At 44.9% G+C, this 129,054-nt stretch overlaps 1 protein-coding gene across 1 annotated transcript; it reads right to left on the bottom strand.

Moving 5' to 3' along the window:
• Positions 1–35,310: 35,310 nt before the first annotated feature.
• Positions 35,311–108,637, bottom strand: LOC311248899 (TNF receptor-associated factor 2-like; the record flags this gene model as incomplete). Its single annotated transcript, XM_084338128.1, is given in 14 exon segments — positions 35,311–35,529; positions 67,814–67,962; positions 81,501–81,678; positions 97,638–97,854; positions 97,856–98,031; positions 104,679–104,732; positions 104,734–104,769; positions 104,910–104,984; positions 105,643–105,717; positions 106,086–106,247; positions 107,065–107,163; positions 107,379–107,457; positions 107,886–108,061; positions 108,620–108,637. Coding segments are annotated over 14 exon segments (1,713 nt in total).
• Positions 108,638–129,054: the final 20,417 nt, after the last annotated feature.

Below are 129,054 nucleotides of genomic sequence, written 5' to 3' on the forward strand. Positions count from 1 at the left end.
TTCATCAACAGATGCCTGAGGCGGATCCTGAACATCCACTGGCCAGATACCATCAGTAACAATGATCTCTGACAGAGAACGGGCGAACAACCAGTGGAAGAACAAATCAAGAGAAGAAAGTGGGGATGGATGGGCCACACACTACGCAAACCAAACACCAGCACCACCAGACAGGCCCTTAGATGGAACCCCCAAAGGAAACGGAAGAGAGGCCGGCCCAAGAACACCTGGCGCAGGGACTTGGAGACAGACATCACACAGAGCGGACTGACATGGAAACAGCTGGAACAGATGGAAAGTATGTTTTGTCCAACGACATCAAAGTAATGTCTGATACTGTACTGAAAGTGGTATCGATGTGTCCGCACTACGAACACTTTGTGTAGATGTTTAGATATCAGCAGTGAGAAAGTGGTATCGGTGCGTCCCCACTACAAACACTTTGTGTAGATGTTTAGATATCAGCAGTGAGAAAGTGGTATCGGTGCGTCCCCACTACGAACACTAAAATAGAAAGTATTGCATTGTATCTTAGTACCTTTATCATGTATATTTTATTTTATTATCTATTCTATTTTATTCTATTATTATTTGTATTCTTTTGCACAATCAAGGCGAACATGGCCACCTTCATTTCACTACGTGTCTCGTGTATGTATGTGTCAAATAAATCTCTTGGATCTTGAAGGGCCCCGGGCCTGATGGTATTTATCCACAAACCCTAAAGGTCTGTGCTGACCAGTTGTGCCATGTTTTTCATTCTCTTTTCTCTCCATCTCTGTCTTCACCTGCTTTTCCTCCAATGTGGTTAACATCATGTCTCGTCCCTATTCCTAAAAAGAACAATGTGCATAAGAGCCTCACTAACCTGAGACCTATTGCTCGGACATGCCACATCATGAAGTGTTTTGAAAGGGTTGTGCTGGGCCACCTCAGGGAGCAGGTGGCACCTTATTTGGACCCCTCGCAATTTGCATACAGGAAGAGTGTAGGAGTCGACGATGCACAGATTTGTATGTTGCATCGAATTTATAGCCACATTGAATCGTCTGCCAGCTCTGTTAGGGAAATGTTCTTTGATTTTTCTAGCGCCTTCAATACAATCCAGCCACATATCCTAGCAAACTAAATGATTCAGCTTAAACTGCATAACTCAACCAGCACCTGGTGCATGAAATATCTTGTTCCTCTGCCTCAGTTTGTTAGGCTGGATGACATAGTATCAGATGTCATCTGGACAAAAACTGGAGCCCCTCAGGGAACAGTTTTGGCTCCTTTTCTCTTTGTTCTTTATACTGCATACTGCAGACACAGCGAGGCCATGTGCCATATGCAGACATTCTCAGATGATACTGCTCTGATCGGTCGCATCAACAAAGGCGATGACCGGGCCTATAAAAAGGAGATTGACTCATTTGTCCACTGGTGTGATGCCAATTTTTTACAACTTAATGTCGAAAAGACCAAAGAGTTAGTCATCAACTTCAGTAGGAAGACGGTGAATGTCTCTCCTGTCATCATTAGGGGGCAGGAGGTGGAGATAGCCCAGTTCTATAGGTATCTTGGTGTCCACAAGGACAGCAAGCTGGACTGGAAGAAGAACACAGATTCTGTGTTCAAGAAAGCCCAGTCTCTGCTTTTTCATTTGAGGAAGCTTAGATCCTTTGACATCAGCAGGTCACTTCTTCATGTGTTCTACCAAGGTCTCCTTGCTAGTGTCCTGTTTTATGCTGTGCTCTGCTGGGGGGGGGGGGGGGGGGGGGGGGGGGGGGGGGGGGGCAGCATCACGGTCAGTGACACAAACCGTATAAATAAGATCATTAAAAAGGCTGGCTCAGTGATTGGCCTCCCTCCTGATTCCTTGGAGATCATTATTGCCAAGCGAACTAGGACAAAAATTGAACGCTATTCTATCTTTTGAAGGCTACAATATATTTGATGCTTTGCGAAGCTCATCTTAGTGATCTTAGGTTTTTGATGCCTCGATGCTCTACTGAGCCATTGAGAAGGTCCTTTGTTCCTGCTGCGGTTAAATTCTTTAACGAACACCGCTAGCTCTGTGTTGAGAGGCTCTCTTCTTTTTATTGTGTTATGTAACTTGTACTGTATGTAACTGTTACTTGTACTGTATGTTACTTGTACTGTATGTAATGTAACTTGTACTGTATGTTACTTGTACTGTATGTAACTTGTACTGTATGTAATGTTACTTGTACTGTATGTAACTTGTACTGTATGTTACTTGTACTGTATGTTACTTGTACTGTATGTAATGTAACTTGTACTGTATGTTACTTGTACTGTATGTAATGTTACTTGTACTGTATGTAACTTGTACTGTATGTAACTTGTACTGTATGTAATCTAACTTGTACTGTATGTTACTTGTACTGTATGTAACTTGTACTGTATGTAATGTAACTTGTACTGTATGTTACTTGTACTGTATGTAACTTGTACTGTATGTTACTTGTACTGTATGTAACTTGTACTGTATGTAACTTGTACTGTATGTACTTGTACTGTATGTAACTTGTACTGTATGTAACTGTACTGTATGTAACTTGTACTGTATGTAATGTAACTTGTAATGTATGTAACTTGTACTGTATGTTACTTGTACTGTATGTTACTTGTACTGTATGTAACTTGTACTGTATGTAACTTGTACTGTATGTAATGTAACTTGTAATGTATGTAACTTGTACTGTATGTAACTTGTACTGTATGTAACTTGTACTGTATGTTACTTGTACTGTATGTAACTTGTACTGTATGTGTTGAGAGGCTCTCTTCTCCTCTTCGTTTTACCGTGTTATGTAACTTGTATTGTATGTTATTGTTTCTTGTTTGTGTATTTGTATTCACTCTGGTGGCAAACCATGTTTCCCCTCTGGGATTAAGAATAAAAACCATACCAACCATACCAACACTTTGTTTAGATATTAAGGTATCAGCGGTGAGAAGGTGGTATCGGTGCGTCCCGACTCCCCACTAAGAACCCGTCAACATGTTTTTCATGTCAACATGTTTTATAATCTATGATGAAAGCAAAAGCTGGACCGAATCCTGCGCTTCACATCCAGTTAAATCTTTTGACCCCTTCCGTCTCTCCTCAAGAAGATCTGACACGAGCCTGAAGATGGCATGAGGATGCCCCATGACGAGGTCCATAAATCTATTAGGGCAGTCTGTCCTGCTCCACAGAGGCCGTGGTTGCCTAATGCTCGACGGGGGGAAAAATGAATTCATTTGAAGCTGGGGGGGGGGGCGGCAGTGGCTCGGGCGGTAGAGCGGTCGTCTGGTAATCCGGAGGTTCCCGGTTCGATTCCCCCTCCTCCCGGGGGAGCGTGTCGAAGTGTCCTTGAGCAAGACACTTAACCCCTAATTGCTCCTGATGAGCAGGTCGGCTCCTTGCATGGTTGCCTCCGCCGTCGGTGTGTGAACGTGTGAGTGAAGTGTGAGGAACAAATTGTAAAGCGCTTTGGATAAAAGAGCCATTTACCATTTTACCATTTACCCTTGCTAATCTAATCAAGACCCATTCCATCTAGCCATGGTCTTTTAAATAAAACAAACAATATGCTGCTCTGAATCACTGTCTCCGCCAATGTACTTTAAGTGAAATCCTACTGTACTGATCCACTGCAGATATAATATTGCAGAACAATTTCATTCAAAACAACGGGCAAACATTCTGCACACAGACCCCCCCCCGAGACCCTCAGTTCCTTGGCTTGTTAGGAAGTGAAAGATGGCCATGTGGGGAAATGGGACTAGAGCTGCTTCCCAAAGGCTCTCGACAGCCTCTTTATCATCCCAAAGCCCCAGAGACGCGCCGCTCACATTCAACAATAACCACCCCGAGCTCCAAACCCCATCCTTCTCCCTATACTGCTGCCCACAACGGCCTGGCCAATCAGATACCGAATAATCTCGTGGGGGGGGGGGGAGAAAAAAAGAGGAAAAAAGCCCCACGCCACCTCTGGCCCCTTCTTTATGGGTCTGTGCAGTGATACGGCCGCCTCAGCAGGGTGATTGGTTGTCATCCGATAGCTGTGCTCTCTCCGGGGAGCCGCCGGAGATATTTGAAGTGAACCCTAACACTGACCCCGGCCTCACCTCCCGCCATCTGGTTCTACTGGCCCGTCAGCTGCCACCGGGTCGGCAGGGAGGATGCCCAGAACCAACACCACTAGCCAGCAGCTAGAACGCCCGGTCAGGGAGAGCGCCAGGCTGGGGAGGAGGGAGGAGGGAGGAGGGGCTGATCTGATCGCTCCGTTCTGTCACAACGTTGTAGAAGTACGACGGGGGGGGGGGGGGGAAACGAAATAAACACAGTGTTTGCACCCAAAAGCCTAGTACATTCACACTTCATTTCGTGTATCGGAAAAAAAACGTCACAATCTCCAGGCACCCGGTGTGGGGAGACGCTCACCGCTGGTGTTGCCATGGTTCCCGAGAACAGGATGTTAAGACCGAGCAGATTTCCTAAGGTGTGGAAGGGATCATCAGACCTCCCATCATCATCATCATCGTGCCGGTCTGTTCCGTTCCCAGGGGCGGCTGACGGCGCTGTGCATCTGTTTCGAGTGTGTTAGGTTTGCGTTAGGGGTAATGAAGGACAGTAGGAAAGTGTGTGCGTGTAGTTTCTCTCCACAGGAGCCCAGGGAACCACAGGACGACGTCTGGAAGTGAGCTCAGCCCGCTCAGAATGTGGCTCCTACTGTTAAAAAGCACCACATGAAAGTGGCTCCTCGGGGCTTCCCGTGATGTTTCTTCCTCCGTGGGCGTTTTTCTAGCCGCGGCCCCCGTGTTATTAATCACGGGATAAAGAGTTGTCAGTGAGTGACGCACTGGCAAATATGCCCATTCAGCTACTGTGTGTGCATGTTGTGTTATCTGTAGACCTCGCAGTGAGCACGTGTGAAGGCAGTGGAGTCGGGCGTCACGGTGTGTTACGTCTCGGAGGGGACCACCCACATCTCGTCCGGCATAACGTCTGCGGAGAGCAAGGAGGCGATGTAGGTGGTGTGGGACTCCATTGACATGGCTGCTTCTATTCCCTGAAATGGCTTTTGTAGCCATGTACAAAAACAAACAATGACATATAACATACAGGAAATATATATATATATACATACATACAGGGCTTTTCCTAAACAATGGTATAACATTTAAATTAGAATTGCAGAAAGCCTGGGGCCCAGTATTGTCTAATAATACATGATTGCTTGTTCCACTGTGTGTGTGTTTTCGTGTTCAACATTAAATTGAATGTTGAAAGACTTTGTGACCCAATATAGCACAGCAGCGGGACACGTTAAGCGCATCATTAATGCGAACTGGCCCATTATTGATAGTGACCCCACTCTCAGACAAGTGTTCCCTCAACCTCCAGTTTTTTCTTTCAGACGTGCTCCAACATTAAGAGACAAATTAGTTCATAGCTAGTCTTGGCTTAGGAGACCTATTGGAACCTACAAATGTATGAATTGTCCACACTGTGTCAACGTCATACAAACCAAGACATTCACTGACTAAAGATTAATGACTTTATTAACTGTAATACCACTCATGTCATTTATCGCTTGTCATGTACTTGTCCTGGCATCTTCTATGTAGGTCGTACCAAGCGGCGTCTGCGGGATCGTTTAGCTGAACACAAATACGCCATCAGAACCAAAAATCATGTTTATCCCATAGCCAGAGATTTCACAGAAGTACACAACAATAACGACTCTATACTGAAAATTGTGGGCATTGAACATATCAAACCTCTTATTAGGGGCGGAGACCGCATCCGCAAACTCAATCAGAGGGAAACATTCTGGATTCATAGCCTTGACGCTCTTAATGCCCCTGGGCTAAATGAGGATATTGACTTCATGTGTTATCTTTGATTTCTATCTTATATGTTTATTGCCTTGTATTGTATGTATTCTTTGTACCTTACATAGGCTACATAGGCTATTATATTTTTCTGTATATTGCTTACTGATTATTTCTCTATGCTTATACTTATAGCCTGTTTGATATATATATATTTTTTATTTTTCTACACTGTCACTGATTGATGGCTCCGCCCTTGCGTGTGCCTTCCAATCATCACTCGGTTCAATCATTTGGTGTTTATTGCTTGATTGTTTCACCTGACACTCACCTGTGGGTATGTAAGGGGGTGATGTGTTTGTACATTTCACTCTAATCCTGATGAAGACCGCTATGGTCGAAACATGTTGATTAGATTTTAAATGACTTAGCCACCTTCAATAAAGGCCTTTTAACCATCTTCCCTCTGGATTTTACATCTTTTTGAGTGCCTGGATCGACTCTCAAATAACTTGTGTTATTTTATTGAAATGATGTTGATGAAGTTGCAGGATATATAGGTTTTCTTCCGCCAGAGGTTATTCTTCCGCCAGCAACGATATATATATATATATATATATATATATATATATATATATATATATATATATATATATATATATATATATATATATATATGTACCCTCTCTCCTCCTCCCACCCACCCGAAGGGATAAATCAAATAATATTTTATATGTGTCGTGTCACCGTGCCCAAGGTCAGACCAAGAAGATGGAAGCCACAGAACATGCACTGCAACAGTGACCTCTCCCCCTCTCACCCTGTCCACCAACCCCCGCCGGGAGAGCGTATGGCGCAGAGGCCCACGCCATCCCCCCCTATAGCCCCTCCCTGCTGAGCAGGCGTCCGCAACCAGTAGGGGGTGCTGTTGCAACGACCAGGACTCACCCCATCTGTGGTGCTGAGACCTCTACACTAAACCAGTAGGAGGTGCTGTTGCAACGACCAGGACTCACCCCCTCTGTGGTGCTGAGACCTCTACACTAAACCAGTAGGAGGTGCTGTTGCAACGACCAGGACTCACCCCCTCTGTGGTGCTGAGACCTCTACACTAAACCAGTAGGAGGTGCTGTTGCAACGACCAGGACTCACCCCCTCTGTGGTGCTGAGACCTCTACACTAAACCAGCCGGCCCGACACCAACACTTCAAACCACCTGGAGAAACACCATTTTCATTGGACAGAATCTTTAACCCTTTCACTATCACACTACCAAAAGGGTTAACCCTTTCACTGCGACTATACAGAGGGTTAACCTTTCACTACCTCTGCAGATGCAGGGTTCACACAAGGTCCTGGAAGTGCTTGATTTTTTTACCATAAAAAGTCAAGGCCTGGAATTCCTTGCAAACAGCCTGTTAAAGGGGAACTACGCCCAATTTCAGAATCCACACAGTACACGGTAATTCCTCCGGTGTAAGAGGGTACGCGGATATTAGTGTAAATCAGCAGCTCTCTTCCCAAATCCCCAAACTAGAGTGATAAAACATGTGATGTCATCAAGTATAAAGTCTGGGGGTGCTCCAGTAGCACACCATGTACCGCGCTGCGTCGCGGAATACCGTGCTGCGTCACGGACCTGGTTGACTCCGAGTTTGATTCCCGGACTCGCCGTCATTTGCCGAATGTCTTCCCCTGCTCTCTCTCCCGTTTCACCCTACATCTGTCGGTCATACTTGACCAGAAAAGCGATAAACGCTAAAAAAAACGAAATTTAAAAAAAAAACATATCTGGGTCCACAGAATCAGTCTCCCATTCATTCTCAATGGAGCGGCTGCAGACTGTATACTTGATGTTATCACGATGTAATTCTTACTTCTCTGGTTCCTGGCTTTGGGAGAGAGTCGTGTTCATATATATTATATATATAACATCAACAACAATCCCCTTTAACACGATAAAGTGCCAGCGACGAGATTTCTCGTTTTTAATCGTTATTTTTTTTTATTATCGATTTCCATTCATTTTTCATCAATCTAGCCTCACGTTACCAGTGGGGATCTGTCTGAGCTCGAACAGGTAAAATACCGCCCCCTATCGTCTCTCCAGATGGTACTGCACCCCATTTGGATTGCACTGAATGAAACGCACGGGGAAAAAATAGTCCGGAATCCACATTTTACTTGTCAGGCAAGTAACCGGAGACGATCCCAGTCATCGCCCACCATCAGAACAGCGTGCAATATGTCTTTCGACCACCCAGCGTTGGATCAATAAACGCAATCGATATTTGGAATGGCGATCAGGAATTGGAATAATCTTTTTGGAGAACATCTGATCTGAGGTAAGGAATCTATTTTACCAGTATTGGGATAATCAGAGCTGTTTTCACCTATATATCAACGTGTCCCATATGTGTGTGTGGGGCTGAGTGTGTTTAGCTGATCAGGAAATAAGATAATAGATTTTTCAGCCCGCTTCTATAGCGTGCATAAGTACACATATACTATTTGAAAACGATTCATAAATAGGCAGAAAAATTACAATGCGTTTTGTGTATTACAGTAAAGCGCGATTCCTGCAGAATCTTTTTTCTTCTTCTGAAAGTTTAAAAAAACTAGCGTCTTTTCAAAATGGTATAAAACGGAAATGAACCGATTAAAAAACAATCCGTTTCGACAATGTTGACTGCAAACAAGTCATTGAATGTCATTGGAATGTTATTTATGATTGTGTAATGAAGAAACTCTGATTGTATGATTCCATGTGGCAAATAAAAACTCTGAATCTGATAAGCGACGGTCGTATTAGACACATAATTTAAGATATAGTTTATGCGTTCACAAATGTGAGCGCTCTGTCATTGACTACAGCGCTGGCACTCAACGGGGTAGGACTGGCACGGCTGGCACGGAAAGTGTTAAGGTCTTCCCATGCCCTACAAAAGCTCAAAGATAACCTTCAAGAGATTCCAGCTATAACCTGGAAAGACAGTTCCTTGGCAACATAAGGAGGGATTTTCCTTGAGTTGCTTCCTCGCATAACTGTGTGTCTGTTGAACAATACATTTTGAGATGTCCCTTTAACCCTTTCACTACCACACTACAGAAGGTTAACCTTTCACTACCACACTACAGAAGGTTAACCTTTCACTACCACACTACAGAAGGTTAACCCTTTCACTACCACACTACAGAAGGTTAACCTTTCACTACCACACTACAGAAGGTTAACCTTTCACTACCACACTACAGAAGGTTAACCCTTTGGTAGTGTGTTAGTGAAAGGGTTAACCGTCTGTAGTGTGGTTATGAAAGGGTTAACTTAACTCTCTGTAGTGTGGTAGTGAAAGGGTTAACCCTTTGGTCATGTGTCAGTGAAAGGGTTAACCTTCTGTATTGTCGCAGTGAAAGGGTTAACCCGTTGGTCGTGTGGCAGTGAAAGGGTTAACCTTCTGTATTGTCGCAGTGAAAGGGTTAACCCATTGGTCGTGTGACAGCGACAGGGTTAACCTTCTGTATCGTCGCAGTGAAAGGGTTAACCCATTGGTCGTGTGGCAGTGAAAGGGTTAACCTTCTGTATTGTCGCTGTGAAAGGGTTAACCCGTTGGTCGTGTGGCAGTGAAAGGGTTAACCTTCTGTATTGCCGCCGTGAAAGGGTTAACCCGTTGGTCGTGTGGCAGTGAAAGGGTTAACCTTCTGTATTGCCGCCGTGAAAGGGTTAACCCTTTGGTCGTGTGGCAGTGAAAGGGTTAAGAGGGAACCACAAGGTCGAAGCCGTTATGGTTATGGTTATGAGTTAGAAGTGACCGCGTGCCTCTTAGACGTGTCGACCGAGTCAAACGCACTGGAATGTTTGTCCTGAGACGAGCCGTATATCACCGGAGGCCCTCGTGAGTCGTGAGTCTGAAAGGGGGTTTGCGATTTTAGAACGGCCACAGATTTACCACCCGAGCTGTTCCGACAGACGTCTCCAACCCCCAGTTCAAAGAGGGGGCTGGCCGGTGCGTTCAGAAGCAGCCCTGACCTCTCCGTGGGTAACTATTTACCCAAACACACAGGGCGGGATCCACAAAGAATGGATTGCACGGTGGTGCTAATTGCACCCTTACTTACAATTCACTATGAATTGAAAATGGGGGACCCTGATGTAAACAAGACGAAAGTCTTTCTCTGGTCTGCATCCCCTTAACAATTGTGTGTATTGAGCCGTACTGTACTGTACCCATTCTGCAATCTGTTAATAAAACTTTCAATCAATCAATCAATCAATCAATCAATCAATCACCCACCCACAGTAGGTAGACAGCCTGTGAGCGCCGCGATGTATACTCGATGCCAGTCGCTATTCAAACCCTGAGTAATACAACAGACGCTCTCGCCCCGAGAGAATCAGGCGGGAGAGCACACATCGCGGGGGGCGTCTCAAAGCAACACCCGGTAATTGATCGCTTGGCGCCGAATGACCTTAGACAAACATCAGAACCGGGGGTTGAGGGCTGAGGCCAAGTCCACTTCAAGAGGAGCACAGTGTCACAGCCCTGGCCCGGGTATAAATCAACTCAGTGGGTCGAGGGCCTCTTCGTTGTTTACTCTCGACAGGGAGAAGGTTGCGTGTGTGCGTGTGCAGCGTGTGCATGTGCGTGTGTGTCACGCGGGAAACCCGAGAAGCGTCGTCCTCGAAGATCTCCACAGCTGGGGTCGAGGAGGGGAACCAGAGTGCGCCATGGAAACTGTAAGACCAGAGAGGGAGGAGAAGGGGAAGTGGTCGCAGTGAGATCATCAAAGAGGAGTCGGTCGGGATGAATGCCGTTAACCCCGCGGTGCCGCCTCGTCGGGGCCGTCGGCATGGCGACAGCCGACAGGACCGAGGGACAGAATTTTTTTTTTTTTTTTTTTTTTTTTTTTGTCAATCAAAGTCAACTATCCAAATCCTTAGTCGGGGACAGCCCTAGTGGGCACTGATGTCAACAACAACACTACTGAAGCTAGCACGGCACTCTGTGAGAATTAGTTTTCTACCCTCAAGAACATCTTTACAGAACATCGCCTTAGTATGCTTCATCGACGCAAGGCCAATTTAATTCAGTTGGCATTTGAGAAGGACTTAACAAAAAAGTTCAGGAATGAGTGGAGGGGCAGTGTTTTAAGAAGATTTCACTCTGTCCCCAAACGCCGCTTGCCGCTCTACTAATGATGGTGAGTAGACTGTGGAGGAATTTTGTTTGCTTTTTTATGCACCTTATTTTTGTCAGTTCAGTTCAATTTGTCAGTGAATTCAGAAGTGTTGAATAAATGGAGACTTTTCAAAGATATAGAATAGAATAGAAATGTATTATCCTGAGGGAAATTTGACATTGCAAATCACTCAACATTAAACATTTAGACAGAACAAGCCACGAATAAGAATAACAAAACAAATGGCCTAAGAATAGAATAAAATGAAATAGAATAAAAATAGAATAAAAGATACAGTAAATAAATACAGTAAAAATATACCGAAGTCTACAGTAGGTGTAATATTGCACAGTGCTGTTTAAAAAGTAAGAGTCCAGGAAGATGGTAACTGTCACTCTGTGCTCAGTGATGCAGTGAGGCACAGTGATGCATTGTATAGTCTGATGGCTGTCGGAATGAAGGACTTCCTGTGCCGTTCAGTGCTGCATTTAGGTAGTCTGAGCCTATCACATGCTCCTCCTGTCAGCCAAGTCTGTGTATAGTGGGTGGGAGGGGTTTTCCCTGATGGCCTGGAGCTTAGCAAGGTTCCTCCTCTCCGCCACCCTCGCTAGAGTCCAGCTCCACCCCAACCACGCTACTGGCCTTCCTAACCATCTTATCCAGCCTGTTTGTGTCCCCTGCTCTCAGTCCGCTGCCCCAGCAGGTCTGTTATATATATCCGTTCAGTCTGTTTTTGTATAAGTGAATGTTCTTAAGATAGAGAGAAATTAGATTTTTCAATTGCCTCTCTGCTGTTTGTTTAGTTCAGCATCGTGGGCAGTGCCAAGCAAGCCACAGCGCCGTTGTCCCAGCTGAAACATATAAAGGGGAACCTGTGTTGAAAAACCATTGTGCCCCCCCGAGAACATTTTATGCCCCCCCACTCATTTGTTTCTGCAGCCTGGTCTGCCGAGGGAGTCGAGTGAATGGATGAATGGGGGGAAGACGTCTCGTCTAGAGGATCGTGTGAATCATCCTCCTCACCAATCATCGTGTCCGCGAGGCTGTTTTTCCCCTCGACGTGCCTAATGAGATAGTGAACGTGAACAAGTGGTCGTTCGTAAGTAGTGACTGAGTATTTCCATTATAGGGAGGGGGGGGGGGGGGGGTACCAGGCAGCGAGAAAGCTACAAAACATAAATTACAAAAATAATTTGAATCATTACTTATAAGAAAAGGCACACTACAGTAATAAGTGAGCTGTGAGGAAGGACTCTTTTATAAAATCACCATCGATCTGGTTTAGTGCCGGTGAAAAGTGCAACAAGCCTGCCCTCTATTGAAACATGGGAAGCAGATCTCATGAAGACATCCAGTCCACCAGGTACCTCTATGTACCCAGGTCCCAGTTCCTTCTCACTGATCATCACATGTCGTGAACACGTTTTTAGGTTTCTGAATGGAGATCAAGATATTAATATATTTTATCATACTTTTTATATCTTTATTTGCAGGTGCATTTGACATCAAGAGTTTATAGTCTACATTTCACCAAATCCGTCCTAAAACACATATGGCCCAGCGCCCCGGGACAACACATTTAAAAAATAAAGTTTTAATGCCAGTGCCTTGGTCCGGGGCAGGAGTACATACCTAGCATGCATGTCTTTTATACGTGCCTGCCCACTTAAAAACACTTTAAAGAAATAAATGCTACAGTATGTATTACACGCAAGTTGCATTCAGCACGTACTCACTCCTCTGCCTTATTTGCCTTCAAACAGTATCTGTGACTTGACATCAAAGCTTTTACCTCAAGGAATGTTTTATATCAGGGGGGGGGGGGGTAAGAAAGAATTGTATTATTAATAGTAATGCTGATTTCTGATCATTTATTTATGACTGTGGTGAAGTACAGTACAGACAGGAAGCAGAGAGCATGAGTAGCTTACATTGTGGTTTTGATTATATTTTTACCAACGTTTATATTGGTCATAGTATTTTGCCATGCTAAGATTTCAAGAGTTTTATTGGTCACCTACATACCAGGGCATACAGTGAAATGCGGGTGGCCATGCCCGCTTCGATTGTGCAATAATACTAATAATAAAATAGACATAAAAAACAGGTAATAAAATAGACATAAAAAGGGCATGATAAAATTGCTAAAATGCTAAATTCCTGAGATTGTTAGGTACGGATTTAAGGCTCTGGGTCCTATGTACACTACTATACCGTTTTTACTCTATATCCCTATGCTATACTTGCTATATCTAAACTATACTATACAAGAACCACATCGGTTCTTTCCTTAAAATTACCTTTATATTCCTTGTTCCTTTAAAGTGTCCTTTCCATTTTGTTTAAAGTGACCGTTTGTGTGTGAGCGATTGCAGCATTTGTGTTGTGTGTGTGTATGTGTGTGCTCACGTGTACTTGTGTGTGTGGAGAGTTCAGTGTTCAGTGTTCTGATGGCCTGGGGGAAGAAGCTGAGCCGGAGTCTCTCTGGTAAGACTGGTGAATTAAAGGTACGTGCTTGGTATGGTCACTGTGTGCCTTAAGACCGCTATTAGGATTTACAGATAAGCACGTCTGTGTGTTCAATCCCTCTCTCGTCCTCGGCCTTGTGCACACATCGCTGCTGGGTACATGGAGGACATCCTCTGCGGTGTGTATCCCCTGAGCTAATCCATGTATTAGACCACATCTCCCTGCTAGGCTGCAGAATGTAGTATTAAGATTATGTAGATTATATGTATTAAGTATGCATGCAAACACAAAGAATACAGACAAACACCAAGCAAAACGCCCAACACCTGTCGAAATACTTCCCAAAGGTCAGTGAATACCACGATCACAACACCAGAGGGAGCTCCACAAATCATGTTAAACCCAGATTCGGCTCAAACAAGGGACTAAACACGTTTCGCAATTATGCCACATCAATGTGGAACGCCCTACCCACAGCTGTAAAGGAATGTGAATCCCTACCCACCTTCAAAACCGCTCTCAAAGAACACCTACGGGAGACTGCAATTAGAAACTGGCCCCCGTAAATCCCACCCCCCCCCCCACTCCCCCAAATGTACAGTAATGTACAGTTTCTTCCCCTTCTGACTTTTATTTTTCTGATCTCTTTTTCTTACACAGTACCTATTTGTATGTCTTGTATGTAATAAATGTCTGAAAATGGAGGACCCTTGTGTAATCAAGACGAAAGTATTTTTTTTTTGGTCTTCATCCTCTTAGCAGTTGTTTGTATTGAGCCGTACTGTAGTGTACCCATTCTGCAATCTGTTAATAATAAAGTTTTCAATCAATCAATCAATCAATCAATCAAACCACACTAGCAATATCACGGTTAACGACCAACACTTAAAACTTCAAAACGTCTTTCTGTGACTTCTGAACCCACAGAATCCCTCCTGTCCTCCTTTTGATGGTCGGTACTGACCCGGGGCAGAGCAGGGTACAGTCGGAGGTCATATATCTCACAAAGATGAGCCTGTGTGGACAGAACCATGGGCCCATTCATGGAGGTGAGGCAATGTTTCCTCTTCCATAAGCTGAACTCATCATATTCCTGAGGGCCTGTCACAGGTCGTTTCCTTACAATCCCGCCAGCTCTGCATTCTCAACGCGAGTCCCGTCTTTGAAGCTATGTGCGCATTCATTCAACCTGCGACCCGGGAAGCAAACCAAAGGGAAACCGGACTTTGTGTACATGTGAATATGTCTGTGTTGTCCATTCATAAAAATATGACTGAGAATATTAATAATTGTGTTCAGCTGTTTGAATAATTCACACAATAGCACACACAACATGTGTTGTATAGGTTGTTGTTGTTGTTGTTGTTGTTGTTGTTGGCTATAGGGGTTGTGCAATAATGGCGGCACTGCCAGTAGAGCTGGGTGATATGGCCAAAGTACAACATCACAATACTTGTTTTCGTTTAGACAATATAACGGTACAAATTACAATGTGATATATATTTTTTACGTCTTTTCTTTTACGTCTTCATCTCATAATAACATTGTCATGGTGCCATTTCAAGCCAATTTCTAACCAATTGTCTATTTTCTTTTATTCTTTTAATAATGCTATGATTTTATATATTTTTTTAAACTGTAAAGTGTCACAGCCAACTAGTGACACTGGTTATTATGACATCCTGTTCTTATATATGATTATGAGGAATGTCTGTAGATTCTTCCTCCCACTTGTGTAAAACTGTGAGAACTATGGACTGTGGACTCTGGAACAGTTACTTGTGTACACTACAATATCTTGCGTGATCCTGGAGAATGGAATCAATGGAATCAATGGAATCAATACAATAGGTTTATTGTATATATTTGTTTTAAATCTAGGCATATGTTACTATAGGTGTCTAGATGTGATATGTATTCTGGCTGGTAATGCCCAGTCAGAAAGGAATTGAGAAGAAACACGTTATGTGTAAACACATGTTAAGTGCCACAAGTCAACGAGTGACACTTTGTATAATGTTCTTATGTTTATTATATATGATTGGAGCTATGTATATGAACTGTATACTCTTTATACACTTATAATGCAGGAAGTGTATTCACTTCACTTTGTATTCACAAGTGTACACAGGCCATTCTCTTCTGCCATACTGCAGGGCCTTTTCCTAGAACATGCAGTAAGGAGTTACCCTTAAGAATGCGACCTTGAGAGACAGCTCCGAGTGAGACGAGCAGAAGAGAGAACTGGCAACTTAAACTACAAAATACATATATGATGTGTGATCAATCAGTGTTTAAAGGAAATGAGCACTGTATTGTACATGTATATGTATGTATATCTGTATATATCTGTATATGTATGTGTTAGGCTATGTACTTTATATTACGGCAGTCTGCCTCGTCTTCGTCTCAGAACGAAAGAGGCCCATGGAGTAAGGGAGTTAACCCTTGCAGTGAGGAAGCAGAACAGACATGCATACATGTTTAAGTGATGTAATGGGGTTTTTCCCAGAAGAAGGTAATCTGTTACTTCTCCAGTAGATGTAACGACTAGAAGGGGAGGAGTCCATCCTTACTATGTATTGTACGTTGGTTGGCTAGTGAAATGACATCACTGTGACATCACTGTTTTTAGACCAATAGAAATATGATGCCGGATCGATATAAAAATGACTGTTCCTACTTCGAGAGCCAGAATTTCAGAGTTTTCCATGGCAGGCACAAGCCGTGTCAGGCTATTGCGATCTTAGAGATAAGATGTTTTGTTTTATATAATCTTTTAAACTGTAATGGATATATCCAATACAGTCCTTTTTTGTACCTTTCTAAATAAAAACAGCTTTTTATAATATCTTTTGAATCCTTGGACTGATTTCTGCCAGCAATGTGCCACGATTGTTATGGTTTGTAACCGACCCCAATCGCACAACACAAGACAGGTATGATGGTTTGCCAAGAAACAGATATTTATTGAGAACAGGGAAAAAGGGCACTGTCCCTTTAAGGGAGAAAACACAAAACACTGGAATAACACAAGAGGGGAAGGTAAAGTGCCTTTAAGAGGCGGGCAGGAAAAGGGAACACTAAGGGAAGGTTAAAGGAACGCTAGGGGAAACATTAAAGGAACGCTAGGGGAAGGTTTAAAGGAACAGAGGAACTAGAGACTAGGAGAGGTCGGGACAAGGAGAGCTTGGGAACAGGAGAACTGGGGACTAGGAGAACTAGGGACAGAGGGGACTGAGGCCCGCGGAGGCGGGCTGGGGACAGGGAGGAACTGGGGACAGAGGCCCGCGGAGGCGGGCTGGGGACAGGGAGGACTGGGAGGACTGGTGGGAAAACATCTGGGCCGCTCTGCAGAACAGAGGAGAGGGTTAATATTCAAAAGGGAACAAACAGAGCAGATGCAGAACAGTCCAAATAAACAAAGTAACAAAGTAATAATATCTTCGTGTGACAAACACACAGGGGGAGATGTAATGTCCAAAAATACTATCTAAGTGAGAACAAAAACAGAGTGGGAGATGAAATGTCCAAACTACTAACTAAGTGAGAACAAAAAAGGAGGCATTACGCTGGGTGAGTGACTTAACAATCAAAACTCACCCAAGCGTATGCGTAATGGTACAGGAACAGCAGCGGGACGAGGGCAAGAGGCATTACGCTGGGTGAGTGACATCACAATCAAAACTCACCCAGGCGTATGCGTAATGGTACAGGAACAGCAGCGGGACGAGGGCAAGAGGCATTACGCTGGGTGAGTGACTTAACAGTCAAACTCACCCAGGAGGCACAACGCTGGGTGAGTGACTTAACAATCAAAACTCACCCAGAAGGCAACACGCTGGATGAGTGACTTAACAATCAAAACTCACCCAGGCGTATGCGTAATGGTGCAGGAACAGCAGCGGCGGCGAGGGTGTCGCCACCGGGTAGCTGGCTGTCCGAGCCGAGGAACAGAGTGCTGGAACAGCGGCGGTGGCGAGGGTGTCGTCACCGGGTAGCCGACTGTCGGAGCCGAGGAACAGAGTGCTGGAACAGCGGCGGTGGCGAGGGTGTCGTCACCGGGTAGCCGACTGTCGGAGCCGAGGAACAGAGTGCTGGAACAGCGGCGGTGGCGAGGGTGTCGTCACCGGGTAGCCGACTGTCGGAGCCGAGGAACAGAGTGGTGCTGGAACAGGCGGCGGTGGCGAGGGTGTCGTCACCGGGTAGCCGACTGTCGGAGCCGAGGAACAGAGTGGTGCTGGAACAGGCGGCGGTGGCGAGGGTGTCGCCACCGGGAAGCCGGCTGTCCGAGCCGAGGACAAAGTGGTGCTGGAACAGGCGGCGGTGGCGAGGGTGTCGCCACCGGGAAGCCGGCTGTCCGAGCCGAGGACAGAGTGGTGCGCCACAGCTTGGAGTGCACGCCGGAACCAAGAGACGCATCTGGTGCGTCTGCGTGGAGGAGTGAGCCAAGCACGAAGGTCTGGAAGATGCGCGTCGGCGCGCTGAGGTCTGGAGAGCGTGCCAAGCTCGAAGGTCTGGAAGATGCGCGTCTGCGCTGGTCTGGAGAGCGTGCCAAGCTCGAAGGTCTGGTAGATGCGCGTCTGCGCGCTGAGGTCTGGAGAGCGTGCCAAGCTCGAGGGTCTGGAAGATGCGCGTCGGCGCGCTGAGGTCTGGAGAGCGTGCCAAGCTCGAAGGTCTGGAAGATGCGCGTCTGCGCTGGTCTGGAGAGCGTGCCAAGCTCGAAGGTCTGGTAGATGCGCGTCTGCGCGCTGAGGTCTGGAGAGCGTGCCAAGCTCGAGGGTCTGGAAGATGCGCGTCTGCGCTGGTCTGGAGAGCGTGCCAAGCTCGAAGGTCTGGTAGATGCGCGTCTGCGCGCTGAGGTCTGGAGAGCGTGCCTAGCTCGAGGGTCTGGAAGATGCGCGTCTGCGCTGGTCTGGAGAGCGTGCCAAGCTCGAAGGTCTGGTAGATGCGCGTCTGCGCGCTGAGGTCTGGAGAGCGTGCCAAGCTCGAGGGTCCTTGGAAGATGCGCGTTGCGCGCTGGTCTGGAGAGCGTGCCAAGCTCGAGCGTCCTTGGAAGATGCGCGTTGCGCGCTGAGGACTGGAGAGCGTCTGCGCTGGTCTGGATGTGCGTCAGGACGAACAGCTGCGCGGGGGTCTGCAGTGGAACGCTGGGGTGCCTCCCGTGGAAGTACAGGGAGCGCAGACCAGTCTCCCCCACAGGCAACGGCGACAGCTGGCGAAGGCTGGAGCAAACATCTCGACGCCGGAGAATGGAAACAGCATAGGCAGACAGAGGATCTCCCGAAAGAGTCTAGATGTTTAGAGAATATGACTCGGCAAGTATACAACACGACCCCACGCCGAAACGAGGGGAAGAGCCCTGGTATTTAAAGCCCACAGGGGAACTAATTAGCCTGCCACCACAGGTGCGAGAGGTAATTGATAATAGTCCAGGTGTGGCCACTGAGAGTAAACGAGAGTAAAGAACGAGAGGGTGGGGGCTAGAGAGAGTGAGTAGGGAATTCCTAACAGTAGGCTTAAAGAAAACAGAGAAAGTTGGTGAGCAGCGGACAAAACCTCACAACGATGCCAGCCGCCGCCCTGATTTCCTATTGAGGGTGACTATAAATGTACTGTAACCTAATACAGATTGAATCAATTGACTGGTTAATGCTTTTCAGCTAAAAGTTATATATATTATATATATATATATATATATATATATATATATATATATATATATATATATATATATATATATATATATATATATATATATATATATATATATATATATATATATATATATATGCTATGTAATGTATAAATACTATACATGGAAATGTTTGTTGTTTGCGGGTTCTGGTATCTCGGTTCGATGGGCTGTCAGGTCTGTGGGAAATCGATCGTCTAAATCACTGCAGGATTGGATGGTCGGTCCCGCTGGCGGACGGGCCTGTCGGATTGACAGAAGGTACTGGAGCGTGCAAACAATGATTACGTGTTAGTACGCTAATGTTATATTATTAACAGTGGTAATACTTATTAACAAAGTAGTAATACAACCAAGCTTTCAAATGAGCAGTATTACAAGCCCTTTCGTAAAATGATGATAATGATGATGATGATAATAATAATATTATTTTTATTACAGGCGATAATGGTTCTCCTAGACATACATTCGGTTTATTACAAACAAGAAGAGATTAACAACTATTCATGCTTACATTTCATATCAACTGGATATAACTAGACCAGTGACTTGAAGTAATCTTGACAGAAATAGTAATTGACTCGAGAACTTGGCGAGTTTAGCACCTCGCTGGGGGATATCGAGCGGCCACAGGCTTATATCTCGAGTAGGTGATTGAGATATATAGAGACTGCCTGTAGCATTTATTTAAAGGGATAGTTGTGATTCTTGGAACCCTAAGCCCTACTTCCTACTTATCAACGATGTTGTCTAAGGATAGAGTCCTTTCTCAGCACAAACCATGCTATTCCTCATACTAGCTCCGGCCATTTTGGCCCCAAACGAATGCAAAGTCAAGGGTCAAGGGTCAAGCTCCTGACCCTACAAGCCTGTTGAAGCTCACTGAAATTCACCCCACAGTGAAGAAGAATCAGAATGGTCTTTATTGCCAAGTATACTTTTCACATACAAGGAATTTGCTTTAGACGTTACTGGTGCGACATTAGCGGACAGACAGTAAAGTCAAATGAAATATGAGGCACAATAGAATAATATATTTATGAAATAAAATATAGGCCAGGGCCCTCATTTATCAACAATGCGTAGAAAGTGTTCTATTTCCGTTCCTACGCACGGAATTTAGAATGTGTGTACGCACAGAAAAATCGGGATTTATCAACCGTGCGTGCACAGGTCGTATGCACACTCCGTGTTGATAAATACCATTGTTCCTACCGTCAATGCTCGTGCATGATTATCCATATTTGGTAATGAAACACCCCCATGGGATGTGAAATAATGGACTAACCCGAGCTAACTCTGAGAAACTTCACTGAGAGCGAGATTGTTCACAGAGGTCTAAGCAACTAATTCAACGCGCTGTCGAACCAAGAAGACACAACGCGTGTTATGGGATAAATACGCGAGAGGCTGGCGGACTAGTATACCTTATATCATATCATATTCATATGTCTCCAAGGAATCGTGGGGCTCTGGGGAAGAAAGTTTGGGAACCCCTGCTATTATAGCCTATCCTTTATAATGTTATAGGCTATTTTATTTACAGTTTACTCTATCAGCCTACCCAGCATGTAATACGTTCTTTGTTAGAACTCAACTCGTTATTATTTTGCGCATAGACTGCAGAAACAGGGGAACGCCCCGACTTATATTCAAAAGGCTTTGACACAAAACTAAATAAGTGGAACCTCGAAGCTGCAAGCAGAATACAAGCCATATATCACCCACACGATACATGCTACCTGTATCCAGAGCATGTATGCTTTTCATTCATTTAAGACACATTTATTGCAAGGGTTTTGTAATACACATAAACTCAACAAATAACCTCTGTTCGCGTTGCAATGCGTTTTTTATTCTTTCTTATACAGTAGGAAGGGGGAAGAACACTATATCGTGGGTGTTCATATGACCCGTATTCTGCCCACAGCCCCGAGATTCCACCCACCTCGCCCAACAATGGCAAAGCCCCCCAAATACAGCGTATGTGGAGAAGTGGACTAAGCCGAGCGAAGCGTGTTATGGGAGAAATACGCGACAGGCTGACAGAGACGTGTACACGTACGGTGATGTCGGATATGATATCTATTAACCATTGCTGCCTGGGCAGTGCAAACACTAATAAAGACCGTGCTGGAATATGACTGCCTTTTCCCGTTTCGTTCGATTAATACCCAGGGATTAAAGTTCTCCTCAATTTTATTCCAAATCACGATGGATTTTCCGTAAATGTTCTACCTGCATATGATTTGTAGAGGCATACAATCTATTTTGATGTCGGTATTAGGTAGCCTATATATAAACAATAATACGAGAGCATATACAAGAACAATGAATCTCACTGCCATGTATGATGTAGCCTACGCCATGTGTAGCCTGCCTATATGTGATCAATACAAACCTGAACTTGAATTCCATCATCATATTTATATGTTGTGTCTGTCCACTATGTTTGTTACTTTGTTATTTCCCCCCCCCCTATCTATGTAAAGCGACCTTGGGTCTCTTGAAAGGCGCTATATAAAATGAAGCTATTATTATTATTATTATTATTATTATTATTATTATCACGTCTGTGCGCGGAGCTCACAAATAGACTGTTAGTCTCAGTGAAGTTTCAACGGAGGTCATCTATTCTAACCAACAAATTGAAGTAGAAAGCATTTAGTTGTGACCAAATCTTATTTGGAAACATGACACACCAAATAATAGTATTTACCTTTTTATTTGAAACAATATTTAATCGCGTTTGGAGGTGGGTGTTCTGCGTCTGCCCCCCGTGGCAAACAAGCAGGCCAACCTCTTGTTCGCGCGTGAGCACGTTATAATTACACTACTGTCGCTACTTTACAATGAACTATAATGAATTACGGGTCATACAGAACACGCGCCAGTGTTGGAAGTAATGCACGGAAGCTTATTTCCGCGTTGCAAATAATAATATTCTACCACCGGGCGCCAGGTACGCAGGGTCGGAGCTGTGCGTAAATATACGCACAAAGTCAAGCACATGTTCAAATTGATAAGTCACACACTTTGCTTAGAAATGATCGTACGCACGGGTTACGCACATATCTGTGCGTACGCACCATTGATAAATGAGGGCCCTGGGCTGTACAACTGGGCAAATGTGGTCAATTATACAATTATATACACGAATTAGAATGAAGTAACAATACAGGGGGCAAGTATATAGTCCAGTACGGTGTGTTACTGTAACACAGTGGGGGGGTGTCAGTGAGGGTCCCGAGCCTTGTTGATGAGGCTCACTGCAGAGGGGAAGAAACTGTTCTTGTGGCGTGAGGTTTTGGCCCTGGTGGACCGCAGCCTCCTGCCAGAGGGGAGTGTCTGAAACAGGTTGTGACCGGGGTGGTAGGGGTCGGCCACAATCTTACCTGCACGCTTCAGAGTTCTGGAGGCGTACAGGTCCTGGAGAGATGGCAGATTGCAGCCGATCACCTTCTCAGCAGAGTGGATGACACGCTGCAGCCTGCCTTGGTCCTTGGCCGTGGCTGCAGCGCGTCATACTGTGAGATGGAGGAGGTGAGGATGGACTCAATGATGGCTGTGTAAAAGTGCACCATCATCGTCTTTGGCAGGTTGAATTTCTTCAACTGCCGCAGGAAGTACATCCTCTGCTGTGCTTTCTTGATGAGGGAGCTGATGTTCAGCTCCCACTTGAGGTGATGGGAGATGATGGTTCCCAAGAAGCGGAAGGACTCCACAGTGTCCACTGGGGAGTCACACAGGGTGATGGGGGTTGAGTGTACATATGCACACAAAGTAGATTTCAGTCAGCTTGTACAGACAAGGGCTTGACCCTATTGACTTTGCATTGCTTGGTCCACTAGCCGGAGCTAGTATGAAGAACGGCATGGATTGTGCAGGAAGGATCAGCATCATCATTGATAAGGAAATAGAGCTATAGTATATATTGTAGGCAACGGTATAGTAAGAAATCCATACCGGGTGGGTCCATGATGTTATATATTCATATTCACAGGGTTCCCACAGACATTGCAACATTTTATTCAAGGTCTTTTAAGTACTTTTCCAAGCACGTCTATTTTTAATTTTCAAGGATGTCACTCGAAGGATACAATTCACTTTTAAATGCTGTTTTTTTAAGCATCTTCTTGGCCTGCTGGCCAGCTAGAGCGTCACACGCGAAGACATGAGGAAAAGCAGTTGGAGCGCGCGAGACAGCGACTCGTCAGATTTTTATTAAAGCAGAACAAAAAAACTATTTCTTGATTCAGAACAATTTGATCATGGATGAACAAAACATGGAATGCGAATAGTTGATTTGAATTTCAAGGACTTTTTAAGCACCTCGTTAAAAAATATGGGCTGTTTTCAAGGAATTCCAGGCCTCAACTTTTTTTTGTAAAAAAATCACGCACTTCAAGGACCTTGTGCGAACCCTGTATTCAGTACACCAGCCAACCGTGGTGTTGATCTCCAATCTACTAAAGTCAGCCAACGTTACCCCACTTCTGGATTCCCATTGCCGCACAAAAAGGTTCAAGGTCCTTGACCTGGCATACTGTGCAGCGAGGAGAACGGCTCCCGCCTACCTCCGGTCAATGGTCTCAAGACCCCTCCACTCTACATCCTCTAACTAACACACCCTCAAGACTCCTCCGCTCTACATCTTCTAACTACACACCCTCAAGACCCCTCCGCTCTACATCCTCTAACTACACACCCTCAAGACTCCTCCGCTCTACATCCTCTAACTACACACCCTCAAGACTCCTCCGCTCTACATCTTCTAACTACACACCCTCAAGACCCCTCCGCTCTACATCCTCTAACTACACACCCTCAAGATCCCTCCGCTCTACATCTTCTAACTACACACCCTCAAGACCCCTCCGCTCTACATCCTCTAACTACACACCCTCAAGACCCCTCCGCTCTACATCCTCTAACTACACACCCTCAAGACTCCTCCGCTCTACATCTTCTAACTACACACCCTCAAGACCCCTCCGCTCTACATCCTCTAACTACACACCCTCAAGACCCCTCCGCTCTACATCTTCTAACTACACACCCCCGAGACCCCTCCGCTCTACATCTTCTAACTACACACCCTCAAGACCCCTCCGCTCTACATCTTCTAACTACACACCCTCGAGACTCCTCCGCTCTACATCTTCTAACTACACACCCTCAAGACCCCTCCACTCTACATCTTCTAACTACACACCCTCAAGACCCCTCTGCTCTACATCTTCTAACTACACACCCTCAAGACCCCTCCGCTCTACATCCTCTAACTACACACCCTCAAGACCCCTCCACTCTACATCTTCTAACTACACACCCTCAAGACCCCTCCGCTCTACATCTTCTAACTACACACCCCCAAGACCCCTACACTCTGCATCTTCTAACTACACACCCCCAAGACCCCTCCGCTCTACATCTTCTAACTACACACCCTCAAGACCCCTCCGCTCTACATCCTCTAACTACACACCCTCAAGACCCCTCCGCTCTGCATCTTCTAACTACACACCCTCAAGACTCCTCCGCTCTACATCCTCTAACTACACACCCTCAAGACCCCTCCGCTCTGCATCTTCTAACTACACACCCTCAAGACCCCTCCGCTCTACATCTTCTAACTACACACCCTCAAGACCCCTACGCTCTACATCCTCTAACTACACACCCTCAAGACCCCTCCGCTTTACATCCTCTAACTACACACCCTCAAGACCCCTCCGCTTTACATCTTCTAACTACACACCCTCAAGACCCCTCCGCTTTACATCTTCTAACTACACACCCTCAAGACCCCTCCGCTCTACATCCTCTAACTACACACCCTCAAGACCCCTCCGCTCTACATCCTCTAACTACACACCCTCAAGACCCCTCCGCTTTACATCCTCTAACTACACACCCTCAAGACCCCTCCGCTCTACATCCTCTAACTACACACCCTCAAGACCCCTCCGCTTTACATCTTCTAACTACACACCCTCAAGACCCCTCCGCTTTACATCCTCTAGCTACACACCCTCAAGACCCCTCCGCTCTACATCTTCTAACTACACACCCTCAAGACCCCTCCGCTCTACATCCTCTAACTACACACCCTCAAGACCCCTCCGCTCTACATCTTCTAACTACACACCCTCAAGACCCCTCCGCTTTACATCCTCTAACTACACACCCTCAAGACTCCTCCGCTCTACATCCTCTAACTACACACCCTCAAGACCTCTCCGCTCTACATCCTCTAACTACACACCCTCAAGATCCCTCCGCTCTACATCTTCTAACTACACACCCTCAAGACCCCTCCGCTCTACATCCTCTAACTACACACCCTCAAGACCCCTCCGCTCTACATCTTCTAACTACACACCCTCAAGACCCCTACGCTCTACATCTTCTGGCCGCCTCAGACCGACTCCTATTCGAGCTCCTCTTCGGTCATCAAAGCGAAGCAGGCTATTCTCTGTCCTCGCTCCACAAATGTGGAACGAACTTCCCACCAGTCAGGACAGCCGAAACCCGCCCAATTTCTGTTGTCGACTAAAAACACACCTCTTCAATCAATATCCGAAATGATAAATAATCAATTTTAATAATAAAATGACTTTACTTTACTATGCACATAATACTATTATTATGCACTTTGCTACCAAGTAATCTACCTTGCCTATTTTACTACCTACTATGCTAATTATGTCTATACTACTATGCACTCAAGACTGTAGCACCCAGGTTCAACATTGTTTGACAAACATTGTTACTTACTGTACCCTTCCTGCTGACTTGTCTTACAGAACAGGTACTGTGAGTCGCTTTGGAAAAAAGCGTCAGCTAAATGACTAAATGTAAATGTACTGTGCACTGCAGTATGAGTGATTGTGTTTGTGTACGGTATGAGCAAACCGTTAACGTGAAGAAAATGTGTGTGTGAGGGCCATGACGAGTGATGCGTGTATAGCAGCACGTATGAGTGATCGTGTTCCTGTATTATGCAAACTGTTGAAGGCTATGAGTGCGTTAAGAGATGTTGATATAATGAGTAACAAGATGTACATGTTGTCTTTACTGACGCTATTACCATGGTTACCGTGTTGTGTGTGCGTGACGCCGTTTTCACTGTGAAATTGCAGTAGAGCGTCCAAGACAGATTTCCCCTACAGGGACAATTAAAAGTATTATCTCGTGGTAATAACAGCACTGGGTACATGGTAGCTGCTGGCGAGAGTTAGTCCCTCGAGTTTCATTGTTTCGGGAGCCAAATCGGAGAACATCTGACGGGTCCAGACATAAAACGGTCAACACATCATCCATAGCTGGATGACATTTACATGTGAACCACCGCAAATTGTAAGTTAGGGCTCCGTCTTAAATGGAGCGGCGTGCTGAGGGAAGTCTATCAGGGAGAGAGGACCAAGGTAGATCTTTACCAGATGTTCGAGGCACGATACGCTTTCTCAGGGATTCAATAGGAACCACTGTTAGCAGTGGAGACTAACGAGGAGCCTATGATATATATACACACAATGGCGCTGATGTTGTAGACAAGCCATCATACGCTTGTCAGGGTTCCCACAGAAATTGGAAAATGAAATCCAAGGACTTTTACGTACTTTTCCAAGCACTGTTTTCCATTTTCAAGGATGTCACTCGAAGGATACAATTAACTTTTAAATGCTGTTTTTTTAAGCATCTTCTTGGCCTGCTTGCCAAGAAAAGCAAAGAAATGAGGAAAAGCGCGAGACAGCGACTCGTCAGATTTTATTAAAACAGAAAAAAAATACATTCAATGCAAACAGTGAATTTCAAGCACCTTGTTAAAGAATTGGCTGTTTTCAAGGAATTCCAGGCCTCGACTTTCTTTTGTAAAAAAATCAAGCACATACTATCGATAATCTAGGATTTATTTGAAAACGATTCATAAATAGGCCGAAAAATGACAACGTTTTTGTGTATTCCAGAATATTCCAGTAAATGTCTTTTATCATGGAATCTTTACATTTTCCTTGAAAACGAGGGCTTTTCAAAATGAACCGATAAAAAAAACAATCCGCTTCGACAATGTTGACTGGAAAACGAGTCATTGATAAAGCGACGGGCAGATTAGACACATAATTTAAAACATAGATTAGGCGTTTTTAACGCTAACATTGAAGTGGATGGTGGCATTCAACGGGTAAATCAAGGTTAAGCAAGGGCTCTGAAAGTGTTAACTCTTTCAGTGCCACTCACGAGATTTCTCGTGTTTTTTTATAGGTGGTTGCTAGCCACTCACGAGATTTCTCGGATTTTTTTTTTTTTTTTTTGCGATCTGAAAAATTATTGCATCACCCGAGCCTACCCGAGTATAGCCGAGGGGCGCCGACGATCACTGTGGAAAAAAGCGCCCCCTGTCGTCTCCCAGATGACATAAGTGATTTTGGAATGGACTCAATGAAAATGAATGGGGAAAAAAATCCGGTACTCCACATTTTCCAGTTCACTGATCCAGCCGGGGTTACTAGAGTTCATTCTGGAGCCTCAGATCCCCGCAAATCATGGAGTTCTACTGTATCGCGTTGGATCCATACACGTATCGATTTTTTCGAATGGTGATCAGGAATTGGAATATACCAGTTGGATACCATCTGATGTCAGGTAAGGACTCTATGTTATCAGTGGTAGGATAATCAGAGTAAGTTTGATGAAGTTATAAGCTGTTTTGTGAAATGTCTTCTTTCGGTTTCACTGTAAAAGTCCGTGAGGAAATCAACGGAGCGATTATCAGTGCGCGGCCGTAATGTGTGTGCGTATTTAAAAACGATTCATAAAAAGGCCGACGAATATCAACGTTGTGGAATATTCCACTAAAAGACGATTTTCATAGAATGCTCCAGAATGAGCTGTTTTTTATATTAAAACGGGGGCTTTTCTAACTGCTCTGAAACGGCAACGACGCGATAAAAAAACAATCTGCCTTCACAGCACTGACTGGAAAATAGTCTTTGATAATGCGATGGGCAGATTAGACACATAGCCATAATTTAAAACATAGATTAGGCGATATTAACGTTAACATTGGCGCCGATGGTGGCATTCAAGCGGTAAAACATAAAACCAGGCGTGGCGCTGAAAGTGTTAATAAGGACCGTGTGCGAACCCTGCTTGTCTACAACTTGTTGTGCCGTTGGATGAGATCAACAAGAGCTTCTTTGTGTCGCCGTGACGATGGACAGAAACTCTCTGAGCTGGAGATCCACTGAAGTCAGAACAGGCCTCCACTCTACCTACTCACTCACTCACTCACTCACTCACTCACTCACTCACTCACACACTCACACACTCACACACACACACACACACACACACACACACACACACACACAGGCTGTGTGCGCCAGTCTGGGAAAGACATCAGCCGCGCGGAGGGGGGAGACGGAGGGGGAGACGGAGGGGGGAGACGGAGGGGGAGACGGAGGGGGGAGGCGGAGGGGGGAGACGGAGGGGGAGACGGAGGGGGGAGACGGAGGGGGAGACGGAGGGGGGAGACGGAGGGGGGAGACGGAGGGGGAGACGGAGGGGGAGACGGAGGGGGGAGATGGAGGGGGGAGACGGAGGGGGGAGACCTCCCCAGCAGCGACCTCTCCACGGACTTCCTCTGATGGAGGAGGGAGAGGTAAGAAGTGGCCCCTCTGATGGAGGAGGGAGAGGTAAGAAGTGGCCCCTCTGATGGAGGAGGGAGAGGTAAGAAGTGGCCCCTCTGATGGAGGAGGGAGAGGTAAGAAGTGGCCCCTCTGATGGAGGAGGGAGAGGTAAGAAGTGGCCCCTCTGATGGAGGAGGAGGGAGAGGTAAGAAGTGGCCCCTCTGATGGAGGAGGAGGGAGAGGTAAGAAGTGGCCCCTCTGATGGAGGAGAGAGAGGTAAGACGTGGCCCCTCTGATGGAGGAGGGAGAGGTAAGAAGTGGCCCCTCTGATGGAGGAGGGAGAGGTAAGACGTGGCCCCTCTGATGGAGGAGGAGGGAGAGGTAAGAAGTGGCCCCTCTGATGGAGGAGGAGGGAGAGGTAAGAAGTGGCCCCTCTGATGGAGGAGGAGGGAGAGGTAAGAAGTGGCCCCTCTGATGGAGGAGGAGGGAGAGGTAAGAAGTGGCCCCTCTGATGGAGGAGGGAGAGGTAAGAAGTGGCCCCTCTGATGGAGGAGGGAGAGGTAAGAAGTGGCCCCTCTGATGGAGGAGGGAGAGGTAAGAAGTGGCCCCTCTGATGGAGGAGGAGGGAGAGGTAAGAAGTGGCCCCTCTGATGGAGGAGGAGGGAGAGGTAAGAAGTGGCCCCTCTGATGGAGGAGGGAGAGGTAAGAAGTGGCCCCTCTGATGGAGGAGGAGGGAGAGGTAAGACGTGGCCCCTCTGATGGAGGAGGAGGGAGAGGTAAGAAGTGTAAATGTTTGGGGAATATCTGGTTTGCAATGGAGTGACTTTGTTTTCTCTTTTCCATAAACTAGTAATCTCATGAACGACATTCTGTGTTCATTCGAATTCTTGTTTATTTTCTTCCCCATGCTGGTATGGTGTGTGCGTGTGCGTGTGCGTGTGCGTGTGCGTGTGCGTGTGTGTGTGTGTATGTGTGTGTGTGTGTACTATGTGTGTGTGTGTGTGTGTGTGTACTATGTGTGTGTGTATGCACCCAAAACCAAGCACCAACCTATGATCTACCTGCACTTGAATGTCTTGAATTATAAAATTGAGGTATAAATATCCGAGTTGCATAGAGACAATTGTAAGACCTTTAATGAAATGTAAGTCAATACAAATATGGAAGGAATAGCCTTCAGTATAAAGCTTTTACCGACACACACCGTTCACAAGCCACTCGGTGTAGCAGATGAACACGTGGGAGGTCCTAGTCGTCTGTAGATGAACGCGCTCGATGTTGGCTCTCAACACGGGCCGTGGAGGAGGGAAATATATCAACTTGACAGCATGTACTACATTGCTTTTATTGTTTTATTAATATCAAAAGATATAGCCTCATATGAACGGGCTCGGATTGTATATTTCTCCAAATTGAAAATCTTGTCAAGTATGTATATAAAAAAAATATATATACAAAAATAAATCAACGAAAAGGTCTCAACAAAGTTTGTCGAGTCAAAGAAAATTAATCTAGATCTTTTTTCAATCTCCTTTTCCCCCCCTCTCCACATTAATTATGACAAAGCAGCCGTACCAATAGAAATACTGAAATCCCAAACCACACAATAAGATCATTTTACAATACAGAGCAAACACAGGCTGTCTATGAGCAACCATAACCACATAAGCCATGCAAATATAGCAAGTTATTCTAGAACAGATCATTCATGCAAAATGCGGTCTGCCTAATGTAGAATAATGAGAACAATGTCTTCTGAAGAGAAGAAAAAAATAGAGGAAATATCTTTATGCACAAAAGAAAATATGAAAATACAAAAACCAATGATTTCTACAGAAACTGCCAACTCAAGGCACGTGAACTGTACAACAACCCATCAAGATCAGGTTGTTTACCCTGGTAACATTACTTTGCAATTGAATAGGTATCCAATACATTCTCTGGCTCACTCTTGCCAAACTAGCCCGTTTGTAGTGTGGTAGTGAAAGGGTTAACCTTCTGTAGTATGGTAGTGAAAGGGTTACAACTCTCAACAATCAACATATAGTTTAACATCCGTTGTTTTTTTATCCATAGAATCTATATAATCTTTAGCTATATGTTTAATAAGTCAACTTTCTTGCAGCATACTGTACACCTCATCAGAACTTGAGCATACTGTTGAAGCTATATCAGTTTATACTGAAATAAACAATAGCACACTCACAATCACACTATTCATATACTGCGTATGTGCCGTGGTATATATATATATATCAATAAGGAAATCATTAAAAATAAAATACTAGTCTGCAATGTAAACCAGTATTTAATATATATATATTAGGGATGCTCGATATTGGCTTTTTTACCGATACCGATATACCGATATTGTCCAACTCTTAATTTCCGATACCGATATCAACCGATATATGCAGGGTTTCCCCCCCCAAAAAATGGAATAATTTCAGGTAATTAACATTACATATCTCTATTAATACAACATTATACATACTTTTGACAATAAATACAATCTGAATTTGTTCTTTCTTGCTTGCCTGGGTAAATAAAGGTTATAGAAATGTAAAACAAATTTAATAAAAAATTTGAAAACCGATACCGATATTTTCCGATATCACATTTTAATGCCAATATCGGCCGATAATATCGGACATCCCTAATATATATATATATAATATATATATATATATATTTGTCCTATTGAAACATCTCACGCACAGAGAGATAGGTATCTAGTACCCACTGGAGTGTGACCGGATCGAGTCCACATCAAAAGAGGTTTAATAGTGTATAACATTCACCGGGTGTAAAGTGACCCGGCCAACACAGTAAAGGGGGTCCGATAAGGGAACTCATTTGAAACAACCACTGAAGAGACAAAACGTTAGAACGTGTCACATTTGGGTTCATCAGATTCACAGGAACACACGTCCAGAGTTCAATGGGAGAGATGGGAACACATTCAGGCACTTGTTCTTCTTCCGTTAAGAAAAATATAATAAGTCAGCTGCTCCGAGCTGGAAGGAACGCTGGATGTCGGTGTCTGCGAGCCTGATTACCAGGGGGCCCCACGGAACCTTATAACCAGGGGGCCACACAGAACCTTATAACCAGGGGGCCACAGGGAACCTTATAACCAGGGGGCCACAGGGAACCTTATAACCAGGGGGCCACACAGAACCTTATAACCAGGGGGCCACACAGAACCTTATAACCAGGGGGCCACACAGAACCTTATAACCAGGGGGCCACAGAGAACCTTATAACCAGGGGGCCACAGAGAACCTTATAACCAGGGGGCCACACAGAACCTTATAACCAGGGGGCCACACAGGGAACCTTATAACCAGGGGGCCACACAGAACCTTATAACCAGGGGGCCACAGGGAACCTTATAACCAGGGGGCCACACAGAACCTTATAACCAGGGGGCCACAGAGAACCTTATAACCAGGGGGCCACACAGAACCTTATAACCAGGGGGCCACAGGGAACCTTATAACCAGGGGGCCACACAGAACCTTATAACCAGGGGGCCACACAGAACTTTATAACCAGGGGGCCACAGGGAACCTTATAACCAGGGGGCCACACAGAACCTTATAACCAGGGGGCCACAGGGAACCTTATAACCAGGGGGCCATAGGGAACCTTATAACCAGGGGGCCACACAGAACCTTATAACCAGGGGGCCACAGGGAACCTTATAACCAGACTGAGAGCGTGGGGGGAAGAGAACACATGGGACACCAGACCACTGAGAGCGTGGGGGGAAGAGAACACATGGGACACCAGACCACTGAGAGCGTGGGGGGAGGAGAACACACGGGACACCAGACCACTGAGAGCGTGGGGGGAAGAGAACACACGGGACACCAGACCACTGAGAGCGTGGGGGGAAGAGAACACACGGGACACCAGACCACTGAGAGCGTGGGGGAAGAGAACACACGGGACACCAGACCACGGAGAGCGTGGGGGAAGAGAACACACGGGACACCAGACCACTGAGAGCGTGGGGGGAAGAGAACACACGGGACGCGTGTACCTGTTCCGCAACAGTAAGTGACTTCCGGGGTAGGCCTGATTGGCCCCGACAGGCACGTGACGCGGCAAACTCAGGACGCGCAACGAGGCTGCTGAGAGCTGTCGCGCGGAAATAGGCTGTCTATTGCCATTCTCTAACACAAACTCTAACCTTAACCAGCTCCTTAACAGCGCCTAAACTTAACCGTTCTAACCTTAACCAACTCCGAAACAATGCCTAACCTTAACCTTAACCTTAACCATGCCTAACCTTAACCATAGAAAGAATATTGCCATTCTCTAAGACAAACTCTAACCTTAACCAGCTCCTTAACAGCGCCTAAACTTAACCGTTCTAACCTTAACCAACTCCGAAACAATGCCTAACCTTAACCTTAACCTTAACCATGCCTAACCTTAACCGGCGAAAGAATACACGTTAAAAAAAAATCACGTTAAAAAAAAGAAGATTTGATGGGATTCGAACTCACCAACAAGGGACTGCAGGATCGCAGGACTGCTGCTCTGCCAGGTGAGCTATAGCGCCGAATGAGAGTCATGGCGTATTTGGACGGTTACGTAATTCCGTAAGCTCTGCCGCTCGGCTCCGCGGAGCGTGCCGCGCGGCAGAGAAAGTTGCGCGTCACGTGCCTGTCGGGGCCAATCAGGCCTACCCCGGAAGTCACTTACTGTTGCGGAACAGTTACACGCACACGGGACACCAGACCACTGAGAGCGTGGGGGGAAGAGAACACACGGGACACCAGACCACTGAGAGCGTGGGGGGGAAGAGAACACACGGGACACCAGACCACTGAGAGCGTGGGGGGAAGAGAACACACGGGACACCAGACCACTCAAAGGCGACTGCAAGCTTTTAACGTCACGTATGAGTTATGGCTTTTTCAAAGTTGTAACGTCACGGTGACCAAATGCGTCCACATTTTTATAGGGTTCTATCACATTTTCATAACAATAGCGAATATTACTTACCCTGCGCCGTTTTCATTGAGGTTTCTTACAAATTAAAGACGTTTTATTTGTCCTTTATATGCGGATAACGTTTAAAATCTTAAATTGTACCATTTCGTTTCCCTTTAGACAACAAACATAATGCTAATGATGCACTTTTGTTAAGATAATTAGTTTACCATTCGCGGTCACCGTACTGAGGTCGCATTAATAGTTTACCGCTGTTCAGATCGCGTCAAAGAATAGACGCGTCCCAGTGACCTGTGACCTGTGCTAAAGGTCTTGGGAAATGTATTCATGTAGTTTTCAACATTTTCACCTTTTAATTTTAAACCAATGCTGCCATCTACTGACAACAGAGAGTGTTGTGTATCGTCAACTTGAGAGGCTGCCCTCGCACTTCCGTAAACACCGTCGCCCAAAACCCACTCTAGAGATTCCCACTTTTTACTGGGAATGGGGCGTGGCCGAATTTGGTCCGAGACAATGAGAGTGACTGCGATTGGTCTACGTTCCGTTAGCGCTCAATTCTCATTTACTGCTCACATCCCATCTTTTAGTTTGGCGGTTGATATTGTTAAAAAAAAGAAAAAAAAATGTATGTCCAATATCAGATTCCAATGTGAACCGGTCACGCTCCTGAACTGACACACATACGCAAATTAACAATAATGTTGTCACTGTTTATAGTTTCATTTACAAGTTCAATGCAGTGGAGGCCAGCTAATAAAAACAAAAAAATCAGACCTGTATCTGATTTAGGACCACATATGAAAGTGGCCAAAATCTGAATAAAAACGATCAGATTCCAATGTGATTTGTGCCGTTCACACGTGTTATGAAAAGAAAACGGATGCCGATTTGGGCAATTTTTAAATACTGCACTTGGGAATTCATGGAATTCATGTCCACCACTACGAATAATTACCAATGAACACAGGACTTCACACATTAGAGGCACGAATGTTTCTCAAAAATGGCAGACGACTGCAAACCGGATGTGCAAAGCTGGCTGAAGGCATAATAGGGGGCGTCACAGTGTTGTCGTCGTTGTTATTGGAACTCCACGTCTGTCTATGCAAAAGGTTGCAAAAAAGTTAATGGTTTAACCGATTACCAAGCACTACGAGCAGACGTTGTGTGCGATAAGAAAAGCTCGACTCTTGCCCAACACTCTCTCCATTAGTGGACGACCAATATTCCATCCGGATAGCTGCAGTGCCAGTGGTCCAAAACACAAACAGTCAGCGTGGTCGGTGGAACATCTAGAGACGATATATCCTAGTTTACATATGTGGAGAAACACATTTCACAACCGTTTGTGATATTCTATGCCAGGGAATGTTTATGCCAGTTCCATAAATGTCCCATTGTACCTGGCTGCCAATACCCACTCATCCGAACCATAAACCTAACAGGACCCCGACGAAGCAATGGCCACTACTGGCGATGCAAGGGCCTGTCGATGTCCAAACAGTAGCAACAGAGGGCAAAACCTTTAGCCTAGAGTGCAGTGAGATCTACGATGGCCTTGATGAAGACGGTGTCGTCGCGTATGTAGGAGTTCTTAGAGTCCAGCTTGGAGAGCGGGCAGAAGAGCGGACAGCCGCTGGTGATGTTCATGTCGCTGACGGGCCTCTGGAAGGAGGACGAGGAGATGTCGGGCCGGAAGGCATCGATGATGTGCTCGCGGTTGTTCTGGTCCAGCAGCATTAGGGTGACCTGGGCACAGATGTTTTTAGTTTTTTTTTTTTTTTTTTGCCTTTTTCTCCCATTTTCTCCCCAATTTAGTAGTTTATGCCAATTCCCCCGGTGTGTGTCACGGTCCTGGTCGTTGCGCTATCCTCTGTTGGTCTGGAGAGGGTGTAGACTACCACATGTCTCCTCTGTTGGTCTGGGGAGGGTGTAGACTACCACATGTCTCCTCTGTTGGTCTGGAGAGGGTGTAGACTACCACATGTCTCCTCTGTCGGTCTGGAGAGGGTGTAGACTACCACATGCCTCCTCTGTCGGTCTGGAGAGGGTGTAGACTACCACATGTCTCCTCTGTCGGTCTGGAGAGGGTGTAGACTACCACATGTCTCCTCTGTTGGTCTGGGGAGGGTGTAAACTACCACATGTCTCCTCTGTTGGTCTGGAGAGGGTGTAGACTACCACATGTCTCCTCTGTCGGTCTGGAGAGGGTGTAGACTACCACATGTCTCCTCTGTTGGTCTGGAGAGGGTGTAGACTACCACATATCTCCTCTGTTGGTCTGGGGAGGGTGTAGACTACCACATGTCTCCTCTGTTGGTCTGGAGAGGGTGTAGACTACCACATGTCTCCTCTGTTGGTCTGGGGAGGGTGTATACTACCACATGTCTCCTCTGTCGGTCTGGGGAGGGTGTAGACTACCACATGTCTCCTCTGTTGGTCTGGAGAGGGTGTAGACTACCACATGTCTCCTCTGTCGGTCTGGGGAGGGTGTAGACTACCACATGTCTCCTCTGTTGGTCTAGGGAGGGTGTAGACTACCACATGTCTCCTCTGTCGGTCTGGAGAGGGTGTAGACTACCACATGTCTCCTCTGTCGGTCTGGGGAGGGTTTAGACTACCACATGTCTCCTCTGTCAGTCTGGGGAGGGTGTAGACTACCACATGTCTCCTCTGTCGGTCTGGGGAGGGTGTAGACTACCACATGTCTCCTCTGTCGGTCTGGAGAGGGTGTAGACTACCACATGTCTCCTCTGTCGGTCTGGAGAGGGTGTAGACTACCACATGTCTCCTCTGTCGGTCTGGGGAGGGTGTAGACTACCACATGTCTCCTCTGTCGGTCTGGAGAGGGTGTAGACTACCACATGTCTCCTCTGTCGGTCTGGGGAGGGTGTAGACTACCACATGTCTCCTCTGTCGGTCTGGGGAGGGTGTAGACTACCACATGTCTCCTCTGTCGGTCTGGGGAGGGTGTAGACTACCACATGTCTCCTCTGTCGGTCTGGGGAGGGTGTAGACTACCACAGGTCTCCTCTGTCGGTCTGGGGAGGGTGTAGACTACCACATGTCTCCTCTGTCGGTCTGGGGAGGGTGTAGACTACCACATGTCTCCTCTGTCGGTCTGGAGAGGGTGTAGACTACCACATGTCTCCTCTGTCGGTCTGGGGAGGGTGTAGACTACCACATGTCTCCTCTGTCGGTCTGGGGAGGGTGTAGACTACCACATGTCTCCTCTGTTGGTCTGGAGAGGGTGTAGACTACCACATGTCTCTTCTGTCGGTCTGGGAAGGGTGTAGACTACCACATGTCTCCTCTGTTGGTCTGGGAAGGGTGTAGACTAACACATGTCTCCTCTGTTGGTCTAGGGAGGGTGTAGACTACCACATGTCTCCTCTGTCGGTCTGGAGAGGGTGTAGACTACCACATGTCTCCTCTGTCGGTCTAGGGAGGGTGTAGACTACCACAATGTCTCCTCTGTCGGTCTGGGGAGGGTGTAGACTACCACATGTCTCCTCTGTCGGTCTGGGGAGGGTGTAGACTACCACATGTTTCCTCTGTCGGTCTGGAGAGGGTGTAGACTACCACATGTCTCCTCTGTCGGTCTGGGGAGGGTGTAGACTACCACATGCTCCTCTGTCGGTCTGGAGAGGGTGTAGACTACCACATGTCTCCTCTGTCGGTCTGGGGAGGGTGTAGACTACCACATGTCTCCTCTGTTGGTCTGGGGAGGGTGTAGACTACCACATGTCTCCTCTGTTGGTCTGGGGAGGGTGTAGACTACCACATGTCTCCTCTGTTGGTCTGGGGAGGGTGTAGACTACCACATGTCTCCTCTGTCGGTCTGGGGAGGGTGTAGACTACTACATGTCTCCTCTGTCGGTCTGGGGAGGGTGTAGACTACCACATGTCTCCTCTGTTGGTCTAGGGAGGGTGTAGACTACCACATGTTTCCTCTGTCGGTCTGGAGAGGGTGTAGACTACCACATGTCTCCTCTGTCGGTCTGGGGAGGGTGTAGACTACCACATGCTCCTCTGTCGGTCTGGAGAGGGTGTAGACTACCACATGTCTCCTCTGTCGGTCTGGGGAGGGTGTAGACTACCACATGTCTCCTCTGTTGGTCTGGGGAGGGTGTAGACTACCACATGTCTCCTCTGTTGGTCTGGGGAGGGTGTAGACTACCACATGTCTCCTCTGTTGGTCTGGGGAGGGTGTAGACTACCACATGTCTCCTCTGTTGGTCTGGGGAGGGTGTAGACTACCACATGTCTCCTCTGTCGGTCTGGGGAGGGTGTAGACTACTACATGTCTCCTCTGTCGGTCTGGGGAGGGTGTAGACTACCACATGTCTCCTCTGTCGGTCTGGGGAGGGTGTAAACTACCACATGTCTCCTCTGTTGGTCTGGGGAGGGTGTAGACTACCACATGTCTCCTCTGTTGGTCTGGGGAGGGTGTAGATGACCACATGTCTCCTCTGTTGGTCTGGGGAGGGTGTAGACTACCACATGTCTCCTCTGTCGGTCTGTGGAGGGTGTAGACTACCACATGTCTCCTCTGTCGGTCTGGGGAGGGTGTAGACTACCACATGTCTCCTCTGTTGGTCTGGGGAGGGTGTAGACTACCACATGTCTCCTCTGTTGGTCTGGGGAGGGTGTAGACTACCACATGTCTCCTCTGTCGGTCTGTGGAGGGTGTAGACTACCACATGTCTCCTCTGTCGGTCTGGGGAGGGTGTAGACTACCACATGTCTCCTCTGTCGGTCTGGGGAGGGTGTAGACTACCACATGCTGCCCTACTGTTGGTCTGGGGACGGTGTAGACTACCACATGTCTTCTCCGATACATGTGGAGTCACCAGCCGCTTGTTTTCTCCCGACAGCGAGGAGTTTCTACTGAGAGAGCATAACGTGCACAGAGGTTCACACTCATCTCCCCCAGATCCCCTCCCCGCTGACCAGGCCAGCAGGAGGCGCTAATGCAACGACCAGGACTCGTACCCCACCGGATTCCCACCTGCGAACACTGCTAATTAATTGTGTTCGTTGGGAACGTCTGACCAAGCCGGAAGTATCGCAACCGGGAATTGAACCCAGGCCCTGGCGGTGTAGGAGAGTGCTTTTGCCTCTACACTATCCAGACCACCTCTTTGGGCACATATGTTAGGAACATCTAGCCTTACATCCGGTCCCAGGGAAAACCAGGATTTGACCCACTAATGCATTTTCCGGCAATACCATGCTCTTCAAAAGGGAATTACGACAAGAATGTCAGTGACAGAGGGGAATGGTGATGGTAAAAACAGGCAAATATGCCAACATTTACACTGATTTATCATTCACAATAATGTTCAATCTGGAAGACAAATCAGTAACGGAAACGAAAACAATGGCACTAGGGCTGAACCATAAAAACATAATTTGTGATTTGGATTATTTTCGCAGACATTGCAATATACTGTAACTTGCAAATATATATCTTTTTGTTGTCTAGTCTTACTTTGTCTAGTTTAGAATCGACACGTTTTTCTTTTCATATTGTAATAGTATGTTTTCACGATGATTCTCTTTGTTTTATATGAACATACAGTAGATACAGTTGTCGCAGACCGGCGCAATTCAATTGGGTAAAACCGCTTGGGTCTAGCGGACACCACAAGCAGCCCGACTATGGCACCATTATCAGCGCTAAACTGACCACGGTCCATAAACAGTGTGGGTTTGAGGTCAGTTCGTGCCTCCTCTCTCCTCCCTCTCCTCCCTCTCCTCCCTCTCCTCTCCTCTCCTCCTCTCTCCTCCTCTCTCCTCTCCCTCCTCCCTCTCCTCCCCAGACCTCGAATGGATCCGTCATCAGCTCTATTTTCATGTCATTCAAAATGTACCCCAGTTGCCATTGCATGTACTTATTTGTGTTTCATTACACGTATATGTACATACTTACCAACTGTTTCACCTGTTTTATAGCAACACTACTATCGCCCACATCCAAGAAGGGAGATCCTTCTAAGGTTTCTCCCCTCCACATTGCCTGTGGTGCTTTTTTCCTATTGCTAGGTTTTCAGTGAGTTTTTCCTTACCTTCGCGTGGTGGGGTATGTCTGGGAGTGTTGCATTTATTTATTTTACATTTTATTTTGGATTTCATGGTGTTTTATGTTTTGTTTCTTGATTTATTGTGATGTTTCTTCTCGACTTGTTTAAAGAAGACGTGTCCGGCCCATGGGGACATTAACGTGTGTTGTCGGGCCTTAAAGAAGACGTGTCCGGCCCATGGGGACATTAACGTGTGTCGTCGGGCCTTAAAGAAGACGTGTCCGGCCATGGGGACATTAACGTGTGTTGTCGGGCCTTAAAGAAGACGTGTCCGGCCATGGGGACATTAACGTGTGTCGTCGGGCCTTAAAGAAGACGTGTCCGGCCCCATGGGGACATTAACGTGTGTCGTCGGGCCTTAAAGAAGACGTGTCCGGCCCATGGGGACATTAACGTGTGTCGTCGGGCCTTAAAGAAGACGTGTCCGGCCCATGGGGACATTAACGTGTGTTGTCGGGCCTTAAAGAAGACGTGTCCGGCCCATGGGGACATTAACGTGTGTCGTCGGCAGTGATGCCACAGATTACTTGTAAAAGTAATCCGATTACTGATTACTCCTTTAAAAAGTAATCCAAGTTACTTTACTGATTACTTGATTATCAGAGTAACTTAGTTACTTTGAAAGTAACTAGGTTACGAAGTCGTCGTCGTTCCCCCAACCGTTTTTTTTTAAACGCTTTATTGAAAGTGCATAAATTGTTTTTAACTTGTTTCTCTGCACATAACGTAAATTGTTAAACTAGTGCTTCAGCTTCTGTACCATCAAGTATGGTAAAGCAACAGTCTATGATGCTCACAGCATTAGAGCAGCCAGCCAGTGGTTTTACAAAACCAGTGTATCACATCTAACAAATGCAGGCTGAACTATTCAATTATATCAACTGTAACTATTAAATTGTTTTTATAAATGTCTCTCTATAAACATACAATCAGTCTCTCTTTAACATGTAAATTAACTGTAAATCTGGCAAATAAGAGCTTTTGCTCTGCCACCATCAAATATACATTAATCAAAAGGGAAAGAAACAATCTCTCTCTTTTGCTGTTTGGCTGGCCTCCGAGTCCTCCTGTACCTACTAGTCGAAGCGTCGGCTAGTGTTGTGATTCCAGATGCTTTCAATGCAATTGGATGTGCTGTTTTTAGCGGTAGACAGTATTTTGTTTCCTCCGCATATGAACGTGAAGTAGTGACTGAGGCCCCGTTTAGACGAGCGTTTTTGGGATGGAAGTCTGAACAGAAACTCACTTTTAATTTTGCCAAGCGTTTTGGGGTGGAATTCTCCGACGACGGAGCCCTGCTGTCACACGATTGGCGCATATGTCACATGACGTGCTGTGAAGACCCGCCCTACTCTGCCTCTGATTCGCAGACTGTGGATGGGGAATGTGATTGTACCAAAGCAGAGTCACTCACAGACAGAGTGTCCAGTCACGCCGCGGGACACATTCTTGTGTAACCCTTTCACTGCCACACTACGTCACTCCCAAAAGAAAAACAGCTCAAAATGTATTTTTGACTGTTGAAAACGAAATAAAATACTGCATTCCGCCTGCATTATGAATTTATGATGAGATAGTAACGAAATAGTAACGCACAGCCACTTGGACAAGTAACTGCAATCAGATTACTGGCTTTTAAAGATTAACGCGTTAGATTACTATTTTCGGGGGAAAGTAATCAGATTACAATAACGCGTTACTTAGTAACGCGTTACCGGCATCACTGGTCGTCGGGCCTTAAAGAAGACGTGTCCGGCCCATGGGGACATTAACGTGTGTCGTCGGGCCTTAAAGAAGACGTGTCCAGCCCATGGGGACATTAACGTGTGTCGTCGGGCCTTAAAGAAGACGTGTCCGGCCCATGGGGACATTAACGTGTGTCGTCGGGCCTTAAAGAAGACGTGTCCGGCCCATGGGGACATTAACGTGTGTTGTCGGGCCTTAAAGAAGACGTGTCCGGCCCATGGGGACATTAACTTGTGTTGTCGGGCCTTAAAGAAGACGTGTCCGGCCCCATGGGGACATTAACGTGTGTCGTCGGGCCTTAAAGAAGACGTGTCCGGCCCATGGGGACATTAACGTGTGTTGTCGGGCCTTAAAGAAGACGTGTACGGCCCCATGGGGACATTAACGTGTGTTGTCGGGCCTTAAAGAAGACGTGTCCGGCCCATGGGGACATTAACGTGTGTTGTCGGGCCTTAAAGAAGACGTGTCCGGCCCATGGGGACATTAACGTGTGTCGTCGGGCCTTAAAGAAGACGTGTCCGGCCCCATGGGGACATTAACGTGTGTTGTCGGGCCTTAAAGAAGACGTGTCCGGCCCCATGGGGACATTAACGTGTGTTGTCGGGCCTTAAAGAAGACGTGTCCGGCCCATGGGGACATTAACGTGTGTTGTCGGGCCTTAAAGAAGACGTGTCCGGCCCCATGGGGACATTAACGTGTGTTGTCGGGCCTTAAAGAAGACGTGTCCGGCCCATGGGGACATTAACGTGTGTCGTCGGGCCTTAAAGAAGACGTGTCCGGCCCATGGGGACATTAACGTGTGTCGTCGGGCCTTAAAGAAGACGTGTCCGGCCCATGGGGACATTAACGTGTGTTGTCTGGCCTTAAAGAAGACGTGTCCGGCCCATGGGGACATTAACGTGTGTCGTCGGGCCTTAAAGAAGACGTGTCCGGCCCATGGGGACATTAACGTGTGTTGTCGGGCCTTAAAGAAGACGTGTCCGGCCCATGGGGACATTAACGTGTGTCGTCGGGCCTTAAAGAAGACGTGTCCGGCCCCATGGGGACATTAACGTGTGTCGTCGGGCCTTAAAGAAGACGTGTCCGGCCCCATGGGGACATTAACGTGTGTCGTCGGGCCTTACAAATGCCCTGCAGAAGTAGATACCACAGTAACTACCGGGCAGTGTGTTTACTTTTCTGATGACGTCATCACTGCATTAGTCGTAAATGTTCAGACAAGCTTAATATTTGGTTATTATTAGCGCTACTCTGCATGCACCCAATTCAACATTATAGTCGCATTTTTCTTTCAAACTAATTTGATCGTGGATGTCCCCGTTTGGTACAGATTTGAGCTCTCTTGGGCGTTAAGCAGGCGGAGACGTACGGTCTTAGAAACAGCTCTGCTTAGGACACAAGAACCTCAGGGAAATGCTCTGTTTGGGAGAGGGGCCAAGGCTATGATGAGAACTGTCCCTCCAAGACTATGATGAGAATCTGGTCTGAAAACAAGGAGTACTCCATTCTCGAAACAGCACCACTACCAGGATCTGGCCGGTAATGCACTTTTCCGAATTGTTGTGAGAGTTGTAGTATTATGTAGTATCACTTGGATTGACTTAATTATTGCCGATGCCTTTTGTAGACTACAATGTTTTTTCTTTTCATAGAAAAAAAGTCACCGGCCGGTAGAATGACAGAGTTACCGGCCACAGCCGAATTCTACCAGCATTTGGCCGGTGGTCAGGTGTTAACTGTCCCTCCAAGGCTATGATGAGAACTGTACCTCCAAGGCTATGATGAGAACTGTACCTCCAAGGCCATTATGAGAACTGTACCTCCAAGGCTATGATGAGAACTGTACCTCCAAGGCCATTATGAGAACTGTACCTCCAAGGCCATTATGAGAACTGTACCTCCAAGGCCATTATGAGAACTGTACCTCCAAGGCCATTATGAGAACTGTACCTCCAAGGCCATTATGAGAACTGTACCTCCAAGGCCATTATGAGAACTGTACCTCCAAGGCCATTATGAGAACTGTACCTCCAAGGCCATTATGAGAACTGTACCTCCAAGGCCATTATGATAACTGTACCTCCAAGGCCATTATGAGAACTGTACCTCCAAGGCCATTATGAGAACTGTACCTCCAAGGTGCTTATGATAATTATACCTCCAAGGCCATTATGATAATTATACCTCCAAGGTGCTTATGATAATTATACCTCCAAGCTTATGATGATAACTGTACCTCCAATGCCATTATGAGAACTGTACCTCCAAGGTGCTTATGATAATTATACCTCCAAGGCCATTATGATAACTATACCTCCAAGGTGCTTATGATAATTATACCTCCAAGCCTATGATGATAACTATACCTCCAAGGCCATCATGATAACTATATAGTCTCCTGGGAATGAGGACATGTCTGCAGCACATTCTACTCAATCTCACTTTCTCTCAGCAATGTGTAATTTCAAAATCATTAAAAAAAACGCCCATATTATTACAGTATTGGTGATATGGATACTGCACTCTTTCCTATTCATATAGATATTCATTCCTAATTACGCCACGCAAAATGTACAATTACTCTGACCTCCTCGTGCATCCGTGTCTCAGTTTAGAATTTAATAAAGAGGCTCCGAGATATCTATGGGATTCACTTTCTGCACTTTGTCGGTCTGACTCTGAACCGTTTCAACAGAGCTGTAAGAACTGTTACAGCAAACAAGTTAAGAGCAACATTTCCTTTTCAGCCATCCGTTTTCTTTTAGATGAAGATGAAGATGAATAGTTTTATTTTTGGTCTTTGTTTACAGATAAATCAAAAACACACGTGTGGACTTTCAAAAGAAAAAGAAAAAAAATCACAAAAATCACAAATGTACATATTCAAAGTAAGCTCACACACTAAATCCAAACTCAATGACCGAAAAAAGGAATAGGCTTATTTTTGCCTATCCTTTACAATTCTTAAAAACGAAATATACTTTAATATAAGAAAGAAAATAGTAGTCTTGCTGCTACTGTGTTTCTGCAAATGCCTTTTTGTGCGTGTTTGTACGTACAAGCACGCCGGTGTGCATGTATTTTAGGCGTTATCCTTACATTTGATATTGTATGTATGTGAACCCAGGTGGCCAAAAAGTTCCGGCCCATTAATGGCCTGTATCCGGCAGGCCGGAAGAAATTAGTCGGCCCAAGTCCGGCTGCCAGAGTCGGCCAAGTAGGCGGCAATGACTGACTGGCCGATTCCGGCCCGAGTACACTGGGCCAGGTCCGGGGTTGCCGGAAGCGGTGAACGTCCGGATCGGCCGAGTAGGCGGCAATGACTGACTGGCCGATTCCGGCCCGAGTACACTGGGCCATGTCCGGGGTTGCCGGAAGCGGTGAACGTCGGGTTGCCTAAAGCAGCCCAGATGCGACCCACACACACTGGGCCAGGTTTGGTTGCCCGAAGCCTAGCCGACACTGCCAATGCAATGGTACTACACAGTAAATTCCGCAGAGTACATTTGACTCAAACTGAGTAAAGAAATTTTACTCAGTTTGAGTGAAATGTACTCAGTTTGAGTCAAATTTACTTTGCGGAATTTACTGTGTACCCAGTATTCTGCCAGAGCTACTCCACTATCTGCCTATGACCATACATTACCGGAAATACAGTAGGAAATGGTTGATTAGTAATACAATGCCACATATTTAAGGACCCTTCCCTTTACCAATGGAGTATTGGCATGTCCCGCATTGAACAATTCAGAAGTTTACATGCTGTCTCCTACCTCACTGAAATATATTCTCAGTGTATGTGCACATTGTACACAATATACACCATTCTGCAGTGAAGCTCAAATATCAAGTAAAGTAACAATTACCCCCATACATGCTACTTTTTCCAGTTAAAAATGACAACTTGAATAGATATTTAAACATTTATTAACAAAAAAATATCACATCCTCCTCTCTGAACCCAACGACAAAGCCTCCAATGAAATTAACCCATTGTTCCCCTGCAACAGCTTCTCCCACAGGGGATCTTTGATTAAACACCTGCTATCAGAAGAATATAGACAGTCAGAAAAAAAGTTCAGTTTACTACTTAAGTACATTTAAAAGTAGAAACTTTGACGTTTACTCAAGTGTGTACTTTCACTTAAACTTTCATGTTAGTCTAGCTTAGCAAAATTTTTTAGGAGAATTAATACAAAAACGAGTGATATGGCCGTTCAGTTGTAAATGAAAGCCTGCATTTAGTAAGACGTTGTTTATAAATGTCTTTTGGTTTAGTTATGAATGAATGACAGCATCTCTATAGCACAGCTCTATTACTAGGACATAAAGTGCTTTGTAATGACTGTATACATCATTCACAACGGGTGGCCCCAGCAGGAATCAAACTCCTAACCGTGACAGTGTTAGTGCCATGCTCGGAGTGCCAAGCACAAGACCCCAATGTTATGCGGGGCTCTGCTCATAGGCGGGCGGCTCGTGGCGTGGCTCGTAGTCCTGGTTGTAGAAGCAACCGTCGCCCTCCATGGAGACCCCCCTCCTCCCGCGTCACCCCAGCGAGGTGGCGGGTGGCGACCCTGACGAGGTGAGCCATGGTGGGGTGGCGGGGGGCCGGCAGGGGGAGGCCCCTGGGGGGGGCTCCGGAGAAAAGCGCCAGGGGGCCGGGCCGGGAGGCGCCCCTGGGGCACCCCGGGAGGCGTGGGCATAGCCTTACGGACCACGGGGGAATAGGTGACGTGGGGGCGTAGCGTGGCGGGGGTCTGGGGGAGCTGTCGCCGGCCCCGGCGAGGCGTGCTGGTCCCCGACGTGGAGGGGACGGGACTTCCACTCACTGCCCTACACGAAAAGTGAAAAAGGCAAATAAAAAGAACGAACCACAAATTCAACGACAGAAGAGAAGAGGATGAGATAGAGAGAGAGAAGAGAGAGAGAAGAGAGAGAGAAGAGAGAGAGAAGAGAGAGAAGGAAAGCAAGATAACAAAATACAACAAGAGCCAGTATGGAAGCAAATGAGTGACAGAAGTATTTGAATTTGATCAGACACCGAATTTATAGCATTGAAAATAATTACTTTGAAAACATGTATCTGAATTGAATTTATAGCATTGAAAATAATTACTTTGAAAACATGTATCTGAATTTTTTCAGACACCAAATTTAAAGCATTGAAAATAATTACTTTGAAAACATGTATCTGATTTTTGAATTTTATCAGACACCGAATTTATAGCATTGAAAATAATTACTTTGAAAACATGTATCTGAATTTTTTCAGACACCGAATTTATAGCATTGAAAATAATTACTTTGAAAACATGTATCTGAATTTTTTCAGACACCGAATTTATAGCATTGAAAATAATTACTTTGAAAAATGTATCTGAATTTTTTCAGACACCGAATTTATAGCATTGAAAATAATTACTTTGAAAATAAATGTGAAATAAAAATTCAATGTAAAAAAATTCGAATGTATAATTGCGGTGTATAAAATTCGATGTAAAAAACCATCATCCGGGCTACCCAGACAGGATAAGCAATCGCGCCTGGATGCAATCGAATTGACTTCTGGCCTATCACTGCACGGCTTTGTCAGTCATGTGATCACACCAACCCGGGAGAAAGATGGCGGTATATATACATACGTTGGGGGGAGAATATACATACGGTGGGGAGGAGACTGTACATTAGGAGGGGGTGGGTGGGAGAGAAATATACATACGGTGGGGAGAGAATATATACATACGGTGGGGAGGAGACTGTACATTAGGAGGGGGTGGGTGGGAGAGAAATATACATACGGTGGGGAGAGAATATATAAATACGGTGGGGAGGAGACTGTATATTAGGAGGGGGTGGGAGAGAAATATACATATGGTGGGGAGAAAATATATACATACGGTGGGGAGGAGACTGTACATTAGGAGGGGGTGGGTGGGAGAGAAATATACATACGGTGGGGAGAGAATATATACATACGGTGGGGAGGAGACTGTATATTAGGAGGGGGTGGGAGAGAAATATACATACGGTGGGGAGAGAATATATACATACGGTGGGGAGGAGACTGTATATTAGGAGGGGGTGGGAGAGAAATATACATATGGTGGGGAGAGAAATATACATATGGTGGGGAGAGAATATATACATACGGTGGGGAGGAGACTGTACATTAGGAGGGGGTGGGAGAGAATATATACATACGGTAGGGAGGAGACTGTACATTACGAGGGGGTGGGAGAGAAATATACATATGGTGGGGAGAGAATATATACATATGGTGGGGAGAGAATATATACATACGGTGGGGAGGAGACTGTACATTAGGAGGGGGTGGGTGGGTGAGAGAGAAAATACATATGGTGGGGAGAGAATATATACATACGGTGGGGAGAAGACTGTACATTAGGAGGGGGTGGGAGAGAAATATACATATGGTGGGGAGAGAATATATACATATGGTGGGGAGAGAATATATACATACGGTGGGGAGGAGACTGTACATTAGCAGGGGGTGGGAGAGAAATATACATATGGTGGGGAGAGAATATATACATACGGTGGGGAGGAGACTGTCTATTATATGTATATTTCTCTCCCAACCACCCCCTCCTAATGTACAGTCTCCTCCCCACTGTATGTATATATTCTCTCCCCATCATATGTATATATTCTCTCCCCACCGTTCTCTTGGTGTAAAAAGTTTAAGACCAGGGTGAGGCCAGGCTATGGATGGCTTTGAAGGTGAGGAGTAGTGTTTTGAAGTTAATGCGTTCCTTGATCGGGAGCCAGTGGAGGGAGTGGAGGACAGGAGTGATGTGTTCGCGGGACCGGGTGTTAGTGAGGAGGCGGGCAACTGAGTTTTGGACCATCTGCAGTTTATGGAGGGAGCGGGAGGTGATGCCAGTGAGGAGGGAGTTACAGTAGTCCAGGAGGGAAAAGATGAAGGCGTGTATGAGGGATTCAGCAGCAGGGGGTAGAGGCAGTGACGGATTTTGGCAATGTTGCGGAGGTGAAAATATGAAGTTTTGACAATGGAGCGGACATGGGGTCAAATGAGAGGGTGGGGTCGAGGATGACACAGAGGTTGCGGACTAGGGGGGAAGGGGTGATGGTGGAGTCATTGATGGTGAGTGTGATGTAATACAATAATTTATACTGTAGCATTACAAACCATTTGACAGCCAGGTCCTGCACCTCCGTTCTTGTCCTCTAGGAGCCATCGCAGCATGGCCAAGACCTTCCTCATCCAGCATACTGTCCGGGTGTAACTTATTGCCAGCGGAAGAGTGCAAGAATGCTTCCGCATTCGTCACCGCACGCCAGTACGGTAATGCGCCTTTCCTTTCGCCCCGCTCAGACAAATGCATGTAGTACATTGCAACACAACGCAGCATTTCCGCGGCTGTCTTTAACTAGCAGGACGCTAGTGGGCTAGTCGCTAAAATATATAATTGTACCAACACAGATATTAGGCAGTACACACATTGTCCTGCAATACATGTACAGTGAATGCACAGCTACATTCGCCATATATTTCTATCGCTGCTGCGGTCTATAGTGAAATGCAATATTATTATTATTATTGTAAAGATTATCATTACAATCGCAGCCTGGAGGCAATGTTACAAGTGTACGAGGGTTGTGTGCAAAGAGCACAGCCTCTCAATTTGCACAACGTGCACAAAATAATAATTGTAATGATCTTTACAATAATAATAATATTGCATTTCACTGTAGACCGCAGCAGCGATAGAAATATATGGCGAATGTAGCTGTGCATTCACTGTACATGTATTGCAGGACAATGTGTGTACTGCCTAATATCTGTGTTGGTACAATTATATATAAAACGATATATATATTTGAGCGACTAGCCCACTAGCGAGGCAACCTCGTGCACCATCGCAGCATCGCCGAGCGTGGTGATACAAGCGGGCTGCTCTGAGGAAAGGAGCCCCTTCACGCTAGTGGGCTAGTCGCTCAAATATATATCGTTCTATATATAATTGTACCAACACAGATATTAGGCAGTACACACATTGTCCTGCAATACATGTACAGTGAATGCACAGCTACATTCGCCATATATTTCTATCGCTGCTGCGGTCTACAGTGAAATGCAATATTATTATTATTGTAAAGATCATTACAATTATTATTTTGTGCACGTTGTGCAAATTGAGAGGCTGTGCTCTTTGCACACAACCCTCGTACACTTGTAACATTGCCTCTCCAGGCTGCGATTGTAATGATAATCTTTACAATAATAATAATAATAATAATAATAATATTGCATTTCACTGTAGACCGCAGCAGCGATAGAAATATATGGCGAATGTAGCTGTGCATTCACTGTATCTATTGCAGGACAATCTGTGTTGGTACAATTATATATAAAACGATATATATTTTAGCGACTAGCCCACTAGCGTCCTGCTAGTTAAAGACAGCCGAGGTTGAGTAGTTTCTTCTGATATCACTTTCAAACTCCAAGTGATTCGTTGCAATGTACGCGGAAATGCTGCGTTGTGTTGCAATGTACTACATGCATTTGTCTGAGCGGGGCGAAAGGAAAGGCGCATTACCGTACTGGCGTGCGGTGACGAATGCGGAAGCATTCTTGCACTCTTCCGCTGGCAATAAGCTACACGCATACTGTCCTTCTGAAGCTCTGAAGTCATTAGTGGCCATGAACCTAAAGAGAGAGAGCGAGAATACGTTAGTAGATAGTCTAAGGCCAGTGATTCTCAATATTATTTTGCATATCTAGGACCTCTAATTTAGTCCATGTCATGCACATCTACATAAAATATACTGTAGCATTACAAACCATTTGACAGCCAGGTCCAGCACCTCTCCGTTCTTGTCTTCTAGGAGCCATCGCAGCATGGCCAAGACCTTCCTCATCCAGCATACTGTCCTTCTGAAGGTCTGAAGTCATTAGTGGCCATGAACCTAGAGAGAGCGAGAATACGTTAGTAGATAGTCTAAGGCCAGTGATTCTCAATATTATTTTGCATATCTAGGACCTCTAATTTAGTCCATGTCATGCACATCTACATAAAATATACTCTAGCATTACAAACCATTTGACAGCCAGGTCCAGCACCTCTCCGTTCTTGTCTTCTAGGAGCCATCGCAGCATGGCCAAGACCTTCCTCATCCAGCATACTGTCCTTCTGAAGGTCTGAAGTCATTAGTGGCCATGAACCTAGAGAGAGCGAGAATACGTTAGTAGATAGTCTAAGGCCAGTGATTCTCAATATTATTTTGCATATCTAGGACCTCTAATTTAGTCCATGTCATGCACATCTACATAAAATATACTGTAGCATTACAAACCATTTGACAGCCAGGTCCAGCACCTCTCCGTTCTTGTCTTCTAGGAGCCATCGCAGCATGGCCAAGACCTTCCTCATCCAGCATACTGTCCTTCTGAAGGTCTGAAGTCATTAGTGGCCATGAACCTAGAGAGAGCGAGAATACGTTAGTAGATAGTCTAAGGCCAGTGATTCTCAATATTATTTTGCATATCTAGGACCTCTAATTTAGTCCATGTCATGCACATCTACATAAAATATACTCTAGCATTACAAACCATTTGACAGCCAGGTCCAGCACCTCTCCGTTCTTGTCTTCTAGGAGCCATCGCAGCATGGCCAAGACCTTCCTCATCCAGCATACTGTCCTTCTGAAGGTCTGAAGTCATTAGTGGCCATGAACCTAGAGAGAGCGAGAATACGTTAGTAGATAGTCTAAGGCCAGTGATTCTCAATATTATTTTGCATATCTAGGACCTCTAATTTAGTCCATGTCATGCACATCTACATACTGTAGCATCCATCAACACAGGATGACCCTTTCCAGCTGTTGAAATGAAAGTCCCAGATTGAAAAGTATATATATACACAGTCACACACACAATAAAACATTGTATACATCACTTACAAGCATGACCACTTGAAGATCTTGAAGACTTGGTAGATCTTGACCGTCTTGGGAGAGAGAGAGAAGGCATTACAGGATGACTCTTTGAAAATGATGTCCCAGATTAAAAAGTATATATTATATATACACAGTCACACACACAATAAAAACCACAACCACTTGAAGTATACGGGTAGTTGTTATTGAGCTGTCTTCTGCTTTCATGTCGTTGTTGAGAGACAGCACTGTAACAGTATTTGCTACATTAACAATGAAATTATATATTTTATAATTAAATTAAACCATGAAAGATCTGCGTGATATGCATTGGTTAGCTAACGTCAGTATTCTACAGTCTAGGCCTGCTAGCAGTAGTGCTTGTATTACAGATCCCGCCAGTTTCATAATATCGAGCAAATAACGTTACAGTAGACTAGTCACTGAAACACAGACTAAACAGCATTTATATCAGCAGCACGCATTACTTATAAATAATAAAATATATGTGTTGCACAATTACCCGAGATGAGAACAGTTGGTGACAACGTGAGGCTCTGCCTGTAGCAGTGTATGTAGCCTATATATGTGTTGCACAATTACCTGAGATGAGAACAGTTGGTGACAACGTGAGGCTCTGCCTGTAGCAGTGTATGTAGCCTATATAGCTAACGTGAGCTCGCGCTACACTCAGTGTATGTAGCATAGATATCTATAGATATCTGTGTTCTATAGATATCTATGGTATGTAGCCTATATAGCTAACGTGAGCTCGCGGCCTCGCGCTACACTCAGTGTATGTAGAGCTAGTAGCTAACGTGAGCTCGCGCTACACTCAGTGTATGTAGCCTATATAGCTAACGTGAGCTTGCGGCCTCGCGCTACACTCAGTGTATGTAGAGCTAGTAGCTAACGTGAGCTCGCGCTACACTCACTGAAACACAGACTAAACAGCACTCATTTATATTAGCGGTATTACTTATAAATAATCAAAAATATCTGCATAAATTACCTGAGATGAGAAGAAATGCAACCGTGTCATACTGGTCTGGTCTGACTGTGCCGCGCGCGACGCGCGTCAATTCAAAATTTCAAAAACCACAATGCATTGTGGGGATCCCCCCCCCCACAATGCAACGCAGCTGTTAGTCAGTGTTGCCAAATGACAATTATTATTTATATTATTTTATATAACAGTTACTCAATCAACTTGCTTTATGCCTACAATCTCTCTGACAAATCTCAATGGCACAAGAATAACTTAAAATAATACTAATAATAATAATAATAATAATAATAATAATAATAATAATAATAATAATAATAATAATAATAATAATAATAATAATAATAATAATAATAATAATAATAATAATAATAATAGCTCTCTTTTCAAGTAAAATAATATGAAATAATGTTCGAATTAATACATCTTTAACAAATTATAGGCAGTATAGTATTTGTTTCAAGTTTAAAGTTCAATAACTTCGTTTTTATATACTTTACAGTGAAAATGTTGGTTTTGATTGATTGATTGATTGATTGATTGATTGATTGATTGAAAACTTTATTAACAGATTGCAGAATGGGTACAATACAGTACAGCTCAATACATACAATTGTTAAGGGCATGCAGACCAGAGAAAGACGTTCGTCTTGTTTACATCAGGGACCCCCATTTTCAATTCATCATAACATGACATGTGACATACAGATAGACACTTCTATACATTTATGACATACCAGATTTGCAAATACAGTAGGCCTACTGTTTGTGATACAAAAAGAGTCTAGAAAAGAGAGTATATATTTGACGTAGAACCGTACATTATAGGTGGGGGGGGGGGGTAGGAGGGGTGGGGGGGGGGGCACTGTACAACTGCACAAGCACAACTGTACATTGGAATATTGACAAAACCATGTTGGAGGGGGTTGGGTTAGGACATTTACAGGGGCCAGTTTCGAATTGCAGTCTCCCGTAGGTGTTCTTTGAGAGTGTTTTGAAAGTGGGTAGTGATTCACATTCCTTTACATCTTTGGGTAGGGCGTTCCACATTGATGTGGCATAATTGCGAAATGTGTTTAGTCCCTGTTTGAGCCAAATCTGGGTTTAACATGATTTGTGGAGCTCCCATGGTGTTGTGGTCGTGGTATTCACTGACCTTTGGGAAGTATTTTGACATGTACACATATACCTTGGTCGTGTATGTATCTTGTAGACAGGCCCATTGCAAGTTGCTGTACTCTGTCGTCTACTCTAAGCCATCCTAGGTTGTCACGTGGGCAGGGGCGAGGTGGGTTCTAGAAGTAAGGTCAAGCAGTAGTCTGACCAGTTTGTTTTGAGATGTTTGTGTAGCAGGGTGGATTATCCCTACTTTATGAGATGTACACTGTCACCAGGTAGGGGGGAACACAGCAGATCTGATTCCAACTGAATCCCCGACTTTAGTGCAGGAGTGGAGCTTTAGCAGAGGGTCACAGCCTCTTCACCCTGCTCCCCTCTGGGAGAAGGCTGAGGATCCCAAAGGCTGTGAAAGCTCGACACAGACTGAGCTTCTTCCCCTCAGCCGCCAGGCTGATCAATGCCTCAGGTCCCCCCCCCCCCCCTCGGTACCCCCCCCCCCCCCTCCCCCCTCTGCCCCCAAGTGACACTGGCACAATGACACTGACTGCACTGCACTAGTCCGTACTGGATCCCTGCACTCTTCACTTTATATATATATATGTATTTATTGATTAATCCCCCACTGCACTGTTTCGTTTCTTGTCTGTGTTGGTGTTGTTTTCTGTGAAAAAAGAAAGGAAATGCATACACTGTATTGCTGCAACAATTACCAATGTGTTTTACACAAATGGCTAAATAAAGGAATCTGAATCTGGGGCCTAGGATTTACTAACCTAGTGTGCTAGTCCAGCTTTAACAAATTATCTCTGTATCTTTTCAATGTAAATAATAAATCAGTAACCAGTATTGTTATGTTAGCGTACTGAGCTGCGGTTAAAGGCCTTAACCACAGGTTAAAGGCCTTAACCACAGTTGTTATGTTAGCTACTGAGCTGCTGCAGGCCTTAACCACAGTATTATGTTAGCTATGAGCTGCTAACTATAGAGGCCATAACCACAGTATTACATATACTCTTGTTAGCTTTATGAGGCTACATCAACACGCTCCTATGAGTGCAGCATATGCAGCTTTATGAGGCTACATCAACATCCTATGAGTGCAGCTATAATATTAGCTTTATGAGGCTACATCAACATGCAGGCTCCTATGAGTGCAGCAATTTAAAGGCCTTAACCACAGTTGTTATGTTAGCTACTGAGCTGCTGGTTAAAGGCCTTAACTACAGTGTTGTTATGTTAGCTAACGAGCTGCTGCAGGCCTTAACCACAGTATTATGTTAGCTATGAGCTGCTAACTATAGAGGCCATAACCACAGTATTACATATACTCTTGTTAGCTTTATGAGGCTACATCAACACGCTCCTATGAGTGCAGCATATGCAGCTTTATGAGGCTACATCAACATCCTATGAGTGCAGCTATAATGTTAGCTTTATGAGGCTACATCAACATGCAGGCTCCTATGAGTGCAGCTATTTAAAGGCCTTAACCACAGTTGTTATGTTAGCTACTGAGCTGCTGGTTAAAGGCATTAACTACAGTGTTGTTATGTTAGCTACTGAGCTGCTGCAGGCCTTAACCACAGTATTATGTTAGCTATGAGCTGCTAACTATAGAGGCCATAACCACAGTATTACATATACTCTTGTTAGCTTTATGAGGCTACATCAACACGCTCCTATGAGTGCAGCATATGCAGCTTTATGAGGCTACATCAACATCCTATGAGTGCAGCTATAATATTAGCTTTATGAGGCTACATCAACATGCAGGCTCCTATGAGTGCAGCTATTTAAAGGCCTTAACCACAGTTGTTATGTTAGCTACTGAGCTGCTGGTTAAAGGCCTTAACTACAGTGTTGTTATGTTAGCTACTGAGCTGCTGCAGGCCTTAACCACAGTATTATGTTAGCTATGAGCTGCTAACTATAGAGGCCATAACCACAGTATTACATATACTCTTGTTAGCTTTATGAGGCTACATCAACACACTCCTATGAGTGCAGCATATGCAGCTTTATGAGGCTACATCAACATCCTATGAGTGCAGCTATAATATTAGCTTTATGAGGCTACATCAACATGCAGGCTCCTATGAGTGCAGCTATTTAAAGGCCTTAACCACAGTTGTTATGTTAGCTACTGAGCTGCTGGTTAAAGGCCTTAACTACAGTGTTGTTATGTTAGCTACTGAGCTGCTGGTTAAAGGCCTTAACTACAGTGTTGTTATGTTAGCTACTGAGCTGCTGCAGGCCTTAACCACAGTATTATGTTAGCTATGAGCTGCTAACTATAGAGGCCATAACCACAGTATTACATATACTCTTGTTAGCTTTATGAGGCTACATCAACACACTCCTATGAGTGCAGCATATGCAGCTTTATGAGGCTACATCAACATCCTATGAGTGCAGCTATAATATTAGCTTTATGAGGCTACATCAACATGCAGGCTCCTATGAGTGCAGCTATTTAAAGGCCTTAACCACAGTTGTTATGTTAGCTACTGAGCTGCTGGTTAAAGGCCTTAACTACAGTGTTGTTATGTTAGCTACTGAGCTGCTGGTTAAAGGCCTTAATTACAGTGTTGTTATGTTAGCTACTGAGCTGCTGCAGGCCTTAACCACAGTATTATGTTAGCTATGAGCTGCTAACTATAGAGGCCATAACCACAGTATTACATATACTCTTGTTAGCTTTATGAGGCTACATCAACACGCTCCTATGAGTGCAGCATATGCAGCTTTATGAGGCTACATCAACATCCTATGAGTGCAGCTATAATGTTAGCTTTATGAGGCTACATCAACATGCAGGCTCCTATGAGTGCAGCTATTTAAAGGCCTTAACCACAGTTGTTATGTTAGCTACTGAACTGCTGGTTAAAGGCCTTAACTACAGTGTTGTTATGTTAGCTACTGAGCTGCTGCAGGCCTTAACCACAGTATTATGTTAGCTATGAGCTGCTAACTATAGAGGCCATAACCACAGTATTACATATACTCTTGTTAGCTTTATGAGGCTACATCAACACGCTCCTATGAGTGCAGCATATGCAGCTTTATGAGGCTACATCAACATCCTATGAGTGCAGCTATAATATTAGCTTTATGAGGCTACATCAACATGCAGGCTCCTATGAGTGCAGCAATTTAAAGGCCTTAACCACAGTTGTTATGTTAGCTACTGAGCTGCTGGTTAAAGGCCTTAACTACAGTGTTGTTATGTTAGCTACTGAGCTGCTGCAGGCCTTAACCACAGTATTATGTTAGCTATGAGCTGCTAACTATAGAGGCCATAACCACAGTATTACATATACTCTTGTTAGCTTTATGAGGCTACATCAACACGCTCCTATGAGTGCAGCATATGCAGCTTTATGAGGCTACATCAACATCCTATGAGTGCAGCTATAATATTAGCTTTATGAGGCTACATCAACATGCAGGCTCCTATGAGTGCAGCTATTTAAAGGCCTTAACCACAGTTGTTATGTTAGCTACTGAGCTGCTGGTTAAAGGCCTTAACTAAAGTGTTGTTATGTTAGCTACTGAGCTGCTGGTTAAAGGCCTTAACTACAGTGTTGTTATGTTAGCTACTGAGCTGCTGCAGGCCTTAACCACAGTATTATGTTAGCTATGAGCTGCTAACTATAGAGGCCATAACCACAGTATTACATATACTCTTGTTAGCTTTATGAGGCTACATCAACACGCTCCTATGAGTGCAGCATATGCAGCTTTATGAGGCTACATCAACATCCTATGAGTGCAGCTATAATGTTAGCTTTATGAGGCTACATCAACATGCAGGCTCCTATGAGTGCAGCTAATGTTAGCTTTATGAGGCTCTGCCCCCCCCCCCTCCACTCCTATAACACCCACCTCGCTCTGCCCCCCCCCCCTCCACTCCTCTAACATTTTATTTATTAATTTTATTATTATTATTTTATTTGTTGCCATTAAAATAATAGGCAAGCATAGGGCTAAAACATTTTCATAAACAATAATATAATCTTTTGTTATTTGGTTATAATAAGGGCTTTTCTATGCATTTGTCTGATTGATTGATTGATTGATTGAAAGCTTTATTGACAGACTGCAGAGTGGGTACAGTACAGCTGTATTCACTTGTTGCGGTGGTCTCAACGGAACAATTTTGATTGACAGTCGATTCTGCCAATCACACCGCTGTTGTGTGTGGGGGCGGCGTCGCTTGACTGAAACTTCGGCTCTGCCCCGGCAACCATTGCCGGGCCAGAGCCGGTTTATCTTTGGCGAGCCCGAGTCGGCTCTGGCACGGCAAGCCGAGCCGGGCCAGAGCCGGTTTATCTTTGGCGAGCCCGAGTCGGCTCTGCCCCGGCAACCATTGCCGTGCCAGAGCCGGTTTATCTTTGGCGAGCCCGAGTCGGCTCTGGCACGGCAAGCCGAGCCGGGCCAGAGCCGGTTTATCTTTGGCGAGCCCGAGTCGGCTCTGCCCCGGCAAGCAGAGCCGGGCCAGAGCCGGTTTATCTTTGGCGAGCCCGAGTCGGCTCTGCCCCGGCAACCATTGCCGGGCCAGAGCCGGTTTATCTTTGGCGAGCCCGAGTCGGCTCGGGCACGGCAACCATTGCCGGGCCAGAGCCGGTTTAGCTTTGGCGAGCCCGAGTCGGCTCTGCCCCGGCAACCAGAGCCGGGCCAGAGCCGGTTTATCTTTGGCGAGCCCGAGTCGGCTCTGCCCCGGCAACCATTACCGAGCCAGATCCGGCTCATCGTTGGCGTGCCGTGCCGGACATATGCAGAGTGTGCCGACCGGTAGCCGGAATTGGGCCGAGTATGCTGGCCACCTGGGAAGTCTATTGTCATGAGGGATTCCCACTTCATGTACAAAATAAATCAATGAAGATATATTAAAACGGCAGCCAACAGCAAAGGCTATATCCCCAAATACTGTATGTCCTGAGTGACACCTCTTAACCACGCCCCTAATAATAATAACAACAACAACAACACATACTGACACCATCAGTAGGATAACACAATGGGACAGCTCTCATCATGACTGGACAAGCTGTTGAGGAGCAGTTCATGCTTTTACTTTTGTGAGCATGGCACCACCGTGTGGCCAACGGCAGAACTTCACAGGCTTCCTTCATATTATAGCAGGACAAACGATACATAAACGTCATGTAAAAGTGCTGTTGCATAAATATTCTATATTCATGATAATTCATTGATTGATTTCTTCATTTCCTGTATAAAGTAATAAATATATAAATAATGTGATGTAAAGCTCAAATATAAATAGTTGATTTGATGTACAGTAAATTCATTGGTCAACAGTTAAAAGTAATAAGGCACAAAATCTCACGAGAGTGTGTTACATTTAAGAGCGGAAATTACAGAACTGGTGCTCTCTCTCTCTAATGGAAGGGCCCTCATGCATCAACGTGGACTTTGAACTTGACCTACTTCCACACGTAAGCACGGAATGTAGAACTAGCGTACGCACAGGGAAGTCGGCATTCATCACACGTGCGTACGCAGGCTCTATGGTCCTCCGTGTTGATGAATACCACTTTGTTCTACCGTCAATGCTCGTGCATGATTATCCATATAATGGTCATGAAAATGAGGAAACACCCCCCATGGGATGTGAAATAATGGACCGACCCTAGCGGGACTCCGAGAAACTCCACGGAGAATTCACTGCTGTCGAACCAAGAAGACACTATCGCGTATTGTGGGATAAATAAAAGGCGGATTTGTAAACGGTGATGACAGATATCAACGGCTCCCTAAGACCATTGCTGCAATTCTGCCTGGACAGCTCAAAATACTAATAAAGACCGTTCGTTGACCACTGTTTGGCGTTGGTTGTGTGTCATTATAAGTAACCGTGCTTGTAATATGAATGCCTTTATTAGTTGTGTTCGATTGGCTATATGATTTTTAGATGCATCTATTTTGTTGTCGGCTAATAAAGACCGCGCTGGAATATGACTGCCTTTTCCCGTGTTGTTTGATTAATACCCCATGGATTAAAGTTCTCCTCAATTTTATTCCAAATCGCGATGGATCTCCCGTCAATTTTCTACCTGCTGCATATGATTTCTAGAGGCATACTACAATCTATTTTGATGTCAGTATTGGGTAGCCTATATAAACAATATAATACGAGAGCATATACAAGAACAATGAATCTCACTGCATGTATGATAGCCTGCCTTTCAATCAGACCAGGCTGCAGAAACAAATTAGTGGGGGGGCATAAAATGTTCTCGGGGGGGCACAATGGTTTTTCGACACAGGTTCCGTTTTATACGTTTCAGCTGGGACAACAGCGCTGTGGCTTGCTTGGCGCTGCCCATGGTGCTGAACTAAACAGCAGAGAGGCAATTGAAAAATCAAATTTCTCTATCTTAAGAACATTCACTTATACAAAAACAGACTGAACGGATATATATAACAGACCTGCTGGGGCAGCGGACTGAGAGCAGGGGACACAGACAGGCTGGATAAGATGGTCAGGAAGGCCAGTAGCGTGGTTAGGGTGTAGCTGGACGCCCTAGCGAGGGTGGCGGAGAGGAGGAACCTTGCTAAGCTCCAGGCCATCAGGGAAAACCCCTCCCACCCACTATACACAGACTTGGCTGACAGGAGGAGCATGTATTGTTATAGGCTCACACTACCTAAATGCAGCACTGAACGGCACAGGAAGTCCTTCATTCCGACAGCCATCAGAATATACAATATCACTGTGCCTCACTGCATCACTGAGCACAGAGTGACAGTTACCATCTTCCTGGACTCTTACTTTTTAAACAGCACTGTGCAATATTACACCTACTGTAGACTTCAGTATATTTTTACTGTATTTATTTACTGTATCTTTTATTCTATTTTTATTCTATTTCATTTTATTCTATTCTTAGGCCATTTGTTTTGTTATTCTTATTCGTGACTTGTTCTGTCTAAATGTTTAATGTTGAGTGATTTGCAGTGTCAAATTTCCCTCAGGGTAATACATTTCTATTCTATTCTATTCTATATCTTTGAAAAGTCTCCATTTATTCAACACTTCTGAATTCACTGACAAACTGAACTGAACTGACAAAAATAAGGTGCATAAAAAAGCAAACAAAATTCCTCCACAGGCTACTCACCATCATTAGTAGAGCGGCAAGCGGCGTTTGGGGACAGAGTGAAATCTTCTTAAAACACTGCCCCTCCGGGCGGTTAGGTGGTCGAGCGGAGATTGCGTTCGTCACCAGCCCCGGAGCTGTGAGCTTGGTTCGCCTGTTCGAATCCAGCTCACAGCTCCGGGGTTGTCACAAGCTTGGCTGGCCGTCTGCACTGATACAATTGGCTGTATCAGAGGGTGGGAGAAGCTGGCGGGGTGGGTCCGGGTCGTTGTAAACAGCGACTCCTACAGTTCGGTCGGGGCGCCTGCTAAGCGCGGATTGGACGTGAGGGGGATAGTGTGATCCTCCCACATGCTACGCCCTCTCAATGAGAATCCGCGCTGCCAGGTGAAAAGAAGCGGTGATTGGCTGGACGTGTGTCGGAGGAAGCACGTGGTAGCCTCCACTCTCCCAAAATGATCTGACTGTGGGGGGTAAAGCGCAGCGACCAGGAAGGGACTGGGAATTGGCATACGACTAACATTGGGATGGGAGAAAATCGGAGGAAAAATGGAGGGGAAAAAAAGACCAATACAAAAAAAAAAAAAAACACTGCCCCTCCACTCATTCCTGAACTTTTTTGTTAAGTCCTTCTCAAATGCCAACTGAATTAAATTGGCCTTGCGTCGATGAAGCATACTAAGGCGATGTTCTGTAAAGATGTTCTTGAGGGTAGAAAACGAATTCTCACAGAGTGCCGTGCTAGCTTCAGTAGTGTTGTTGATGACATCAGTGCCCACTAGGGCTGTCCCCGACTAAGCATTTGGATAGTCGACTTTGATTGACAAAAAAATGTACGCACAAAGTCAAGTTCAAGTTGAAGTTGATGAATCCCACTCTTTGCTTAGAAATGATCGTACGCACAGGGTAAGCACAGATCTGTGCGTAGAACACGTTGATGCATGAGGGCCTGAGCAGGTCTCTCTCTCTCTCTAATGGACTTCAGGTGAGCAGGGCCCTCATGCATCAACGTGTTCTACGCACAGATCTGTGCTTACCCTGTGCGTACGATCATTTCTAAGCAAAGAGTGGGATTCATCAACTTCAACTTGAACTTGACTTTGTGCGTACATCTACGCACTTTTCAGACCTGGCGTACCTAGCGCCCAGTGGTAGAATATATTATTACAACAAGGAAATGAGCTTCTGTGCATAATAACACTGGCACGTTCTGTACGAACCGTAGTTCATTATAGTTCATTGTAAAATAGCAACAGTAGTGTAATTATGGTAAAAAAAAACCTATAAATAGCATTTGGAATAATAGATCTTTCTCTCAGAATGAATGCAGCATGGTTTATATAGCGTTATCGGAATATATAAGTAGGCTACTGACTGACTGCGCTCCGCGTAGCTTGATTGATTGATTGATTGAAAAGTTTATTAACAGATTGCAGAATGGGTACAGTACAGTACAGCTCAGTACATACAATTGTTAATTGGGGATGCAGACCAACTTTCGTCTTGTTTACATCAGGGTCCCCCATTTTCAATTCATCATAAATCATAAAGCTCAACTCGTTATTATTCTGCGCAGACCGCAGAAACACGGGAACGTTTTGATTATATTTAAAAGGCTTTACGTTAAACGAAACAAGTGGAACTTCGAAGCTGTAAGCAGAATACAAGTCATATTAATATAGTGTTCTTCCCCCTTTTTACTGTATAAGAAAGAATAGAAAACGCATTGCAATGACACTATAGTGGACAGACTATGTATATGATGGGATTCAAGTTCATGTATTGAAAGGCAGGCTATCATACATGCAGTGAGATTCATTGTTCTTGTATATGCTCTCGTATTATATTGTTTATATAGGCTACCCAATACTGACATCAAAATAGATTGTAGTATGCCTCTAGAAATCATATGCAGCAGGTAGAAAATTGACGGGAGATCCATCGCGATTTGGAATAAAATTGAGGAGAACTTTAATCCATGGGGTATTAATCAAACAACACGGGAAAAGGCAGTCATATTCCAGCGCGGTCTTTATTAGCCGACAACAAAATAGATGCATCTAAAAATCATATAGCCAATCGAACACAACTAATAAAGGCATTCATATTACAAGCACGGTTACTTATAATGACACACAACCAACGCCAAACAGTGGTCAACGAACGGTCTTTATTAGTATTTTGAGCTGTCCAGGCAGAATTGCAGCAATGGTCTTAGGGAGCCGTTGATATCTGACATCACCGTTTACAAATCCGCCTTTTATTTATCCCACAATACGCGATAGTGTCTTCTTGGTTCGACAGCAGTGAATTCTCCGTGGAGTTTCTCGGAGTCCCGCTAGGGTCGGTCCATTATTTCACATCCCATGGGGGGTGTTTCCTCATTTTCATGACCATATATGGATAATCATGCACGAGCATTGACGGTAGAACAAAGTGGTATTCATCAACACGGAGGACCATAGAGCCTGCGTACGCACGTGTGATGAATGCCGACTTCCCTGTGCGTACGCTAGTTCTACATTCCGTGCTTACGTGTGGAAGTAGGTCAAGTTCAAAGTCCACGTTGATGCATGAGGGCCCAGGTGTCTCTCTCTCTCTCTCTCTCTCTCTCTCTCTCTCTCTAATGGACTTCAGGTGAGCAGGTTGTATCACGCTGCTCCACAAGATTTAAGTTACAATTATAGACGTCTGAAGTCAAAGCAGACGGTCAAAAGAACTAGTATTTTTGTAATTATTTATTTATCTTTTGCTATAGTGGATAGGTATATTATTTTTTGATATTGATAGATAACTTATTACTAATTCCTCTAATAGTAACCGGGTCTCAAATACAAGCCGGGTCTCTATTAATGGCCGGGTGCGCTCTTGAGCTAAGCAATTATAAGCCGACCTCCTAATACAAGCCGGGTTACTAATATACTGAGCTGCACACTGAGCTAGTTACTTGATTTCACTTTGAAAACGTTGAAATGACCAGTGACCACCTGTAATTGCACTGTTTACTATTTCATACAGTACTTGGTTTCAATAAATGAACCCAGTACATTTTACTGGGTTCAAACTGACACAAAATGTTGATTTATTCATTATGATCCGTTTGAAAATTTGAAATATAGGCCTCCCTCTTATACAGGCCTCCTCCTAATACAAGCCTGGTACCCGCTACAGTTGAAACAAATACAAGCCGGGGTTACTATTAGAGGAATTACGGTACATAATGAATATGATATTGTAAGGAAGGGGCAGGACCAGATAAGCTTTGCTTCTTTCTGTCCCTTCTCGAACAAAACCATTTGTCTTGAGCCATGTTGACAATTGCTTCCATGTCTAGGAAGATATATTGTATTTTATTAGTATTTGTATTTTATTTAGTTTTTAAATTTTATTTGTTTTATTTAGTTTGATATTTTTTGTTATTTCAAGTGTGTGTGTTTATGGTTGTTCGAGATAAATAAAGATCAAATCAAACTTTCCAAGGACTCAAGAACCTCTTTTCACAACAAGCGGCCAACGAGTTCTCACGGTGTGTGAGGTGGTATGGATGAGCGCAAAGAATAAACGCCCGCTTATGAAGAACCGACCTGCGTCTGTGTTGTTGTGAAGAGAGCTACATAAGGTTTGGTGCAAAAGGACGACGTGTTCAAAGTCAACACGACACTTATTGTTTGTGTATTTTTCCCAAAATCTGACCTGTACAGTTTGGCCCATCGATTATCTAAATCATACTTTTAAAATACACTGGTCCATAGATTTAGGAAGGGGGGGGGGTTCAAAATGCAGAAAAATCTAAATATGGCGAGGCTTAAAAGGAACACACCAACACTTTGGGGAAATTTGCTTATTTGCCATCTACCCTGGAGTTAGACAAGCAGATACATACCCTTTTCTTCTTTGTGCATGCATTAGGCTTAGGGAACAGCCGCTCCGTTAGCCTAGCTTAGCGTCACTCACTGGAAGTAGGTGTGCCAGTGTAGCCTAGTTCCCAACAGTCACGAAATACACTCCAAATACAACTCCAAAACTTTCCTGTAAACATGTTGTGACTAGTGATGCACGATATATCGGCCGCCGATATAATATCGGCCGATATGGCCGTTTTTTTACACATCGGTATCGGTCCGATATCAAGATCGGGCCGATATAAAACAAATATTATTATTATAATTTTTTTTTACATGCTTTGGCCTTAACACAATCCCGCCCAAGCACGGATATCTCCGTGATTCGATTCCACCCGTTGTGGACAGAAGGACGGATATATCCGTGGCAAGTTGTTTTGGCTTTTATTCCATTTTAATAACCTATTCAAGGTCGCCGAGCGGCACTGCAGATGTACCCTACTCTTTGAATTCGCCAACGTGCATTACCGGCCAGATCCTCTTAGGGGCGCTGTCGCGATAATGGAGTGTGCCCTGTGGCTGAACGGTGGACTCTATTTTTTGACTTTCAATGGAGTTTTCAGTTAGCTCGATTCTGGATGTGCAGCCTGTAGCTTGGATTACGTTTTGGATCGCAGATTTCACTATGCAATAAGGGGATTTATCATCAGCCAATGGACATATCGATCTACCAGATGGCGATCGATAACGGGGAAATGCTTTGGGGGATCCCACCGGCCCACGGTAAGATCTTTTTCACGTAAAGTACATCCCGATCGGGCCTTGTTTTGATAGCCATCCATCCGATCAATGAATGAGGCTAATGAGGCTAACGCGGTTATTGGTAATCAATAATCAGAAACGACGTCCCCCGCCCCCCCCCTTCCATGCATACATGCTTGAGGATCGTGCCGATCATATGCAGTTTGAGTTTTAACTGTAGCATATGTATAACAGAAATGCCATTGGATATAACGGTAGTAGCTATTAGCCCTTTATCTCGCCTTCCAGGAAATATACTAGACCAAATCCCATATAACGCTTATATTCACGGCGCTATAAAATGAGAACGTATTGATGAAAAAAATAATTCTTTAAGCCATTTTGAAGGGACGGTTTATGGTCTCAATTGACAATGAGAATGGACAGATAGCAATACTATAAAGTATAGATTTAGCTCTACAAACAGCCCCACGTCTGTTTACATTTGCCGGTCCTCTAGAGATTTATTAGACGCATCCCAATGGCCCCGAATGTGTTAAATCGTTAAAAAATATGTCATTTCTGAAAATAAGTTACAAAAGTAAAAAAATGTAATGCGTTTTGGAAAATAGCTCTTTATTTGATTATCATAAAAAAGTGTTTTCTATACAGAGATATCGACATCGGTAAATATCGGTATCGGCCAGAACAGCAATATTATTATCGATTATCGTATCGGCCACAATTTTCACATCGGTGCATCACTAGTTGTGACCACGTGGAGAAATAAATAAAAAAAACGCAGATTATACTCTGCCTGGGTGCAGTGATTTCATCACCTCAAAAGCCCAGTTGCTTTTTGAAAAACTGGGCTTTTGAGGTGATAAGATTGTATTTGGAGTGTATCTCGTGACTGTTGGGAACGAGGCTACACTGGAACACCTACTTCCAGTGAGTGACACTAAGCTAGGCTAACGGCACGGCTGCTCCCTAAGCCTACTGCATGCACAGAGAAGAAAAAGGGTCTGTATCTGCTTGTCTAACTCCAGGGTAGATGTATCTGCTTGTCTAACTCCAGGGTAGATGTATCTGCTTGTCTAACTCCAGATGGTAGATGTATCTGCTTGTCTAACTCCAGATGGTAGATGTATCTGCTTGTCTAACTCCAGATGGTAGATGTATCTGCTTGTCTAACTCCAGGGTAGATGTATCTGCTTGTCTAACTCCAGGGTAGATGTATCTGCTTGTCTAACTCCAGGGTAGATGTATCTGCTTGTCTAACTCCAGGGTAGATGTATCTGCTTGTCTAACTCCAGGGTAGATGTATCTGCTTGTCTAACTCCAGGGTAGATGTATCTGCTTGTCTAACTCCAGATGGTAGATGTACTGTATCTGCTTGTCTAACTCCAGGGTAGATGTATCTGCTTGTCTAACTCCAGATGGTAGATGTACTGTATCTGCTTGTCTAACTCCAGGGTAGATGTATCTGCTTGTTTAACTCCAGGGTAGATGTATCTGCTTGTCTAACTCCAGGGTAGATGTATCTGCTTGTCTAACTCCAGATGGTAGATGTACTGTATCTGCTTGTCTAACTCCAGGGTAGATGTATCTGCTTGTCTAACTCCAGGGTAGATGTATCTGTTTGTCTAACTCCAGGGTAGATGTATCTGCTTGTCTAACTCCAGGGTAGATGTATCTGCTTGTCTAACTCCAGGGTAGATGTATCTGCTTGTCTAACTCCAGGGTAGATGTATCTGCTTGTCTAACTCCAGGGTAGATGTATCTGCTGGTCTAACTCCAGGGTAGATGTATCTGCTTGTCTAACTCCAGGGTAGATGTATCTGCTTGTCTAACTCCAGGGTAGATGTATCTGCTTGTCTAACTCCAGATGGTAGATGGCAAATAAGCTAATTTCCTAATTAAAGTTGGTGCGTTCCTTTAAGTCCTTACGGCAAATGTGTGGTCCATGGAGAGCCGCATCTCCGGGCATCACTTTCACGACTGTTAATGGGTCAGGACATACGCTCATTCACCTGATGGTGGCGCTAGAGTAAAGGTCACAGGGTCACCAAATCAATAGTGTTCTTCCTCATTAGGGGTCATGAATGTTCACCGCAAATTTGAAAAGATTAAAAATGAAAAACGATCTGCGCCAACATGAAGCGCGGGGGGGGGGGGGGGGGGGGGATCCATAAGATCCCGTTTTTCGGGGATATAATGAAATCCGATAAATTCAGCCCTAGTCTGTATATCGTCAACAGTATTTTGGGATAGGATCAAATAATAAAAAAGGTAATGGTGGTGATGACGTGGTTAGGTAATGGTGGTGATGACGTGGTTAGGTAATGGTGGTGATGACGTGGTTAGGTAATGGTGGTGATGACGTGGTTAGGTAATGGTGGTGATGACGTGGTTAGGTAATGGTGGTGATGACGTGGTTACCTTCTGGTTAAACGGCCACTTGATGAGCACGTCGCTGTGTCCTCTCATCACCACGAAGAACAGGGACAGGTGGCTGCCGCGCCCCATGCCGTCGCCGTTCAGGTAGATGCGCAGACACATCTTGTACCCATATTTACTGGTGTAGAAGGCTGAAAAACAGGATCAAATGTATTTGTAAGGCCCGACAACACACGTTAATGTCCCCATGGGCCGGACACGTCTTCTTTAAGGCCCGACGACACACGTTAATGTCCCCATGGGCCGGACACGTCTTCTTTAAGGCCCGACAACACACGTTAATGTCCCCATGGGGCCGGACACGTCTTCTTTAAGGCCCGACAACACACGTTAATGTCCCCATGGGCCGGACACGTCTTCTTTAAGGCCCGACAACACACCTTAATGTCCCCATGGGCCGGACACGTCTTCTTTAACACATTCCCTGCCACGCACTTTCAGCATCTTATACCATTCTCTGCCACTGTAAGTCTATGGAGATGTTCACCTTTGCAGGGCTATAACTTTTTAAATTGTATTGCTAAATTGACTATGGCCCATTCAACATCGATTATCTATCGTTCAGGATGTAGGAACGTTTTACTTTTTCATTCACACATTCATACGAAAATACCGTCTAGAATATAAATATGTTTTTATCGTTTTCTGCAGTAATTCCTAGAACGTGAGATATAGGCATAAATGCATATATAGATTATCAAATGCTGTTTGTTGCCGATCCACGCTATATTAATATATTAATTATAATTCTGTGATCGTCGTTAAATGCTTTATGTAGTATGGGTGATATATAGATCAGAGCAGTTTGGATGGATAATAATAAACAAACAGGCTGAAAGTAACGTCAGCCTCCTATGAGACTGGAGCAAAAAGATCCCAGTTATTTGATGGGGATCGAGTCGATCCATTTCCGGTTTGTATAATAGTACACGCCCAAATCATGTCGATGTGTGGCTAGAGTCCTGCAACGATATGCGAGTGGCCGGACGCATTTAGGAGACGCACCGATATCCAACCGGCCATTTCCGGTTTGGCAACTCGCCGATCATCCACCAGGTGGCAGTATTGAAGCGTTGCAGAGTTGTTCCGAGTCCCACTGCATCAGACAAGGCTCCGTGAGGGAAATATGAATAACATGGCGAAAATATGAAATATGATCAAAATAACATCGTACGCCGTGGATTGGCAGAATTAGTATGAACTTGAAACACGTCGTACAACGTGAATGGCGCAATATGTGTTAAGGCCCGACAACACACGTTAATGTCCCCATGGGCCGGACACGCCTTCTTTAACACATTGAGTGCCAGCCACGAGAAATCTCGTTATTTCATGCCATGCGTTGAGTGCCAAGGACGAGAAATCTCGTTATTTAATCGTTATTGCTTTTATTAGCGATATCCATAAATGTTTCATCATTCTAGCCTCACGTTATCATTGGGACTGTCTATGAGCTCGAACAGGGGAAATACCGCCCCCTATCGTCTCCCGGATGGTAATTGTAACTGAGGGGTACAATTCCCTGACTGTATTACTAGATATGATACTTACTACCACTACCTTTGTACTTAATATTCGGCCACCCAGTACACGGCATAAATATATTATCATAAACACTCTCACGTAGATGAAACGGATCCAACACAAATGTACGAAGTCGAAGTATGCGTTTATTACTACACAGCAATGGTGTGTAGAGCAAGCACTTAATCACTTAATTACATTTATGAATTGAAATAGTATGCACTTTTATGGCAAAGAGTATTCGTCGGTATATCAATAGAGAATGTCCAATCTCTGATGGCGCAGGTGGTAAATATACGACCTGGAATAGTTAAGGAATAACAGCAATGATACTTTAATGATTATATACTGGATCCACTAGGGGGGGTTAATCCGGTCGCTTGTAAGCCGACAGGAGTAGGAGGGGGGGGGGGGTAGAATCCGGCTGCCTCGTCCGGCCAAGGGTATCCCAGGTGAACCCACTGTAGTGCCGTTCAATGCGCCGGCGATCCTTGGACCACAGATGAAAGCAGGTGGACTCTTTGTGGGCCGGCTCTCTCCGGTCCACGGGGGAGAGACGTGAAGCGACCTCGTCTTGCAGAGCGTCTCCTCACCTTGCGTCCTCTCCAGGGGGGGGGGGTTCCAACACACGGCAGTGTCGGGGGTCTTTATCCATGGAATAATCAAAGTATACAAAGCATAATCCGTGCCTGGGAAGGCGGGCTGTCGTCGGTAGAATAATCCGGTATACAGGTCCACTCGCTCGTCGGCTCTGGGGCTCCTCGGGTGCAGCTTCACATGGGGTCAACCACCCTGGGTAAGCAGCCAGTTCTCTGCCCGAAACGATGGGGTACTGACTGCGGTAGTATTCTCACCGCACGAAGCACTATATATTAACAGACTATTATTAGCTTAATAGACTACGTCCAACTCGACGATATAGTGCCAAATATGACTATTCAAATATTAATATACACAATGTCTCAATACCGATGGTAGGCGAACTTGGCCTTACTCCCACACGTGGCGTCGCGGGGAGGCTTTACGTCTGTGACTCTATTGGAGGGTAAGAAACTGGACTGAAAAGGAAGTCCTACTTTAGTAGCGCAGTATATATACGCACTATGAACAAATAGTCCCATTAGTGGTGCGGTAGCCAGATTCCTACGCGGAACTAGGACTTGTTCGTACATGTGGAGCGGTACGTTTGAACTGGGTCTGAGGGGTATGGCAGCCTGGCACCAAGGTCTCGACCAATAGTAGAATGGAGACTATTATGGGATGTTCAGTAGGCTAGAATGGATATTCAATGCATATTGTACAAGGAATATACAAGGGATATCAGGGAATATTAGAGAATATACAAATACAATTAAATATATATATATAAATAAATATATATATTCGGTTTAATCTGGCCCTTCACAACAGCCACCCCCTGAATAGGTCCCAGACCTAATCAGTTAAACAGAGACAGATTAATCGCGTTGTCTATTTACACATAAGGGTTTGCTGTAGGGGTCAGTCAACTTCACAAAGTCATAGGGTTGTAGGGTCATGGTCATCATTGATTGTGTCTGGGAGTCGAGGCAGTTCTATGAGCCTCGCCACGGGACGGGTGTAAGTGCGACCCTGGACGAGCACTTCAGCTGCTCGGACCTTGCCGTCGGCACCGGTGATCACTTTGCTTACGCGGCCGGCCGGCCACATAGCTCTGGGCAGTGATTGATCAATAATCATGACGACTGTTCCTTCTGTCAAATTGTCTCTCTCCTTTACCCACTTCTGGCGGGTCTGTAGAGACGGTAGGTAGTGCAGTAGGAAACTGTTCCAAAACTTGTCGGCTAATACTTGGCTGTACCTCCACATTCGTCGGCCGTTCGCTTCTTCAGGCCGGTACATTGTCTGGGGTAATGCAGGATCTAGCCGCCCCATCAGGAGTGTGTTGGGGGCAACTGGGTCGATATCCGCCACATCACTGGAGACATATCCGAGGGGCTTCGAGTTAAGTACTCCCTCAATCTCCGTGAGAACTGTCATTAGGACTTCTTCCGCCACAGTCTGGGCCCCAAGTACTGCGTACAGGGCTGTCTTTATGGAGCGCACTTCTCGTTCCCAAGTGCCACCGAAGTGGGGTGCGTTTGGGGGGTTGAATTGGAAATCAACCTGTGCTGGAGCGAGGTGGGTCTTAAGTTCTGGGCCCATAGCTTGGAAGCTCTCTCTCAGCTCTCTTTCGCCGCCTTTGAAGTTTGTCCCATGATCGGACAATAGGGTAGACGGTCTTCCTTTCCGTGATGTGAATCTACGGAAGGCCATAAGGAATGAGTCTGTGCTCATGGTCGGGAGAAGCTCGATGTGTATCGCTCTGGTGGTCATGCATTTGAATACAATACCCCACCGCTTCTCGGTTCCTCTTCCTTTCTTTATGTGCAGCGGGCCAAAGCAGTCCATACCCGTTGAGTGGAATGGCTTGTCACCGATTCGGAGGCGACATGGAGGAAGGTCAGCCATCCTTGGTATGCTGGGCTGCGCGCGCCACTTGCGGCAGTCTAGACATGTTCGCTGGAAGCGTCGTACCGCCTCTCTTCCTTGTAGGATCCAGTAACGACGTCTGATTTCCGCGAAGACTCTTTCTGCTCCTGCGTGATGTACATCCTCATCGTATTTCTTTATAATCAGCTCTGTGACCTTGTGTCGGCTGTTCAATACGATCGGGTATTTAATGTCATCCGGTAGATTGGGGGCTCTGCGTAGGCGACCACCCACTCTGATGAGGGTATGAGCGTCGCTCTCGGGGGCCAGATGAATTAATCTGCTGTCGGATGGGACGAGCTTTCCTCCCTGTAGACAGGCCAATTCATCGGGGAACGAGTCTCTCTGGGCTCGCTGCAGTAGAAGCAATTCTGCTTCCTCGTAGTTAGCTGCTGACATATCAGCGGGGGACTTGCACTCCGGGTGGTACCGCAGGAATGTTCTTTGTTGTGCACTCTCTATGGACGTGCAATCGTCTATGTTAGGGTCGGTGGAGGCTACGGTGCTCAATCCACAGAACACAGACTTCTTATTTTCCACCTCCTCTGGACTTGCTTCCCTCGGGATAGGCATGGGCCACTGTCCTTCCGGGAGTCTTCGGAATGCGGGGCCGTCACTGTAGACATTGCGACGGGTGAGGTCATCCAGGGGCATCCCCCGGGTGATGACGTCAGCTGGGTTCTGTTTTGTATCAACGTAGCGCCACTCTGTTTCTCCGGTTAACTCTTCGGTTAAGTCTTGAATCTCGGTGACTGACTCCCACGAAGACTTTGTACTTGCATGAGTCCGATTTGATCCAGGCGAGTACCGTCGTGGAATCTGACCACAGGATTGTTCTAGACACCGGTATGGTGAGCTCACGTTGGATGAGCGTGGCTAGGTGCGCTCCGGCTAGGGCTGCGCAGAGCTCTAGACGTGGGATAGATTGTTGCTTGCGTGGGGCTATTCTCGAGCGGGCGAGGACAAATGCTGTGTAGGTCTCTCCCCCCTGGTCTTGGGCCCGCAAGTAGGCTACTGATCCGTATGCGACCTCTGAGGCGTCACTGAAGACGTGTAAGTCCATTTTACATGTCTCTGGCCTCACCGTGGGTGGGAAGTAGCTTCGGCGCATATTAACGCCTGGGAGTGAGTGGAGCTCCATCTCCCACTCTATCCAGGTGGATGCAAGGTGTGCGGGAATGGGGTCGTCCCAGCCCTGGTCCTTGTCCCACAATGCTCGTACAATCATTTTTGCCCTGGTGGTGTACGGTAGAATACATCCTAGCGGGTCATATTGTCGGGCGAGTGTTGTGTACACTCTCCGTCTGGTGGTCGGCGCCGCCGCCGGCCTTCCCTGCTCCGTAGTCAGGGGCTTGTGTCGGTAGTGAAGCGAATCTGTTTTGAATCGCCACACCAATCCCAGGGTCATCTCCTGGGCTTCTCCCGGGATTGTAGCCATCCAGGTCTCGCTGCTGGCTGCCTTGTCCTCGGAGGAGAGGCTGCGCAGTACTTGCGGATCGCTGCTGGCCCACTGCCTGAGATCAAAGCCGCCTTTGATCAATGAGGCGCGGAGTTTAATCAGGAGAGCCTCGGCTTCTTCTTGGGTTGAAAGGCTTTGTAGACAGTTGTCTACGTAGAAGCTGTTCTTTACGCTGTGTCGGACCTCTTCGTCCGCTGCTGGGTCCTCTGCTACATGTTTCTGTAGTGCAAATGTAGCACAGCAGGGGCTGCACGTCGTTCCGAAGGGGAGGACTTCCCATTGGTAGATGGCTGGGTGCTCATCTCCTGGCTTCTCTCTCCATAGGAACCGTAACAGGGGCTTGTCCGCCTCTACTAATCTCACCTGCAGGAACATTCCTTTAATGTCCCCGCTGATGGCCACCTTTTCCTGGCGGAAGCGGAGTAGAACGCCGAGTAGGGAGGGGCCGAGTGTGGGACCGGGCAGTAACTCTTTATTCAGATTTTGGGATCCGATCTGGTAGCTGCAGTTAAATACTATGCGGTCTTTACCGTTGTGATGGACCTTGTGGTGGGGCACGTACCACGATTCAGTGGTCTGGTCAGCCTCTTTAATGTCCATCTTTGTGACGTGTCCCGCTGTGATGAGCTTCTCAATCTCAGCGCGGTATACACTCTCTTGGGCGGGGTTCTTGGCTAAGCGCCGCTCCGTGTTCAGCAGGTACCGTTCTGTGGCGTCTGTCTTGGCGTGGAAAGTAGGCATTCCTTCTCGCCGCAGGAGTGGCGTGGCGTATCTCAACACGCCGTTGACCGGGACTCTCTTGGTCCCTGTCTCGAGGAGGTGAATGGCGTAAATGTCATCTTTAGAGCTAATGTCTTTCTTTCCGTTCTTAAAGGGCATTTGTTCCAAGGTCCATAGCCGCTCTACGTGTTGCAGGAGTGCGGTTTCTCCCTCTGTGACTCGGGAGTGGAGACATCTAGTGGCTGTACTTCGGTTGAGAGATTTGGCGAGCGGGCCTTGGAGAGTCCATCCCAAACGGGTCTCGACTGCTGCAGGACAGCCTCGGGGTCCGGTATGAACCCGGTCTATCGGGACAATGAGGTCTGCATGGTCGGAGCCTATCAACAGGGTCGGCATAGCATTGTCTATGAGCGGGATCGGTAACTTGCGCAGATGTGCATATTTCTCCATCAGCTTGGCGACGGGGTATGTGTACCGCGACAGCCCTATTTCTTGGCTGGTGAAAGCGTCTGCAATCTGGTACCGTCGCTCAGGCTGGCCGCTCGCTGCGATAGAGAATGAGACATTCTCGCCCTTTATCGTCTTCAAATCTCGTCTTATTGTCCGAATTGTCATTTGGGTTTCGCTTCCCCGCAGCCCTAGCTGGGCCGCAGCGGAGGCGAGCAGCAGGGTCTTCTCTGACCCGTCATCGAGGACGGCGTAAGTGTCCAGGACTTTATTCTGGTAGCTTAGTGTCACACGCACTACTTTTAGGAGTACTCGGGCTCCACTGCTGCTGGCGGGATCGATTTGCGGCTGGATGGTGCGGGTGAAGGGCGCCGTCTGTTACTGTCGTGAAGTATGTCCAGATGGGCTCCATCGCACTTGGTGCACCTTTTCTTTAAGCGGCATTCGGCTGCCATGTGTGAGCGCGCACAGCGAAAACAGCGCTTGTTGGACTTTATCCATTGACCTGCTTCCTCCGCGTTCAGCTTGGGGAAGGAGTCACATTGCGCTAGCCAGTGTTCTTTCTCACAGTAGGGGCACACTATCTTCCACTTCTCCGTTCTGGAGGGGGTACTGTGGCTCCTGCTGCTCGGTACTGACTCCGATTGGTGCATCACAGTCACCGATCTTCTTCCATCATTTAGTCGTCTGGTTCCTTCTCTGGAGCCAGGGGTGCTCCGTCCGAATGTATCTAGCCGTAGGCTGCTGACTTCTCTCGCCAGGAAGTCTGCTAGATCGAGGAGGTTCGGTTCGGGGCCATTCGGGTCTCTGTGGTCCCTCTGCCGCCTAAAGCGCTCCTGACGAGCGGGCGGCAGCTTCTCCAGAATCCTTTCCACATTTGAGTTGGCGTAAAGTTCATGCCTCCCCTTCTCTCTTTGCGCTCCCAACATCCCTACCAGGGACTGCACTCTGATGGACAGGTCGTCCAGTGCTCGATTGTCTATTGCTGGGGGTAAGCGGTCGATGTGTCGGATCTCCTGGATCACGTAATCCCATATGCGCCCATACCTCTGGTCCAGTGCTACCAGCGCTGCTGTGTATGGGGTGGTGGAAGTCGCGTAGGCGAGCGCTATATTATGTGCGCGGGGTACCTTTAAGTGCTTCAGTAGGATGGCGTATTTGTGGCGTTCATCCAATACATCCACCAACATGGTCTCCAGACACATGCGGAGTTCTGTATACTGGGCCCGGTTCTCTTGGGTGAAGTCGGGTACCATAGGCGTGCCAATGTATGACGCTGACTGTGGATACATCGGCGAGCGTTGGGGGAGAGGCCTCCTAGGCGAGTCTCCTCCCGCTCCTTGGTATGGGCTGGTACCGGCAGTGTACCATGGCCCGCTTGTCCAGGTGCTGTTCCTCGGTGCGGGTCGTGCGTCGTGCTCACCCGTGTATAGAGTCGGGGGTCTGTAGCGCAGCTCCGCGGGAGTATAGCCTGGGCTGTACCGGACCTCCTGGTCCGGTAGAGTACTGTGCTGTCTTCGGGCGTGGTTCTCCTCCTCTTCCTCTTCGTCTTCAGTTAGGTCATCCAGTGCTTGTAGTCTCTGGTTTAGCCTCTCCACAGGATATGCTGCTCCTTCCCGGTTGCTAGGTCTCGCTTGGACCGGTGGGGGGAGGTGGTCTGTGGGGGGTATAGACCTCGTCTGTTGGTCAAGTTCAGGGTTGTTTACTCGGCTAGGGGATGCCGCCCTGGAGGTGTGTCTAGACGAGTTCCTGGAGCCTCTGGCGGAGGGAGAGGGTGTTGTCCGTCTGATCAGCTGTTCTATTAGTTGCGACTGCTGTCTGTTGCGCTCTGCGTCCCGTTGAGCACCGGCTCGTTCTCGGGCCACATTCTCTTCCATCTGAATGCGTCTTATTTCTAGACGTATCTGCTCGTGTTCGCTTCGCTGCTGGATCTGCAGTCGGTCGCGTTCAGCAGCGGCGTTCAGGCTGATGAGGAAGGCCTGCTGTAGGGTCCTCTCTGCCTCGCTGGGAGAAGGCGGTTGTATAGGGGAGCCTTCCCTCGGGGTACTCCTTGCGGAGCCTTGGAGCTCTATCTCCACGGTGCTCTCCCCGTCTTCTTCCGTGCCGAGTTCTCTCTCGGTAGCGTTGTATTCCTCCCGGGACTCATCGGGGACTACTTCTTCAGTACTGGCGGGGTGTGAAGTCATGTCTGGTTCCCACTGGTCCCCACCGTGAACTTGGTCAGTTACATTAGAGCCCGTAGGGGCCTCTATGGTCGGGGTAGTCTGGGCGTTGGGGTTAGACATACTTTTACTTTCTAGTTTTACCGCATTTACTGTTAGTAGAAGACTAGGTTGTTGACTGACAGCGTAAGCCTCTAAGTACTGAGGGAGCCGTCGTTCGCGCTGCGGGCGTTGGTTAGGAGGATCGTTTCGTGGAGTGTTCATCATAGGCCATTTCAATATTAATAACACTATATTAATATTACACTAATTACCCTCCGGCTCGAAGGACCAATTGTAACTGAGGGGTACAATTCCCTGACTGTATTACTAGATATGATACTTACTACCACTACCTTTGTACTTAATATTCGGCCACCCAGTACACGGCATAAATATATTATCATAAACACTCTCACGTAGATGAAACGGATCCAACACAAATGTACGAAGTCGAAGTATGCGTTTATTACTACACAGCAATGGTGTGTAGAGCAAGCACTTAATCACTTAATTACATTTATGAATTGAAATAGTATGCACTTTTATGGCAAAGAGTATTCGTCGGTATATCAATAGAGAATGTCCAATCTCTGATGGCGCAGGTGGTAAATATACGACCTGGAATAGTTAAGGAATAACAGCAATGATACTTTAATGATTATATACTGGATCCACTAGGGGGGGTTAATCCGGTCGCTTGTAAGCCGACAGGAGTAGGAGGGGGGGGGGGGTAGAATCCGGCTGCCTCGTCCGGCCAAGGGTATCCCAGGTGAACCCACTGTAGTGCCGTTCAATGCGCCGGCGATCCTTGGACCACAGATGAAAGCAGGTGGACTCTTTGTGGGCCGGCTCTCTCCGGTCCACGGGGGAGAGACGTGAAGCGACCTCGTCTTGCAGAGCGTCTCCTCACCTTGCGTCCTCTCCAGGGGGGGGGGGTTCCAACACACGGCAGTGTCGGGGGTCTTTATCCATGGAATAATCAAAGTATACAAAGCATAATCCGTGCCTGGGAAGGCGGGCTGTCGTCGGTAGAATAATCCGGTATACAGGTCCACTCGCTCGTCGGCTCTGGGGCTCCTCGGGTGCAGCTTCACATGGGGTCAACCACCCTGGGTAAGCAGCCAGTTCTCTGCCCGAAACGATGGGGTACTGACTGCGGTAGTATTCTCACCGCACGAAGCACTATATATTAACAGACTATTATTAGCTTAATAGACTACGTCCAACTCGACGATATAGTGCCAAATATGACTATTCAAATATTAATATACACGATGTCTCAATACCGATGGTAGGCGAACTTGGCCTTACTCCCACACGTGGCGTCGCGGGGAGGCTTTACGTCTGTGACTCTATTGGAGGGTAAGAAACTGGACTGAAAAGGAAGTCCTACTTTAGTAGCGCAGTATATATACGCACTATGAACAAATAGTCCCATTAGTGGTGCGGTAGCCAGATTCCTACGCGGAACTAGGACTTGTTCGTACATGTGGAGCGGTACGTTTGAACTGGGTCTGAGGGGTATGGCAGCCTGGCACCAAGGTCTCGACCAATAGTAGAATGGAGACTATTATGGGATGTTCAGTAGGCTAGAATGGATATTCAATGCATATTGTACAAGGAATATACAAGGGATATCAGGGAATATTAGAGAATATACAAATACAATTAAATATATATATATAAATAAATATATATATTCGGTTTAATCTGGCCCTTCACAACAGTAATGCACCCATTGGATTGGACTGAATGAAAATGCATGAGAAAAGAAAAATCCGGAATCCACATTTTACTTCTCAGGCATGTAACCCGAGCCGATCGGATTCATTGTGGACCCTCAGAACAGTGTGGAATATGTGTTTCGAGTACCCAGCGTTGGATCAATAAACGCGATCGATATTTGGAATGGCGATCAGGAATTGGAATAATCTTTTTGCAGAACATCTGATGTGAGGTAAGGAATCTATGTTACCAGTCTTGGGGTAATCAGAGTTTTTTTCACAGCGGATCACAACGTGTCCCCTATGTGTATGTGTGTGTGTGTGTGTGTGTGTGTGACTGTGCGCTGACCAGGAAATAGATAGTCGATTTTTCAGCCCGCTTCTCTAGCGTGCATAAGTACACATATACTATCGATAATCTAGCGTTTATTTGAAAACGATTCATAAATAGGCAGAAAAATGACAACGTGTTTTGTGTATTCCACTAAAGGGTGATTATCACAGAATCTTATTTTTTTCTGGACATTTCCAAAAACGTCCGTTTTTTTAAACGGTATAAAACGGAAATGTACAGATGAAAAACAATCAGTTTCGTACATGTTGACTGCAAGCAAGTCATTGATAAGCGACGGGCGTATTAGACACATAGCCATAATATAGAATATAGAAATAGCTCCGCGAAAATCATGAAATATCGGAAAATCAGTCTAAAAAGGCTGGCATTCAAGCGATAAATGTTAAGGCCCGACAATACACCTTAATGTCCCCATGGGCCGGAGACGTCTTCTTAAGTCAAGAAGAAACATCACAATATATCAAGAACAAAACAAAAAACACCATGAAATCCAAAATAAAATGTAAAATAAATAAATGCGAAGGTAAGGAAAAACTCACTAAAAACCTAGCAATAGGAAAAAAGCACCACAGGCAATGTGGAGGAGAGAAACCTTCGAAGGGCCGTTCAAAGGCGGGGGGATCTCCCTTCTTAGATGTCGGTGATAGTAGTGTTGCTATAAAACAGGTGAAACAGTTGGTAAGTATGTACATATACGTGTAATGAAACACAAATAACTACATGCAATATAGGGATGCACGATTTTGGGAAATAATCTAATTGCGATTTTTCTGACAGATATTGCGATTAAATTTGCGATTATAATTATAATTATTTTTAAGCAGCCCCACAGAGGTTTATTGTAAAATGCGGCTTGCATCTGGCCTACGCACTCTGTCTGTTCGGGACACCGAGCCTGCAAATGTTTCTTTTTACCTGGGAATCGATACCGGTACCCAACGGTACCTTTGTTTCTGTACTTTACTCTCCCTCTCTGAAGTCTAAACTTCACAACACACAATCTAAAACCCCTTACCTCCCTCTGCCAAACCGTTCCTACAACAATAACAACAACTTGCAAAGGAGATCTTGTATCTCAATGGGACTTCCTGGTTAATATTAAAAAAAAAATATATATATATATATATATATATATATATAAATTTGCGATATTTTTATTTTTTTGCGATTTGCTAATTGCATCATTTCAAATCGCGATTTCGATTTAAAATCGATTAATCGTTCAGCCCTAATGCAATAGCAGATGGGGTACATCAGAACATTTTGAAAGATGTACCCCATCTTTCCCGCCATTCAGTTCATGTATTCATGTATATTCTTTACAGCTGTATGGTGAATGGTGCGTTTATATAGTGCTTTACCAGTTTGTTCCTCACATTCACCCATTCACTCACACATTGACACACCGACTGCGGAGGCAACCGCGCAAGGTGCCGACCTGCTCATCGGGTTAAGTGTCTTGCTCAAGGACACTTCTGACAGGCTGCCCGGGAGGAGCGGGAATTGAACCGGGAACCTTCCGACTACCAGATGACTGCTCTACCTCCTGAGCCACTGTGGATTCCAAGTAACTACAGCTACAAGCTAAAACTGTAATGTGAAGGGCCGGCATTAGGGCCCGGGTCCACCTATCAAATTTTTATGGCCGCAAGCGTCTTTTTTCAATTGATCCCAATGGGGAGGGAGCGCATGCTGCCGCCTATAGGAAATCCGCTGCAGTCGGCTTATTTTTTCAGCGCCTTTCAGCTTTTTTCTGCCGAGCGCATTTGCAGACAACCAATCACAGCCAATCATATCTACCACTCTGTTTGTAACCTGACACCGGAGCTGCCTGTCTGTCTTGGCTGTCTACCCACAAGAGACTCGCGACAAAGCACAAATACACTAATAACTACACGAATACACTAATAAAAGCTAATAAAAAGCAAAGGGCGAACTGTGGTATCAGGCAATAACTATATATATAATTAATATACAATAAAGTGTATTAAAATATGCTATATGTGCAAAACCGCGGCAGTAAAATACGATAAAAGTTATTATTACAAGATGGCTGTCATGTAGTTGTCGCTAGAGTTCTTTCTCTCGCGTCATCAGGTAGGTTGGTGACTGACAGCTCGTTGCCATAGCTACAAAAGGCTCGCGCTGCGTTTTTTTCTCTCAGCGCAAGCGCTCCACCCCAGCACTACCGGCGCACTGCCAGCGTTTTTCAGCTGGAAATGTGAGCTAGGTGGACGCATGCCCTTAGGCAACAGAGGGTGGAAAGGAACCCACCCTGAACACGACATGAACATGACACGAGAACAGAATGCCTGTATCCCTATCGTATGTTCTACTATATGTGCTTTTGTTTGTGTTTTTATTCTAATGTTATTTATCGCGCTTTTATTCTGTTTGTATTGCTAACCCTTTTTTTCACACAGGATTTTAGCCTGTACCTTCTGGCAGGGGGACTGCCAATGGAAACTTGCCTTTTGGCTAAAATTGGGTGCATTTACGTTTTTAAAATGTTTTATTAATGTACGCTGTCCCCCTTGAACAAATAAGTAAACCTAAACCTAAGAATGGTGAATATGGTGTTACCGGGTGAGATGGTGAGATGGTGAATATGGTGAACATGGTGTTACCGGGTGAGATGGTGAGATGGTGAATATGGTGAATATGGTGAACATGGTGTTACCGGGTGAGATGGTGAATATGGTGAATATGGTGAACATGGTGTTACCGGGTGAGAACATGGCGGGGGCCCTGCCGGCGACGGCGTCCTGTCTCTTCTTGGTGAAGTCGGAGATCTTCCAGACGAAGATGCCGTCGTGAGTCGCCGCACACATCTCCCTCATCTTCCCTTGGATCTCCACGATGGACAGGTCCCTGAGACCCACGGTCCTGTCCAGCTGACGCACCTGCAGCACAACACAACGCACCACACGCTGGGCGGGAGGGAGGGAGGGAACATGGCCAAGACTCTAGTCACCCAAACTACTGCCTCTTTGAAGTGCTGCGGTCAGGCAAGCGCTACCGGAGTCTCATGGCCGGTACAGAGAGACTCAGAAGGAGCTTCTATCCCCAGGCCATCAGGATGCTCAACGACTCCATGTAACAACCCATCATCTACACTCACTGCACACTAGGGGTGTAAAGGTAAAGGTACACGTATCCGTATCCGTACCGAACCGAACCGTTTCAGTGTGTACCGTATAGGGGTGGGAATCGCCAGAGACCTCGCGATACGATCGCGATACTCAATATATCGCGAATATTGCGATGTTTTTTTTGACATTTTTTTTAATACATTTTTACTTTTTTTTTTAACTGCAAAGTAAAACTGTCAACATGTTTTATCTAATAAAATAAAGTTCAGTCTGTTCATCTCACTTCAATAATTTTTATTGCAGAACATGGTATTTTCTCAAGCAGACAGATGTAAACACTGTAATCTGTGTTGCATGTACCTGACAAACTGAACCGTTTGTATTACAGTCATATTCCAACTTAACTGAATGCACATGTGTGGACTACTGTACTATTACAGGTATTGAAATGAACAATGCAACTTCCTTATAAAAAAAAATAAAAACAAAACATTTATGAATAATTAAATATCGATACTTGGCGTCCCTGTATCGATACAGTATCGCCACGCAAAGTATCGCGATACTACTACATATCGATTTTTTTCCCCCACCCCTAGTACCGTACCGTACCAAACGGCTGTGCTGTGTACCGAACGAATACAGCGGTATGTTAATCACTAACGAGTCGATTATTAATTTCAATATAGAATATTCGTTGACAGCCCTACAAGTACAATTAGTTACTGCACACTACGTCACCCCTGAGTGGAACATGGAAAGCCAAACTTTCCCCCACTGTACCGAAAATCCGTACCGAACCTCGACTTCAAAACGTACCGTACCGTGGTTTTTGTGTACCGTTACACCCCTACTGCACACACATCCACACGTACACACTCACTTTAAACAAACACTCACCTTACTCACTTTAACACACTTTATATTTATCTATTATTAAAGAGATTTGCACCACATTCATACCTCATTTGCACCCTACCCCATGTTTTGTACCTCTGCATTCTACCTCACTGTTACTCATTTTACTCTGTATTGTATATATATTGACTTTACCTACTTTTTACTTATTAATTTTAATTTTTTTTACTTACTTTCTTTTTACTGTATGTAGCACACTCTCATGGGCTCATACAGAAACAAGCATTTCATTATAAAGTATTCTGTATTTTGTTCGGACAAATAATAAACAAACTTGAAACAAACTTGAAACTTGCCATCAAGCTGGGCTGTCAATCAAAACAGTTCAGTGAAGTCATGGCGGGAAGCGCAAACCGCCTGATTTGGATAAAGGTTTCGAGAAAGGTAGCGCTGGAACTGGCCGGTGAAACAAAACTTCCAAGGATAAAAGACATCAGAATTTAATCTTCATTAGATATTGTAACTTTATCAAGACATAATTCGACACTGAAGAAATGAATGCAGAATTGAGGTACAAACGGCAGGCATGATGGAATGAATAAGAATAGTGAAGCATTATTTATGATTTCAGAGAGTGTGCACTGCAGTGGGAAAATCCTCCTTTTTATATTAGATTGCTTATATTGACTGGTATAAACAGTCGTTTCAATCAGTTTCAAAACAAAGTATTTGTCAGATATGCCAGATACTACTGTTAACACTTTCAGTGCCAACGACGAGAAATCTCGTTAGTTCATCTCGTTGTTTAATCGTTTTTGTTTTTATTAGCGATTTCCATTCATATTTCATCAATCTAGCCTCCCGTTACCACTGGGTCTATGTCTGAGCTCCATTGGGAAAATACCGCCCCCTATCGTCTCTCCTAGAGGTACTGCACCCCTTTGGAATGGATTGCATGAAAACCATGGAGAAAAAAAATCCTGCTTCCTCATTTTACTTCTCACACAAGTAACCCGAGCCTACTGCAGTCATTGCCGAGGCACAGAACAGCGGAGAATGTGTGTTTACAGTACCCAGCATTGGATCAATAAACGCGATCGATATTTGGAATGGCGATCAGGAATTGGAATAATCTTTTTGGAGAACATCTGATCTGAGGTAAGGAATATATTTTACCAGTCTTGGGATAATCAGAACTTTTTTCACCTATATATAAACGTGTCCCGACTCCCGTATGTGTGTATGTGTGCTGATCAGGAAATGGATAATACATTTTTCAGCCCGCTTCTATAGCGTGCATAAGTACACATATACTATCAATAATCTAGCGTTTATTTGAAAACGATTCATAAATATTCCAGTAAAGGGCAATTATCACAGAAGCTTCTGAAATTTTCTGGAACTTTCATAAAACAAGCGTTTTTCAAAATGGTATAAAACGGAAATGAACCGATTAAAAAACAATCCGTTTCGACAATGTTGACTGCAAACAAGTCATTGACAAGCGACGGTCGCATTAAGACACACAGCCATAATTTAAGACATAGTTTATGCGTTTGCAAATATGAGAGCTCTATCATTGAAGTGGGTGGTGGCATTCAACGGGGGTAAGGCGCACTGCATGGCTGGCAATGAAAGTGTTAATATTAGCCATTTAGACATCATTCTTACCACCAATGTGCTCTGCTTAGTGTGAAAATCTGTTCCACTGTCCACTCGTGAGAGCTTGTTATACAGCACAACATATGTAGGCAGTGATGTACCTGAACGCGTTCAATGAACGATCGTTCGTGAACGTGTTGGTATTTTGGGCGAACGTGAACTGAACGTACTGTATTTCCGCTAGATGAACGTAATAGACCTGTCGCTAAACCACGCCCCAAAATAGAATTTGTCCAATCATATCACAGCAAAATCGTCGCTGCACAAACCTCGGTCAACTAGGTTTGTAGGCTGTATCAAACCAGACGGCTTTGATCGAAACCCCTGTCAAGAGTTCAGTTTTATGTTATTATCTACATAATATCCGATGGTGAAACGCTGTGCGTGGGGTACCTGTAATTCGGACACCAGGTACCCTGAAAGACTGGATGGAGGAGTATATTTCATACCTTTTCCGAAGCCCAAACGAAAACTAGAGAAGTGCATTCTACTGTGTCGTCGACCACATACACAAATGAATGTGAAGACCATTACCAATAGTGGGGCGGCATAGCTAACCTATTGTTCAATTTGTGATAAAAGCACCAAATTTGGTACATATTTAGCTTAATATATTTATAAAATATATGGATATTGGGGCATTGCAGATTGGCATTCTGGTGACCATGGTAACCATTTCCAAAAATGGCTGCCAGAGATTACTGGCATAGAACACTTTGGCCACCAAAGCTATTGTTTTCCATGTTTTTAACGCCACAAATGGTATTTACATCCAACTTAAAAGTGAAGAACATATTTTATTAATATATTTTTTTATAATTGTTATATAAAATAATATATATAAAAAAAAACAAATATACAACTATTTACAAAACATTATCAAACATTTTCCTTTTTACCCCCCCCCCCCCCCCCCCCCCCCTCCCCCACACACACAAAATGGTGATGGTGCTATTGCCCGATTAAACTGTAGCGAAGAATGGTTCAGCAGGTTTCAACTGGCACATTCTCCATCACAGAAGCAGAGGCGTGTGCACTGAAGTGCAGCCTTCTTGCACCTGCAGCGCTCTTTGCAGCCACAAGAGATCAGCTCGTGGCAGGATTGTGATGCTTGTGGCAATGTCGTCCAGTGGGGCTCATACATTCCTTCTGTCTTCACCCACCCCCAGTCAATGGACCTGTCTCAAAACCCTGCCCTCTTTTCTTGATCCTCCAATGTTTGTACGAGGAAGTCAGAGGTAAGCGACAGCTGTGATTGGAGGATCAAGAAAAGGGGCAGGGTTTGAGACAGGTCTATTGGTGATGGCAGCACAGGGTCTGGAAGCAGGGTCTTCCCCCAGATGTGACCACCCTGGTAGACTGTTCTCTCCACGTGCTCCACCAGAGCAGCTCGGGTAGGCGGGATTTTCTGTGCCAAGCTTTTTTTACGTGGAAAAAGTTTCCTTCTTGCCTGGTTCACCTTGGTGCAGGTGCTGGTTCTGTCAAATAGAAGTATGACAAACCTCTCAATAATGTTCATGGCATCATCTGGGATCTCCTTTGGTCCATTTGCCAGCATCAGTAGTGCATCCGTCAGGTCCGGCAGTGACTTCCATGTTGACCATGCTGCCTTCTTTCCGTGTCCAGCAAAACTTGATACAGTGTCACAGCCTGTCAAAGCATGGAACATGAATGAATGAATGAATGAATGAATGAATGAATGAATGAATGAATGAATGAATGAATGAATGAATGAATGAATGAATGAATGAATGAATGAATGAATGAAAACTTTATTTAACAGATTGCAGAATGGGTACAATACAGTACGGCTCAATACACACAATTGTTAAGGGGATGCAGACCTGAGAAATACGTTTGTCTTGTTTCCATCAGGGTCCCCCATTTTCAATTCATATAGACATTTATGACATACACAACATACATGACATTTATGGCATAGGGACATATAGGTATTTAGTACTGATACATTTGTGACATAAGCGGTATTCAAATATACAGTACTGTTACCCCTAGATCCTGACAGAGTATATACATATGATGGGGAGGGGGGACTGTACATTAGGAGGGGGTGGGTGGGTGGGAGGGAAATATACATACGGCGGGGAGGGAATATATACATGCGGTGGGGAGGAGACTGTCTATTAGGAGGTGGTGGGGGTTTTGGGCATTTACGGTGGCCAGTTTCGAATTGCAGCCTCCCGTAGGTGCTCTTTAAGAGCGGTTTTGAATGTGGGCAGGGATTCACATTCCTTTACAGCTTTGGGTAGGGCGTTCCACATTGTTGTGGCATAATTGCGAAACGTGTTTAGTCCCTTGTTTGAGCCGAATCTGGGTTTAACATGATTTGTTGAGCTTCCTCTGGTGTAGTGGTTGTGGTATTCACTGACCTTTGGGAAGTATTTTGACATGTACATGGGCACCCCGGTCGTATAGTGTATCTTGTAGACCAGGCCCATTGCAAGTTGCTGTACTCTGTCGTCTACTCTAAGCCATCCTAGGTTGTCAAAGTGGGCAGGGGTGAGGTGGGTTCTGGGGTTCAGGTCAAGTAGTAGTCTGACCAGTTTGTTTTGTGATGTTTGTAATTTAGTTTTAAGCGCCTTTGAGGTGCTTTGGTACCATGAGGTGCACGCATAGTCATAGTACCCTCTTGTGGGGGAGGGGGGGTGCCTTTTGTCCTGGCCCCGGCCCGGGTAGACTAGCTGGCATGGCGGGGCCAGCCAAGCTAACCGTCGGGTCCTTGGTGGTCTCGATGTCCCGCGCCGCTCTCCCTCTAGCCTCTCGCCAAGTCTGCTGGGGCTTCGGTGAGGGTGTGTCGCCGCTTGCTGGTCGGCTGGTGCAGCTGCTGGCTGAAGCGTCAGTTGCGGCCGGTGCGAGGAGCGATGCCTCGCTGTTTTGTCCCCGCGACGTGCTGGGCGCCTCGGTTGTGAACCCCGGTTCCTTCCCTCTCGCTGTGGCCTCTCGTGGGTTCTTTTGCAGAGGTGGCAGAGGAGGAATGTTGCCGTTGATCATGTCGTTAGCCGCCGTCTGTGTGGAAGGCCACATGACATCTCTGGTCCGAGGCACACAGCTATTTGGTGGGCTGTCAAGTAGCGAAAGCTCTTGGCAGTTCCGAATGCTAACCACAGTTCATATCCAGCTGGTAGTTGTGTTATGGCAAACACAGCCAAGACCACAACATCAGTGTCAACAGTGCGAATAAGCAATTGGTGGTGGCCATGCAGTGCAGCGTGTGATACATGCAGTAGCATACGACTATCTGCTTCTTCATGGCTACATGGGGCCAGGGTGTGGAGATCCTGCAGTGGCTGTGTGCTGAGCACCCCCATCCCATCAATGAGGACAACCTCCTTGTCTTCCTCACTGAACACCTGAGGACCTTGGATAGGAAGCTGAATAGTTCTGTCTTGTTACTGTCAACCTGCAGAAAGTTCTGCCAGTTTCCTGGTATGGCAGCCTTCCCAACCACACGTCTCCTTACACCCTTTCCACGCTTGGCTCTTGCTGTGCCTTTCAGGGAGTCATCCTTGAAAGTATCCCAGATAAGGTCTACACGTGACACAGCTGAGAATAGATATATGGGATGAAAACCTGCTGGGCATATTCATCAAATGTCTTGGCACCTGCTGGCTTCATCATCTGAATCATGGCAGCTCCATCAAAAACTACACAAGTAGCATCAGGGGCTTTAGTCTGAGCTGGAGACGGGTCCTCCAGGCATTTTCAGAAGGTCCCTCTTGGTCCCAAGTCGTAATCTACCTCCATCAGAGAGTGCTGGTGGCCATGCTTGGTTCTCATGCTGGAAGAAGTCTTCCAGGTTTCCATCTCTTGTTTGACAGCTAATGTAGAGTCGTGAAAACAACTCAACATCACTTTTGATTGATGTCAGCTGTTGCTTCTCCTTACTTGTCTTCTTTGGCGTTGAGCCAACAAACCGTTTCAACCGGTTGCGGTGGATTGTGTCATCAATGGGTTTTGTTCTCTCCACAAGACATTCCTTTGTGAATGCTTGGAACTGTTGTTGGCCAATCTTCTGTGCGTTCTTAACAGTCTCCACTGCAGATGGATCTGCAATCTCTTTGCTGTAAAGGACAAGCAGGTCTTCACTCTCCTCTTCAAATGGGTTGCCAAGTTATTCCATTACATTGACGAGTAAGCAGGCATCTTTTCGAAATGCTTTCTGCACACTTGCTGTCTGATCATGGTGGAGCACCCCATCTTGTCTTCCCATGAGCTGGTGAGCATCTTCAAAGTCCTCAATCAGCGCTGCAACCTCAGGGCCAGCTACCATCCACCGTCGGAGGGCACTAGGGTTGTCTGTAAGACCTACCGCCCCTCCATCACTCTTGATGCAAGCATTATTTTGCTCATGAGCTTGATCAATGGGGATTGCCGAGAAGACTCGATTGGTCTTCTAAATGGTGAAATTGCCAACATTAAATTCTCTGGCAACATCTGGATGTCTTATTGGTAGTTCAGTCATGTCACAAAGATGAACTGGGATCCAGCGGGCATAGTTCATATGGTCCAGAGCAAAGAACCAGGGGACGAGTTCTGTCAGAGCATCGAGGTACATGCTGAAGAAGGACTTCTGCAGGGATCTCACATAGACCAATACACACAGCTCCAATGCCATGACTGTTACCCAGTACTGGAATTGAGGGCAGCTCTCCTTCCTCCTTGAGCACCATTCATCAAACCCCAAAGGCACATCTTCTGTATTTGTATTACGGTTATTGTAGGCCCGATACTGCAGGACATATAGTGCAGCCACAGTGACTTGGTGGGCACGTCTGGTGCGAGCAACATGTGCTGCACGCAAGAGGGAGTCAGCGGTGCCTGCTGTTGTGATCTCTGCTTGTACCAGTGCTTCAACCCAGCCACTGCCTTTCAACCAATCACCCAGGGTCTTCAGAGCTGCCATCTCTATATGCAGGCCGACAAACATCACAACAAATGTGTCTTCCCCATACATCTCTGGCCACTTCCACTGGATCTGCTTGGCAATAGCATAGTTTTTTTTAATTTTTTATATATCTTTTTTCCCCCTCCTTTTTCCGATTTTTCTCCCATCCCACTGTTAGTCGTTATGCCAATTCCCAACCCCCTTCCTGGTTGTTGCGCACTCCCCCCTACTGTTTGTCCGGGAGGCCGGAGACTGTCACATGTTTTCCTGCCGGCAGCCAGCCTGGCAGCGCAGATTCTCACCGGGAGAGTGTAACGTGTGGAAGGTCACACTACATCCCTCCAGATCCTACCCTCGCTGTGCAGGTGCCCCGACCGAACTGTAGAGGTCGCTGTCCACAACTCCCAGGACCCACCCATCAGCTTTCCCACCCCTAACACTGCCAATTGTGTTAGTATGAACGACCAGCCAAGCTGATAGCAATGCCGAGAGCTGGATTCGAACCCAGCGTCTCCAGCGTTGATGGCGAGCGCCTTGCCCACTACACCACCTAGCCGCCCAGCATACAGGGGTTGATCAAATGTTACTACTGGTGTCTGCCCAGAATTCAGATGTTTAACTGCATTTCTGACTACGTCCATGGAGTGTTTGATCATTGCCACTGTGTGGGCACTCTCAGGGGGTGTAGGGCACTTGGGCAGATTACTTTTCTTCCAGCAAGCTGTTGACTTGCATGGTATGCAGCCCAGGACATGTTGTCCACACTCTGATTCACAGAGTTCTCTTCATCACTTGCAAGTCTCTTCCGCACATTTTCTAGTTTTCCCTGCTCAGAGATGCCACAGTGCTTGGTGGTACAGGTGCCTTTGTGGTGCTACGGACAACCGTGGGACTTCTGTGTAGTAGCTTGGCAAAAGGCCTACTGTCTGTTGGCTTCCACACCCTCCAACAATCACGATGCTGCAGTCAACTCCTTGACCTTCAAATGTAGGGTGTTGAAGGAGTGAAATACCTGTGCCATGAAAGGACTCCTTTGAGGTAGTTGAGCTAGGGTTATGGTCAATATTATCAACCGCAGCAGTTGTGAAGACGTAAAAATGTAGATGAATAAACTCACAAAATACAGCGCCACTCACAATAATCAGCAATACAGTGAAGAAACACGAAAACCTATATTCTAAATATTATATTCTTATCTTGTATTCATTCACAACATTCACAAAGAAAGTAACCTACCTGTAGCTCCTCTGTAAACAGACTGGGAAAAAGGTGGGTGACATAGCATGTGTCCAGCTGGAAATAGCAGCAACAAGGCAAGGGTGACCCTAAACAATGGTATAGGGGCACAGCGCCACCGTGAGAATGCGCCAGCGCCACCATGTGGTAATAAATAAATGTAATGTAAATAAAAATAAATGTTTGCAATGTAAGCCTGGGGCCAGCTTATACCTCATACACTGTACTTAAATAAATAAAATTTAGTATGCTATAATATTGAAATGACATCTTTATAAGTTGCAGCCTGCTATGAGAAATGTTTTACTGATTCACGCCACTATATATTATATAATAAAATTAAAAAAAAAAAATGTAAATGTTTTTAGAATGGTGAGTGAGTATTTTATTTGGTTCTTAGGGTTAGTGGGATCTAGATTATATCCGTTATTGCATGCAAATCAAATGGGATAAGAAAGTTTGATTAAGCGCTGGTGGCCATTTTGAAAAATGCCTGCCACGGCCACCAGGGTACTAGTTTGTAATGCCCCAATATCCAGTTTTGTTCCCAATATATCTATCAACACATCTGCCAAATTTGGTGCTTTTATCACAAAATGAACAATTGGTTTGATATGTTGAGCTATGCCGCTCCACTACAAGGACACTTATGTTTGCTCAAAGGTAAGGTCAATTCATAAAGACATAATATTTGACGGCATGTATTAGAAACGTAGACCAAACTATTAGTTTGCTAACGCTTGACTTTGACTGCGAACTAGCTATCGTATATTATCCAGCCTAGTTAGCTAACGTTAGCAGCTAACTAACGTTAGCTGCCAACATGTAACGATACCGCAGATATTTCTGCATCATAAGGTTAGCTTTCTGCATCATAACGTTAGCTTATACTCTGGACTGGATTGATAGCAGGGCTAGTACTAGTAGAGCCAGCTAGTGGTAAATAAAGGTTATGAACAGAACCTACCCTGGTAAATAAAGGTTATACACAGAACCTACCCTGGTAAATAACGGTTATATACAGAACCATAACCTAGGCCCAACCATAACCATAAGCTAACCCTGACCATACTCTAACGCTGACTGTAGCCACTAGGTTTATTCCAAAAGGCCACAGATGAGTGTGAGTGTATCAACCGGTTTGTAGGAATCAATTAAATCCACTTTGAGCTGCATTTTATGTATGAAAGATGCTCCATAAATGAACTATTATTATTATCTGTCTATGCTTAGCTAATACTCAGCTTTTTGTGTTTTTTTTCACAGAATGAGGTGTGCTGGAGATGTTACTGCCTCTCCCCCTCATCCATCACCCCTCTCTCCTTATCCATCACCCCTCTCTCCTCCCCTCTTACTCCAGATGAGGAGTGCCGGCCTGTGGGGCAGGCTCCCCGGAAGGTGGACATTACTAGAAAGCTAAAGAATGCTTAAAATTTAATAGGAATGTTAGAGGTTCTAGAAGGTACTACTATGACATCATCACCAACGGTCCAGAATGATCGGGCAGTACTAAGGTTCTAGAATGTACTGACATGACATCACACACGTTCCAGAATGTTCGGGCGGCACTAATTTTCTAGAATGTTCCTAACAATAGGTCCGTGGGTGAATTATGTACCATTACAATCACTACAGTACTGTATTAAGTTTCAAAAGTAAAAGTACAGTACATATTCTATAGGCATCTACTACTTAATCTTCATCAACAGTTGCTGATATTGCAAATGTCAACAGACCAGGCTATTAATCCATAATGGAGGTACTAGAAGAAAGGGTAACCAAAATCAACATGTTTCTCCTTCCAAGGGTCATCAATAATCACAGCATATGTTGTGACTATGACTAACGGGTCAGGAGATTGACAATGTGCATCCAGCGATACAATTTTAATTCGATTTGTGAACTATGGGTCTGGGGTTGGGACAAAATAAATTTTAAGCCTCGTCACAGCATTAATTTGGCTACAAGAATATAATGGTAAATGACCATAGATGTATCACAACAACACATGATATTGTTCGCTATTCCAGTTTATATTGTACATCCATTTGTGTAACTGTAAATCCATGTATATTTATTGTATATATTAAAAATAGTGGCTATTTATGTACACTTTAGTTGTGGGTTTTCTTTTCTAATCAGAGTGATCTATCTTGAGAATGTGTTGTATATGCATTTATTTATATTTATATTAAATATAACTTATACTTAGTGTTATAAGAAAAGTTATAAGAAAAAGAAAATGTCCTGTACCCATTTACTGTGATTTACAGGTATTTTGGTAAATGGTAAATGGCTGTATTTATATAGCGCTTTTATCCAAAGCGCTTTACAATTTGTTTCTCACATCTTACCCATTCACTCACACATTCACACACCGACGGTGGAGGCAACCATGCAAGGTGCCAACCTGCTCATCAGTGTCTTGCTCAAGGACACTTCGACACGCTGCCCGGGAGGAGCGAGAATCAAACCGGGAACCTCCGGATTACCAGACGACTGCTCTACTCCCAAGCCACTGTCGCCCCCTATTATTAGGTCTATTTTATTATTAGGTATTTTTACTTTGGTCTCTATCACTCACTATACATTTATAGTTAGTGTAATCAATCATTTGACCTGATGTACACTAGAATGTGCAGCATACCATTCTCCGACGTCTCACCCCTTTATGGATGAGGATTGTTGGCAAGTGACAGCTCTCACTTTTTTCCTCATTCTAGTGACTAGTAGTGACACAACTGTCGGGTCTAGCTCGTATACTGCGTTGGCCCACTAGCCTTAAACTAAATGTATCAGCAATAGTAATAATCATGGATTATCGTCATAGTTCTTGTAATCTTCAATCAAGTCAACTGTAAGTAATGCTTGAGACGTTATCTATAGCTAATGCTTGCATCACCATGGAGGTCTAAGGTAAATGTGTATCTCATGAACGTACTTTTCCACTGCATATTGTAACCCTCTCTGTCTGCTTCTAGATGAAATATTTGTGTTATCTTTAAAAAACAGGTCTATTACCTGCTGTGATAAATCTCCCGCAGCATAGCCCCTTTCGTGACTGTGAAGCAAGGCTTGCATCACAGTCAGGAAAGGGGCTACCTACGGCCATCGTCAACGAGAGTCATCCACGGTCGGCTTAGCTTGACCGAGTTTTCAAAGGGGGCGTGGTTTAGCGACAGGTCTATTGAGAACGCGTTCATTCTCAGCGCTGTATAACGGCGTTCAAAAGTGCGTTCATTCTCAGCACTGTACTATAACGGCATTCAAAAGTGTGCCAGATTTCATGCCTTTCAGCCGAAAACCCAGTAAAACACACCGTAAACAGGCTTCAAAATAATGCGGAAAGCCACCCAATCTGGCAACTGCTCTGGGCGGAGCTTCGGGGAGTCGGGTAATTGTATAGCAGCAGCACTCGCACTTTCAGAAGGCGCTGCACTCAATGTTTTGCACTTTGAATATTGAACTTTGAGGTACAACCTTAGTTTCATACCTCAGCCTGGTTCCTACCTCGTGTTGTGTTAGTACAGAGTTATGTCGGCACATATATATGTTTGCACAATGACTACTTTCACTTTTGGTACTTTAAGTATATTTAGATTATTATACTTAATAAAGACCATTCAAGCAGCATGTTTTTCCTCATGTTTTTGAAAATATACTGTAGAGATTAAAGCTGCAGCTGCTACTAGTGTTGACTGAATGGGCGGCAGCAAAGCGTTATGGAAATGCCAGTATTCTGTGGTTCTATTATGGGTTGTGGCAATACATTTGACAAATAATAGCTCGCAGCAACGTATTGAAAAAAGAACTATGAACTATAAATTATTTCATTTTTGAAACCATCAACTTTTGTAAAAAATTTTGAATTATGAACTATGAACTGAACTAGTTCATTTTAAAATGTGTGAACTGTGAACTGAACTAGTTCATGTAGAAAGTGAACTTTCCCAACACTGTATGTAGGTATCAAACAGGAAGAAAGACGGTCAGGTTTTAAACGGTGTGGATATCAAACAGGAAGAAAGACGGTCAGGTTTTAAACTGTGTGGGTATCAAACAGGAAGAAAGACTGTCAGGTTTTAAACTGTGTGGGTATCAAACAGGGAAGAAAGACTGTCAGGTTTTAAACTGTGGGTATCAAACAGGGAAGAAAGACTGTCAGGTTTTAAACTGTGTGGATATCAAACAGGAAGAAAGACGGTCAGGTTTTAAACTGTGTGGATATCAAACAGGAAGAAATACTGTCAAGTTTTAAACTGTGTGGGTATCAAACAGGAAGAGAGACTGTCAGGTTTTAAACTGTGTGGATATCAAACTGGAAGAAACACTGTCAGGTTTTAAACTGTGTGGGTATCAAACAGGAAGAAATACTGTCAAGTTTTAAACTGTGTGTGTATCAAACTGGAAGAAATACTGTCAAGTTTTAAACTGTGTGGGTATCAAACAGGAAGAAATACTGTCAAGTTTGAAACTGTGTGGATATCAAACAGGAAGAAATACTGTCAAGTTTTAAACTGTGTGGGTATCAAACAGGAAGAAAGACGGTCAGGTTTTAAACTGTGTGGATATCAAACAGGAAGAAAGACGGTCAGGTTTTAAACTGTGTGGGTATCAAACAGGAAGAAACACTGTCAGGTTTTAAACTGTGTGGGTATCAAACTGGAAGAAACACTGTCAGGTTTTAAACTGTGTGGATATCAAACTGGAAGAAAGACTGTCAGGTTTTAAACTGTGTGGGTATCAAACAGGAAGAGAGACTGTCAGGTTTTAAACTGTGTGAGTATCAAACAGGAAGAAAGACTGTCAGGTTTTAAACTGTGTGGATATCAAACAGGAAGAAATACTGTCAAGTTTTAAACTGTGTGGGTATCAAACAGGAAGAGAGACTGTCAGGTTTTAAACTGTGTGGATATCAAACTGGAAGAAACACTGTCAGGTTTTAAACTGTGTGGGTATCAAACAGGAAGAAATACTGTCAAGTTTTAAACTGTGTGGGTATCAAACTGGAAGAAATACTGTCAAGTTTTAAACTGTGTGGGTATCAAACAGGAAGAAATACTGTCAAGTTTGAAACTGTGTGGATATCAAACAGGAAGAAATACTGTCAAGTTTTAAACTGTGTGGGTATCAAACAGGAAGAAAGACGGTCAGGTTTTAAACTGTGTGGATATCAAACAGGAAGAAAGACGGTCAGGTTTTAAACTGTGTGGGTATCAAACAGGAAGAAACACTGTCAGGTTTTAAACTGTGTGGGTATCAAACTGGAAGAAACACTGTCAGGTTTTAAACTGTGTGGATATCAAACTGGAAGAAAGACTGTCAGGTTTTAAACTGTGTGGATATCAAACTGGAAGAAAGACGGTCAGGTTTTAAACTGTGTGGATATCAAACAGGAAGAAAGACGGTCAGGTTTTAAACTGTGTGGATATCAAACAGGAAGAAAGACGGTCAGGTTTTAAACTGTGTGGGTATCAAACAGGAAGAAACACTGTCAGGTTTTAAACTGTGTGGGTATCAAACTGGAAGAGAGACTGTCAGGTTTTAAACTGTGTGGATATCAAACTGGAAGAAACACTGTCAGGTTTTAAACTGTGTGGATATCAAACAGGGAAGAAAGACGGTCAGGTTTTAAACTGTGTGGATATCAAACAGGAAGAAAGACGGTCAGGTTTTAAACTGTGTGGGTATCAAACAGGAAGAAATACTGTCAGGTTTTAAACTGTGTGGATATCAAACAGGAAGAGAGACTGTCAGGTTTTAAATTGTGTGGATATCAAACAGGAAGAGAGACTGTCAGGTTTTAAACTGTGTGGATATCAAACAGGAAGAGAGACTGTCAAGTTTTAAACTGTGTGGGTATCAAACAGGAAGAAAGACTGTCAGGTTTTAAACTGTGTGGATATCAAACAGGAAGAAATACTGTCAAGTTTTAAACTGTGTGGGTATCAAACAGGAAGAAAGACTGTCAGGTTTTAAACTGTGTGGATATCAAACTGGAAGAAAGACTGTCAGGTTTTAAACTGTGTGGATATCAAACAGGAAGAAATACTGTCAAGTTTTAAACTGTGTGGGTATCAAACAGGAAGAAAGACTGTCAGGTTTTAAACTGTGTGGATATCAAACTGGAAGAAAGACTGTCAGGTCTTTTAACAGTTAACAGTTTAACAGTTTAAACTGTGTGGATATCAAACAGGAAGAAAAGCGGGCAGGTTCTGAACTGTCTGACTATCTAACAGGAACAACTCGTTAACTGTGTTAGACAATATTTGTATCGTAATATTATCTGCATTGCTTTTACCCTTTTTATTATTCTCTGCGTTGCTTTTATTGTCTATTTTATGCAAATGTTATGTCTATTTTACTGCTGTGGAGCACTTTTTGCTAAAAAAAAAATTGTATCCACTTTTTCTCCTCCTGTTTTTCTGTGTTTTTCTCCCATGCCAATTTTTTGTAGACGTTATGCCAATTCCCCCCTCCTCGTTGCTCGCATGTGCCCCCCACTGGTCGGTCTAGGGAGCCCTGAAGTCTATCACATGCTTCCTCCGAGACATAGGAGACAGCCAGCAGCATCTTTTCACCTGCCAGCGCGGACTCTCATTGGTGAGGTGTAACGTGTGGGAGGCTCACACTACCCTCACCATCTCCCTCCCTCCCTCGCTGTGCAGGCGCCCTGACCCACCTGTAGGAGTCGCTGTTTACAACGATCCGAATACCACCCACCGGCTTTCCCCCCCCCCCCCCCCCCCCCGCTGACTCTGCCAATTGAGCCAGTATGACGGCCGGCCCAAGCCAAAGGCAACGCTGACAGCCGGATTCGATACCGGTGTCTCTCGCGTTGGTGACGAGCGCTTAGTCCGCTGTGCCACCCAGCCGCCCCCTTTTTTGCTACAATTCTTGTATGAAAGGTGCTATACAAGTTTATCATTATTAATATTATTACATCAAAGAAATACCGTGGATTGTATCATTTTTAATTATTGTATTATTTTAATTAATTACCGATTGTCACGGTATTGAAAATGACACCTCAGCATTTATTTGTTTTAATACTGCAGTACGCGGTGATATGGAAACCCACGTCCTGATGATAAACTCATCTCTTCACCTTGTTGTGGAGGATCTCCGTCTCGTCCTGGTCCAGACGCTGCTGCCGGGTGTAGGCCTCCATGGCCACGCAGGAGCGCGCCAGCTCTCGCTTGAGGACACACACGATGTTCTCCAAGGTGCCCACCTGCAGGTCCAGCTGCTGCCAGCGGCCGCTCAGCTCCGCCACCACCACCGTGCTGCTGGGGGGCGGGGGGAGGGAGGGGGCGGGCAACGGGGGGGGTGGAGGCGGGGGCAGCAGGGGCACAGCAGGCTCCCTGCACCACGACGGGGGGCGCGGCTGCTGCTGCTGCACCCAGCTGGCTCAGTTTGAGCTCCAGGTCCCGGAGGGAGTGGTGCAGCTGGTGCAGCCTGGGACCGGACACCTCCTGGGGCTGCAGGCTCTCCAGGCTCACCTTTATTATCATTTATTATTATTATTATTATTATTATTATTATTATCATTTATTATTTTGTATTTTTTTTTTTTTTTTTTTTTTTAAACAAACATATAAACAAACATGACAACACACGATAAGATATACAAGCATTAATTGTCAGGGCACATCCAATGAGATCACCTTTTAGTTAGTTGTCTTATATAAGATATACCCATAATACCTGTTATCTAAAAAAAAAAACCTACACACATATGCTCAGCTCGAACCCCCCCCCCCCGGACCCCACCTTGAGAAGTACCTCCACTATCCCTCGCACCTAACCAGACACTACCATTATAAGCTAGCTTTTATTCTCTCCACCACTTCTAACCACATTGACATTTTGGATTCATTGAGACCCAGAATTCTTGCTGTAGATATTTCATGGTAAATTACATCGAGATATGTAAGAAACCAAACTTTACGGCACATTTTTTCCGGTTGAAACCAGCGTGATGCGATCAGCTTTTTGGCTACTGTGATACCCGATAAAACCAATCTCTTTAGCTGTGGATTCACTGCAAACTCAAAAACATCATTCAACAGCAATACCGAGGGGTGTACAGGTATATTCCAAGATACGAGTTTTGATATTTGTTGGGTCACATCTTTCCAGAATGCCTTAACTGGTGAGCAGTCCCAATACATGTGCATAAATGTCCCTTCGTCCCCATTTGTACATTGGGTGCATTTGGAATCTTGTTTGAGCCCCATTCGGCACAGTCTTATAGGAGTCAAGTATGTCCTGTGAATATAGTTAAGATTGATTTGTTGATGATCCGGGTTCCTTGATGTAAGTCGGACATTTGCCCAGGCTCCTTGCCAATCAAAGTCCTTTTCCAGGTCTGGTATATCCCTCCTCCAGACAGAGTCAAGTTGGAGGGTTTCATACGAGGACGTTAGTAATTGATGATAAAATTCTGAAACAAAACCTCTCGATGTCTCTCTTGAGTAGAAGAATTTGTGGTATCTGTGGTGTTCAATTGGTCTGTCTAATGGAACACCGTGAGACTTCAAACATAGCTCTAACTGTTTGTGAAAAAGCCATGTGGACTTGGTGAGATAAAAAATTTTGCGTATTTCTTTATCACTACAAAAACCCTGTTTGTTAAAAACATCCCCTAATGAGTGTATGCCTTGCTCTTCCCATATAGGGAATCTTATAGGTCGGATTTTTTTTTTGTGATTCACGCCATATCCGGATCGCATGAGTAATTATGGGGCCAAATTTTCGTTCACAGTGCTTGATTGGTAGTTTAGTGTATGCTATGTCCTTCAGTCTATGTGGGGCTACTATGTTTTCTTCTATTTTCCTCCAAGATGCTAATGCTTGGGAGTCAAACCATGTTGTCAATGGACTTAATGAGTACGCCTTAAAATATAGGAAAAAATCTGGAAATGCCATGCCACCATCTGCTTTATTTCTCTGTGCGGTGGATCTTTTTATACGTGGTGGTCTGTTATTCCAAATAAATTTGTATGTGGAGGAGTGTAATCTTTTCCAGTAACCCTCTGGAGGGGGTAACGGTAGCATTGAACAGAAGAAGTTGATTTTAGGTAGTACATCCATCTTAACTATTGATATCCGTGCTTGTACTGTGTTTTTAAGTTTTGCCCATCTATCAAGGTCGTCTTTGATTTTATTTTGGATTTTTGTGTAGTTGTGCTTCACCGTTTGTCTTATGGTAGGGAATATTTCCACTCCCAAGCATCTGAAATGTTTTACCATCGGTATCTGTCCTGGGAGGGTTGTATCTTTTTTTGCAGGGGTGTTAAGTGGAAGGAAAGCCGACTTCGGCCAATTTATCTTAAATCCCGATAAATCACCAAAGTCCTCAATCAACTTGAGCAGATGAGGCAATGTGGTGTTGGGGTTTTTCATGAACAATATTACATCGTCCGCATATAAACAAATGTTTTGTTGTGTGCCCTTGATTACGATAGGTTCTATGGATTGGGATTGTCTTATATATTGTGCTAAAGGCTCTAATGATAGATTGAACAGTCCGGGACTAAGAGGACAACCCTGTCTGGCAGAGCGTGATACCGGAAATATTTCAGAGATGATAGACTTCCGGTTTAGCTTTAGAATGGAGTAGGTCGCATGTGACACAGCTGCTCACCCGTTATTTTTTTTTCGTTTTTAAAACATATTTATATACCATTAATGCGTTTAAAACTTGACGCATATATCAACTGAGACTATCAACTAACTATATTGACCAAAAGAATCGAGATGTCACCAAAGAGATAAAACGAGTGCAAAACCAGTCGAAGGGGTCCCGCCGCAGGAATCAGGATTCGTACGGCTGACAGCAGAAAATATAAACTTGACAGCGGCCGCTTCAAGTTCATCCCCATCAAACACCTCCGCAGATACCGAACATATCATCCGGAAAATGGAGGAAATGGGGAAGACAATAATGAAGGAAATGATCCTCCAATCACAACTGTCGGAGAAGATAATAACTCAAAAAGTAGATGCTATTAAAGAATCTATTGAAGGCAAAATTGATGCGCTGAGAGCGGACGCCGACGCACAGAATAAACGCACCGAGGCTCTGGAGAAAGTAGTGGAAGCCCACAAAATCAATTTCACTCGCATCTACAATGAAGTAGATGCTAACAAAGTTAACCTAACTGCTGAGATGAAGGGGAACTACAATGAAATCAAGACGGAGCTCAGCGAAATAACGTTGGAGCTTACGCGAATCAATAAAGAACAGAAAGCCAAAATATTCGAGATGGAATATCAAAAACGCAAGCTGAATATTCGTATTGTCGGTCTGGACGAATCAGTGAGATGTGCAAACCCTGAAGAGTTTGACACAGAATTACAGAAAATCTTGGGAACAGAGATCCTTCCTAAAATACCGGAGGTGGATCAGTGCTTCAGATTGGGACCCAGCTCCAGTGACAATAACGCTAAGCCCAGAGTGATATTGGTTATCTGGCGCCAAGTCAGAATAAAAGAAATGATTATTCGTGAAACTCGCAGGATGAAAGGCAATCTGAAATACATGGAGGTACCAATACACTGCTTTGAAGATTATTGTCATGATGTAGTGGAACTGCGTGCCAAGTTCAAGACGGTGATGTCTCAACTATACCTGGGGAAATACAAACCCCTACTAATATACCCTGCAATATTTCGCATCGTCGACAAACAAGGAGCAAGGGTTCTCCTCAACTCGCCTGAAGATGCAACCAAATTCCTGTCTGAACAACACGCAGAATAGTGTATAAATGGCCTTTTAAATCTCAGTTATGCAAGGTCACCATATAGTACAACCTTTAATAACCGAGGATTTGGGACAGAGAGACCTACGTGCTCAGAGTTTTTGAATGCTTTCCCTGACGTGTTTATATTATTGCGGACATATTGGATTTAAGATTGGAACACTCCAGAACATACTGGAACATTCAGACAATGTAAAAATGACATATTGGAATAATCTAGAACATCGAAGCATTCTTTGATATATGGAGCATTCTGGAATATCAGCAATACGTGGTAATCCACTCTACCAGAAGCCCCTCGGGGGAATAATCAACAGCTATCTAGATGCAGAACCACAGAGCCATCATAGCCGGCCGGCTGAAAGATCACTCTACACAACGATCATCGCCCACCCCGGTCAGGGGAAATGCTGCATATACGTATTTAAAAACTGTTTTTTATTAATGGGAAATAATTTCACTACTTCTCCAATTTATACTTTAGATGTTTAAGCATAGCAATGCTCTTTTAAGATCTAAGTTAATGTTCTCTTCCTTTTACTTGTTTTTTTTTCTTTTTCATCCGCTCTCTCTGATTTATTGAGGCTCTCTCTTCAGTTCAATACCTTCATATTATTCATGGGTTACTATAAATTACACAAGTTCATATAAAATGTAAGTGATTAGGGCATGACAATTGAAGCTTATTTTTGGTCTTTATTTTTAGTTTATCTCATTAAAATGTTTATTTATTTATTTTTTACGGGTAAGTGGCCAAGCCACAGTCGACATTCTACTTATGGTAGAATTTAGAGTGTTAGATCCTATGGTATACATAGGAATGTTAAGGATAATTGGATCATTCTGGGATATCCGGTGGTGCAAGGGAGGGAGTCATACGCAAAGGTTGTGTTCATGGAACACAATCCTGTACGACTCTCGGTGGGAGGGAAGGGTAGGGGATTTTTATTTGTATATATGTATGTTTTTAAGCTCGGCTCTCAACGGGGACCTCACTAGTGGGATGTATATCTATTATTGCCTCGCACTCTAGTAGCATTACCAAAAATTACAATGCAACATGTATAGACTATGGCTAGTTTGAATATAATGATATGGAACACCGGGGGAATAAATAACCAACTCAAACGCAAAAGCGTGCTCACACTGATGAAAAAAGAACATGTGGACATTGCTCTGCTAAGCAAAACACACATTCTAGGGAAAGACAGGTAAATTAGCGGACAACATATACCATAATATCAGTCACTCCTCTATTGGTACGAGAACTCGGGGTGTAGCAATAGTCGTTAAACGTAAGTTGAATATTGTACTAAAGGGAGTATGGTCTGATGTAGAAGGTCGGATAACTATAGCTAAGATTGAACATAAGAACAGGAAAATAGCGTTGATAGCGGTATACGCCCCAAATTTGTACGAAGAAGATTTCTTCACTACACTAACCAATGCAATGTTAGACATTCCCGATTACTCATTTATAATAGGAGCGGATTTTAATGCCATCTGGAACCCAAGGATGGACAAATCTTACCTCGCCTTTTCCAGCGAACAAAAGAATTCATCGAAGGCATTAAAGGATTGGTCAAAGATTACAGGTGTAAAGGACTTATGGCGGTTACTTAATCCCACGACCCGTAAGTACTCTTGTCGATCGGCGAGACATAAGACACTATCCAGAATAGATTATGTCTTTGCATCACAGAGACTATTTGATAATTATGAAGTGGAAATGATACCCAACGCACTATCAGATCACTGTTATTTACTCCTTAAAGGTACATTTGGTATACTATCCTCCCGAGCCCCAAGATGGCGATTTAACTCGTTGCTGCTTAACAACAAGGAATTCATTACACAACTCAAAGAAGCTCTTATAGTATTCCAACGGGAGAATGCAAACTCGGTGCAAGACCCCAGAATAATATGGATGTCGGTAAAGGGAATGATCAAAGACTTCACGGATAGCTTTTCCTCCAAAATGCGCAAGAATCAAAGCACAAAACTGGATGAGCTGGAAACTCTTTACTCAACGTTATTTAATTCTCTGAAATACAACAACTCAACTCAACTAGAAAATCAAGTTAACGTACTAAAAATAGAGATCAATGCCATATACAGACAACAATCGGAAATACAAATACGCAGCACAAGACAACAGCAGTACTCCCATGGTTCCAAACCCAGCCACCTATTAGCCATGCGATTAAGAATTAATGCAACATTTGCAGATATAACTACCATTACAGCACAACAAGTACTTGTAACAGATCCTGTAAAAATAAACGATACATTCAAAGTATTCTACTCCGACTTATATAAATCAGAAATGACCTTTGATCAAAACAAAATGGACACATTTCTTAATCAAATTATTCTCCCTAAACTTTCAGAGGATGACGCTAAACAGTTAGAAATACCGATCACACTAGAGGAACTCAAGAAGGCCATAACCGCAATGAAAAGTGGTAAGGCTCCAGGAAGAGACGGTTTCCCATCAGAAATGTACCTTTCTTGTTGGGACATAATTGGCCCCTTATTACTAAATATGATCTTATACTCAGTCAAGGAGGGGAACTTCCATAAAATTGACAATATTGCACTCATAACAGTCCTCCTTAAAAAAGACAAAGACCCCAACGAGTGCGGTAGTTATAGACCTTTAAGCCTCCTCGGAACAGATATCAAACTGTACTCTAAGGTATTAGCCATCAGATTACAAAAGCATATGACGTCTTTAGTTCACCCGGACCAAACTGGCTTCATAGGAGGCCGCCTGATCACTGAGAACATAAGACGTATACTGCACGTACTAGATGCTAACAAGGAGGACACCATACCTAAGGCGATGCTGTCCTTGGATGCTATGAAGGCCTTTGACAGGCTGGAATGGTCGTATCTGTGGGCAGTGCTAGAAAGGATGGGGTTAGGAAAAGGATTCATCGATATGATTAAAGTATTATACAAAGACCCATCGGCCATGATTACAACAGGCACAATCATCATTTATTATTTTAACAACATTTTTATTGGTATTTTTCTTTTTTTTCTTTTGTTTACAGCATCAGTATACATAGCAATCACACACAACATCAAGTCAGAAAATGGCGCAAACTGCCCCCCCCCCGAACCTCCCCCTCACCCAAAAGGTCCAATAAGAATTAAAAATAAATACAAATAAACAACCCCCTCCCCTCTAGTAAGAATTGCAGCCGTAGGCATCAAAATCAAATCCCCCCCCCCCCCCCCCTCCCTCAAGACCAGACCCCCTCCACCCAGACTAGGACCACAACACACTCCATGTCTACACACACGTCCGTGCAGGTGCCCGTGTACATCTATACCAAACAGGTAAATATCTACCGTTCCCTCCGCAGGCCGCTCACCTTGATGCCCAGGATGAAGTGCAGCAGCAGGGTCAGGTGGTGGTAGGAGCACGCCCCCCCGCTCGTGCTCCTGGATCTTCTCCTTCTCCACCTCGGGAGAGAAGGACGTAAAAGGAAAGTCGCTGCTACTACAAACACAAGCAGCACGGTCCAATTCAATGAGATCTGCAGCTCTGCTGTAGCAAACTCACAGAAGAAGGCAACTTAAAACGAAGATAATAATCCACTTACAGACACATCGCAGCCGACAACATGAAATCGGCAAGGCGCTCTAAATTTACTGCAGAACTTAATATGGTCCACATACTGGGAAAAAAGGAAAGAGATAAAAACGAATGAGCTATAACCTTAATGCCGTCGTAGAGTATCTGATCCCAAGCTTGTGACTGATTAAAATTGACCATATTCACACGAGGCGGCTATTTTGCTCTCGTGTCACACGCTCAGGTTGGGTTCCTCTCCACCCCGTTTCCAACCCGAGTACGACACGAGAGCAAAAGGGCAGCCGCTGTGTGAATAATGGTCAATGTGTGTGTGTGTTGAACATCTCACAACTAGGCTATATTAAGTGTCAACGTTTAGTTTTCATGTTTGGCAGCCTGGGTCATGTCCACCAGCTGGTGGTGGTGGCGAGGGGCCTTGAGACGGCCCACATCTCAGAGAGAAAGGCTAAACAGTTAGGAAGGTATTGCTCTATATCTGCTATTATTGGTAGCCGCTCTATTGGGAGACGGCGTTGCTTTTTATACCCATAGAGTAGATATGGTTTTTACGGAAATGCTATTGCATCCGTTTTTGAAACATCATCTGTGTCAATATTGTATGTGTACGATGAATGCTGCACACAGTCACAAACGTAATTGAATGAGCCAATTGCACTGTTAGTGTTTATGTCCTTAATGTACTCTGTATTTATGTGGACATAAATAGAAGCATCTCAAATGTGTGTGTGTGTGTACTGTACCTTTTCTCTGGGAATCTTTTTCTTTGCGCAACCTTCACAAATCATAGGGTACTTTGGACAAATCTCATCGTGAGCCTGAAGAAACAAGATCAGTTCAGTACAGTTTGTTTGTCCTACATGTGAATTAAAGGGACAACCCACATGTCTAAGGAGCCTACAGTATATGGTTGGGGTCCTTTCTTTCAGTCCATCCAAAAAAAAAACAGAAAGTGTGAAAATGTTTTTTAAGCAATGCTAGTGGAAGTCAATGGAGTATATCAACTCCCATAGACTTACACTAGTATAACAAATGCTAATATATTCTGCTCCCAGTATCTCAAACAACTAAACCCTGGTGTGAGTTGGATTTTGTATGTACTGAAACAAAGGACTTCCTGAGTTTGCAACTAATCAGTTAGACTTCTTAAAAAAATGCAGACTAAAGGAAGGAAAAGATGCTTCACCTTGATGTTTTTGAAATGGAAGGGTTCCTTGCAGTATTTGCAATTGAGAGTCCTCTCTGGACATTCTCTTTCGTTGTGTCGCTCCTGCTCATTGGCCCTCATGAGCTCTTTACAGGAGGGGCAGAGGATGATCATGAAATCACAGTTCCCCTCGTGGCTGGCCTGGAGGAGACCAACAACACACGTCCATGTCATTCATCCATCTAGTACATCTATCTAGGGCTCCCAAACGTTTTCATGTCAAAGAACCACAAACAGATTTGCATTAGGTCATGGATCCCAATCTGACAGCATTTTCTGTTTATATCCCCGGAATTGAGAATATTGTTTTACCTGTACTATAGGTGGCGAGATACTGTAACGATGGAGAGTGCGCAACCCATAATCAAAAGTCATGCTTACACATGCTTGTACTACCTTGTGGTAAATAATAATCATTTAATTAAAATTAAACTTTAATTAAACTATAGTATGTCTGCACTTTAAGTGATCATTTCATCATTCGTGTTTTTTCTATTCTACTAAAACTGAATCAAACCATAAACAAGGTGGGCTGTTGGGATGTTAGATCCTAATGTGAACAACTGTGATTTTATATGTCTGCACATTTTACCCTTGCTATTATTTTAACTTTTATTTCTACGCCCCACTATCAGCTGGGTGCATACTATGACCTTTACCATGTTTTGTAACAGATTACAGAAATTCAAGAAGCCTATTGGAAGATTTTACGTCTTATTTCTTACTGATGTAAAGCACTTTGAACTGCAATCCCCTGTATGAAAGGTGCCACACAAATAAAGTTATTATAAAGTGCTCCTTATTATGTTGGGGACCACCTTGAGCACTCTCAAGGACACTCGTGGATCCCCAGACGCCCGACTTTTGGAACCACAGGCAAAGAGTCGCCTGTGGGCTCAAATGAAGAGCTCCTTTTCAAAGCCGTCTCAAGGTTAGTATATTCAGTCGCGACGTGCACCTCATATTCTTTGATATTGCCTGTCCACGTGCATCCTTCATTTGGACAGACGGCTGCCAAGGCGTCCACTTCTCTTCGAGCTGCATTGTCTGGAAAAGCCTAGAAGGGACGGAGAAGCTGAGTTTAGGTCCACCAGTGAGTCACGTGTCCACAGACTCGTCAGTGTCTTTAACTCAAGCTGAGTTTAGGTCCACCAGTGAGTCACGTATCCACAGACTCGTCAGTGTCTTTAACTCACAGACAGGCTAGTCGTGTTAGAGAACCTTTGATATCTTGATACTACTATGAGTCCATTATTAAAATGGGATACTTACACCACCTTGCTTGAGAATGGAAGTGGGCTCCTCAAATAGATCCTCTTTTATACAAGCATTGCATTTCTGTGGTCCAGAACTTGAAGGCAAAAAAAACAGAGAGGGGGGGGGGCACATAGCGTGAGGCTATACAATCAATACCATCTACTCTGTCATGGCAAACGAGTTGGCATGATCATACTTTTTTAGACTATTTTTCACAAACTGTATTTGTAGATCTGGTATGTCATAAATGTATAGATGTAGCAGTACTGTCAATCTGTATGTCTATGTCATGTATGTCATATATGTTATGATGAATTGAAAATGGGGGACCCTGATGTAAACCAGACGAAAGTCTTTCTCTGGTCTGCATCCCCTTAACAATTGTGTGTATTGAGCTGTACTGTATTGTACCCATTCTGCAATCTGTTAATAAAGTTTTCAATCAATCAATCAATCAAAGTGAAAGCTATCAGCAAGCATCCATCCCAGCTACCTATAGCAGCCATGATGTCACACACTCACCTCACAGTGTTGTTAAAACAGAAGGAACAGAAGCGGTGTCCACACTGGGCTTGCAGGGGCCTCCTCAGTATCTTCTGGCATGAATTGCATAAATGTTTGTCTTCGAGGTTGTTTGCCAGTATCTTCTTGGGGAACCCGGGTTTGTTGCCTTCTAGTGAAGACGGTGGAGAGGGGTCCTGTCCAGCCGTTACTCCCGGTGCACGGTGACAATAACGGGCTCCTGTGCGTGCAGCCGTTACTCCCGGTGCACGGTGACAATAACGGGCTCCTGTCCAGCCGTTACTCCCGGTGCACGGTGACAATAACGGGCTCCTGTCCAGCCGTTACTCCCGGTGCACGGTGACAATAACGGGCTCCTGTCCAGCCGTTACTCCCGGTGCACGGTGACAATAACGGGCTCCTGTCCAGCCATTACTCCCGGTGCACGGTGACAATAACGGGGTCCTGTCCAGCCATTACTCCCGGTGCACGGTGACAATAACGGGGTCCTGTCCAGCCGTTACTCCCGGTGCACGGTGACAATAACAGGGTCCTGTCCAGCCGTTACTCCCGGTGCACGGTGACAATAACGGGCTCCTGTCCAGCCGCTACTCCCGGTGCACGGTGACAACAATAACGGGGTCCTCACGTCACAGTGGGGTGTGTATGTGTTCAAGACAGCAAACAGCTGATTTGGTTGAGCAACATGATTACATATGGATTCGTTTCTTTTCACATCATACCAAATGTCTGACATGATCATCCGGAATCATGTTGAATACGTTTTTAAAAATGTATTCGCGTCTATATCGTATTTTCGAAAAAGGGTTGTGTGTGTGCTAAGCATTTATATGGCCACTAGGAGGCGCCAGTGATGAGCGAAAATATATATTTTTATAATGTAATGACAACAATGTATGCACAATTGTTTAACGTTCTTGTTTTATTAGCAAAATGTCATATCCATAAAGCTACATTCAGCTATTCAACTCCATCTTTAAAGTTATTTCTAATATATTTGTATTAATTTGTTATATTAACTGGCAGGGACGTGCACAGGACTTTAGAGGGGCAGGTGCTCAAAGGCTGAAAAGGGCACTGGGCCTGTGCTATTTTTGGGGGGCCTTTTTGGGTGGGAGGGGCCTTTTTATGCTTTTGGGGGGGGTTTGGTGATCAAATATTGAATATTGAACTATAATAATCAGTGCAGGAGCTCACTTATCCTTGAAAGACACTTTTACCACTGACTTAAAAGGCCCATACATCTCCATAAATGTTCAGGGCGGAGGGAATAAGTGCTTACCCTACAGACCCCAAGTCTGTTAGGACAGCAGACTCGGTTGGCACTGCTCAAAACTTACCTTTTTAAAATTGTTTTTAAATTAATTATTATCTTTATTTCATTGTCTTATTTTTCTTTATTTCTATACATTTTACTTAAATATTTTATTATAATGTGTATCATTGTTTTATGTAGTTTCTTTTTCCATTTTATTTGTTCTTTTTTTAATGTCAACATATTATTTAAATTATTCAAATGGTACTCAAACATGTTCCGTTGTGATGTCACCAGTGTTGGGCAAGTTACTTTTAAAAAGTAACTAGTTACAGTTACTAGTTACTTCTTCCAAAAAGTAACTAAATTACTTACTCAGTTACAAATTATAAAAGTAACTAGTTACTTCAGAAAGTAACTATTGTGTTACTTTCAAGTACATTTGTTACATAAACAACATACACAAATCTAAACTATTTTAATGTTGCTGTGGGACAAAGTGAGACTAGCCTCCAATCAAATGTCATGTATGTAGATATTATAATTACTATGTTTATATAGTGGATCATACAAATACAAACACAATAGATGTTTTGGAACTTTTGATATGTATTGCCCCTCAACAGGCCACAACTGGGCAACATTAAATTATGCTTGTTAAGCACTATACCAAAAATAAATAACAAATATATACTGATTGATTGAACATTTTAATGAACAGATTGCAGAATGGGTACAGTACAGTACAGCTCAATACACACAATTGTTAAGGGGATGCAGACCAGAGAAAGACTTTCGTCTTGTTTACATCAGGGTCCCCCATTTTCAATTCATGACATTTATGACATACACAACATACAGATATAAGAATCTAATCTAATCATCTAAACTAATCTAATCGTGACATTTAAGACATGCATGACATACATATATATATCTGAGCACCTGAAGACTGTGCTATTAAACCAGGAAGTGCAGCACTGTTGATAAGGCTGTAGCCTCCACTACTGTAGTGCCCTGCGCTGCAACACAACTAACACAAGAGTGAACAAAAAATGCTCATGGACTGTCTGTCGTTGACTGCTCGCTTGTGTTGTTCGTTGGATTAGTTTGGGATTATTTGGGCTCGCCAAACAAACTATCAAAACGTACACGGAACCGCGGTCTGTCGTTGACTGAGTTGCTTGTGTTGTCGCTGTGTGTCAGACTCTGGATTATTTTGAACACCCGCCCACCTCTACCTCTGATTGGCTTACCATGACATTTTACTCAACCTCAGCCAATCGCGCACTGCCCACTAACCAAGGAAAAAAGTATTGCTTCTCAGCGCAGAGATCTGTCTGATCTGAAAAAACCAGCTTCAATCATAGTAACGCACCGCATTTTTTGGCAGTAACGGTAACAGCGTTATTAAGATTGGAAGAGTAATCCGTTTACTCGTTACTGAAAAATATTCCCATCACTGGATGTCACAGTATGATGTCATAATAGAACATTCTAGAACATTTGTGATGTCATAATAGAACATTCTAGAACATTTGTGATGTCACAGTATGATGTCATAATCAAACATTCTAGAACATTTGTGATGGCACCGTATGATGTCATAATAGAACATTCTAGAACATTTGTGATGTCACAGTATGATGTCATCAAACATTCTAGAACATTTGTGTAGTGTATATATTCAACAATTCTCAGATCTCAGAAGACAAGTGAAGATCTCACTTGTTGTTCCTGGCTATTTGTCTGTAAGCTTGAATATATTCTGTAGATACAATTTAAAATCCCCACATGGAAAAGGAAACAATGTCCTGTACAATCCTTAATGAGCTGCGTCTGGAGGGAAGGCTCTGTGATGTGGTTATTAAAGTCAACAGCACTGAGTTGAATGCCCACAAGGCCCTCCTGTGTGACTGCAGCGACTATTTCAGGTAAGCTTGGTTCAGGTTAGCTTGTTCAGCTTAGCTTGTTTCAGGTTAGCATTGTTCAGGTTAGCTTGGTTCAGCTTAGCTTGGTTTAGGTTAGCTTGGTTCAGGTTAGCTTGGTTCAGGTTAGCTTGGTTAAGCTTAGCTTGGTTCAGTTTAGCTTGGTTCAGGTTAGCTTGAATGAATGAATGAATGAAAACTTTATTAACAGATTGCAGAATGGGTACAGTGCAGTACAGCTCAATACATACAATTGTTAAGGGGATGCAGACCAGAGAAAGACTTTCGTCTTGTTTACACCAGGGTCCCCCATTTCCAATTCATCGTAACATATATGACATACATGACATACAGATAGACAGTACTGCTACATCTATACATTTATGACATACCAGATTTGCAATTACAGTACTGTATTTGTGATACAAAAAGAGTCCAGAAAGAAAAGAGTATATACATTAGGCGTAGAAACTGTACATTGGGGACTTCCGGTTACGCTACAACATGTAGCACACGCATTTTGCAATTGCTCCGCTCCCACTAACGCTAATTTCGTTTAAAAACATTATTTGGACAGTAAAGAAAGAGAATAGACCACATCGTATGTATTGTTAAGACCCTCTACTAACCATATCAAAAGACAATATGGTTAAAGGTGGAAAGAAGGCAGAGAAAATAACTACGGCAACTTCAACGGCGCAGGACGTAAAAAAACGAGATAGACGCGTCCGAACCGTCGCTGGTTCTGAGCCGACGGCGACAAGCTCCGAGGAGGAGAAGGAAGAGGACAACGTACCGGGATCATCGATTACGGTCCCCGAAAGAGAGTCAATAGAGACCAACATAAAAGAAGGTACAGATTCAAGCTCCGTGAGAGGGAGAGCAGCCAGATTTATGGATTCCAACGTCACTGCATCTATCTACCATTTGCCGTCAACTGAAGTAAGCAGAAATCCACCCGATTTCAACACATTGTCTAACCTGATGGTAGAACAGTCTAACATGATGAAAGAACAGTTAGAACAGTCTAACCAGATGAAAGAACAGATGGTAGAACAGTCTAACCTGATGAAAGAACAGATGGTAGAACAGTCTAACCTGATGAAAGAACAGATGGTAGAACAGTCTAACCTGCAGATTACACACATCAAGGCGCTCGAGGCAAACGTCGAGGCTAAATTCGATCGCATCGAGGCTAAATTCGATCACATCGATGAGAAATTAGAAGAAGTCAAGAAAGCGTTCGATGCACAGTCAGAGCGAATCACGACAGTGGAGATTTCGGTGACAGAAAACACAAAAGCAGTCAAGGCGAACGAAGGTATCATGACAGTGATGGGAGAAGAGATGGAAAAAGTTAAAGATGAATACCGGAGGGAAATAAAATTGCTTAAAAACGAAGTGATGGAGAGGCAACTAGAAACCCATCGTTACCACAGGCGGAATAACATCCGCATTGTGGGGCTTGATGAATCAGTGAACTGCGATGACATCAACTTTCCAAACGAGTTATCAACGATTTTGAATAACTCCGATCCAAACAAAGTGCCAGAAGTGGAACAAGTTTACAGAATTGGTTCCCAGGGGCAAAATATCAACGGGCCGAGAGTCATCATTGTCACTCTGCGGAAAACTACAACAAGGGATGAAATCATCAAATATGCTCGCAACCAACGTGGGAAGCTGAAGTATGGTGATAAACCAATATTTATCTACGAAGATTTGAGCAGAGAGGCCATCATCCGACGTCAACCATACAAAGTTGTGATGCAAAAGCTGTACACAGCCGGCCACAAGCCAAGGCTAGCATATCCGGCGCTGTTATCATTCTTGGACAATAACGGCCGCAGGTCAGGTCCATTTACACCCTTTGATGCTGAGGATTTCCTGATTCAAAATGCAGCAAATAACCCAAAGCATGACGGAAATGCCGGAATCAGTTAAGCCTCTCTCTAAATATATACCAGTGTAGGAATGACTTTATTGTGTTCATCAATGAGGTCATTCCACCAGTGTTGGAATAACATTGCTGTGTTCATCAAAGTAGCAAACGATATGCAAGTCGTCTATAACAATGTTTACTGTGTATAATACGATTCATAATACATTATAATTTCAGTCTCTGGTCTCTGAGGGGACAAATAAATATCAATGCAAAAAGATCTATCTGGAATATTCTGGGTTTATCGCTCAAATGCCCTGGGTCTCTTAGATCATTCTGGAATGTAAAATAGTCTAGGCACTAGTATATTCTACAACCTTCTAGAATATAAGGCACCATGACAACGAAATAAAATAGTCTAGGCACTAGTATATTCTACAACCTTCTAGAATATAAGGCACCATGACAACGAAGCATACAACTCTAACAATAACATTCGGTGTGCATACACATAGCATATATAAATTAAATGAAGTGCAATCAGCCCTTAATAATACTTTAAAATTATCCACACATAAACGTATGGGCACAGCAAGGTTATTCTAACAATTTAAGTAATCACTCCATTAAAGGCACATTGAAGCGCTAAAAGGCGCTGCTTTTCTATCTTATCTAATCAGTTAAATCGGTTCTAGTGGCTTCTCCACGTTGATAATTATTTATCTCTTATTCCTTATCTATATCTTTCCATTGATTTTTATTTTATTAAATTTTTTCTTCTCATCACCCTATATTTTTTAAATATAATTTAACTTACATTGTTCTTTTCCAATGTTCTTCACATTAAGGTGTCAATATTACTATATATTTTTTAAATATATTGTAACTTACATTATTCTTTTCCAATGTTCTTCACATTAAGTGTCAATACTGATCTACAATCTTTTCCTTTTTTTTTTCCCTCACACGTTGGTGGAGGGTTCAAAGGAATATGTCGATAAAGGTTTATTCTCTTTTTATTTTATTTTTTATTTTTATCTTTAGGTTATTTATCACAATACTTCATTACAGTAAGGGAAGGTGCAAGACCAAAAGCGACATTCTATTGCAATAGAATGGAAATGTTAGATCCTATGGCAATGAGCATAGGAAAATTAGGATTACAATGCTCAGGTTGGGCAATCCGGTGGACCATGGGAGAAAGTCAATCGCGGAGGATGTGTTCTTGGAACACAGGCATGTTCGACTTTCTGGGAGAGGGGAAAATAGGGGATTTTTATTTGTATATATATATGTTTTTAAGCTCAGCTCTCAACGGGACCTCATTAATTGGATGTGCATCTATTGTAGCTTCATACTCCAGAAACATTACCAAAAACTACACGAAAACATGCATAGACTATGGCTAGTTTGAATATAATGGTATGGAACACCGGTGGGATAAACAAACAACACAAGCGCAAAAGCGTGCTTACACTGATGAAAAAAGAACATGTGGACGTGGCACTATTAAGCGAAACGCACATTTTAGAGGGAGACATAAATACGTTAGCGGATAACATATACCATAATATTGGTCACTCTTCTTTTGCTACGAGAACTAGAGGGGTAGCCATAGTCGTCAGACGCAAATTAAATATCGAATTGAAAGGGGTATGGTCGGATGCTGAGGGGCGCATAACTATAGCTAGGATTATACACAATAACAGGAAAATTGCATTGGCAGCGGTATATGCCCCGAATTTGTACGAAGTGGGTTTCTTCACTTCACTAACAGGAGAAATGTTAAACCATCCCGAGTACTCATACATAATAGGTGCGGATTTTAATGCCATTTGGAACCCAAGGATGGACAAAACTTACCTTTCCTTCTCCAGCGAACAAAAGAATTCATCTAAAGCATTAAAAGATTGGTCGAAATCAACAGGAGTAACTGATTTATGGCGTTCACTTAACCCCATGACCCGCAAGTACTCCTGTCGTTCGGCGAGACACAACACACTATCCAGAATTGATTACGTCTTTGCATCCCCGAGAATATTTGATAAATACGAAGTGGAAATGACACCCAATGCGCTATCAGATCGCTGCTACTTAATCCTGAAAGCAACATTTGGTACATTATCTACCCGGGCCCCAAGATGGCGTTTTAATTCAATGCTGCTTAACAACAAGGAATTCATTACACAAATTAAAGAAGCTCTCACAGTATTCCTACAAGTTAATGCTAACTCGGTGCAAGATCCCAGAATATTATGGATGTCGGTAAAGAGTATGATCAAGGATTTCTCGGATAGATTTACCTCCATATTGCGCAAAAATCAAAACACAAAACTGTCTGAAATGGAAACGCTTTACTCAACGCTTTTTAATTCTTTAAAATACAACAACTCTACTAGACTAGATAACCAAGTTAACATTCTAAAGACCGAGATCAAAGCAATGTACAGACAAAAATCGGAATTGCAAATACGCAGCACTAGACAACAGCAGTACTTCCAAGGTTCTAAACCTAGTCACCTATTAGCCATGCGACTAAGAATTAATGCAAAATTTGCAGATATAACTGCCATTAGGAAACAACAAGCTCTAGTAACAGAACCCAAAATAATAAACGATACATTCAAAGAATTCTACTCCGATTTATATAACTCAGAAACGACCTTTGATCAAGACAAATTAGACACATATCTTAATCAAATTACTCTCCCTAAACTTACAGATGAAGACGCTAAACAGTTAGAAGTACCGATCACATTAGAAGAACTCAAGAAGGCCATATCCGGAATGAAAAACGGCAAAGCTCCGGGAATTGACGGTATCCCATCAGAAATGTACATTTCTTGCTGGGACATATTTGGACCCTTATTACTAAATATGATCTTATACTCAGTCAAAGAGGGAAGCTTCATCGAACACCAAAATACCGCACTCATTTCAGTTCTTCACAAAAAAGACAAAGACCCCACTGAATGCGGTAGTTACCGTCCTTTAAGCCTCCTCGGAACCGATGTCAAACTGTACTCTAAGATATTAGCCATCAGATTGCAAAAGCATATGACGTCTTTAGTTCATACGGACCAAACAGGCTTCATAAAAGGTTGCCTGATCAATGATAACATAAGGCGAATACTGCACGTACTAGATACAGACAAAGAGGACATCACACCTAAGGCGATACTATCCCTGGATGCTATGAAAGCATTTGACAGGTTGGAATGGTCGTTTCTATGGGCAGTATTGGAAAGGATGGGGTTAGGAAAAGGTTTCATTGATATGATTAAAGTACTATACAAGGACCCATCGGCCATGATTACAACAGGCACAATCATCTCCAAAATCTTTCCGGTATCACGCTCTGCCAGACAGGGTTGCCCTCTTAGTCCCGGACTATTCAATTTATCATTAGAGCCTTTAGCACAATATATAAGACAATCCCAATCCATAGAACCAATCGTAATCAAGGGCACACAACAAAAAATTAGTTTATATGCGGACGACGTAATATTGTTCATGCAAAACCCCAACACCACATTGCCTCATCTGCTCAAGTTGATTGAGAACTTTGGTGATTTATCGGGATTTAAGATAAATTGGCCGAAGTCGGCTTTCCTTCCACTTAACACCCCTGCAAAAAAAGATATAACCCTCCCAGGTGCGATACCGATGGTAAAACATTTCAGATGCTTGGGAGTGGAAATATTCCCCACCATAAGACAAACGGTGAAGCACAATTACACAAAAATACAGAACAAAATCAAGGACGACCTGGACAGGTGGGCAAAACTTAAAAACTCAGTACAGGCAAGGGTATCAATAGTTAAGATGGATGTATTACCAAGAATCAATTTCTTCAGCTCAATGCTTCCGTTACCTCCTCCAGAGGGCTACTGGAAAAGATTACAAACCTCCACATACAAATTTATTTGGAATAACAAACCACCTCGCATAAAAAGATCCACCGCACAGAGAAGTAAAGCAGACGGTGGCATGGCAGTCCCAGATTTTTTACAATATTTTAATGCCTTCACATTAAGACCATTGAAGAAGATATGGTTTGACCCCGAGGCTTTGGTATCTTGGAGAAAATTAGAAGAAAACATAGTAGCCCCACAGAGATTGAAAGACATAGCATACACTAAACTTTCAATCAAGCATTGTGAGCGAGAATTTGGCCCAATAATAACCCATGCAATCAGGACATGGCGGGAAACTCAAAGGAAATTTCCTAACAATCAAGTATGGCATAATCACACTCCCATATTCAATAACAATGCTCTCTTAATGGGAAAACGACCTATAAGATTCCCTGTATGGGAAGAAAGAGGCATACACTCATTAGGGGATATTTTTAATAACAAGGGCCTCTGTAGTTATGTCGAAATATGCATAAAGTTTAACCTCACCGAGTCCACATGGCTTTTTTACATACAGTTAAAACTTTGTATGAGATCTCACGGTGTTCCATTACACATACCAATTGAACACCACAGATACCACAAATTTTTCTATGACAGAAATACATTGGGAGGTTTTGTATCAGGTTTTTATTCACAATTACTAACGTCCTCGTACGAAACCCTTCAACTAGACAATGTCTGGAGGAGGGATATACCAGACCTGGAAAATGACTTTGATTGGCAAGGAGCCTGGGCAAATGTCCGACTTACATCAAGGAACCCGGATCATCAACAAATCAATCTGAACTATATTCACAGGACATACTTGACTCCTATAAGGCTGTGCAAAATGGGGCTTATACAAAACTCCAAATGCTCCCAATGTACAAATGGGGACGAAGGAACATTTATGCACATGTATTGGGACTGCCCACCAGTTAAGGCATTCTGGGAAGATGTGTCCCAACAATTATCAATACTCGTATTTTGGAATATACCTGTACACCCCGCGGTATTGCTATTGAATGATGTTTTTGAGTTTGCAGTGAACCCACAACTAAAAAGATTGGTTTTATCGGGTATCACAGTAGCTAAAAAACTGATTGCATCACGTTGGTTTCAACCGGAAAAAATGTGCCGGAAAGTGTGGTTTCTTACATATCTTGATGTGATATATCAAGAAATATCAACAGCAAGAATTCTAGGGCTCAATGAATCCAAAATGTTAATGTGGTTAGAAGTGGTGGAGAGAATAAAAGCTAGCCTATAATGGTGATGTCTGGTTAGGAGTGAGGGATAATGGAGGTACTATCCAAGAGGGGGTCCGGGAGGGGGGGATTTGAGCTGGAGCATATGTGTGTAGGGTTTTAGAAAATAGGTATTCGGGGTATATTATATACTAACATTTATATAATTGTAACTTCGCTGGATATACACGGTATACGGTTAAAATGTTATTATTGACTATTTTTGTTTTATCCTGTTTCTGTACTTGCATATATTTTAACCACCTTTACTGAAAGTTTCATTATACATTGTGTGTTGAGTACTGACTTTTAATAAGTTTTGTTTTGCAATAATAAAAAAAATAAAAAAAAAAAAAAAAAAAAAAAAAACTGTACATTGGATTGGGTAGGTGGGGGTGGGACTGTACATTGGAGGTGGTTGGGGGGGGGGGGTGGGTAGGAGTGGGGGGGGGGGGGGGGTTGGGTAGGAGGGGTGGGTGGGGACTGTACATTGGAGGTGGTTGGGTGGGTGGGGGGGGGGGTGGGTAGGAGGGGTGGGTGGGGGACACTGTACAACTGTACAAACAACACTGTACATTGGATTATTGACAAGACCATACTTGGTAATTTACTGTACATTGGCGGGGGTTGTGTTCGGACATTTACAGGGGCCAGTTTCGAGTTGCAGTCTCCCTTAGGTGTTTTTTGAGAGTGTTTTTGAAAATGGGTAGTGATTCACATTCCTTTACAGCTTTGGGTAGGGCGTTCCACATTGATGTGGCATAATTGCGAAACGTGTTTAGTCCCTTGTTTGAGCCGAATCTGGGTTTAACATGATTTGTGGAGCTCCCTCTGGTGTTGTGATCGTGGTATTCACTGACCTTTGGGAAGTATTTAGTCATGTACATGGGTACCTTGGTCGTGTAGTGTATCTTGTAGACCAGGCCCATTGCAAGTTGCTGTACTCTGTCGTCTACTCTAAGCCATCCTAGGTTGTCAAAGTGGGCAGGGGTGAGGTGGGTTCTAGGAGTAAGGTCAAGCAGTAGTCTGACCAGTTTGTTTTGAGATGTTTGTAATTTTGTTTTTAGCGCCTTTGAGGTGCTTTGGTACCATGAGGTGCAAGCATAGTCGTAGTACCCTTGAATGAGTGCTCCTGCTAGAGTCTTCAGGGTATTCTTGTTTATCAGTGAGGAGATCCGGTACAAGAAACGAGTTCGTTGGTTGACTTTTTTTATTACATTGGATGCCATTTTGTCACAGGAAAGATTTGCCTCTAGGATGGAACCCAGGTAGGTAATATCTTCTTTCCTTGTGACAATATTGTCACCCACTGTAACTGAGAAGCCGTCGGTCTTGCTGAGTTTGTTATTTGAACCGAAGAGAATGGACTCTGTTTTGCCCATGTGTAATGATAGTTTGTTATCAGCGAGCCATATGCAGATTTTGCTTAGTTCTGAGCTGAGGGTTTTTTCAACCTGTAATTTGTTCTTGTCAGAGACCAGCAGGGCTGAGTCGTCCGCAAACAGGAACAAGTTGCAGTCACAAGCTGACGACATGTCATTTGCATAAATTAGGAACAGTAGCGGACCTAGTATGCTTCCTTGTGGAACACCACAGTTTACTGTGAGGGGGGGGGATAGGGTACCGTTTACCTCCACCATCTGCTCTCTCCCCTCCAGGTAGGATTGCATCCAGCTCACTGATAGACTATCAAAACCAATTGCTTTTAGCTTGTCAATCAGAATGGTGTGATTGACAGTGTCGACAGTGACTTGCTTCAGCTTAGCTTGGTTTAAGTTAGCTTGGTTCAGGTTAGCTTGGTTAGTAAACAGATAACATACTGTACTTTTTACTGTACACAGATAATATACAGTACTTCTACTGTAAACATATACTATACTGTACTTCTACTGTAAACAGATAATAGACTGTATATATACTGTAAAAAGATAATATACTGTACTTCTACTGTAAAAAATATACTATATTGTACGTATACTGTAAACATATACTATACTGCACTTCTACTGTAAACAGATAATATACTGTACTTCTAATGTAAACATATACAATACTGTACTTCTACTGTAAACATATAATATACTGTATGTATAATGTAAACATATACTATACTGCACTTCTACTGTAAAATATACTATACTGCACTTCTACTGTAAACAGATAATATACTGTACTTATACTGTAAAAATATACTATACTGCACTTCTACTGTAAACATATAATATACTGTACTTCTACTGTAAACATATACAATACTGTACTTATACTGTAAACATATATTATACTGTACTTTGACTGTAAACATATAATATACTGTACTTATACTGTAAACATATACTATACTTCTACTGTGCTAAGACCCTATACTTCTACAGTGAAAATATATTACTACACAGGACAGAATGTTGCTTACTGTTTACTCATCAGATATCTCTATACTCTGCGTCCCACAGAGCCCTCTTCACTCGCTGGAGCGACTCAGAGAAAGCAGTCCACACTATCCCTGGGGTGTCCCCGGGTATGATGCAGCTCATCATAGAGTACTCCTACACACGTTTTGTGCTGGTGACAACAGAGAACGTGGCAGAGCTTCTGGTGGCTGCAGACCAGTTTCGCGTCACTGGCATAGTAGGAGCATGCTCTGACTTCCTAGAGGGCCAGCTGTCTCTGGAAAACTGTGTCGGCATCTGGAGGTTCACGGACATCTACTGCTGCCCTGACCTGAGGTGCAAGGCCCATCTCTGCATCGTGTGCCACTTTGAGGAGATGTTGCACGTCTCACAGGAGTTTGTGGAGCTGTCCCCGCAGCAACTGGTGGACATCATCGAGAGGGATGAACTGAACGTGAAGAGCGAGGAGACGGTGTTCGAGGCCGTCCTCCGTTGGATCGACCACTCCCGTGAGGAGCGTAAAACACACATCCCTTTGCTGCTGCCCAAGGTAACTAATTGTATTATGGATACGCAAACATGGTTGCTATTGCCTGAGCCACATTTATTTTATTTATTTTTTTATTATTTTACTTTTCCTTGTTTGTCTGTCTCTTGCCAAGGTCATTATGATTCATGTTACTGTTATTATTGTTGTCGTCGCTGTTGTCATTGTTATTATTATTATTATTATTATTATTATTATTATTATTATTATTATTATTATTATTATTATTATTATTATTATTATTATTATTATTATTATTATTATTGTTGTACTGTTATGTTCTGTTTTATGTATGAAAATTAAATAAAAACATTTATAAAAAATTTAAAAAAAAACTAATTGTATTACTGTGCATTACATTAAAACAACACTAGGTTCCCTAGTACAGTGGTTGTCAAACATTTGGGTCCAAACTGTTCCCTAGCAACAGAAACCGTCTACAACCGATGTCTAAGTTGTACCCGCTGTCTGCTTGTCTCTTCCCAGGTTCGCATGGGCTTGATGAGGCCTGACTACTTCCTGAACAACGTCCAGAACAACCCTGTGGTGAGGGACAGCCACGACTGCAGGCCCCTCATCCTCAGCGTCCTGAACCCCCCTGGCTCCGACAGGCTCCCAAACCCCCTGACCCGCCCACGCCTGCCCCAGGAGGTCCTATTGGCCATCGGAGGCTGGGGTGGCGGCAGCATGACCATGGAGGCTTACGATATCCGAGCCGGTGGATGGATGGACGCGAGCGTTGAGGGAGAGAGTCCCCGGGGGGGCCACGGCACCGCTTATCTCCACGGTCTGGTCTACTGCGTCGGTGGCCAGGACGGCAGAAATATTCTCAGCAGTGTATGCAGGTTCAACCCCGTCACTCGCAGCTGGCTGCAGGCGGCTCCCATGCACTCACGCCGCAGTCACCTCAGCGTGGTCGTGTTGGACGGCTGTATCTACGCCATGGGAGGGCAGGACGGACACGTGGAGCTGAACACCGCCGAGCGCTACGAGCCTGAAACCAACCAGTGGACAGTGATCTCACCCATGCTGGAGTACAGGAGCCGCGCCGGGGCAGCAGCCCTCCAGGGCAAGGTGGGTGGAACTGAGGGACACAGGGTGCTAGATGAACACAAGGAACGTTAGATCAGAAATCAGAAATGTCTTTAAATTAGAATATTATTTCTTATTACAGGTTTACATCTGTGGTGGCTGGTGGCTGCTCACAGCTGAGTGCTACAGCCCAGACACCGACCAGTGGACTCTGATCGCCCCCATGAGCAGCAGGCGTTACGGAGTGGGAGTCGCAGCATACAGAGGACATGTCTATGCAGTAGGTGCACACGGAGACAAATGCTTTATACTAGATATTTGTATAGATATATCATTTGTGTTGTGAAGGATCAGATTAAACCGAATATGTATATTTATTTATATATATATATTTAATTATATTTGTATATCGTTTGATATCCCCTGTATATTCCTTGTACAATATGCATTGAATATCCCCGTTTCTACTAAACAGCCCATAATAGTTTCATTCTACCATTGGACGAGAACCTGGCGCCAGGTTGCCATACCCCTAGGTCCAAGTTCAATCGTGCCGCCTAACATGTCGAGGCAAACCCCCGGTTCCGCGCAGTAATATGTCGGGCGAAATACGTGTGGTACTATTTGTTCATAGCGCATATATATATGGCGCACGTAAAGTAGAACTTCCTTTTAGTCCAGTTCTTTACCCTCCAACAGAGTGACAGACGCAAAAGCCTCCCCACGAAGCACGTGCGGTGTAGTAGGGCCTACTTGGCCCAGAATAGGCATTGAGATATCGTGTAGATTAATAGTTGAATGGTCATAGTTTGGCACCATACCGTCGAGTTGGACGTATTCTATTAAGCTAATAATAGTCTATTTATGTATGGTGCATCGTTCGGTTCGAGTTCTACAGTTATCAGTACCCCCCATCGTTCCTGACGTTATCTGGACGCTTATCCAGGCTGGTCAGACCCCTAGTGGTGATTGCATCCGAGGAGCTCCGGGTCAAGAGCGACTGGACCTGTATATTGGATTACTCTACCCGACGACGGCGAGCCTTCCACGGCTCTTGGATTATGCTTTGTGTGCTCTGATTATTCCATGGATAAAGGCCAACACTGTCGAGTGTTGGAATTACCCCCCGGAGAGGACTCCAGGTGAGGCGGCGCTCTACACGTGAGGTCGCACCACGTCTCTCCGTTGTGGACCGGCAGATACCGTTCCACAGAGGGTCCAGCTGTATTCGTCTGCTGCCCGAGGTTCTGTGGGCACTGTGTCTAAGACTTTGGATTCTCCCAAGACACCGTCGGCCAGATGGGATACCGCCAGCGGCTTCTCTAACCCCCCCCTCCTACTGTCTTACAACCAGCGGGACCCCCCCCCCCCCCTTAGTGTATCCAGCTATAATCATTTAAGTACCATCGCTATCGTTTCCTAAATATTCCAGGTTGTATACTTACTCCCTGCGCAACCAGAGATTGGACATTCAATGTTGATTTACCTACGAATACTCATTTGCCATAAAAGTGCATATTCAATATTTCAAATCATAAATGTAATTAAGTGAATGTTGTATACACCCTTTGCTGTATTAAATATTCGATTTGGTACATTTGTGTTGGTTCGTTTCATCAGGTGGGAAAGTGTTCATCATACCAGTACATCTTGTACTGGGTGGCCAGAAGTTAAAGTACATGAGGTAGTGGTATTAAATATCATATCTAACAATACAGTCAGGGAATTGTACCCCTCAGCTACAATTGGTCCTTCGAGCCGGAGGGTAACTAGTGTAATATTAATATAGTGTTATTAATATCGAAATGGCCTATGATGAACACTCCACGAAACGATCCTCCTAACCTAGAACGCCCGCGGCGCAGACGACAGACACCTCAGTACTTAGAGGCTTACACTGTCAGTCAACTACCTAGCCTTCGACAAACGGTAAACGTGGTAAAAGTAGAAAGTAAAATTATGTCTGACCTTAACGACCAGGTTTCCCCGACCACAGAGGCCCTAGTAGGTCCTAATGTAACTGACCAAGCCCACGGTGGGGACCAGGAGGGAATTGACATGCCTTTACCCCCCGCCACTACTAAAGAAGTAGTCCCCGACACGCCCCGGGAGGAAGACAACCCTACAGAGAGAGAACTCTGCACGGAAGAAGAAGAGGAGAGCGCCGAGGAACTAGAGCTCCAGGACTCCCCAACGAGTACCCCCAGGAGCGGTTCACGCAGGAGCGGCTCACCTCCACTACCGCCTTCCCCCAGCGAAGCGGAGAGGATACTACAACAGGCGTTCCTCGTCAGCCTGACAGCCTCTACCGAACGCGATCGGCTCCAAGCACAGACGCTTAGCGAGCGCGAACGTCTCCAAGCCCAGGCGACCAGCGAGCGCGAACACCTCCAAGCACAGCAACGGAGCGAAGAACAGTGCACAAGTCTGGAGATGAGACGCTTCCAGATGGAAGAGAATATGGCAAGAGACCGGGCCGACGCCCAGCGCGCCGCTGCCGGTGCCCAAAGAGAAACAGAGCGCGCCGCCGCCGACGCCCAGCGCGCCGCTGCCGGTGCCCAAAGAGACGCAGAGCGCGACAGACTACAAGCGCAACTAATAGAGCAGCTGATCAAAAGGACAACTCCCTCTCCCTCCGCCAGGGGCTCAAGGAACTCGTCGAGACAGCAGTCAAGAGCAGCGTCACCGCAACGAGCAAGCGACCCTGAACTTGACCAACAGACCGAGTCTAGACCCCCCGCAGACCCCCTTCCCATACCGGTCCAAGCGAGACCCAGCTACAAGGAAGGAGCGGCCTACACTGCGGAGAAGCTAAATAAACGATTACAAGATCTGGAAGATTTGATAGAAGAAGAAGAGGGAGAAGAGGAGAACCAAGCCCGACGACAGCACAGTACTCCACCGGACCAGGAGGTCCCATACAGTCCAGGCTATACCCCCGCGGCGCTGCGCTACAGACCCCCGACTCTATTTACGGGTGAGCACGACGCACGACCAGCCCCGAGGAACAGTACCTGGACCAGCGGGCCATGGTACCCTGCCAGTACCAGCCCACAGCGAGGCGCAAGAGGGGACTCGCCCAGGAGGTCTCTCCCCCAACGCTCGCCGATGTATCCGCCATCCACGGCGTCATACAACGCCACGCCATCATTCCCAGACTTCGCCTATGAGAGTCGAGCACAGTACACGGAGCTCCGGATGTGCTTAGAGACAATGATGGTGGATGTCGCTGATGAACGCCACAAGTATGCAATATTATTGAAGCACCTGAAAGTACCGCGAGCGCACAATATAGCGCTAGCCTATGCTACCTCCTCGACCCCATACACAGCGGCCCTTGCAGCGCTGGATCAAAGATATGGACGTATATGGGATTACGTAATCCAGGAGATAAGGCATATTGACCGCCTACCCCCAGCCACAGACAATCGCTCACTAGACGACCTGTCAATCAAAGTGCAGTCCCTGGTGGGGATGCTGGGAGCTCAACGGGAGAAGGGCAGGCATGAGCTGTACGCCAACTCTAACGTTGAGAGGATTTTGGAGAAGCTGCCACCCGCAAGACATGAGCGCTTTCGGCGGCAGAGGGACTACCGAGATCCCGACGGCCCCGAGCCATCCCTCCTTGATCTGGCCGACTTCCTGGCGAGAGAGGTCAGCAGCTTACGACTGGACACCTTCGGGCGGAGCACGCCAAGCTCCAGAGAGGGACCCAGGAGAATAAGTGATGGAAGAAGATCGGTGACTGTCATGCACCAATCAGAGTCAGTACCGAGCAGTAAGAGTCACAGCACCCCCTCGAGAAAGGAGAAGTGGAAGATAGCGTGTCCCTACTGTGAGAAAGAACACTGGCTGTCACAATGTGACTCATTCACAAAGATGAATGCAGAAGAAGTGAGCCAATGGATAAAGTCCAACCGGCGCTGTTATCGATGTGCGCGGCCCCACATGGCAGCCGAATGCCGCCTAAAGAAAAGGTGCAGCCGATGCGATGGAGCCCATCTAGATATACTACACGATAGTAACGGAAGACGGTCTATACCTGCACCACGGAGCGGCACCAAGGCAAGTGTCATGTACATTGACCCCGCCAGCAGCAACGGAGCTCAAGTGCTCTTAAAGGTAGTCCGTGTGACATTGAGCTACCAGGATAAAGTCATGGACACTTACGCCGTCCTTGATGACGGGTCAGAGAAGACCCTTCTGTTCGCCTCCGCTGCGACTCAACTGGGACTGCGGGGGAGCAAGAACGAAATGACGATTCGGACAATAAGAAGAGATTTAAAGACGATAAAGGGCGAGAATGTCTCCTTCACTATCGCAGCCAACGGGCAGCCAGAGCGACGGTACGAGATCACAAATGCTTTCACCAGCCAAGAAATAGGACTCTCGCAGTACACCTACCCTGTCACCAAGTTGATGGATAAATATGTGCACCTGCGCCAATTACCTATCCCGCTCATAGACGGCGCTACCCCGACCCTGTTGATAGGCTCCGACCATGCAGAACTCATAGTCCCGATTGACCGGGTCCATACAGGTCCCCGAGGCTGTCCTGCAGCAGTCGAGACCCGCCTAGGATGGACATTACAAGGCCCCCTCGCTAAATCTCTCAACCGAACCGCAGCCACTAGCTGCTTCCACTCCAGAACGACAGAAGAAGACACCACTCTCCTGCAGCATGTCGAGAGGCTATGGACCCTAGAGACAATGCCCTTTAAGAACGAAAAGAAAGACATTCGCTCTAAAGAAGACATTTACGCCATCCACCTACTCGAGCAGGGGACAAAGAGAGTCACAGTCGGCGGAGTGATGAGATACGCAACTCCACTCCTGAGGCGAGAGGGAATGCCCCCCTTTCACGCAAAGAAAGACGCCACGGAGCGCTATCTACTGAACACAGAGCGGCGCCTAGCCAAAGACCCCGCTCAACAGAGTGTGTACCGAGCTGAGATTGAGAAGCTAATCACAGCGGGACACGTAACAAAGATTGACATTAAAGAGGCCGATCAGACGACCGAATCATGGTACGTGCCGCATCACAAGGTCCATCACAATGGCAAGGATCGCATTGTGTTTAACTGCAGCTACCAGATCGGATCCCAAAATCTGAATAAAGAGCTCTTGCCCGGCCCCACACTCGGCCCCTCCCTACTAGGCGTGCTACTGCGCTTCCGCCAGGACAAGGTGGCTATAAGCGGGGATATCAAAGGGATGTTCTTGCAAGTGAGACTAGTAGAGGAGGACAAGCCTCTGCTACGGTTCCTATGGAGAGAGAAGATCGGAGATGAGAACCCATCCATCTACCAGTGGGAAGTACTCCCCTTCGGAACCACATGCAGCCCGTGCTGTGCTACATTTGCACTACAGAAACACGTCACAGAGGACCCAGCAGCAGATGAAGAGGTCCAACACAGTGTGAAGAACAGTTTCTACGTAGACAACTGTCTACAAAGCGTCTCGACTCAAGAAGAAGCCGAGGCTCTCCTAATCAAGTTACGCGCCTCCCTAATCAAAGGAGGCTTTGATCTCAGGCAGTGGGCCAGCAGTGACCCGCACGTATTGCGCAGCCTCTCCTCCGCAGACAAGGCTGCCAGCAGCGAGACCTGGATGGCGATAATCCCAGGAGAAGCCCAAGAAATGACACTAGGATTAGTCTGGCGCTTCAAAACAGACTCGCTCCACTATAGACACAAACCCTTGGCTCCAGAGCAAGGAAGGTCGGCGGCGATACCGACCACCAGACGGAGTGTGTACAGAACACTCGCCAGACAATATGACCCGCTGGGATGTATTCTACCCTACACCACCAGGGCAAAGATGATTGTACGAGCACTATGGGACAAGGACCAGGGCTGGGACGACCCAATACCCGCACACCTTGCCTCAACATGGAGAGAGTGGGAGACGGAACTCCGCTCACTCCCAGGTGTCAATATACGCCGCAGCTACTTCCCATCCACAGTGAGGCCAGAGACATGCGAGATTGAGCTACACGTCTTCAGCGATGCCTCCGAAGTAGCCTACGGATCGGTTGCTTATTTGCGTGCCCAAGAGATGGGAGGAGAGATACACACTGCTTTCATACTGGCCCGCTCAAGGATAGCCCCACGTAAGCAACAATCTATCCCACGTCTAGAGCTCTGCGCAGCCCTCGCAGGAGCGCATCTAGCCACGTTAATCCAACGTGAACTCACCATTCCGGTGCATAGAACAATCTTGTGGTCAGATTCCACGACAGTACTCACATGGATTAAGTCTGATTCATGCAGATACAAAGTCTTCGTGGGAGTCAGAGTCACCGAGATTCAAGAATTAACGGAAGAAGCAAGCTGGAGGTATGTGGATACCAAACACAACCCAGCTGACGTCATCACCCGGGGAATGTCCCTGGATGACCTAACCCGTCGCAACATCTACAGTGACGGACCAGCATTCCTCCAGCTCCCGGAAGGAGATTGGCCTACGCCCACCCCGAGGGAAGCAAGTAGCGAGGAGGCTGAGAACAAGAAGCCTATGTTCTGTGGACTGAGCACTGTCGCCTCCACAGACCCGAACATAGATGACTGCATTACCCTAGAGAGTGCGCAACAAAGAACATTCCTGCGGCACCACCCAGAGATTCAGTCCACCACTGACATGTCAGCAGCTGACTACGAAGAAGCAGAACTTCTTCTACTACAACGAGCCCAGAGAGACTCGTTCCCCGATGAGCTAGACTGTCTACAGGGAGGAAACCCCGTCCCATCAGACAGCAGACTGATTCACCTGGCACCAGAGAGTGACGCACATAATCTCATCAGAGTGGGTGGTCGCCTGCGGAGAGCCCCCGATCTACCAGATGACATTAAGCACCCGATCGTCTTGAACAGCCGACACAAGGTCACAGAGCTGATCATAAAGAAATACGACGAGGATGTGCACCACGCCGGAGCAGAGAGAGTCTTCGCGGAGATCAGACGTTGTTATTGGATATTGCAAGGCAGAGA

The sequence above is a fragment of the Notolepis coatsorum genome (genome assembly GCF_963971535.1).
Source record: "Notolepis coatsorum genome assembly, chromosome: 1".
NCBI classification, from domain to species: domain Eukaryota; kingdom Metazoa; phylum Chordata; class Actinopteri; order Aulopiformes; family Paralepididae; genus Notolepis; species Notolepis coatsorum.